A 144179-nucleotide genomic window follows, 5' to 3' on the forward strand; every position below is an offset into this window, starting at 1 on the left:
TTCCGCCGACATTCTAGCCGCCATTGCTCCGCAGTACGTATAGTTACGACAAAGCCGATGAGTGCGTTGAATACAGCTCGTCCAACTCTATATTCAGTATAAAGGACAACTCTCTATCCCCGCGCGTTTGGGCGGGAGAGGCCGGCAAAATTTAAAAAAATGGTCGTTTTGACCTTCCAAAACAGACTTTTTTCTACACAAGGAGAACCAAGCGGCTCAGAGGCCCGCCCTTTTAACTGTAGCATCCCAGCATCTTCCCTAGTAATCACCGCAAAAATCCAGCAAATCCGTCGCACTTTTTTCTAGGCCCAATTTTTGGGTACCTAAACTTTTCGAGTCTCTAAATCCGGAAATAATGGCCGTACCGAGGAACGGGATGCGGCCCTGTATTCCCCATTGACTTGCTTCTTACACGATAGCATCAAAATGGCAATCGCGAACACTTTCTGATTTTCGAGAAAAAAAGGGGAAGGGTTTAAACCACTATTCCGCCGACATTCTAGCCGCCATTGCTCCGCAGTACGTATAGTTACGACAAAGCCGAAGAGTGCGTTGAATACAGCTCGTCCAACTCTATCTTCAGTATAAAGGACAACTCTGTATCCCCGCGCGTTTGGACGGGAGAGGCCGGCAAAATTTAAAAAAATGGTCATTTTGACCTTCCAAAACAGACTTTTTTCTACACAAGGAGAACCAAGCGGCTCAGAGGCCCGCCCTTTTAACTGTAGCATCCCAGCATCTTCCCTAGTAATCACCGCAAAAATCCAGCAAATCCGTCGCACTTTTTTCTAGGCCCAATTTTTGGGTACCTATAATTTTTGAGTCTCTAAATCCGGAAAAAATGGCCGTACCGAGGAACGGGATGCGGCCCTGTATTCCCCATTGACTTGCTTCTTACACGATAGCATCAAAATGGCAATCGCGAACACTTTCTGATTTTCGAGAAAAAAAGGGGAAGGGTTTAAACCACTATTCCGCCGACATTCTAGCCGCCATTGCTCCGCAGTACTTATAGTTACGACAAAGCCGATGAGTGCGTTGAATACAGCTCGTCCAACTCTATCTTCAGTATAAAGGACAACTCTCTATCCCCGCGCGTTTGGGCGGGAGAGGCCGGCAAAATTTAAAAAAATGGTCATTTTGACCTTCCAAAACAGACTTTTTTCTACACAAGGAGAACCAAGCGGCTCAGAGGCCCGCCCTTTTAACTGTAGCATCCCAGCATCTTCCCTAGTAATCACCGCAAAAATCCAGCAAATCCGTCGCACTTTTTTCTAGGCCCAATTTTTGGGTACCTAAACTTTTTGAGTCTCTAAATCCGGAAATAATGGCCGTACCGAGGAACGGGATGCGGCCCTTTATTCCCCATTGACTTGCTTCTTACACGATAGCATCAAAATGGCAATCGCGAACACTTTCTGATTTTCGAGAAAAAAAGGGGAAGGGTTTAAACCACTATTCCGCCGACATTCTAGCCGCCATTGCTCCGCAGTACGTATAGTTACGACAAAGCCGAAGAGTGCGTTGAATACAGCTCGTCCAACTCTATCTTCAGTATAAAGGACAACCCTCTATCCCCGCGCGTTTGGACGGGAGAGGCCGGCAAAATTTCAAAAAATGGTCATTTTGACCTTCCGAAACAGACTTTTTTCTACACAAGGAGAACCAAGCGGCTCAGAGGCCCGCCCTTTTAACTGTAGCATCCCAGCATCTTCCCTAGTAATCACCGCAAAAATCCAGCAAATCCGTCGCACTTTTTTCTGGGCCCAATTTTTGGGTACCTAAAATTTTTGAGTCTCTAAATCCGGAAATAATGGACGTAACGAGGAACGGGATGCGGCCCTGTATTCCCCATTGACTTGCTTCTTACACGATAGCATCAAAATGGCAATCGCGAACACTTTCTGATTTTCGAGAAAAAAAAGGGGAAGGGTTTAAACCACTATTCCGCCGACATTCTAGCCGCCATTGCTCCTCAGTACGTATAGTTACGACAAAGCCGATGAGTGCGTTGAATACAGCTCGTCCAACTCTATATTCAGTATAAAGGACAACTCTCTATCCCCGCGCGTTTGGGCGGGAGAGGCCGGCAAAATTTAAAAAAATGGTCATTTTGACCTTCCAAAACAGACTTTTTTCTACACAAGGAGAACCAAGCGGCTCAGAGGCCCGCCCTTTTAACTGTAGCATCCCAGCATCTTCCCTAGTAATCACCGCAAAAATCCAGCAAATCCGTCGCACTTTTTTCTAGGCCCAATTTTTGGGTACCTAAAATTTTTGAGTCTCTAAATCCGGAAATAATTGCCGTACCGAGGAACGGGATTCGGCCCTGTATTCCCCATTGACTTGCTTCTTACACGATAGCATCAAAATGGCAATCGCGAACACTTTCTGATTTTCGAGAAAAAAAGGGGAAGGGTTTAAACCACTATTCCGCCGACATTCTAGCCGCCATTGCTCCGCAGTACGTATAGTTACGACAAAGCCGATGAGTGCGTTGAATACAGGTCGTCCAACTCTATATTCAGTATAAAGGACAACTCTCTATCCCCGCGCGTTTGGGCGGGAGAGGCCGGCAAAATTTAAAAAAATGGTCATTTTGACCTTCCAAAACAGACTTTTTTCTACACAAGGAGAACCAAGCGGCTCAGAGGCCCGCCCTTTTAACTGTAGCATCCCAGCATCTTCCCTAGTAATCACCGCAAAAATCCAGCAAATCCGTCGCACTTTTTTCTAGGCCCAATTTTTGGGTACCTAAAATTTTTGAGTCTCTAAATCCGGAAATAATTGCCGTACCGAGGAACGGGATTCGGCCCTGTATTCCCCATTGACTTGCTTCTTACACGATAGCATCAAAATGGCAATCGCGAACACTTTCTGATTTTCGAGAAAAAAAGGGGAAGGGTTTAAACCACTATTCCGCCGACATTCTAGCCGCCATTGCTCCGCAGTACGTATAGTTACGACAAAGCCGATGAGTGCGTTGAATACAGCTCGTCCAACTCTATATTCAGTATAAAGGACAACTCTCTATCCCCGCGCGTTTGGGCGGGAGAGGCCGGCAAAATTTAAAAAAATGGTCATTTTGACCTTCCAAAACAGACTTTTTTCTACACAAGGAGAACCAAGCGGCTCAGAGGCCCGCCCTTTTAACTGTAGCATCCCAGCATCTTCCCTAGTAATCACCGCAAAAATCCAGCAAATCCGTCGCACTTTTTTCTAGGCCCAATTTTTGGGTACCTAAATTTTTCGAGTCTCTAAATCCGGAAATAATGGCCGTACCGAGGAACGGGATGCGGCCCTGTATTCCCCATTGACTTGCTTCTTACACGATAGCATCAAAATGGCAATCGCGAACACTTTCTGATTTTCGAGAAAAAAAGGGGAAGGGTTTAAACCACTATTCCGCCGACATTCTAGCCGCCATTGCTCCGCAGTACGTATAGTTACGACATAGCCGAAGAGTGCGTTGAATACAGCTCGTCCAACTCTATATTCAGTATAAAGGACAACTCTCTATCCCCGCGCGTTTGGGCGGGAGAGGCCGGCAAAATTTAAAAAAATGGTCATTTTGACCTTCCAAAACAGACTTTTTTCTACACAAGGAGAACCAAGCGGCTCAGAGGCCCGCCCTTTTAACTGTAGCATCCCAGCATCTTCCCTAGTAATCACCGCAAAAATCCAGCAAATCCGTCGCACTTTTTTCTAGGCCAAATTTTTGGGTACCTAAACTTTTCGAGTCTCTAAATCCGGAAATAATGGCCGTACCGAGGAACGGGATGCGGCCCTGTATTCCCCATTGACTTGCTTCTTACACGAAAGCATCAAAATGGCAATCGCGAACACTTTCTGATTTTCGAGAAAAAAAGGGGAAGGGTTTAAACCACTATTCCGCCGACATTCTAGCCGCCATTGCTCCGCAGTACTTATAGTTACGACAAAGCCGATGAGTGCGTTGAATACAGCTCGTCCAACTCTATCTTCAGTATAAAGGACAACTCTCTATCCCCGCGCGTTTGGGCGGGAGAGGCCGGCAAAATTTAAAAAAATGGTCATTTTGACCTTCCAAAACAGACTTTTTTCTACACAAGGAGAACCAAGCGGCTCAGAGGCCCGCCCTTTTAACTGTAGCATCCCAGCATCTTCCCTAGTAATCACCGCAAAAATCCAGCAAATCCGTCGCACTTTTTTCTAGGCCCAATTTTTGGGTACCTAAACTTTTTGAGTCTCTAAATCCGGAAATAATGGCCGTACCGAGGAACGGGATGCGGCCCTTTATTCCCCATTGACTTGCTTCTTACACGATAGCATCAAAATGGCAATCGCGAACACTTTCTGATTTTCGAGAAAAAAAGGGGAAGGGTTTAAACCACTATTCCGCCGACATTCTAGCCGCCATTGCTCCGCAGTACGTATAGTTACGACAAAGCTGAAGAGTGCGTTGAATACAGCTCGTCCAACTCTATCCTCAGTATAAAGGACAACCCTCTATCCCCGCGCGTTTGGACGGGAGAGGCCGGCAAAATTTCAAAAAATGGTCATTTTGACCTTCCGAAACAGACTTTTTTCTACACAAGGAGAACCAAGCGGCTCAGAGGCCCGCCCTTTTAACTGTAGCATCCCAGCATCTTCCCTAGTAATCACCGCAAAAATCCAGCAAATCCGTCGCACTTTTTTCTGGGCCCAATTTTTGGGTACCTAAACTTTTTGAGTCTCTAAATCCGGAAATAATGGACGTAACGAGGAACGGGATGCGGCCCTGTATTCCCCATTGACTTGCTTCTTACACGATAGCATCAAAATGGCAATCGCGAACACTTTCTGATTTTCGAGAAAAAAAGGGGAAGGGTTTTTAAACCACTATTCCGCCGACATTCTAGCCGCCATTGCTCCGCAGTACGTATAGTTACGACAAAGCCGAAGAGTGCGTTGAATACAGCTCGTCCAACTCTATCTTCAGTATAAAGGACAACTCTGTATCCCCGCGCGTTTGGACGGGAGAGGCCGGCAAAATTTCAAAAAATGGTCATTTTGACCTTCCAAAACAGACTTTTTTCTACACAAGGAGAACCAAGCGGCTCAGAGGCCCGCCCTTTTAACTGTAGCATCCCAGCATCTTCCCTAGTAATCACCGCAAAAATCCAGCAAATCCGTCGCACTTTTTTCTAGGCCCAATTTTTGGGTACCTAAAATTTTTGAGTCTCTAAATCCGGAAATAATTGCCGTACCGAGGAACGGGATTCGGCACTGTATTCCCCATTGACTTGCTTCTTACACTATAGCATCAAAATGGCAATCGCGAACACTTTCTGATTTTCGAGAAAAAAAGGGGAAGGGTTTTAAACCACTATTCCGCCGACATTCTAGCCGCCATTGCTCCGCAGTACGTATAGTTACGACAAAGCCGAAGAGTGCGTTGAATACAGCTCGTCCAACTCTATCTTCAGTATAAAGGACAACTCTGTATCCCCGCGCGTTTGGACGGGAGAGGCCGGCAAAATTTCAAAAAATGGTCATTTTGACCTTCCAAAACAGACTTTTTTCTACACAAGGAGAACCAAGCGGCTCAGAGGCCCGCCCTTTTAACTGTAGCATCCCAGCATCTTCCCTAGTAATCACCGCAAAAATCCAGCAAATCCGTCGCACTTTTTTCTAGGCCCAATTTTTGGGTACCTAAAATTTTTGAGTCTCTAAATCCGGAAATAATTGCCGTACCGAGGAACGGGATTCGGCCCTGTATTCCCCATTGACTTGCTTCTTACACGATAGCATCAAAATGGCAATCGCGAACACTTCCTGATTTTCGAGAAAAAAAGGGGAAGGTAAAAACCACTATTCCGCCGACATTCTAGCCGCCATTGCTCCGCAGTACGTATAGTTACGACAAAGCCGATGAGTGCGTTGAATACAGCTCGTCCAACTCTATATTCAGTATAAAGGACAACTCTCTATCCCCGCGCGTTTGGGCGGGAGAGGCCGGCAAAATTTAAAAAAATGGTCATTTTGACCTTCCAAAACAGACTTTTTTCTACACAAGGAGAACCAAGCGGCTCAGAGGCCCGCCCTTTTAACTGTAGCATCCCAGCATCTTCCCTAGTAATCACCGCAAAAATCCAGCAAATCCGTCGCACTTTTTTCTAGGCCCAATTTTTGGGTACCTAAACTTTTCGAGTCTCTAAATCCGGAAATAATGGCCGTACCGAGGAACGGGATGCGGCCCTGTATTCCCCATTGACTTTCTTCTTACACGATAGCATCAAAATGGCAATCGCGACAACTTTCTGATTTTCGAGAAAAAAAGGGGAAGGGTTTAAACCACTATTCCGCCGACATTCTAGCCGCCATTGCTCCGCAGTACGTATAGTTACGACATAGCCGAAGAGTGCGTTGAATACAGCTCGTCCAACTCTATATTCAGTATAAAGGACAACTCTCTATCCCCGCGCGTTTGGGCGGGAGAGGCCGGCAAAATTTAAAAAAATGGTCATTTTGACCTTCCAAAACAGACTTTTTTCTACACAAGGAGAACCAAGCGGCTCAGAGGCCCGCCCTTTTAACTGTAGCATCCCAGCATCTTCCCTAGTAATCACCGCAAAAATCCAGCAAATCCGTCGCACTTTTTTCTAGGCCCAATTTTTGGGTACCTAAACTTTTCGAGTCTCTAAATCCGGAAATAATGGCCGTACCGAGGAACGGGATGCGGCCCTGTATTCCCCATTGACTTGCTTCTTACACGATAGCATCAAAATGGCAATCGCGAACACTTTCTGATTTTCGAGAAAAAAAGGGGAAGGGTTTAAACCACTATTCCGCCGACATTCTAGCCGCCATTGCTCCGCAGTACTTATAGTTACGACAAAGCCGATGAGTGCGTTGAATACAGCTCGTCCAACTCTATCTTCAGTATAAAGGACAACTCTCTATCCCCGCGCGTTTGGGCGGGAGAGGCCGGCAAAATTAAAAAAAATGGTCATTTTGACCTTCCAAAACAGACTTTTTTCTACACAAGGAGAACCAAGCGGCTCAGAGGCCCGCCCTTTTAACTGTAGCATCCCAGCATCTTCCCTAGTAATCACCGCAAAAATCCAGCAAATCCGTCGCACTTTTTTCTAGGCCCAATTTTTGGGTACCTAAACTTTTTGAGTCTCTAAATCCGGAAATAATGGCCGTACCGAGGAACGGGATGCGGCCCTTTATTCCCCATTGACTTGCTTCTTACACGATAGCATCAAAATGGCAATCGCGAACACTTTCTGATTTTCGAGAAAAAAAGGGGAAGGGTTTAAACCACTATTCCGCAGACATTCTAGCCGCCATTGCTCCGCAGTACGTATAGTTACGACAAAGCCGAAGAGTGCGTTGAATACAGCTCGTCCAACTCTATCTTCAGTATAAAGGACAACCCTCTATCCCCGCGCGTTTGGACGGGAGAGGCCGGCAAAATTTCAAAAAATGGTCATTTTGACCTTCCGAAACAGACTTTTTTCTACACAAGGAGAACCAAGCGGCTCAGAGGCCCGCCCTTTTAACTGTAGCATCCCAGCATCTTCCCTAGTAATCACCGCAAAAATCCAGCAAATCCGTCGCACTTTTTTCTGGGCCCAATTTTTGGGTACCTAAAATTTTTGAGTCTCTAAATCCGGAAATAATGAACGTAACGAGGAACGGGATGCGGCCCTGTATTCCCCATTGACTTGCTTCTTACACGATAGCATCAAAATGGCAATCGCGAACACTTTCTGATTTTCGAGAAAAAAAGGGGAAGGGTTTAAACCACTATTCCGCCGACATTCTAGCCGCCATTGCTCCTCAGTACGTATAGTTACGACAAAGCCGATGAGTGCGTTGAATACAGCTCGTCCAACTCTATATTCAGTATAAAGGACAACTCTCTATCCCCGCGCGTTTGGGCGGGAGAGGCCGGCAAAATTTAAAAAAATGGTCATTTTGACCTTCCAAAACAGACTTTTTTCTACACAAGGAGAACCAAGCGGCTCAGAGGCCCGCCCTTTTAACTGTAGCATCCCAGCATCTTCCCTAGTAATCACCGCAAAAATCCAGCAAATCCGTCGCACTTTTTTCTAGGCCCAATTTTTGGGTACCTAAAATTTTTGAGTCTCTAAATCCGGAAATAATTGCCGTACCGAGGAACGGGATTCGGCCCTGTATTCCCCATTGACTTGCTTCTTACACGATAGCATCAAAATGGCAATCGCGAACACTTTCTGATTTTCGAGAAAAAAAGGGGAAGGGTTTAAACCACTATTCCGCCGACATTCTAGCCGCCATTGCTCCGCAGTACGTATAGTTACGACAAAGCCGAAGAGTGCGTTGAATACAGCTCGTCCAACTCTATCTTCAGTATAAAGGACAACTCTGTATCCCCGCGCGTTTGGACGGGAGAGGCCGGCAAAATTTCAAAAAATGGTCATTTTGACCTTCCAAAACAGACTTTTTTCTACACAAGGAGAACCAAGCGGCTCAGAGGCCCGCCCTTTTAACTGTAGCATCCCAGCATCTTCCCTAGTAATCACCGCAAAAATCCAGCAAATCCGTCGCACTTTTTTCTAGGCCCAATTTTTGGGTACCTAAAATTTTTGAGTCTCTAAATCCGGAAATAATTGCCGTACCGAGGAACGGGATTCGGCCCTGTATTCCCCATTGGCTTGCTTCTTACACGATAGCATCAAAATGGCAATCGCGAACACTTTCTGATTTTCGAGAAAAAAAGGGGAAGGGTTTAAACCACTATTCCGCCGACATTCTAGCCGCCATTGCTCCGCAGTACGTATAGTTACGACAAAGCCGAAGAGTGCGTTGAATACAGCTCGTCCAACTCTATATTCAGTATAAAGGACAACTCTCTATCCCCGCGCGTTTGGGCGGGAGAGGCCGGCAAAATTAAAAAAAATGGTCATTTTGACCTTCCAAAACAGACTTTTTTCTACACAAGGAGAACCAAGCGGCTCAGAGGCCCGCCCTTTTAACTGTAGCATCCCAGCATCTTCCCTAGTAATCACCGCAAAAATCCAGCAAATCCGTCGCACTTTTTTCTAGGCCCAATTTTTGGGTACCTAAACTTTTCGAGTCTCTAAATCCGGAAATAATGGCCGTACCGAGGAACGGGATGCGGCCCTGTATTCCCCATTGACTTGCTTCTTACACGATAGCATCAAAATGGCAATCGCGAACACTTTCTGATTTTCGAGAAAAAAAGGGGAAGGGTTTAAACCACTATTCCGCCGACATTCTAGCCGCCATTGCTCCGCAGTACGTATAGTTACGACAAAGCCGAAGAGTGCGTTGAATACAGCTCGTCCAACTCTATCTTCAGTATAAAGGACAACTCTGTATCCCCGCGCGTTTGGACGGGAGAGGCCGGCAAAATTTCAAAAAATGGTCATTTTGACCTTCCAAAACAGACTTTTTTCTACACAAGGAGAACCAAGCGGCTCAGAGGCCCGCCCTTTTAACTGTAGCATCCCAGCATCTCCCCTAGTAAACACCGCAAAAATCCAGCAAATCCGTCGCACTTTTTTCTAGGCCCAATTTTTGGGTACCTAAAATTTTTGAGTCTCTAAATCCGGAAATAATTGCCGTACCGAGGAACGGGATTCGGCCCTGTATTCCACATTGACTTGCTTCTTACACGATAGCATCAAAATGGCAATCGCGAACACTTTCTGATTTTCGAGAAAAAAAGGGGAAGGGTTTAAACCACTATTCCGCCGACATTCTAGCCGCCATTGCTCCGCAGTGCGTATAGTTACGACAAAGCCGATGAGTGCGTTGAATACAGCTCGTACAACTCTATATTCAGTATAAAGGACAACTCTCTATCCCCGCGCGTTTGGGCGGGAGAGGCCGGCAAAATTTAAAAAAATGGTCATTTTGACCTTCCAAAACAGACTTTTTTCTACACAAGGAGAACCAAGCGGCTCAGAGGCCCGCCCTTTTAACTGTAGCATCCCAGCATCTTCCCTAGTAATCACCGCAAAAATCCAGCAAATCCGTCGCACTTTTTTCTAGGCCCAATTTTTGGGTACCTAAAATTTTTGAGTCTCTAAATCCGGAAATAATTGCCGTACCGAGGAACGGGATTCGGCCCTGTATTCCCCATTGACTTGCTTCTCACACGAAAGGATCAAAATGGCAATCGCGAACACTTTCTGATTTTCGAGAAAAAAAGGGGAAGGGTTTAAACCACTATTCCGCCGACATTCTAGCCGCCATTGCTCCGCAGTACGTATAGTTACGACAAAGCCGATGAGTGCGTTGAATACAGCTCGTCCAACTCTATATTCAGTATAAAGGACAACTCTCTATCCCCGCGCGTTTGGGCGGGAGAGGCCGGCAAAATTTAAAAAAATGGTCATTTTGACCTTCCAAAACAGACTTTTTTCTACACAAGGAGAACCAAGCGGCTCAGAGGCCCGCCCTTTTAACTGTAGCATCCCAGCATCTTCCCTAGTAATCACCGCAAAAATCCAGCAAATCCGTCGCACTTTTTTCTAGGCCCAATTTTTGGGTACCTAAAATTTTTGAGTCTCTAAATCCGGAAATAATTGCCGTACCGAGGAACGGGATTCGGCCCTGTATTCCCCATTGACTTGCTTCTTACACGATAGCATCAAAATGGCAATCGCGAACACTTTCTGATTTTCGAGAAAAAAAGGGGAAGGGTTTAAACCACTATTCCGCCGACATTCTAGCCGCCATTGCTCCGCAGTACGTATAGTTACGACAAAGCCGATGAGTGCGTTGAATACAGCTCGTCCAACTCTATATTCTGTATAAAGGACAACTCTCTATCCCCGCGCGTTTGGGCGGGAGAGGCCGGCAAAATTTAAAAAAATGGTCATTTTGACCTTCCAAAACAGACTTTTTTCTACACAAGGAGAACCAAGCGGCTCAGAGGCCCGCCCTTTTAACTGTAGCATCCCAGCATCTTCCCTAGTAATCACCGCAAAAATCCAGCAAATCCGTCGCACTTTTTTCTAGGCCCAATTTTTGGGTACCTAAATTTTTCGAGTCTCTAAATCCGGAAATAATGGCCGTACCGAGGAACGGGATGCGGCCCTGTATTCCCCATTGACTTGCTTCTTACACGATAGCATCAAAATGGCAATCGCGAACACTTTCTGATTTTCGAGAAAAAAAGGGGAAGGGTTTAAACCACTATTCCGCCGACATTCTAGCCGCCATTGCTCCGCAGTACGTATAGTTACGACATAGCCGAAGAGTGCGTTGAATACAGCTCGTCCAACTCTATATTCAGTATAAAGGACAACTCTCTATCCCCGCGCGTTTGGGCGGGAGAGGCCGGCAAAATTTAAAAAAATGGTCATTTTGACCTTCCAAAACAGACTTTTTTCTACACAAGGAGAACCAAGCGGCTCAGAGGCCCGCCCTTTTAACTGTAGCATCCCAGCATCTTCCCTAGTAATCACCGCAAAAATCCAGCAAATCCGTCGCACTTTTTTCTAGGCCAAATTTTTGGGTACCTAAACTTTTCGAGTCTCTAAATCCGGAAATAATGGCCGTACCGAGGAACGGGATGCGGCCCTGTATTCCCCATTGACTTGCTTCTTACACGATAGCATCAAAATGGCAATCGCGAACACTTTCTGATTTTCGAGAAAAAAAGGGGAAGGGTTTAAACCACTATTCCGCCGACATTCTAGCCGCCATTGCTCCGCAGTACTTATAGTTACGACAAAGCCGATGAGTGCGTTGAATACAGCTCTACCAACTCTATCTTCAGTATAAAGGACAACTCTCTATCCCCGCGCGTTTGGGCGGGAGAGGCCGGCAAAATTTAAAAAAATGGTCATTTTGACCTTCCAAAACAGACTTTTTTCTACACAAGGAGAACCAAGCGGCTCAGAGGCCCGCCCTTTTAACTGTAGCATCCCAGCATCTTCCCTAGTAATCACCGCAAAAATCCAGCAAATCCGTCGCACTTTTTTCTAGGCCCAATTTTTGGGTACCTAAACTTTTTGAGTCTCTAAATCCGGAAATAATGACCGTACCGAGGAACGGGATGCGGCCCTTTATTCCCCATTGACTTGCTTCTTACACGATAGCATCAAAATGGCAATCGCGAACACTTTCTGATTTTCGAGAAAAAAAGGGGAAGGGTTTAAACCACTATTCCGCCGACATTCTAGCCGCCATTGCTCCGCAGTACGTATAGTTACGACAAAGCCGAAGAGTGCGTTGAATACAGCTCGTCCAACTCTATCTTCAGTATAAAGGACAACCCTCTATCCCCGCGCGTTTGGACGGGAGAGGCCGGCAAAATTTCAAAAAATGGTCATTTTGACCTTCCGAAACAGACTTTTTTCTACACAAGGAGAACCAAGCGGCTCAGAGGCCCGCCCTTTTAACTGTAGCATCCCAGCATCTTCCCTAGTAATCACCGCAAAAATCCAGCAAATCCGTCGCACTTTTTTCTGGGCCCAATTTTTGGGTACCTAAACTTTTTGAGTCTCTAAATACGGAAATAATGGACGTAACGAGGAACGGGATGCGGCCCTGTATTCCCCATTGACTTGCTTCTTACACGATAGCATCAAAATGGCAATCGCGAACACTTTCTGATTTTCGAGAAAAAAAGGGGAAGGGTTTTTAAACCACTATTCCGCCGACATTCTAGCCGCCATTGCTCCGCAGTACGTATAGTTACGACAAAGCCGAAGAGTGCGTTGAATACAGCTCGTCCAACTCTATCTTCAGTATAAAGGACAACTCTGTATCCCCGCGCGTTTGGACGGGAGAGGCCGGCAAAATTTCAAAAAATGGTCATTTTGACCTTCCAAAACAGACTTTTTTCTACACAAGGAGAACCAAGCGGCTCAGAGGCCCGCCCTTTTAACTGTAGCATCCCAGCATCTTCCCTAGTAATCACCGCAAAAATCCAGCAAATCCGTCGCACTTTTTTCTAGGCCCAATTTTTGGGTACCTAAAATTTTTGAGTCTCTAAATCCGGAAATAATTGCCGTACCGAGGAACGGGATTCGGCCCTGTATTCCCCATTGACTTGCTTCTTACACTATAGCATCAAAATGGCAATCGCGAACACTTTCTGATTTTCGAGAAAAAAAGGGGAAGGGTTTAAACCACTATTCCGCCGACATTCTAGCCGCCATTGCTCCGCAGTACGTATAGTTACGACAAAGCCGAAGAGTGCGTTGAATACAGCTCGTCCAACTCTATCTTCAGTATAAAGGACAACTCTGTATCCCCGCGCGTTTGGGCGGGAGAGGCCGGCAAAATTTCAAAAAATGGTCATTTTGACCTTCCAAAACAGACTTTTTTCTACACAAGGAGAACCAAGCGGCTCAGAGGCCCGCCCTTTTAACTGTAGCATCCCAGCATCTTCCCTAGTAATCACCGCAAAAATCCAGCAAATCCGTCGCACTTTTTTCTAGGCCCAATTTTTGGGTACCTAAAATTTTTGAGTCTCTAAATCCGGAAATAATTGCCGTACCGAGGAACGGGATTCGGCCCTGTATTCCCCATTGACTTGCTTCTTACACGATAGCATCAAAATGGCAATCGCGAACACTTCCTGATTTTCGAGAAAAAAAGGGGAAGGTAAAAACCACTATTCCGCCGACATTCTAGCCGCCATTGCTCCGCAGTACGTATAGTTACGACAAAGCCGATGAGTGCGTTGAATACAGCTCGTCCAACTCTATATTCAGTATAAAGGACAACTCTCTATCCCCGCGCGTTTGGGCGGGAGAGGCCGGCAAAATTTAAAAAAATGGTCATTTTGACCTTCCAAAACAGACTTTTTTCTACACAAGGAGAACCAAGCGGCTCAGAGGCCCGCCCTTTTAACTGTAGCATCCCAGCATCTTCCCTAGTAATCACCGCAAAAATCCAGCAAATCCGTCGCACTTTTTTCTAGGCCCAATTTTTGGGTACCTAAACTTTTCGAGTCTCTAAATCCGGAAATAATGGCCGTACCGAGGAACGGGATGCGGCCCTGTATTCCCCATTGACTTTCTTCTTACACGATAGCATCAAAATGGCAATCGCGAACACTTTCTGATTTTCGAGAAAAAAAGGGGAAGGGTTTAAACCACTATTCCGCCGACATTCTAGCCGCCATTGCTCCGCAGTACGTATAGTTACGACATAGCCGAAGAGTGCGTTGAATACAGCTCGTCCAACTCTATATTCAGTATAAAGGACAACTCTCTATCCCCGCGCGTTTGGGCGGGAGAGGCCGGCAAAATTTAAAAAAATGGTCATTTTGACCTTCCAAAACAGACTTTTTTCTACACAAGGAGAACCAAGCGGCTCAGAGGCCCGCCCTTTTAACTGTAGCATCCCAGCATCTTCCCTAGTAATCACCGCAAAAATCCAGCAAATCCGTCGCACTTTTTTCTAGGCCCAATTTTTGGGTACCTAAACTTTTTGAGTCTCTAAATCCGGAAATAATGGCCGTACCGAGGAACGGGATGCGGCCCTTTATTCCCCATTGACTTGCTTCTTACACGATAGCATCAAAATGGCAATCGCGAACACTTTCTGATTTTCGAGAAAAAAAGGGGAAGGGTTTAAACCACTATTCCGCCGACATTCTAGCCGCCATTGCTCCGCAGTACGTATAGTTACGACAAAGCCGAAGAGTGCGTTGAATACAGCTCGTCCAACTCTATCTTCAGTATAAAGGACAACCCTCTATCCCCGCGCGTTTGGACGGGAGAGGCCGGCAAAATTTCAAAAAATGGTCATTTTGACCTTCCGAAACAGACTTTTTTCTACACAAGGAGAACCAAGCGGCTCAGAGGCCCGCCCTTTTAACTGTAGCATCCCAGCATCTTCCCTAGTAATCACCGCAAAAATCCAGCAAATCCGTCGCACTTTTTTCTGGGCCCAATTTTTGGGTACCTAAAATTTTTGAGTCTCTAAATCCGGAAATAATGAACGTAACGAGGAACGGGATGCGGCCCTGTATTCCCCATTGACTTGCTTCTTACACGATAGCATCAAAATGGCAATCGCGAACACTTTCTGATTTTCGAGAAAAAAAGGGGAAGGGTTTAAACCACTATTCCGCCGACATTCTAGCCGCCATTGCTCCTCAGTACGTATAGTTACGACAAAGCTGATGAGTGCGTTGAATACAGCTCGTCCAACTCTATATTCAGTATAAAGGACAACTCTCTATCCCCGCGCGTTTGGGCGGGAGAGGCCGGCAAAATTTAAAAAAATGGTCATTTTGACCTTCCAAAACAGACTTTTTTCTACACAAGGAGAACCAAGCGGCTCAGAGGCCCGCCCTTTTAACTGTAGCATCCCAGCATCTTCCCTAGTAATCACCGCAAAAATCCAGCAAATCCGTCGCACTTTTTTCTAGGCCCAATTTTTGGGTACCTAAAATTTTTGAGTCTCTAAATCCGGAAATAATTGCCGTACCGAGGAACGGGATTCGGCCCTGTATTCCCCATTGACTTGCTTCTTACACGATAGCATCAAAATGGCAATCGCGAACACTTTCTGATTTTCGAGAAAAAAAGGGGAAGGGTTTTAAACCACTATTCCGCCGACATTCTAGCCGCCATTGCTCCGCAGTACGTATAGTTACGACAAAGCCGATGAGTGCGTTGAATACAGCTCGTCCAACTCTATATTCAGTATAAAGGACAACTCTCTATCCCCGCGCGTTTGGGCGGGAGAGGCCGGCAAAATTTAAAAAAATGGTCATTTTGACCTTCCAAAACAGACTTTTTTCTACACAAGGAGAACCAAGCGGCTCAGAGGCCCGCACTTTTAACTGTAGCATCCCAGCATCTTCCCTAGTAATCACCGCAAAAATCCAGCAAATCCGTCACACTTTTTTCTAGGCCCAATTTTTGGGTACCTAAAATTTTTGAGTCTCTAAATCCGGAAATAATGGACGTACCGAGGAACGGGATGCGGCCCTGTATTCCCCATTGACTTGCTTCTTACACGATAGCATCAAAATGGCAATCGCGAACACTTTCTGATTTTCGAGAAAAAAAGGGGAAGGGTTTAAACCACTATTCCGCCGACATTCTAGCCGCCATTGCTCCGCAGTACGTATAGTTACGACAAAGCCGAAGAGTGCGTTGAATACAGCTCGTCCAACTCTATCTTCAGTATAAAGGACAACTCTGTATCCCCGCGCGTTTGGACGGGAGAGGCCGGCAAAATTTCAAAAAATGGTCATTTTGACCTTCCAAAACAGACTTTTTTCTACACAAGGAGAACCAAGCGGCTCAGAGGCCCGCCCTTTTAACTGTAGCATCCCAGCATCTTCCCTAGTAATCACCGCAAAAATCCAGCAAATCCGTCGCACTTTTTTCTAGGCCCAATTTTTGGGTACCTAAAATTTTTGAGTCTCTAAATCCGGAAATAATTGCCGTACCGAGGAACGGGATTCGGCCCTGTATTCCCCATTGACTTGCTTCTTACACGATAGCATCAAAATGGCAATCGCGAACACTTCCTGATTTTCGAGAAAAAAAGGGGAAGGTAAAAACCACTATTCCGCCGACATTCTAGCCGCCATTGCTCCGCAGTACGTATAGTTACGACAAAGCCGATGAGTGCGTTGAATACAGCTCGTCCAACTCTATATTCAGTATAAAGGACAACTCTCTATCCCCGCGCGTTTGGGCGGGAGAGGCCGGCAAAATTTAAAAAAATGGTCATTTTGACCTTCCAAAACAGACTTTTTTCTACACAAGGAGAACCAAGCGGCTCAGAGGCCCGCCCTTTTAACTGTAGCATCCCAGCATCTTCCCTAGTAATCACCGCAAAAATCCAGCAAATCCGTCGCACTTTTTTCTAGGCCCAATTTTTGGGTACCTAAAATTTTTGAGTCTCTAAATCCGGAAATAATTGCCGTACCGAGGAACGGGATTCGGCCCTGTATTCCCCATTGACTTGCTTCTTACACGATAGCATCAAAATGGCAATCGCGAACACTTTCTGATTTTCGAGAAAAAAAGGGGACATTCTAGCCGCCATTGCTCCGCAGTACGTATAGTTACGACAAAGCCGATGTGTGCGTTGAATACAGCTCGTCCAACTCTATATTCAGTATAAAGGACAACTCTCTATCCCCGCGCGTTTGGGCGGGAGAGGCCGGCAAAATTTAAAAAAATGGTCATTTTGACCTTCCAAAACAGACTTTTTTCTACACAAGGAGAACCAAGCGGCTCAGAGGCCCGCCCTTTTAACTGTAGCATCCCAGCATCTTCCCTAGTAATCACCGCAAAAATCCAGCAAATCCGTCGCACTTTTTTCTAGGCCCAATTTTTGGGTACCTAAACTTTTCGAGTCTCTAAATCCGGAAATAATGGCCGTACCGAGGAACGGGATGCGGCCCTGTATTCCCCATTGACTTTCTTCTTACACGATAGCATCAAAATGGCAATCGCGAACACTTTCTGATTTTCGAGAAAAAAAGGGGAAGGGTTTAAACCACTATTCCGCCGACATTCTAGCCGCCATTGCTCCGCAGTACGTATAGTTACGACATAGCCGAAGAGTGCGTTGAATACAGCTCGTCCAACTCTATATTCAGTATAAAGGACAACTCTCTATCCCCGCGCGTTTGGGCGGGAGAGGCCGGCAAAATTTAAAAAAATGGTCATTTTGACCTTCCAAAACAGACTTTTTTCTACACAAGGAGAACCAAGCGGCTCAGAGGCCCGCCCTTTTAACTGTAGCATCCCAGCATCTTCCCTAGTAATCACCGCAAAAATCCAGCAAATCCGTCGCACTTTTTTCTAGGCCCAATTTTTGGGTACCTAAACTTTTTGAGTCTCTAAATCCGGAAATAATGGCCGTACCGAGGAACGGGATGCGGCCCTTTATTCCCCATTGACTTGCTTCTTACACGATAGCATCAAAATGGCAATCGCGAACACTTTCTGATTTTCGAGAAAAAAAGGGGAAGGGTTTAAACCACTATTCCGCCGACATTCTAGCCGCCATTGCTCCGCAGTACGTATAGTTACGACAAAGCCGAAGAGTGCGTTGAATACAGCTCGTCCAACTCTATCTTCAGTATAAAGGACAACCCTCTATCCCCGCGCGTTTGGACGGGAGAGGCCGGCAAAATTTCAAAAAATGGTCATTTTGACCTTCCGAAACAGACTTTTTTCTACACAAGGAGAACCAAGCGGCTCAGAGGCCCGCCCTTTTAACTGTAGCATCCCAGCATCTTCCCTAGTAATCACCGCAAAAATCCAGCAAATCCGTCGCACTTTTTTCTGGGCCCAATTTTTGGGTACCTAAAATTTTTGAGTCTCTAAATCCGGAAATAATGAACGTAACGAGGAACGGGATGCGGCCCTGTATTCCCCATTGACTTGCTTCTTACACGATAGCATCAAAATGGCAATCGCGAACACTTTCTGATTTTCGAGAAAAAAAGGGGAAGGGTTTAAACCACTATTCCGCCGACATTCTAGCCGCCATTGCTCCTCAGTACGTATAGTTACGACAAAGCCGATGAGTGCGTTGAATACAGCTCGTCCAACTCTATATTCAGTATAAAGGACAACTCTCTATCCCCGCGCGTTTGGGCGGGAGAGGCCGGCAAAATTTAAAAAAATGGTCATTTTGACCTTCCAAAACAGACTTTTTTCTACACAAGGAGAACCAAGCGGCTCAGAGGCCCGCCCTTTTAACTGTAGCATCCCAGCATCTTCCCTAGTAATCACCGCAAAAATCCAGCAAATCCGTCGCACTTTTTTCTAGGCCCAATTTTTGGGTACCTAAAATTTTTGAGTCTCTTAATCCGGAAATAATTGCCGTACCGAGGAACGGGATTCGGCCCTGTATTCCCCATTGACTTGCTTCTTACACGATAGCATCAAAATGGCAATCGCGAACACTTTCTGATTTTCGAGAAAAAAAGGGGAAGGGTTTAAACCACTATTCCGCCGACATTCTAGCCGCCATTGCTCCGCAGTACGTATAGTTACGACAAAGCCGATGAGTGCGTTGAATACAGCTCGTCCAACTCTATATTCAGTATAAAGGACAACTCTCTATCCCCGCGCGTTTGGGCGGGAGAGGCCGGCAAAATTTAAAAAAATGGTCATTTTGACCTTCCAAAACAGACTTTTTTCTACACAAGGAGAACCAAGCGGCTCAGAGGCCCGCCCTTTTAACTGTAGCATCCCAGCATCTTCCCTAGTAATCACCGCAAAAATCCAGCAAATCCGTCACACTTTTTTCTAGGCCCAATTTTTGGGTACCTAAAATTTTTGAGTCTCTAAATCCGGAAATAATGGACGTACCGAGGAACGGGATGCGGCCCAGTATTCCCCATTGACTTGCTTCTTACACGATAGCATCAAAATGGCAATCGCGAACACTTTCTGATTTTCGAGAAAAAAAGGGGAAGGGTTTAAACCACTATTCCGCCGACATTCTAGCCGCCATTGCTCCGCAGTACGTATAGCTACGACAAAGCCGAAGAGTGCGTTGAATACAGCTCGTCCAACTCTATCTTCAGTATAAAGGACAACTCTGTATCCCCGCGCGTTTGGACGGGAGAGGCCGGCAAAATTTCAAAAAATGGTCATTTTGACCTTCCAAAACAGACTTTTTTCTACACAAGGAGAACCAAGCGGCTCAGAGGCCCGCCCTTTTAACTGTAGCATCCCAGCATCTTCCCTAGTAATCACCGCAAAAATCCAGCAAATCCGTCGCACTTTTTTCTAGGCCCAATTTTTGGGTACCTAAAATTTTTGAGTCTCTAAATCCGGAAATAATTGCCGTACCGAGGAACGGGATTCGGCCCTGTATTCCCCATTGACTTGCTTCTTACACTATAGCATCAAAATGGCAATCGCGAACACTTTCTGATTTTCGAGGAAAAAAGGGGAAGGGTTTAAACCACTATTCCGCCGACATTCTAGCCGCCATTGCTCCGCAGTACGTATAGTTACGACAAAGCCGAAGAGTGCGTTGAATACAGCTCGTCCAACTCTATATTCAGTATAAAGGACAACTCTCTATCCCCGCGCGTTTGGGCGGGAGAGGCCGGCAAAATTAAAAAAAATGGTCATTTTGACCTTCCAAAACAGACTTTTTTCTACACAAGGAGAACCAAGCGGCTCAGAGGCCCGCCCTTTTAACTGTAGCATCCCAGCATCTTCCCTAGTAATCACCGCAAAAATCCAGCAAATCCGTCGCACTTTTTTCTAGGCCCAATTTTTGGGTACCTAAACTTTTCGAGTCTCTAAATCCGGAAATAATGGCCGTACCGAGGAACGGGATGCGGCCCTGTATTCCCCATTGACTTGCTTCTTACACGATAGCATCAAAATGGCAATCGCGAACACTTTCTGATTTTCGAGAAAAAAAGGGGAAGGGTTTAAACCACTATTCCGCCGACATTCTAGCCGCCATTGCTCCGCAGTACGTATAGTTACGACAAAGCCGAAGAGTGCGTTGAATACAGCTCGTCCAACTCTATCTTCAGTATAAAGGACAACTCTGTATCCCCGCGCGTTTGGACGGGAGAGGCCGGCAAAATTTCAAAAAATGGTCATTTTGACCTTCCAAAACAGACTTTTTTCTACACAAGGAGAACCAAGCGGCTCAGAGGCCCGCCCTTTTAACTGTAGCATCCCAGCATCTCCCCTAGTAATCACCGCAAAAATCCAGCAAATCCGTCGCACTTTTTTCTAGGCCCAATTTTTGGGTACCTAAAATTTTTGAGTCTCTAAATCCGGAAATAATTGCCGTACCGAGGAACGGGATTCGGCCCTGTATTCCACATTGACTTGCTTCTTACACGATAGCATCAAAATGGCAATCGCGAACACTTTCTGATTTTCGAGAAAAAAAGGGGAAGGGTTTAAACCACTATTCCGCCGACATTCTAGCCGCCATTGCTCCGCAGTACGTATAGTTACGACAAAGCCGAAGAGTGCGTTGAATACAGCTCGTCCAACTCTATATTCAGTATAAAGGACAACTCTCTATCCCCGCGCGTTTGGGCGGGAGAGGCCGGCAAAATTTAAAAAAATGGTCATTTTGACCTTCCAAAACAGACTTTTTTCTACACAAGGAGAACCAAGCGGGTCAGAGGCCAGCCCTTTTAACTGTAGCATCCCAGCATCTTCCCTAGTAATCACCGCAAAAATCCAGCAAATCCGTCGCACTTTTTATAAGGCCCAATTTTTGGGTACCTAAACTTTTCGAGTCTCTAAATCCGGAAATAATGGCCGTACCGAGGAACGGGATGCGGCCCTGTATTCCCCATTGACTTGCTTCTTACACGATAGCATCAAAATGGCAATCGCGAACACTTTCTGATTTTCGAGAAAAAAAGGCGACATTCTAGCCGCCATTGCTCCGCAGTACTTATAGTTACGACAAAGCCGATGAGTGCGTTGAATACAGCTCGTCCAACTCTATATTCAGTATAAAGGACAACACTCTATCCCCGCGCGTTTGGGCGGGAGAGGCCGGCAAAATTTAAAAAAAATGGTCATTTTGACCTTCCAAAACAGACTTTTTTCTACACAAGGAGAACCAAGCGGCTCAGAGGCCCGCCCTTTTAACTGTAGCATCCCAGCATCTTCCCTAGTAATCACCGCAAAAATCCAGCAAATCCGTCGCACTTTTTTCTAGGCCCAATTTTTGGGTACCTAAACTTTTCGAGTCTCTAAATCCGGAAATAATGGCCGTACCGAGGAACGGGATGCGGCCCTGTATTCCCCATTGACTTGCTTCTTACACGATAGCATCAAAATGGCAATCGCGAACACTTTCTGATTTTCGAGAAAAAAAGGCGACATTCTAGCCGCCATTGCTCCGCAGTACTTATAGTTACGACAAAGCCGATGAGTGCGTTGAATACAGCTCGTCCAACTCTATATTCAGTATAAAGGACAACACTCTATCCCCGCGCGTTTGGGCGGGAGAGGCCGGCAAAATTTAAAAAAAATGGTCATTTTGACCTTCCAAAACAGACTTTTTTCTACACAAGGAGAACCAAGCGGCTCAGAGGCCCGCCCTTTTAACTGTAGCATCCCAGCATCTTCCCTAGTAATCACAACAAAAATCCAGCAAATCCGTCGCACTTTTTTCTAGGCCCAATTTTTGGGTACCTAAACTTTTTGAGTTTCTAAATCCGGAAATAATGGCCGTACCGAGGAACGGGATGCGGCCCTTTATTCCCCATTGACTTGCTTCTTACACGATAGCATCAAAATGGCAATCGCGAACACTTTCTGATTTTCGAGAAAAAAAGGGGAAGGGTTTAAACCACTATTCCGCCGACATTCTAGCCGCCATTGCTCCGCAGTACGTATAGTTACGACAAAGCCGATGAGTGCGTTGAATACAGCTCGTCCAACTCTATCTTCAGTATAAAGGACAACCCTCTATCCCCGCGCGTTTGGACGGGAGAGGCCGGCAAAATTTCAAAAAATGGTCATTTTGACCTTCCGAAACAGACTTTTTTCTACACAAGGAGAACCAAGCGGCTCAGAGGCCCGCCCTTTTAACTGTAGCATCCCAGCATCTTCCCTAGTAATCACCGCAAAAATCCAGCAAATCCGTCGCACTTTTTTCTAGGCCCAATTTTTGGGTACCTAAAATTTTCGAGTCTCTAAATCCGGAAATAATGGCCGTACCGAGGAACGGGATGCGGCCCTCTATACCCCATTGACTTGCTTCTTACACGATAGCATCAAAATGGCAATCGCGAACACTTTCTGATTTTCGAGAAAAAAAGGGGAAGGGTTTAAACCACTATTCCGCCGACATTCTAGCCGCCATTGCTCCGCAGTACGTATAGTTACGACAAAGCCGAAGAGTGCGTTGAATACAGCTCGTCCAACTCTATCTTCAGTATAAAGGACAACTCTCTATCCCCGCGCGTTTGGACGGGAGAGGCCGGCAAAATTTCAAAAAATGGTCATTTTGACCTTCCAAAACAGACTTTTTTCTACACAAGGAGAACCCAGCGGCTCAGAGGCCCGCCCTTTTAACTGTAGCATCCCAGCATCTCCCCTAGTAATCACCGCAAAAATCCAGCAAATCCGTCGCACTTTTTTCTAGGCCCAATTTTTGGGTACCTAAAATTTTTGAGTCTCTAAATCCGGAAATAATTGCCGTACCGAGGAACGGGATTCGGCCCTGTATTCCCCATTGACTTGCTTCTTACACGATAGCATCAAAATGGCAATCGCGAACACTTTCTGATTTTCGAGAAAAAAAGGGGAAGGGTTTAAACCACTATTCCGCCGACATTCTAGCCGCCATTGCTCCGCAGTACGTATAGTTACGACAAAGCCGATGAGTGCGTTGAATACAGCTCGTCCAACTCTATATTCAGTATAAAGGACAACTCTCTATCCCCGCGCGTTTGGGCGGGAGAGGCCGGCAAAATTTAAAAAAATGGTCATTTTGACCTTCCAAAACAGACTTTTTTCTACACAAGGAGAACCAAGCGGCTCAGAGGCCCGCCCTTTTAACTGTAGCATCCCAGCATCTTCCCTAGTAATCACCGCAAAAATCCAGCAAATCCGTCGCACTTTTTTCTAGGCCCAATTTTTGGGTACCTAAAATTTTTGAGTCTCTAAATCCGGAAATAATTGCCGTACCGAGGAACGGGATTCGGCCCTGTATTCCCCATTGACTTGCTTCTTACACGATAGCATCAAAATGGCAATCGCGAACACTTTCTGATTTTCGAGAAAAAAAGGGGAAGGGTTTAAACCACTATTCCGCCGACATTCTAGCCGCCATTGCTCCGCAGTACGTATAGTTACGACAAAGCCGATGAGTGCGTTGAATACAGCTCGTCCAACTCTATATCCAGTATAAAGGACAACTCTCTATCCCCGCGCGTTTGGGCGGGAGAGGCCGGCAAAATTTAAAAAAATGGTCATTTTGACCTTCCAAAACAGACTTTTTTCTACACAAGGAGAACCAAGCGGCTCAGAGGCCCGCCCTTTTAACTGTAGCATCCCAGCATCTTCCCTAGTAATCACCGCAAAAATCCAGCAAATCCGTCACACTTTTTTCTAGGCCCAATTTTTGGGTACCTAAAATTTTTGAGTCTCTAAATCCGGAAATAATGGACGTACCGAGGAACGGGATGCGGCCCTGTATTCCCCATTGACTTGCTTCTTACACGATAGCATCAAAATGGCAATCGCGAACACTTTCTGATTTTCGAGAAAAAAAGGGGAAGGGTTTAAACCACTATTCCGCCGACATTCTAGCCGCCATTGCTCCGCAGTACGTATAGTTACGACAAAGCCGAAGAGTGCGTTGAATACAGCTCGTCCAACTCTATCTTCAGTATAAAGGACAACTCTGTATCCCCGCGCGTTTGGACGGGAGAGGCCGGCAAAATTTCAAAAAATGGTCATTTTGACCTTCCAAAACAGACTTTTTTCTACACAAGGAGAACCAAGCGGCTCAGAGGCCCGCCCTTTTAACTGTAGCATCCCAGCATCTTCCCTAGTAATCACCGCAAAAATCCAGCAAATCCGTCGCACTTTTTTCTAGGCCCAATTTTTGGGTACCTAAACTTTTCGAGTCTCTAAATCCGGAAATAATGGCCGTACCGAGGAACGGGATGCGGCCCTGTATTCCCCATTGACTTGCTTCTTACACGATAGCATCAAAATGGCAATCGCGAACACTTTCTGATTTTCGAGAAAAAAAGGGGAAGGGTTTAAACCACTATTCCGCCGACATTCTAGCCGCCATTGCTCCGCAGTACGTATAGTTACGACAAAGCCGAAGAGTGCGTTGAATACAGCTCGTCCAACTCTATCTTCAGTATAAAGGACAACTCTGTATCCCCGCGCGTTTGGACGGGAGAGGCCGGCAAAATTTCAAAAAATGGTCATTTTGACCTTCCAAAACAGACTTTTTTCTACACAAGGAGAACCAAGCGGCTCAGAGGCCCGCCCTTTTAACTGTAGCATCCCAGCATCTCCCCTAGTAATCACCGCAAAAATCCAGCAAATCCGTCGCACTTTTTTCTAGGCCCAATTTTTGGGTACCTAAAATTTTTGAGTCTCTAAATCCGGAAATAATTGCCGTACCGAGGAACGGGATTCGGCCCTGTATTCCACATTGACTTGCTTCTTACACGATAGCATCAAAATGGCAATCGCGAACACTTTCTGATTTTCGAGAAAAAAAGGGGAAGGGTTTAAACCACTATTCCGCCGACATTCTAGCCGCCATTGCTCCGCAGTACGTATAGTTACGACAAAGCCGAAGAGTGCGTTGAATACAGCTCGTCCAACTCTATCTTCAGTATAAAGGACAACTCTGTATCCCCGCGCGTTTGGACGGGAGAGGCCGGCAAAATTTAAAAAAATGGTCATTTTGACCTTCCAAAACAGACTTTTTTCTACACAAGGAGAACCAAGCGGCTCAGAGGCCCGCCCTTTTAACTGTAGCATCCCAGCATCTTCCCTAGTAATCACCGCAAAAATCCAGCAAATCCGTCGCACTTTTTTCTAGGCCCAATTTTTGGGTACCTATAATTTTTGAGTCTCTAAATCCGGAAAAAATGGCCGTACCGAGGAACGGGATGCGGCCCTGTATTCCCCATTGACTTGCTTCTTACACGATAGCATCAAAATGGCAATCGCGAACACTTTCTGATTTTCGAGAAAAAAAGGGGAAGGGTTTAAACCACTATTCCGCCGACATTCTAGCCGCCATTGCTCCTCAGTACGTATAGTTACGACAAAGCCGATGAGTGCGTTGAATACAGCTCGTCCAACTCTATCTTCAGTATAAAGGACAACTCTGTGTCCCCGCGCGTTTGGACGGGAGAGGCCGGCAAAATTTCAAAAAATGGTCATTTTGACCTTCCAAAACAGACTTTTTTCTACACAAGGAGAACCCAGCGGCTCAGAGGCCCGCCCTTTTAACTGTAGCATCCCAGCATGTTCCCTAGTAATCACCGCAAAAATCCAGCAAATCCGTCGCACTTTTTTCTAGGCCCAATTTTTGGGTACCTAAAATTTTTGAGTCTCTAAATCCGGAAATAATTGCCGTACCGAGGAACGGGATTCGGCCCTGTATTCCCCATTGACTTGCTTCTTACACGATAGCATCAAAATGGCAATCGCGAACACTTTCTGATTTTCGAGAAAAAAAGGGGAAGGGTTTAAACCACTATTCCGCCGACATTCTAGCCGCCATTGCTCCGCAGTACGTATAGTTACGACAAAGCCGATGAGTGCGTTGAATACAGCTCGTCCAACTCTATATTCAGTATAAAGGACAACTCTCTATCCCCGCGCGTTTGGGCGGGAGAGGCCGGCAAAATTTAAAAAAATGGTCATTTTGACCTTCCAAAACAGACTTTTTTCTACACAAGGAGAACCAAGCGGCTCAGAGGCCAGCCCTTTTAACTGTAGCATCCCAGCATCTTCCCTAGTAATCACCGCAAAAATCCAGCAAATCCGTCGCACTTTTTATAAGGCCCAATTTTTGGGTACCTAAACTTTTCGAGTCTCTAAATCCGGAAATAATGGCCGTACCGAGGAACGGGATGCGGCCCTGTATTCCCCATTGACTTGCTTCTTACACGATAGCATCAAAATGGCAATCGCGAACACTTTCTGATTTTCGAGAAAAAAAGGCGACATTCTAGCCGCCATTGCTCCGCAGTACTTATAGTTACGACAAAGCCGATGAGTGCGTTGAATACAGCTCGTCCAACTCTATATTCAGTATAAAGGACAACACTCTATCCCCGCGCGTTTGGGCGGGAGAGGCCGGCAAAATTTAAAAAAAATGGTCATTTTGACCTTCCAAAACAGACTTTTTTCTACACAAGGAGAACCAAGCGGCTCAGAGGCCCGCCCTTTTAACTGTAGCATCCCAGCATCTTCCCTAGTAATCACCGCAAAAATCCAGCAAATCCGTCGCACTTTTTTCTAGGCCCAATTTTTGGGTACCTAAACTTTTCGAGTCTCTAAATCCGGAAATAATGGCCGTACCGAGGAACGGGATGCGGCCCTGTATTCCCCATTGACTTGCTTCTTACACGATAGCATCAAAATGGCAATCGCGAACACTTTCTGATTTTCGAGAAAAAAAGGCGACATTCTAGCCGCCATTGCTCCGCAGTACTTATAGTTACGACAAAGCCGATGAGTGCGTTGAATACAGCTCGTCCAACTCTATATTCAGTATAAAGGACAACACTCTATCCCCGCGCGTTTGGGCGGGAGAGGCCGGCAAAATTTAAAAAAAATGGTCATTTTGACCTTCCAAAACAGACTTTTTTCTACACAAGGAGAACCAAGCGGCTCAGAGGCCCGCCCTTTTAACTGTAGCATCCCAGCATCTTCCCTAGTAATCACAACAAAAATCCAGCAAATCCGTCGCACTTTTTTCTAGGCCCAATTTTTGGGTACCTAAACTTTTTGAGTTTCTAAATCCGGAAATAATGGCCGTACCGAGGAACGGGATGCGGCCCTTTATTCCCCATTGACTTGCTTCTTACACGATAGCATCAAAATGGCAATCGCGAACACTTTCTGATTTTCGAGAAAAAAAGGGGAAGGGTTTAAACCACTATTCCGCCGACATTCTAGCCGCCATTGCTCCGCAGTACGTATAGTTACGACAAAGCCGATGAGTGCGTTGAATACAGCTCGTCCAACTCTATCTTCAGTATAAAGGACAACCCTCTATCCCCGCGCGTTTGGACGGGAGAGGCCGGCAAAATTTAAAAAAATGGTCATTTTGACCTTCCGAAACAGACTTTTTTCTACACAAGGAGAACCAAGCGGCTCAGAGGCCCGCCCTTTTAACTGTAGCATCCCAGCATCTTCCCTAGTAATCACCGCAAAAATCCAGCAAATCCGTCGCACTTTTTTCTAGGCCCAATTTTTGGGTACCTAAAATTTTTGAGTCTCTAAATCCGGAAATAATTGCCGTACCGAGGAACGGGATTCGGCCCTGTATTCCTCATTGACTTGCTTCTTACACGATAGCATCAAAATGGCAATCGCGAACACTTTCTGATTTTCGAGAAAAAAAGGGGAAGGGTTTAAACCACTATTCCGCCGACATTCTAGCCGCCATTGCTCCGCAGTACGTATAGTTACGACAAAGCCGAAGAGTGCGTTGAATACAGCTCGTCCAACTCTATATTCAGTATAAAGGACAACTCTCTATCCCCGCGCGTTTGGGCGGGAGAGGCCGGCAAAATTTAAAAAAATGGTCATTTTGACCTTCCAAAACAGACTTTTTTCTACACAAGGAGAACCAAGCGGCTCAGAGGCCCGCCCTTTTAACTGTAGCATCCCAGCATCTTCCCTAGTAATCACCGCAAAAATCCAGCAAATCCGTCGCACTTTTTTCTAGGCCCAATTTTTGGGTACCTAAAATTTTCGAGTCTCTAAATCCGGAAATAATGGCCGTACCGAGGAACGGGATGCGGCCCTCTATACCCCATTGACTTGCTTCTTACACGATAGCATCAAAATGGCAATCGCGAACACTTTCTGATTTTCGAGAAAAAAAGGGGAAGGGTTTAAACCACTATTCCGCCGACATTCTAGCCGCCATTGCTCCGCAGTACGTATAGTTACGACAAAGCCGAAGAGTGCGTTGAATACAGCTCGTCCAACTCTATCTTCAGTATAAAGGACAACTCTCTATCCCCGCGCGTTTGGACGGGAGAGGCCGGCAAAATTTCAAAAAATGGTCATTTTGACCTTCCAAAACAGACTTTTTTCTACACAAGGAGAACCCAGCGGCTCAGAGGCCCGCCCTTTTAACTGTAGCATCCCAGCATCTCCCCTAGTAATCACCGCAAAAATCCAGCAAATCCGTCGCACTTTTTTCTAGGCCCAATTTTTGGGTACCTAAAATTTTTGAGTCTCTAAATCCGGAAATAATTGCCGTACCGAGGAACGGGATTCGGCCCTGTATTCCCCATTGACTTGCTTCTTACACGATAGCATCAAAATGGCAATCGCGAACACTTTCTGATTTTCGAGAAAAAAAGGGGAAGGGTTTAAACCACTATTCCGCCGACATTCTAGCCGCCATTGCTCCGCAGTACGTATAGTTACGACAAAGCCGATGAGTGCGTTGAATACAGCTCGTCCAACTCTATATTCAGTATAAAGGACAACTCTCTATCCCCGCGCGTTTGGGCGGGAGAGGCCGGCAAAATTTAAAAAAATGGTCATTTTGACCTTCCAAAACAGACTTTTTTCTACACAAGGAGAACCAAGCGGCTCAGAGGCCCGCCCTTTTAACTGTAGCATCCCAGCATCTTCCCTAGTAATCACCGCAAAAATCCAGCAAATCCGTCACACTTTTTTCTAGGCCCAATTTTTGGGTACCTAAAATTTTTGAGTCTCTAAATCCGGAAATAATTGCCGTACCGAGGAACGGGATTCGGCCCTGTATTCCCCATTGACTTGCTTCTTACACGATAGCATCAAAATGGCAATCGCGAACACTTTCTGATTTTCGAGAAAAAAAGGGGAAGGGTTTAAACCACTATTCCGCCGACATTCTAGCCGCCATTGCTCCGCAGTACGTATAGTTACGACAAAGCCGATGAGTGCGTTGAATACAGCTCGTCCAACTCTATATCCAGTATAAAGGACAACTCTCTATCCCCGCGCGTTTGGGCGGGAGAGGCCGGCAAAATTTAAAAAAATGGTCATTTTGACCTTCCAAAACAGACTTTTTTCTACACAAGGAGAACCAAGCGGCTCAGAGGCCCGCCCTTTTAACTGTAGCATCCCAGCATCTTCCCTAGTAATCACCGCAAAAATCCAGCAAATCCGTCACACTTTTTTCTAGGCCCAATTTTTGGGTACCTAAAATTTTTGAGTCTCTAAATCCGGAAATAATGGACGTACCGAGGAACGGGATGCGGCCCTGTATTCCCCATTGACTTGCTTCTTACACGATAGCATCAAAATGGCAATCGCGAACACTTTCTGATTTTCGAGAAAAAAAGGGGAAGGGTTTAAACCACTATTCCGCCGACATTCTAGCCGCCATTGCTCCGCAGTACGTATAGTTACGACAAAGCCGAAGAGTGCGTTGAATACAGCTCGTCCAACTCTATCTTCAGTATAAAGGACAACTCTGTATCCCCGCGCGTTTGGACGGGAGAGGCCGGCAAAATTTCAAAAAATGGTCATTTTGACCTTCCAAAACAGACTTTTTTCTACACAAGGAGAACCAAGCGGCTCAGAGGCCCGCCCTTTTAACTGTAGCATCCCAGCATCTTCCCTAGTAATCACCGCAAAAATCCAGCAAATCCGTCGCACTTTTTTCTAGGCCCAATTTTTGGGTACCTAAAATTTTTGAGTCTCTAAATCCGGAAATAATTGCCGTACCGAGGAACGGGATTCGGCCCTGTATTCCCCATTGACTTGCTTCTTACACGATAGCATCAAAATGGCAATCGCGAACACTTTCTGATTTTCGAGAAAAAAAGGGGAAGGGTTTAAACCACTATTCCGCCGACATTCTAGCCGCCATTGCTCCGCAGTACGTATAGTTACGACAAAGCCGAAGAGTGCGTTGAATACAGCTCGTCCAACTCTATATTCAGTATAAAGGACAACTCTCTATCCCCGCGCGTTTGGGCGGGAGAGGCCGGCAAAATTAAAAAAAATGGTCATTTTGACCTTCCAAAACAGACTTTTTTCTACACAAGGAGAACCAAGCGGCTCAGAGGCCCGCCCTTTTAACTGTAGCATCCCAGCATCTTCCCTAGTAATCACCGCAAAAATCCAGCAAATCCGTCGCACTTTTTTCTAGGCCCAATTTTTGGGTACCTAAACTTTTCGAGTCTCTAAATCCGGAAATAATGGCCGTACCGAGGAACGGGATGCGGCCCTGTATTCCCCATTGACTTGCTTCTTACACGATAGCATCAAAATGGCAATCGCGAACACTTTCTGATTTTCGAGAAAAAAAGGGGAAGGGTTTAAACCACTATTCCGCCGACATTCTAGCCGCCATTGCTCCGCAGTACGTATAGTTACGACAAAGCCGAAGAGTGCGTTGAATACAGCTCGTCCAACTCTATCTTCAGTATAAAGGACAACTCTGTATCCCCGCGCGTTTGGACGGGAGAGGCCGGCAAAATTTCAAAAAATGGTCATTTTGACCTTCCAAAACAGACTTTTTTCTACACAAGGAGAACCAAGCGGCTCAGAGGCCCGCCCTTTTAACTGTAGCATCCCAGCATCTCCCCTAGTAATCACCGCAAAAATCCAGCAAATCCGTCGCACTTTTTTCTAGGCCCAATTTTTGGGTACCTAAAATTTTTGAGTCTCTAAATCCGGAAATAATTGCCGTACCGAGGAACGGGATTCGGCCCTGTATTCCACATTGACTTGCTTCTTACACGATAGCATCAAAATGGCAATCGCGAACACTTTCTGATTTTCGAGAAAAAAAGGGGAAGGGTTTAAACCACTATTCCGCCGACATTCTAGCCGCCATTGCTCCGCAGTACGTATAGTTACGACAAAGCCGAAGAGTGCGTTGAATACAGCTCGTCCAACTCTATCTTCAGTATAAAGGACAACTCTGTATCCCCGCGCGTTTGGGCGGGAGAGGCCGGCAAAATTTAAAAAAATGGTCATTTTGACCTTCCAAAACAGACTTTTTTCTACACAAGGAGAACCAAGCGGCTCAGAGGCCAGCCCTTTTAACTGTAGCATCCCAGCATCTTCCCTAGTAATCACCGCAAAAATCCAGCAAATCCGTCGCACTTTTTATAAGGCCCAATTTTTGGGTACCTAAACTTTTCGAGTCTCTAAATCCGGAAATAATGGCCGTACCGAGGAACGGGATGCGGCCCTGTATTCCCCATTGACTTGCTTCTTACACGATAGCATCAAAATGGCAATCGCGAACACTTTCTGATTTTCGAGAAAAAAAGGCGACATTCTAGCCGCCATTGCTCCGCAGTACTTATAGTTACGACAAAGCCGATGAGTGCGTTGAATACAGCTCGTCCAACTCTATATTCAGTATAAAGGACAACACTCTATCCCCGCGCGTTTGGGCGGGAGAGGCCGGCAAAATTTAAAAAAAATGGTCATTTTGACCTTCCAAAACAGACTTTTTTCTACACAAGGAGAACCAAGCGGCTCAGAGGCCCGCCCTTTTAACTGTAGCATCCCAGCATCTTCCCTAGTAATCACCGCAAAAATCCAGCAAATCCGTCGCACTTTTTTCTAGGCCCAATTTTTGGTACCTAAACTTTTCGAGTCTCTAAATCCGGAAATAATGGCCGTACCGAGGAACGGGATGCGGCCCTGTATTCCCCATTGACTTGCTTCTTACACGATAGCATCAAAATGGCAATCGCGAACACTTTCTGATTTTCGAGAAAAAAAGGGGAAGGGTTTAAACCACTATTCCGCCGACATTCTAGCCGCCATTGCTCCGCAGTACGTATAGTTACGACAAAGCCGATGAGTGCGTTGAATACAGCTCGTCCAACTCTATATTCAGTATAAAGGACAACTCTCTATCCCCGCGCGTTTGGGCGGGAGAGGCCGGCAAAATTTAAAAAAATGGTCATTTTGACCTTCCAAAACAGACTTTTTTCTACACAAGGAGAACCAAGCGGCTCAGAGGCCAGCCCTTTTAACTGTAGCATCCCAGCATCTTCCCTAGTAATCACCGCAAAAATCCAGCAAATCCGTCGCACTTTTTATAAGGCCCAATTTTTGGGTACCTAAACTTTTCGAGTCTCTAAATCCGGAAATAATGGCCGTACCGAGGAACGGGATGCGGCCCTGTATTCCCCATTGACTTGCTTCTTACACGATAGCATCAAAATGGCAATCGCGAACACTTTCTGATTTTCGAGAAAAAAAGGGGAAGGGTTTAAACCACTATTCCGCCGACATTCTAGCCGCCATTGCTCCGCAGTACGTATAGTTACGACAAAGCCGAAGAGTGCGTTGAATACAGCTCGTCCAACTCTATCTTCAGTATAAAGGACAACTCTGTATCCCCGCGCGTTTGGACGGGAGAGGCCGGCAAAATTTCAAAAAATGGTCATTTTGACCTTCCAAAACAGACTTTTTTCTACACAAGGAGAACCAAGCGGCTCAGAGGCCCGCCCTTTTAACTGTAGCATCCCAGCATCTTCCCTAGTAATCACCGCAAAAATCCAGCAAATCCGTCGCACTTTTTTCTAGGCCCAATTTTTGGGTACCTAAAATTTTTGAGTCTCTAAATCCGGAAATAATTGCCGTACCGAGGAACGGGATTCGGCCCTGTATTCCCCATTGACTTGCTTCTTACACGATAGCATCAAAATGGCAATCGCGAACACTTTCTGATTTTCGAGAAAAAAAGGGGAAGGGTTTAAACCACTATTCCGCCGACATTCTAGCCGCCATTGCTCCGCAGTACGTATAGTTACGACAAAGCCGAAGAGTGCGTTGAATACAGCTCGTCCAACTCTATCTTCAGTATAAAGGACAACTCTCTATCCCCGCGCGTTTGGGCGGGAGAGGCCGGCAAAATTTAAAAAAATGGTCATTTTGACCTTCCAAAACAGACTTTTTTCTACACAAGGAGAACCAAGCGGCTCAGAGGCCCGCCCTTTTAACTGTAGCATCCCAGCATCTTCCCTAGTAATCACCGCAAAAATCCAGCAAATCCGTCGCACTTTTTTCTAGGCCCAATTTTTGGGTACCTAAACTTTTTGAGTCTCTAAATAAGGAAATAATGGCCGTACCGAGAAACGGGATGCGGCCCTTTATTCCCCATTGACTTGCTTCTTACACGATAGCATCAAAATGGCAATCGCGAACACTTTCTGATTTTCGAGAAAAAAACCGCTATTCCGCCGACATTCTAGCCGCCTTTGCTCCGCAGTACGTATAGTTACGACAAAGCCGAAGAGTGCGTTGAATACAGCTCGTCCAACTCTATCTTCAGTATAAAGGACAACTCTCTATCCCCGCGCGTTTGGGCGGGAGAGGCCGGCAAAATTTAAAAAAATGGTCATTTTGACCTTCCAAAACAGACTTTTTTCTACACAAGGAGAACCAAGCGGCTCAGAGGCCCGCCCTTTTAACTGTAGCATCCCAGCATCTTCCCTAGTAATCACCGCAAAAATCCAGCAAATCCGTCACACTTTTTTCTAGGCCCAATTTTTGGGTACCTAAAATTTTTGAGTCTCTAAATCCGGAAATAATGGACGTACCGAGGAACGGGATGCGGCCCTGTATTCCCCATTGACTTGCTTCTTACACGATAGCATCAAAATGGCAATCGCGAACACTTTCTGATTTTCGAGAAAAAAAGGGGAAGGGTTTAAACCACTATTCCGCCGACATTCTAGCCGCCATTGCTCCGCAGTACTTATAGTTACGACATAGCCGAAGAGTGCGTTGAATACAGCTCGTCCAACTCTATATTCAGTATAAAGGACAACTCTGTATCCCCGCGCGTTTGGACGGGAGAGGCCGGCAAAATTTCAAAAAATGGTCATTTTGACCTTCCAAAACAGACTTTTTTCTACACAAGGAGAACCAAGCGGCTCAGAGGCCCGCCCTTTTAACTGTAGCATCCCAGCATCTCCCCTAGTAATCACCGCAAAAATCCAGCAAATCCGTCGCACTTTTTTCTAGGCCCAATTTTTGGGTACCTAAAATTTTTGAGTCTCTAAATCCGGAAATAATTGCCGTACCGAGGAACGGGATTCGGCCCTGTATTCCACATTGACTTGCTTCTTACACGATAGCATCAAAATGGCAATCGCGAACACTTTCTGATTTTCGAGAAAAAAAGGGGAAGGGTTTAAACCACTATTCCGCCGACATTCTAGCCGCCATTGCTCCGCAGTACGTATAGTTACGACAAAGCCGAAGAGTGCGTTGAATACAGCTCGTCCAACTCTATCTTCAGTATAAAGGACAACTCTGTATCCCCGCGCGTTTGGGCGGGAGAGGCCGGCAAAATTTAAAAAAATGGTCATTTTGACCTTCCAAAACAGACTTTTTTCTACACAAGGAGAACCAAGCGGCTCAGAGGCCAGCCCTTTTAACTGTAGCATCCCAGCATCTTCCCTAGTAATCACCGCAAAAATCCAGCAAATCCGTCGCACTTTTTATAAGGCCCAATTTTTGGGTACCTAAACTTTTCGAGTCTCTAAATCCGGAAATAATGGCCGTACCGAGGAACGGGATGCGGCCCTGTATTCCCCATTGACTTGCTTCTTACACGATAGCATCAAAATGGCAATCGCGAACACTTTCTGATTTTCGAGAAAAAAAGGCGACATTCTAGCCGCCATTGCTCCGCAGTACTTATAGTTACGACAAAGCCGATGAGTGCGTTGAATACAGCTCGTCCAACTCTATCTTCAGTATAAAGGACAACTCTCTATCCCCGCGCGTTTGGGCGGGAGAGGCCGGCAAAATTTAAAAAAATGGTCATTTTGACCTTCCAAAACAGACTTTTTTCTACACAAGGAGAACCAAGCGGCTCAGAGGCCCGCCCTTTTAACTGTAGCATCCCAGCATCTTCCCTAGTAATCACCGCAAAAATCCAGCAAATCCGTCGCACTTTTTTCTAGGCCCAATTTTTGGGTACCTAAACTTTTTGAGTTTCTAAATCCGGAAATAATGGCCGTACCGAGGAACGGGATGCGGCCCTTTATTCCCCATTGACTTGCTTCTTACACGATAGCATCAAAATGGCAATCGCGAACACTTTCTGATTTTCGAGAAAAAAAGGGGAAGGGTTTAAACCACTATTCCGCCGACATTCTAGCCGCCATTGCTCCGCAGTACGTATAGTTACGACAAAGCCGATGAGTGCGTTGAATACAGCTCGTCCAACTCTATATTCAGTATAAAGGACAACTCTCTATCCCCGCGCGTTTGGGCGGGAGAGGCCGGCAAAATTTAAAAAAATGGTCATTTTGACCTTCCAAAACAGACTTTTTTCTACACAAGGAGAACCAAGCGGCTCAGAGGCCCGCCCTTTTAACTGTAGCATCCCAGCATCTTCCCTAGTAATCACCGCAAAAATCCAGCAAATCCGTCGCACTTTTTTCTAGGCCCAATTTTTGGGTACCTAAAATTTTCGAGTCTCTAAATCCGGAAATAATGGCCGTACCGAGGAACGGGATGCGGCCCTCTATACCCCATTGACTTGCTTCTTACACGATAGCATCAAAATGGCAATCGCGAACACTTTCTGATTTTCGAGAAAAAAAGGGGAAGGGTTTAAACCACTATTCCGCCGACATTCTAGCCGCCATTGCTCCGCAGTACGTATAGTTACGACAAAGCCGATGAGTGCGTTGAATACAGCTCGTCCAACTCTATATTCAGTATAAAGGACAACTCTCTATCCCCGCGCGTTTGGGCGGGAGAGGCCGGCAAAATTTAAAAAAATGGTCATTTTGACCTTCCAAAACAGACTTTTTTCTACACAAGGAGAACCAAGCGGCTCAGAGGCCCGCCCTTTTAACTGTAGCATCCCAGCATCTTCCCTAGTAATCACCGCAAAAATCCAGCAAATCCGTCACACTTTTTTCTAGGCCCAATTTTTGGGTACCTAAAATTTTTGAGTCTCTAAATCCGGAAATAATGGACGTACCGAGGAACGGGATGCGGCCCTGTATTCCCCATTGACTTGCTTCTTACACGATAGCATCAAAATGGCAATCGCGAACACTTTCTGATTTTCGAGAAAAAAAGGGGAAGGGTTTAAACCACTATTCCGCCGACATTCTAGCCGCCATTGCTCCGCAGTACGTATAGTTACGACAAAGCCGAAGAGTGCGTTGAATACAGCTCGTCCAACTCTATCTTCAGTATAAAGGACAACTCTGTATCCCCGCGCGTTTGGACGGGAGAGGCCGGCAAAATTTCAAAAAATGGTCATTTTGACCTTCCAAAACAGACTTTTTTCTACACAAGGAGAACCAAGCGGCTCAGAGGCCCGCCCTTTTAACTGTAGCATCCCAGCATCTTCCCTAGTAATCACCGCAAAAATCCAGCAAATCCGTCGCACTTTTTTCTAGGCCCAATTTTTGGGTACCTAAAATTTTTGAGTCTCTAAATCCGGAAATAATTGCCGTACCGAGGAACGGGATTCGGCCCTGTATTCCCCATTGACTTGCTTCTTACACGATAGCATCAAAATGGCAATCGCGAACACTTTCTGATTTTCGAGAAAAAAAGGGGAAGGGTTTAAACCACTATTCCGCCGACATTCTAGCCGCCATTGCTCCGCAGTACGTATAGTTACGACAAAGCCGAAGAGTGCGTTGAATACAGCTCGTCCAACTCTATATTCAGTATAAAGGACAACTCTCTATCCCCGCGCGTTTGGGCGGGAGAGGCCGGCAAAATTAAAAAAAATGGTCATTTTGACCTTCCAAAACAGACTTTTTTCTACACAAGGAGAACCAAGCGGCTCAGAGGCCCGCCCTTTTAACTGTAGCATCCCAGCATCTTCCCTAGTAATCACCGCAAAAATCCAGCAAATCCGTCGCACTTTTTTCTAGGCCCAATTTTTGGGTACCTAAACTTTCGAGTCTCTAAATCCGGAAATAATGGCCGTACCGAGGAACGGGATGCGGCCCTGTATTCCCCATTGACTTGCTTCTTACACGATAGCATCAAAATGGCAATCGCGAACACTTTCTGATTTTCGAGAAAAAAAGGGGAAGGGTTTAAACCACTATTCCGCCGACATTCTAGCCGCCATTGCTCCGCAGTACGTATAGTTACGACAAAGCCGAAGAGTGCGTTGAATACAGCTCGTCCAACTCTATCTTCAGTATAAAGGACAACTCTGTATCCCCGCGCGTTTGGACGGGAGAGGCCGGCAAAATTTCAAAAAATGGTCATTTTGACCTTCCAAAACAGACTTTTTTCTACACAAGGAGAACCAAGCGGCTCAGAGGCCCGCCCTTTTAACTGTAGCATCCCAGCATCTCCCCTAGTAATCACCGCAAAAATCCAGCAAATCCGTCGCACTTTTTTCTAGGCCCAATTTTTGGGTACCTAAAATTTTTGAGTCTCTAAATCCGGAAATAATTGCCGTACCGAGGAACGGGATTCGGCCCTGTATTCCACATTGACTTGCTTCTTACACGATAGCATCAAAATGGCAATCGCGAACACTTTCTGATTTTCGAGAAAAAAAGGGGAAGGGTTTAAACCACTATTCCGCCGACATTCTAGCCGCCATTGCTCCGCAGTACGTATAGTTACGACAAAGCCGAAGAGTGCGTTGAATACAGCTCGTCCAACTCTATCTTCAGTATAAAGGACAACTCTGTATCCCCGCGCGTTTGGGCGGGAGAGGCCGGCAAAATTTAAAAAAATGGTCATTTTGACCTTCCAAAACAGACTTTTTTCTACACAAGGAGAACCAAGCGGCTCAGAGGCCAGCCCTTTTAACTGTAGCATCCCAGCATCTTCCCTAGTAATCACCGCAAAAATCCAGCAAATCCGTCGCACTTTTTATAAGGCCCAATTTTTGGGTACCTAAACTTTTCGAGTCTCTAAATCCGGAAATAATGGCCGTACCGAGGAACGGGATGCGGCCCTGTATTCCCCATTGACTTGCTTCTTACACGATAGCATCAAAATGGCAATCGCGAACACTTTCTGATTTTCGAGAAAAAAAGGCGACATTCTAGCCGCCATTGCTCCGCAGTACTTATAGTTACGACAAAGCCGATGAGTGCGTTGAATACAGCTCGTCCAACTCTATATTCAGTATAAAGGACAACACTCTATCCCCGCGCGTTTGGGCGGGAGAGGCCGGCAAAATTTAAAAAAAATGGTCATTTTGACCTTCCAAAACAGACTTTTTTCTACACAAGGAGAACCAAGCGGCTCAGAGGCCCGCCCTTTTAACTGTAGCATCCCAGCATCTTCCCTAGTAATCACCGCAAAAATCCAGCAAATCCGTCGCACTTTTTTCTAGGCCCAATTTTTGGTACCTAAACTTTTCGAGTCTCTAAATCCGGAAATAATGGCCGTACCGAGGAACGGGATGCGGCCCTGTATTCCCCATTGACTTGCTTCTTACACGATAGCATCAAAATGGCAATCGCGAACACTTTCTGATTTTCGAGAAAAAAAGGCGACATTCTAGCCGCCATTGCTCCGCAGTACTTATAGTTACGACAAAGCCGATGAGTGCGTTGAATACAGCTCGTCCAACTCTATCTTCAGTATAAAGGACAACTCTCTATCCCCGCGCGTTTGGGCGGGAGAGGCCGGCAAAATTTAAAAAAATGGTCATTTTGACCTTCCAAAACAGACTTTTTTCTACACAAGGAGAACCAAGCGGCTCAGAGGCCCGCCCTTTTAACTGTAGCATCCCAGCATCTTCCCTAGTAATCACCGCAAAAATCCAGCAAATCCGTCGCACTTTTTTCTAGGCCCAATTTTTGGGTACCTAAACTTTTTGAGTTTCTAAATCCGGAAATAATGGCCGTACCGAGGAACGGGATGCGGCCCTTTATTCCCCATTGACTTGCTTCTTACACGATAGCATCAAAATGGCAATCGCGAACACTTTCTGATTTTCGAGAAAAAAAGGGGAAGGGTTTAAACCACTATTCCGCCGACATTCTAGCCGCCATTGCTCCGCAGTACGTATAGTTACGACAAAGCCGATGAGTGCGTTGAATACAGCTCGTCCAACTCTATATTCAGTATAAAGGACAACTCTCTATCCCCGCGCGTTTGGGCGGGAGAGGCCGGCAAAATTTAAAAAAATGGTCATTTTGACCTTCCAAAACAGACTTTTTTCTACACAAGGAGAACCAAGCGGCTCAGAGGCCCGCCCTTTTAACTGTAGCATCCCAGCATCTTCCCTAGTAATCACCGCAAAAATCCAGCAAATCCGTCGCACTTTTTTCTAGGCCCAATTTTTGGGTACCTAAAATTTTCGAGTCTCTAAATCCGGAAATAATGGCCGTACCGAGGAACGGGATGCGGCCCTCTATACCCCATTGACTTGCTTCTTACACGATAGCATCAAAATGGCAATCGCGAACACTTTCTGATTTTCGAGAAAAAAAGGGGAAGGGGTTAAACCACTATTCCGCCGACATTCTAGCCGCCATTGCTCCGCAGTACGTATAGTTACGACAAAGCCGATGAGTGCGTTGAATACAGCTCGTCCAACTCTATATTCAGTATAAAGGACAACTCTCTATCCCCGCGCGTTTGGGCGGGAGAGGCCGGCAAAATTTAAAAAAATGGTCATTTTGACCTTCCAAAACAGACTTTTTTCTACACAAGGAGAACCAAGCGGCTCAGAGGCCAGCCCTTTTAACTGTAGCATCCCAGCATCTTCCCTAGTAATCACCGCAAAAATCCAGCAAATCCGTCGCACTTTTTATAAGGCCCAATTTTTGGGTACCTAAACTTTTCGAGTCTCTAAATCCGGAAATAATGGCCGTACCGAGGAACGGGATGCGGCCCTGTATTCCCCATTGACTTGCTTCTTACACGATAGCATCAAAATGGCAATCGCGAACACTTTCTGATTTTCGAGAAAAAAAGGGGAAGGGTTTAAACCACTATTCCGCCGACATTCTAGCCGCCATTGCTCCGCAGTACGTATAGTTACGACAAAGCCGAAGAGTGCGTTGAATACAGCTCGTCCAACTCTATCTTCAGTATAAAGGACAACTCTGTATCCCCGCGCGTTTGGACGGGAGAGGCCGGCAAAATTTCAAAAAATGGTCATTTTGACCTTCCAAAACAGACTTTTTTCTACACAAGGAGAACCAAGCGGCTCAGAGGCCCGCCCTTTTAACTGTAGCATCCCAGCATCTTCCCTAGTAATCACCGCAAAAATCCAGCAAATCCGTCGCACTTTTTTCTAGGCCCAATTTTTGGGTACCTAAACTTTTTGACTCTCTAAATAAGGAAATAATGGCCGTACCGAGGAACGGGATGCGGCCCTTTATTCCCCATTGACTTGCTTCTTACACGATAGCATCAAAATGGCAATCGCGAACACTTTCTGATTTTCGAGAAAAAAACCGCTATTCCGCCGACATTCTAGCCGCCTTTGCTCCGCAGTACGTATAGTTACGACAAAGCCGAAGAGTGCGTTGAATACAGCTCGTCCAACTCTATCTTCAGTATAAAGGACAACTCTCTATCCCCGCGCGTTTGGGCGGGAGAGGCCGGCAAAATTTAAAAAAATGGTCATTTTGACCTTCCAAAACAGACTTTTTTCTACACAAGGAGAACCAAGCGGCTCAGAGGCCCGCCCTTTTAACTGTAGCATCCCAGCATCTTCCCTAGTAATCACCGCAAAAATCCAGCAAATCCGTCACACTTTTTTCTAGGCCCAATTTTTGGGTACCTAAAATTTTTGAGTCTCTAAATCCGGAAATAATGGACGTACCGAGGAACGGGATGCGGCCCTGTATTCCCCATTGACTTGCTTCTTACACGATAGCATCAAAATGGCAATCGCGAACACTTTCTGATTTTCGAGAAAAAAAGGGGAAGGGTTTAAACCACTATTCCGCCGACATTCTAGCCGCCATTGCTCCGCAGTACTTATAGTTACGACATAGCCGAAGAGTGCGTTGAATACAGCTCGTCCAACTCTATATTCAGTATAAAGGACAACTCTGTATCCCCGCGCGTTTGGACGGGAGAGGCCGGCAAAATTTCAAAAAATGGTCATTTTGACCTTCCAAAACAGACTTTTTTCTACACAAGGAGAACCAAGCGGCTCAGAGGCCCGCCCTTTTAACTGTAGCATCCCAGCATCTCCCCTAGTAATCACCGCAAAAATCCAGCAAATCCGTCGCACTTTTTTCTAGGCCCAATTTTTGGGTACCTAAAATTTTTGAGTCTCTAAATCCGGAAATAATTGCCGTACCGAGGAACGGGATTCGGCCCTGTATTCCACATTGACTTGCTTCTTACACGATAGCATCAAAATGGCAATCGCGAACACTTTCTGATTTTCGAGAAAAAAAGGGGAAGGGTTTAAACCACTATTCCGCCGACATTCTAGCCGCCATTGCTCCGCAGTACGTATAGTTACGACAAAGCCGAAGAGTGCGTTGAATACAGCTCGTCCAACTCTATCTTCAGTATAAAGGACAACTCTGTATCCCCGCGCGTTTGGGCGGGAGAGGCCGGCAAAATTTAAAAAAATGGTCATTTTGACCTTCCAAAACAGACTTTTTTCTACACAAGGAGAACCAAGCGGCTCAGAGGCCAGCCCTTTTAACTGTAGCATCCCAGCATCTTCCCTAGTAATCACCGCAAAAATCCAGCAAATCCGTCGCACTTTTTATAAGGCCCAATTTTTGGGTACCTAAACTTTTCGAGTCTCTAAATCCGGAAATAATGGCCGTACCGAGGAACGGGATGCGGCCCTGTATTCCCCATTGACTTGCTTCTTACACGATAGCATCAAAATGGCAATCGCGAACACTTTCTGATTTTCGAGAAAAAAAGGCGACATTCTAGCCGCCATTGCTCCGCAGTACTTATAGTTACGACAAAGCCGATGAGTGCGTTGAATACAGCTCGTCCAACTCTATCTTCAGTATAAAGGACAACTCTCTATCCCCGCGCGTTTGGGCGGGAGAGGCCGGCAAAATTTAAAAAAATGGTCATTTTGACCTTCCAAAACAGACTTTTTTCTACACAAGGAGAACCAAGCGGCTCAGAGGCCCGCCCTTTTAACTGTAGCATCCCAGCATCTTCCCTAGTAATCACCGCAAAAATCCAGCAAATCCGTCGCACTTTTTTCTAGGCCCAATTTTTGGGTACCTAAACTTTTTGAGTTTCTAAATCCGGAAATAATGGCCGTACCGAGGAACGGGATGCGGCCCTTTATTCCCCATTGACTTGCTTCTTACACGATAGCATCAAAATGGCAATCGCGAACACTTTCTGATTTTCGAGAAAAAAAGGGGAAGGGTTTAAACCACTATTCCGCCGACATTCTAGCCGCCATTGCTCCGCAGTACGTATAGTTACGACAAAGCCGATGAGTGCGTTGAATACAGCTCGTCCAACTCTATATTCAGTATAAAGGACAACTCTCTATCCCCGCGCGTTTGGGCGGGAGAGGCCGGCAAAATTTAAAAAAATGGTCATTTTGACCTTCCAAAACAGACTTTTTTCTACACAAGGAGAACCAAGCGGCTCAGAGGCCCGCCCTTTTAACTGTAGCATCCCAGCATCTTCCCTAGTAATCACCGCAAAAATCCAGCAAATCCGTCGCACTTTTTTCTAGGCCCAATTTTTGGGTACCTAAAATTTTCGAGTCTCTAAATCCGGAAATAATGGCCGTACCGAGGAACGGGATGCGGCCCTCTATACCCCATTGACTTGCTTCTTACACGATAGCATCAAAATGGCAATCGCGAACACTTTCTGATTTTCGAGAAAAAAAGGGGAAGGGTTTAAACCACTATTCCGCCGACATTCTAGCCGCCATTGCTCCGCAGTACGTATAGTTACGACAAAGCCGATGAGTGCGTTGAATACAGCTCGTCCAACTCTATATTCAGAATAAAGGACAACTCTCTATCCCCGCGCGTTTGGGCGGGAGAGGCCGGCAAAATTTAAAAAAATGGTCATTTTGACCTTCCAAAACAGACTTTTTTCTACACAAGGAGAACCAAGCGGCTCAGAGGCCAGCCCTTTTAACTGTAGCATCCCAGCATCTTCCCTAGTAATCACCGCAAAAATCCAGCAAATCCGTCGCACTTTTTATAAGGCCCAATTTTTGGGTACCTAAACTTTTCGAGTCTCTAAATCCGGAAATAATGGCCGTACCGAGGAACGGGATGCGGCCCTGTATTCCCCATTGACTTGCTTCTTACACGATAGCATCAAAATGGCAATCGCGAACACTTTCTGATTTTCGAGAAAAAAAGGGGAAGGGTTTAAACCACTATTCCGCCGACATTCTAGCCGCCATTGCTCCGCAGTACGTATAGTTACGACAAAGCCGAAGAGTGCGTTGAATACAGCTCGTCCAACTCTATCTTCAGTATAAAGGACAACTCTGTATCCCCGCGCGTTTGGACGGGAGAGGCCGGCAAAATTTCAAAAAATGGTCATTTTGACCTTCCAAAACAGACTTTTTTCTACACAAGGAGAACCAAGCGGCTCAGAGGCCCGCCCTTTTAACTGTAGCATCCCAGCATCTTCCCTAGTAATCACCGCAAAAATCCAGCAAATCCGTCGCACTTTTTTCTAGGCCCAATTTTTGGGTACCTAAAATTTTTGAGTCTCTAAATCCGGAAATAATTGCCGTACCGAGGAACGGGATTCGGCCCTGTATTCCCCATTGACTTGCTTCTTACACGATAGCATCAAAATGGCAATCGCGAACACTTTCTGATTTTCGAGAAAAAAAGGGGAAGGGTTTAAACCACTATTCCGCCGACATTCTAGCCGCCATTGCTCCGCAGTACGTATAGTTACGACAAAGCCGAAGAGTGCGTTGAATACAGCTCGTCCAACTCTATCTTCAGTATAAAGGACAACTCTCTATCCCCGCGCGTTTGGGCGGGAGAGGCCGGCAAAATTTAAAAAAATGGTCATTTTGACCTTCCAAAACAGACTTTTTTCTACACAAGGAGAACCAAGCGGCTCAGAGGCCCGCCCTTTTAACTGTAGCATCCCAGCATCTTCCCTAGTAATCACCGCAAAAATCCAGCAAATCCGTCGCACTTTTTTCTAGGCCCAATTTTTGGGTACCTAAACTTTTTGAGTCTCTAAATAAGGAAATAATGGCCGTACCGAGGAACGGGATGCGGCCCTTTATTCCCCATTGACTTGCTTCTTACACGATAGCATCAAAATGGCAATCGCGAACACTTTCTGATTTTCGAGAAAAAAACCGCTATTCCGCCGACATTCTAGCCGCCTTTGCTCCGCAGTACGTATAGTTACGACAAAGCCGAAGAGTGCGTTGAATACAGCTCGTCCAACTCTATCTTCAGTATAAAGGACAACTCTCTATCCCCGCGCGTTTGGGCGGGAGAGGCCGGCAAAATTTAAAAAAATGGTCATTTTGACCTTCCAAAACAGACTTTTTTCTACACAAGGAGAACCAAGCGGCTCAGAGGCCCGCCCTTTTAACTGTAGCATCCCAGCATCTTCCCTAGTAATCACCGCAAAAATCCAGCAAATCCGTCACACTTTTTTCTAGGCCCAATTTTTGGGTACCTAAAATTTTTGAGTCTCTAAATCCGGAAATAATGGACGTACCGAGGAACGGGATGCGGCCCTGTATTCCCCATTGACTTGCTTCTTACACGATAGCATCAAAATGGCAATCGCGAACACTTTCTGATTTTCGAGAAAAAAAGGGGAAGGGTTTAAACCACTATTCCGCCGACATTCTAGCCGCCATTGCTCCGCAGTACTTATAGTTACGACATAGCCGAAGAGTGCGTTGAATACAGCTCGTCCAACTCTATATTCAGTATAAAGGACAACTCTGTATCCCCGCGCGTTTGGACGGGAGAGGCCGGCAAAATTTCAAAAAATGGTCATTTTGACCTTCCAAAACAGACTTTTTTCTACACAAGGAGAACCAAGCGGCTCAGAGGCCCGCCCTTTTAACTGTAGCATCCCAGCATCTTCCCTAGTAAACACCGCAAAAATCCAGCAAATCCGTCGCACTTTTTTCTAGGCCCAATTTTTGGGTACCTAAACTTTTTGAGTCTCTAAATCCGGAAATAATGGCCGTACCGAGAAACGGGATGCGGCCCTGTATTCCCCATTGACTTGCTTCTTACACGATAGCATCAAAATGGCAATCGCGAACACTTTCTGATTTTCGAGAAAAAAAGGGGAAGGGTTTAAACCACTATTCCGCCGACATTCTAGCCGCCATTGCTCCGCAGTACGTATAGTTACGACAAAGCCGAAGAGTGCGTTGAATACAGCTCGTCCAACTCTATCTTCAGTATAAAGGACAACTCTCTATCCCCGCGCGTTTGGGCGGGAGAGGCCGGCAAAATTTAAAAAAATGGTCATTTTGACCTTCCAAAACAGACTTTTTTCTACACAAGGAGAACCAAGCGGCTCAGAGGCCCGCCCTTTTAACTGTAGCATCCCAGCATCTTCCCTAGTAATCACCGCAAAAATCCAGCAAATCCGTCGCACTTTTTTCTAGGCCCAATTTTTGGGTACCTAAACTTTTTGAGTCTCTAAATAAGGAAATAATGGCCGTACCGAGGAACGGGATGCGGCCCTTTATTCCCCATTGACTTGCTTCTTACACGATAGCATCAAAATGGCAATCGCGAACACTTTCTGATTTTCGAGAAAAAAACCGCTATTCCGCCGACATTCTAGCCGCCTTTGCTCCGCAGTACGTATAGTTACGACAAAGCCGAAGAGTGCGTTGAATACAGCTCGTCCAACTCTATCTTCAGTATAAAGGACAACTCTCTATCCCCGCGCGTTTGGGCGGGAGAGGCCGGCAAAATTTAAAAAAATGGTCATTTTGACCTTCCAAAACAGACTTTTTTCTACACAAGGAGAACCAAGCGGCTCAGAGGCCCGCCCTTTTAACTGTAGCATCCCAGCATCTTCCCTAGTAATCACCGCAAAAATCCAGCAAATCCGTCACACTTTTTTCTAGGCCCAATTTTTGGGTACCTAAAATTTTTGAGTCTCTAAATCCGGAAATAATGGACGTACCGAGGAACGGGATGCGGCCCTGTATTCCCCATTGACTTGCTTCTTACACGATAGCATCAAAATGGCAATCGCGAACACTTTCTGATTTTCGAGAAAAAAAGGGGAAGGGTTTAAACCACTATTCCGCCGACATTCTAGCCGCCATTGCTCCGCAGTACTTATAGTTACGACATAGCCGAAGAGTGCGTTGAATACAGCTCGTCCAACTCTATATTCAGTATAAAGGACAACTCTGTATCCCCGCGCGTTTGGACGGGAGAGGCCGGCAAAATTTCAAAAAATGGTCATTTTGACCTTCCAAAACAGACTTTTTTCTACACAAGGAGAACCAAGCGGCTCAGAGGCCCGCCCTTTTAACTGTAGCATCCCAGCATCTTCCCTAGTAAACACCGCAAAAATCCAGCAAATCCGTCGCACTTTTTTCTAGGCCCAATTTTTGGGTACCTAAACTTTTTGAGTCTCTAAATCCGGAAATAATGGCCGTACCGAGAAACGGGATGCGGCCCTGTATTCCCCATTGACTTGCTTCTTACACGATAGCATCAAAATGGCAATCGCGAACACTTTCTGATTTTCGAGAAAAAAAGGGGAAGGGTTTAAACCACTATTCCGCCGACATTCTAGCCGCCATTCCTCCGCAGTACGTATAGTTACGACAAAGCCGATGAGTGCGTTGAATACAGCTCGTCCAACTCTATATTCAGTATAAAGGACAACTCTCTATCCCCGCGCGTTTGGGCGGGAGAGGCCGGCAATATTAAAAAAAAATGGTCATTTTGACCTTCCAAAACAGACTTTTTTCTACACAAGGAGAACCAAGCGGCTCAGAGGCCCGCCCTTTTAACTGTAGCATCCCAGCATCTTCCCTAGTAATCACCGCAAAAATCCAGCAAATCCGTCGCACTTTTTTCTAAGCCCAATTTTTGGGTACCTAAACTTTTCGAGTCTCTAAATCCGGAAATAATGGCCGTACCGAGGAACGGGATGCGGCCCTGTATTCCCCATTGACTTGCTTCTTACACGATAGCATCAAAATGGCAATCGCGAACACTTTCTGATTTTCGAGAAAAAAAGGGGAAGGGTTTAAACCACTATTCCGCCGACATTCTAGCCGCCATTGCTCCGCAGTACTTATAGTTACGACAAAGCCGATGAGTGCGTTGAATACAGCTCGTCCAACTCTATCTTCAGTATAAAGGACAACTCTCTATCCCCGCGCGTTTGGGCGGGAGAGGCCGGCAAAATTTAAAAAAATGGTCATTTTGACCTTCCAAAACAGACTTTTTTCTACACAAGGAGAACCAAGCGGCTCAGAGGCCCGCCCTTTTAACTGTAGCATCCCAGCATCTTCCCTAGTAATCACCGCAAAAATCCAGCAAATCCGTCGCACTTTTTTCTAGGCCCAATTTTTGGGTACCTAAACTTTTTGAGCCTCTAAATCCGGAAATAATGGCCGTACCGAGGAACGGGATGCGGCCCTTTATTCCCCATTGACTTGCTTCTTACACGATAGCATCAAAATGGCAATCGCGAACACTTTCTGATTTTCGAGAAAAAAAGGGGAAGGGTTTAAAACCACTATTCCGCCGACATTCTAGCCGCCATTGCTCCGCAGTACGTATAGTTACGACAAAGCCGATGAGTGCGTTGAATACAGCTCGTCCAACTCTATATTCAGTATAAAGGACAACTCTCTATCCCCGCGCGTTTGGGCGGGAGAGGCCGGCAAAATTTAAAAAAATGGTCATTTTGACCTTCCAAAACAGACTTTTTTCTACACAAGGAGAACCAAGCGGCTCAGAGGCCCGCCCTTTTAACTGTAGCATCCCAGCATCTTCCCTAGTAATCACCGCAAAAATCCAGCAAATCCGTCACACTTTTTTCTAGGCCCAATTTTTGGGTACCTAAAATTTTTGAGTCTCTAAATCCGGAAATAATTGCCGTACCGAGGAACGGGATTCGGCCCTGTATTCCCCATTGACTTGCTTCTTACACGATAGCATCAAAATGGCAATCGCGAACACTTTCTGATTTTCGAGAAAAAAAGGGGAAGGGTTTAAACCACTATTCCGCCGACATTCTAGCCGCCATTGCTCCGCAGTACGTATAGTTACGACAAAGCCGATGAGTGCGTTGAATACAGCTCGTCCAACTCTATATCCAGTATAAAGGACAACTCTCTATCCCCGCGCGTTTGGGCGGGAGAGGCCGGCAAAATTTAAAAAAATGGTCATTTTGACCTTCCAAAACAGACTTTTTTCTACACAAGGAGAACCAAGCGGCTCAGAGGCCCGCCCTTTTAACTGTAGCATCCCAGCATCTTCCCTAGTAATCACCGCAAAAATCCAGCAAATCCGTCACACTTTTTTCTAGGCCCAATTTTTGGGTACCTAAAATTTTTGAGTCTCTAAATCCGGAAATAATTGCCGTACCGAGGAACGGGATTCGGCCCTGTATTCCCCATTGACTTGCTTCTTACACGATAGCATCAAAATGGCAATCGCGAACACTTTCTGATTTTCGAGAAAAAAAGGGGAAGGGTTTAAACCACTATTCCGCCGACATTCTAGCCGCCATTGCTCCGCAGTACGTATAGTTACGACAAAGCCGAAGAGTGCGTTGAATACAGCTCGTCCAACTCTATATTCAGTATAAAGGACAACTCTCTATCCCCGCGCGTTTGGGCGGGAGAGGCCGGCAAAATTAAAAAAAATGGTCATTTTGACCTTCCAAAACAGACTTTTTTCTACACAAGGAGAACCAAGCGGCTCAGAGGCCCGCCCTTTTAACTGTAGCATCCCAGCATCTTCCCTAGTAATCACCGCAAAAATCCAGCAAATCCGTCGCACTTTTTTCTAGGCCCAATTTTTGGGTACCTAAACTTTTCGAGTCTCTAAATCCGGAAATAATGGCCGTACCGAGGAACGGGATGCGGCCCTGTTTTCCCCATTGACTTGCTTCTTACACGATAGCATCAAAATGGCAATCGCGAACACTTTCTGATTTTCGAGAAAAAAAGGGGAAGGGTTTAAACCACTATTCCGCCGACATTCTAGCCGCCATTGCTCCGCAGTACGTATAGTTACGACAAAGCCGAAGAGTGCGTTGAATACAGCTCGTCCAACTCTATCTTCAGTATAAAGGACAACTCTGTATCCCCGCGCGTTTGGACGGGAGAGGCCGGCAAAATTTCAAAAAATGGTCATTTTGACCTTCCAAAACAGACTTTTTTCTACACAAGGAGAACCAAGCGGCTCAGAGGCCCGCCCTTTTAACTGTAGCATCCCAGCATCTCCCCTAGTAATCACCGCAAAAATCCAGCAAATCCGTCGCACTTTTTTCTAGGCCCAATTTTTGGGTACCTAAAATTTTTGAGTCTCTAAATCCGGAAATAATTGCCGTACCGAGGAACGGGATTCGGCCCTGTATTCCACATTGACTTGCTTCTTACACGATAGCATCAAAATGGCAATCGCGAACACTTTCTGATTTTCGAGAAAAAAAGGGGAAGGGTTTAAACCACTATTCCGCCGACATTCTAGCCGCCATTGCTCCGCAGTACGTATAGTTACGACAAAGCCGAAGAGTGCGTTGAATACAGCTCGTCCAACTCTATCTTCAGTATAAAGGACAACTCTGTATCCCCGCGCGTTTGGGCGGGAGAGGCCGGCAAAATTTAAAAAAATGGTCATTTTGACCTTCCAAAACAGACTTTTTTCTACACAAGGAGAACCAAGCGGCTCAGAGGCCAGCCCTTTTAACTGTAGCATCCCAGCATCTTCCCTAGTAATCACCGCAAAAATCCAGCAAATCCGTCGCACTTTTTATAAGGCCCAATTTTTGGGTACCTAAACTTTTCGAGTCTCTAAATCCGGAAATAATGGCCGTACCGAGGAACGGGATGCGGCCCTGTATTCCCCATTGACTTGCTTCTTACACGATAGCATCAAAATGGCAATCGCGAACACTTTCTGATTTTCGAGAAAAAAAGGCGACATTCTAGCCGCCATTGCTCCGCAGTACTTATAGTTACGACAAAGCCGATGAGTGCGTTGAATACAGCTCGTCCAACTCTATATTCAGTATAAAGGACAACACTCTATCCCCGCGCGTTTGGGCGGGAGAGGCCGGCAAAATTTAAAAAAAATGGTCATTTTGACCTTCCAAAACAGACTTTTTTCTACACAAGGAGAACCAAGCGGCTCAGAGGCCCGCCCTTTTAACTGTAGCATCCCAGCATCTTCCCTAGTAATCACCGCAAAAATCCAGCAAATCCGTCGCACTTTTTTCTAGGCCCAATTTTTGGGTACCTAAACTTTTCGAGTCTCTAAATCCGGAAATAATGGCCGTACCGAGGAACGGGATGCGGCCCTGTATTCCCCATTGACTTGCTTCTTACACGATAGCATCAAAATGGCAATCGCGAACACTTTCTGATTTTCGAGAAAAAAAGGCGACATTCTAGCCGCCATTGCTCCGCAGTACTTATAGTTACGACAAAGCCGATGAGTGCGTTGAATACAGCTCGTCCAACTCTATCTTCAGTATAAAGGACAACTCTCTATCCCCGCGCGTTTGGGCGGGAGAGGCCGGCAAAATTTAAAAAAATGGTCATTTTGACCTTCCAAAACAGACTTTTTTCTACACAAGGAGAACCAAGCGGCTCAGAGGCCCGCCCTTTTAACTGTAGCATCCCAGCATCTTCCCTAGTAATCACCGCAAAAATCCAGCAAATCCGTCGCACTTTTTTCTAGGCCCAATTTTTGGGTACCTAAACTTTTTGAGTTTCTAAATCCGGAAATAATGGCCGTACCGAGGAACGGGATGCGGCCCTTTATTCCCCATTGACTTGCTTCTTACACGATAGCATCAAAATGGCAATCGCGAACACTTTCTGATTTTCGAGAAAAAAAGGGGAAGGGTTTAAACCACTATTCCGCCGACATTCTAGCCGCCATTGCTCCGCAGTACGTATAGTTACGACAAAGCCGATGAGTGCGTTGAATACAGCTCGTCCAACTCTATATTCAGTATAAAGGACAACTCTCTATCCCCGCGCGTTTGGGCGGGAGAGGCCGGCAAAATTTAAAAAAATGGTCATTTTGACCTTCCAAAACAGACTTTTTTCTACACAAGGAGAACCAAGCGGCTCAGAGGCCCGCCCTTTTAACTGTAGCATCCCAGCATCTTCCCTAGTAATCACCGCAAAAATCCAGCAAATCCGTCGCACTTTTTTCTAGGCCCAATTTTTGGGTACCTAAAATTTTCGAGTCTCTAAATCCGGAAATAATGGCCGTACCGAGGAACGGGATGCGGCCCTCTATACCCCATTGACTTGCTTCTTACACGATAGCATCAAAATGGCAATCGCGAACACTTTCTGATTTTCGAGAAAAAAAGGGGAAGGGTTTAAACCACTATTCCGCCGACATTCTAGCCGCCATTGCTCCGCAGTACGTATAGTTACGACAAAGCCGATGAGTGCGTTGAATACAGCTCGTCCAACTCTATATTCAGTATAAAGGACAACTCTCTATCCCCGCGCGTTTGGGCGGGAGAGGCCGGCAAAATTTAAAAAAATGGTCATTTTGACCTTCCAAAACAGACTTTTTTCTACACAAGGAGAACCAAGCGGCTCAGAGGCCAGCCCTTTTAACTGTAGCATCCCAGCATCTTCCCTAGTAATCACCGCAAAAATCCAGCAAATCCGTCGCACTTTTTATAAGGCCCAATTTTTGGGTACCTAAACTTTTCGAGTCTCTAAATCCGGAAATAATGGCCGTACCGAGGAACGGGATGCGGCCCTGTATTCCCCATTGACTTGCTTCTTACACGATAGCATCAAAATGGCAATCGCGAACACTTTCTGATTTTCGAGAAAAAAAGGGGAAGGGTTTAAACCACTATTCCGCCGACATTCTAGCCGCCATTGCTCCGCAGTACGTATAGTTACGACAAAGCCGAAGAGTGCGTTGAATACAGCTCGTCCAACTCTATCTTCAGTATAAAGGACAACTCTGTATCCCCGCGCGTTTGGACGGGAGAGGCCGGCAAAATTTCAAAAAATGGTCATTTTGACCTTCCAAAACAGACTTTTTTCTACACAAGGAGAACCAAGCGGCTCAGAGGCCCGCCCTTTTAACTGTAGCATCCCAGCATCTTCCCTAGTAATCACCGCAAAAATCCAGCAAATCCGTCGCACTTTTTTCTAGGCCCAATTTTTGGGTACCTAAAATTTTTGAGTCTCTAAATCCGGAAATAATTGCCGTACCGAGGAACGGGATTCGGCCCTGTATTCCCCATTGACTTGCTTCTTACACGATAGCATCAAAATGGCAATCGCGAACACTTTCTGATTTTCGAGAAAAAAAGGGGAAGGGTTTAAACCACTATTCCGCCGACATTCTAGCCGCCATTGCTCCGCAGTACGTATAGTTACGACAAAGCCCAAGAGTGCGTTGAATACAGCTCGTCCAACTCTATCTTCAGTATAAAGGACAACTCTCTATCCCCGCGCGTTTGGGCGGGAGAGGCCGGCAAAATTTAAAAAAATGGTCATTTTGACCTTCCAAAACAGACTTTTTTCTACACAAGGAGAACCAAGCGGCTCAGAGGCCCGCCCTTTTAACTGTAGCATCCCAGCATCTTCCCTAGTAATCACCGCAAAAATCCAGCAAATCCGTCGCACTTTTTTCTAGGCCCAATTTTTGGGTACCTAAACTTTTTGAGTCTCTAAATAAGGAAATAATGGCCGTACCGAGGAACGGGATGCGGCCCTTTATTCCCCATTGACTTGCTTCTTACACGATAGCATCAAAATGGCAATCGCGAACACTTTCTGATTTTCGAGAAAAAAACCGCTATTCCGCCGACATTCTAGCCGCCTTTGCTCCGCAGTACGTATAGTTACGACAAAGCCGAAGAGTGCGTTGAATACAGCTCGTCCAACTCTATCTTCAGTATAAAGGACAACTCTCTATCCCCGCGCGTTTGGGCGGGAGAGGCCGGCAAAATTTAAAAAAATGGTCATTTTGACCTTCCAAAACAGACTTTTTTCTACACAAGGAGAACCAAGCGGCTCAGAGGCCCGCCCTTTTAACTGTAGCATCCCAGCATCTTCCCTAGTAATCACCGCAAAAATCCAGCAAATCCGTCACACTTTTTTCTAGGCCCAATTTTTGGGTACCTAAAATTTTTGAGTCTCTAAATCCGGAAATAATGGACGTACCGAGGAACGGGATGCGGCCCTGTATTCCCCATTGACTTGCTTCTTACACGATAGCATCAAAATGGCAATCGCGAACACTTTCTGATTTTCGAGAAAAAAAGGGGAAGGGTTTAAACCACTATTCCGCCGACATTCTAGCCGCCATTGCTCCGCAGTACTTATAGTTACGACATAGCCGAAGAGTGCGTTGAATACAGCTCGTCCAACTCTATATTCAGTATAAAGGACAACTCTGTATCCCCGCGCGTTTGGACGGGAGAGGCCGGCAAAATTTCAAAAAATGGTCATTTTGACCTTCCAAAACAGACTTTTTTCTACACAAGGAGAACCAAGCGGCTCAGAGGCCCGCCCTTTTAACTGTAGCATCCCAGCATCTTCCCTAGTAAACACCGCAAAAATCCAGCAAATCCGTCGCACTTTTTTCTAGGCCCAATTTTTGGGTACCTAAACTTTTTGAGTCTCTAAATCCGGAAATAATGGCCGTACCGAGAAACGGGATGCGGCCCTGTATTCCCCATTGACTTGCTTCTTACACGATAGCATCAAAATGGCAATCGCGAACACTTTCTGATTTTCGAGAAAAAAAGGGGAAGGGTTTAAACCACTATTCCGCCGACATTCTAGCCGCCATTGCTCCGCAGTACGTATAGTTACGACAAAGCCGATGAGTGCGTTGAATACAGCTCGTCCAACTCTATATTCAGTATAAAGGACAACTCTCTATCCCCGCGCGTTTGGGCGGGAGAGGCCGGCAATATTAAAAAAAAATGGTCATTTTGACCTTCCAAAACAGACTTTTTTCTACACAAGGAGAACCAAGCGGCTCAGAGGCCCGCCCTTTTAACTGTAGCATCCCAGCATCTTCCCTAGTAATCACCGCAAAAATCCAGCAAATCCGTCGCACTTTTTTCTAAGCCCAATTTTTGGGTACCTAAACTTTTCGAGTCTCTAAATCCGGAAATAATGGCCGTACCGAGGAACGGGATGCGGCCCTGTATTCCCCATTGACTTGCTTCTTACACGATAGCATCAAAATGGCAATCGCGAACACTTTCTGATTTTCGAGAAAAAAAGGGGAAGGGTTTAAACCACTATTCCGCCGACATTCTAGCCGCCATTGCTCCGCAGTACTTATAGTTACGACAAAGCCGATGAGTGCGTTGAATACAGCTCGTCCAACTCTATCTTCAGTATAAAGGACAACTCTCTATCCCCGCGCGTTTGGGCGGGAGAGGCCGGCAAAATTTAAAAAAATGGTCATTTTGACCTTCCAAAACAGACTTTTTTCTACACAAGGAGAACCAAGCGGCTCAGAGGCCCGCCCTTTTAACTGTAGCATCCCAGCATCTTCCCTAGTAATCACCGCAAAAATCCAGCAAATCCGTCGCACTTTTTTCTAGGCCCAATTTTTGGGTACCTAAACTTTTTGAGCCTCTAAATCCGGAAATAATGGCCGTACCGAGGAACGGGATGCGGACCTTTATTCCCCATTGACTTGCTTCTTACACGATAGCATCAAAATCGCAATCGCGAACACTTTCTGATTTTCGAGAAAAAAAGGGGAAGGGTTTAAACCACTATTCCGCCGACATTCTAGCCGCCATTGCTCCGCAGTACGTATAGTTACGACAAAGCCGATGAGTGCGTTGAATACAGCTCGTCCAACTCTATCTTCAGTATAAAGGACAACCCTCTATCCCCGCGCGTTTGGACGGGAGAGGCCGGCAAAATTTCAAAAAATGGTCATTTTGACCTTCCAAAACAGACTTTTTTCTACACAAGGAGAACCAAGCGGCTCAGAGGCCCGCCCTTTTAACTGTAGCATCCCAGCATCTTCCCTAGTAATCACCGCAAAAATCCAGCAAATCCGTCGCACTTTTTTCTAGGCCCAATTTTTGGGTACCTAAACTTTTCGAGTCTCTAAATCCGGAAATAATGGCCGTACCGAGGAACGGGATGCGGCCCTGTATTCCCCATTGACTTGCTTCTTACACGATAGCATCAAAATGGCAATCGCGAACACTTTCTGATTTTCGAGAAAAAAAGGGGAAGGGTTTAAACCACTATTCCGCCGACATTCTAGCCGCCATTGCTCCGCAGTACGTATAGTTACGACAAAGCCGATGAGTGCGTTGAATACAGCTCGTCCAACTCTATATTCAGTATAAAGGACAACTCTCTATCCCCGCGCGTTTGGGCGGGAGAGGCCGGCAAAATTTAAAAAAATGGTCATTTTGACCTTCCAAAACAGACTTTTTTCTACACAAGGAGAACCAAGCGGCTCAGAGGCCCGCCCTTTTAACTGTAGCATCCCAGCATCTTCCCTAGTAATCACCGCAAAAATCCAGCAAATCCGTCGCACTTTTTTCTAGGCCCAATTTTTGGGTACCTAAAATTTTTGAGTCTCTAAATCCGGAAATAATTGCCGTACCGAGGAACGGGATTCGGCCCTGTATTCCCCATTGACTTGCTTCTTACACGATAGCATCAAAATGGCAATCGCGAACACTTTCTGATTTTCGAGAAAAAAAGGGGAAGGGTTTAAACCACTATTCCGCCGACATTCTAGCCGCCATTGCTCCGCAGTACGTATAGTTACGACAAAGCCGATGAGTGCGTTGAATACAGCTCGTCCAACTCTATCTTCAGTATAAAGGACAACCCTCTATCCCCGCGCGTTTGGACGGGAGAGGCCGGCAAAATTTCAAAAAATGGTCATTTTGACCTTCCAAAACAGACTTTTTTCTACACAAGGAGAACCAAGCGGCTCAGAGGCCCGCCCTTTTAACTGTAGCATCCCAGCATCTTCCCTAGTAATCACCGCAAAAATCCAGCAAATCCGTCGCACTTTTTTCTAGGCCCAATTTTTGGGTACCTAAACTTTTCGAGTCTCTAAATCCGGAAATAATGGCCGTACCGAGGAACGGGATGCGGCCCTGTATTCCCCATTGACTTGCTTCTTACACGATAGCATCAAAATGGCAATCGCGAACACTTTCTGATTTTCGAGAAAAAAAGGGGAAGGGTTTAAACCACTATTCCGCCGACATTCTAGCCGCCATTGCTCCGCAGTACTTATAGTTACGACATAGCCGAAGAGTGCGTTGAATACAGCTCGTCCAACTCTATATTCAGTATAAAGGACAACTCTGTATCCCCGCGCGTTTGGACGGGAGAGGCCGGCAAAATTTCAAAAAATGGTCATTTTGACCTTCCAAAACAGACTTTTTTCTACACAAGGAGAACCAAGCGGCTCAGAGGCCCGCCCTTTTAACTGTAGCATCCCAGCATCTTCCCTAGTAATCACCGCAAAAATCCAGCAAATCCGTCGCACTTTTTTCTAGGCCCAATTTTTGGGTACCTAAACTTTTTGAGTCTCTAAATCCGGAAATAATGGCCGTACCGAGAAACGGGATGCGGCCCTGTATTCCCCATTGACTTGCTTCTTACACGATAGCATCAAAATGGCAATCGCGAACACTTTCTGATTTTCGAGAAAAAAAGGGGAAGGGTTTAAACCACTATTCCGCCGACATTCTAGCCGCCATTGCTCCGCAGTACGTATAGTTACGACAAAGCCGATGAGTGCGTTGAATACACCTCGTCCAACTCTATATTCAGTATAAAGGACAACTCTCTATCCCCGCGCGTTTGGGCGGGAGAGGCCGGCAAAATTTAAAAAAAATGGTCATTTTGACCTTCCAAAACAGACTTTTTTCTACACAAGGAGAACCAAGCGGCTCAGAGGCCCGCCCTTTTAACTGTAGCATCCCAGCATCTTCCCTAGTAATCACCGCAAAAATCCAGCAAATCCGTCGCACTTTTTTCTAAGCCCAATTTTTGGGTACCTAAACTTTTCGAGTCTCTAAATCCGGAAATAATGGCCGTACCGAGGAACGGGATGCGGCCCTGTATTCCCCATTGACTTGCTTCTTACACGATAGCATCAAAATGGCAATCGCGAACACTTTCTGATTTTCGAGAAAAAAAGGGGAAGGGTTTAAACCACTATTCCGCCGACATTCTAGCCGCCATTGCTCCGCAGTACTTATAGTTACGACAAAGCCGATGAGTGCGTTGAATACAGCTCGTCCAACTCTATCTTCAGTATAAAGGACAACTCTCTATCCCCGCGCGTTTGGGCGGGAGAGGCCGGCAAAATTTAAAAAAATGGTCATTTTGACCTTCCAAAACAGACTTTTTTCTACACAAGGAGAACCAAGCGGCTCAGAGGCCCGCCCTTTTAACTGTAGCATCCCAGCATCTTCCCTAGTAATCACCGCAAAAATCCAGCAAATCCGTCGCACTTTTTTCTAGGCCCAATTTTTGGGTACCTAAACTTTTTGAGCCTCTAAATCCGGAAATAATGGCCGTACCGAGGAACGGGATGCGGCCCTTTATTCCCCATTGACTTGCTTCTTACACGATAGCATCAAAATGGCAATCGCGAACACTTTCTGATTTTCGAGAAAAAAAGGGGAAGGGTTTAAACCACTATTCCGCCGACATTCTAGCCGCCATTGCTCCGCAGTACGTATAGTTACGACAAAGCCGATGAGTGCGTTGAATACAGCTCGTCCAACTCTATCTTCAGTATAAAGGACAACCCTCTATCCCCGCGCGTTTGGACGGGAGAGGCCGGCAAAATTTCAAAAAATGGTCATTTTGACCTTCCAAAACAGACTTTTTTCTACACAAGGAGAACCAAGCGGCTCAGAGGCCCGCCCTTTTAACTGTAGCATCCCAGCATCTTCCCTAGTAATCACCGCAAAAATCCAGCAAATCCGTCGCACTTTTTTCTAGGCCCAATTTTTGGGTACCTAAACTTTTCGAGTCTCTAAATCCGGAAATAATGGCCGTACCGAGGAACGGGATGCGGCCCTGTATTCCCCATTGACTTGCTTCTTACACGATAGCATCAAAATGGCAATCGCGAACACTTTCTGATTTTCGAGAAAAAAAGGGGAAGGGTTTAAACCACTATTCCGCCGACATTCTAGCCGCCATTGCTCCGCAGTACGTATAGTTACGACAAAGCCGATGAGTGCGTTGAATACAGCTCGTCCAACTCTATATTCAGTATAAAGGACAACTCTCTATCCCCGCGCGTTTGGGCGGGAGAGGCCGGCAAAATTTAAAAAAATGGTCATTTTGACCTTCCAAAACAGACTTTTTTCTACACAAGGAGAACCAAGCGGCTCAGAGGCCCGCCCTTTTAACTGTAGCATCCCAGCATCTTCCCTAGTAATCACCGCAAAAATCCAGCAAATCCGTCGCACTTTTTTCTAGGCCCAATTTTTGGGTACCTAAACTTTTTGAGTCTCTAAATCCGGAAATAATGGCCGTACCGAGAAACGGGATGCGGCCCTGTATTCCCCATTGACTTGCTTCTTACACGATAGCATCAAAATGGCAATCGCGAACACTTTCTGATTTTCGAGAAAAAAAGGGGAAGGGTTTAAACCACTATTCCGCCGACATTCTAGCCGCCATTGCTCCGCAGTACGTATAGTTACGACAAAGCCGATGAGTGCGTTGAATACAGCTCGTCCAACTCTATCTTCAGTATAAAGGACAATCCTCTATCCCCGCGCGTTTGGACGGGAGAGGCCGGCAAAATTTCAAAAAATGGTCATTTTGACCTTCCAAAACAGACTTTTTTCTACACAAGGAGAACCAAGCGGCTCAGAGGCCCGCCCTTTTAACTGTAGCATCCCAGCATCTTCCCTAGTAATCACCGCAAAAATCCAGCAAATCCGTCGCACTTTTTTCTAGGCCCAATTTTTGGGTACCTAAACTTTTCGAGTCTCTAAATCCGGAAATAATGGCCGTACCGAGGAACGGGATGCGGCCCTGTATTCCCCATTGACTTGCTTCTTACACGATAGCATCAAAATGGCAATCGCGAACACTTTCTGATTTTCGAGAAAAAAAGGGGAAGGGTTTAAACCACTATTCCGCCGACATTCTAGCCGCCATTGCTCCGCAGTACTTATAGTTACGACATAGCCGAAGAGTGCGTTGAATACAGCTCGTCCAACTCTATATTCAGTATAAAGGACAACTCTGTATCCCCGCGCGTTTGGACGGGAGAGGCCGGCAAAATTTCAAAAAATGGTCATTTTGACCTTCCAAAACAGACTTTTTTCTACACAAGGAGAACCAAGCGGCTCAGAGGCCCGCCCTTTTAACTGTAGCATCCCAGCATCTTCCCTAGTAATCACCGCAAAAATCCAGCAAATCCGTCGCACTTTTTTCTAGGCCCAATTTTTGGGTACCTAAACTTTTTGAGTCTCTAAATCCGGAAATAATGGCCGTACCGAGAAACGGGATGCGGCCCTGTATTCCCCATTGACTTGCTTCTTACACGATAGCATCAAAATGGCAATCGCGAACACTTTCTGATTTTCGAGAAAAAAAGGGGAAGGGTTTAAACCACTATTCCGCCGACATTCTAGCCGCCATTGCTCCGCAGTACGTATAGTTACGACAAAGCCGATGAGTGCGTTGAATACACCTCGTCCAACTCTATATTCAGTATAAAGGACAACTCTCTATCCCCGCGCGTTTGGGCGGGAGAGGCCGGCAAAATTTAAAAAAAATGGTCATTTTGACCTTCCAAAACAGACTTTTTTCTACACAAGGAGAACCAAGCGGCTCAGAGGCCCGCCCTTTTAACTGTAGCATCCCAGCATCTTCCCTAGTAATCACCGCAAAAATCCAGCAAATCCGTCGCACTTTTTTCTAAGCCCAATTTTTGGGTACCTAAACTTTTCGAGTCTCTAAATCCGGAAATAATGGCCGTACCGAGGAACGGGATGCGGCCCTGTATTCCCCATTGACTTGCTTCTTACACGATAGCATCAAAATGGCAATCGCGAACACTTTCTGATTTTCGAGAAAAAAAGGGGAAGGGTTTAAACCACTATTCCGCCGACATTCTAGCCGCCATTGCTCCGCAGTACTTATAGTTACGACAAAGCCGATGAGTGCGTTGAATACAGCTCGTCCAACTCTATCTTCAGTATAAAGGACAACTCTCTATCCCCGCGCGTTTGGGCGGGAGAGGCCGGCAAAATTTAAAAAAATGGTCATTTTGACCTTCCAAAACAGACTTTTTTCTACACAAGGAGAACCAAGCGGCTCAGAGGCCCGCCCTTTTAACTGTAGCATCCCAGCATCTTCCCTAGTAATCACCGCAAAAATCCAGCAAATCCGTCGCACTTTTTTCTAGGCCCAATTTTTGGGTACCTAAACTTTTTGAGCCTCTAAATCCGGAAATAATGGCCGTACCGAGGAACGGGATGCGGCCCTTTATTCCCCATTGACTTGCTTCTTACACGATAGCATCAAAATGGCAATCGCGAACACTTTCTGATTTTCGAGAAAAAAAGGGGAAGGGTTTAAACCACTATTCCGCCGACATTCTAGCCGCCATTGCTCCGCAGTACGTATAGTTACGACAAAGCCGATGAGTGCGTTGAATACAGCTCGTCCAACTCTATCTTCAGTATAAAGGACAACCCTCTATCCCCGCGCGTTTGGACGGGAGAGGCCGGCAAAATTTCAAAAAATGGTCATTTTGACCTTCCAAAACAGACTTTTTTCTACACAAGGAGAACCAAGCGGCTCAGAGGCCCGCCCTTTTAACTGTAGCATCCCAGCATCTTCCCTAGTAATCACCGCAAAAATCCAGCAAATCCGTCGCACTTTTTTCTAGGCCCAATTTTTGGGTACCTAAACTTTTCGAGTCTCTAAATCCGGAAATAATGGCCGTACCGAGGAACGGGATGCGGCCCTGTATTCCCCATTGACTTGCTTCTTACACGATAGCATCAAAATGGCAATCGCGAACACTTTCTGATTTTCGAGAAAAAAAGGGGAAGGGTTTAAACCACTATTCCGCCGACATTCTAGCCGCCATTGCTCCGCAGTACTTATAGTTACGACATAGCCGAAGAGTGCGTTGAATACAGCTCGTCCAACTCTATATTCAGTATAAAGGACAACTCTGTATCCCCGCGCGTTTGGACGGGAGAGGCCGGCAAAATTTCAAAAAATGGTCATTTTGACCTTCCAAAACAGACTTTTTTCTACACAAGGAGAACCAAGCGGCTCAGAGGCCCGCCCTTTTAACTGTAGCATCCCAGCATCTTCCCTAGTAATCACCGCAAAAATCCAGCAAATCCGTCGCACTTTTTTCTAGGCCCAATTTTTGGGTACCTAAACTTTTTGAGTCTCTAAATCCGGAAATAATGGCCGTACCGAGAAACGGGATGCGGCCCTGTATTCCCCATTGACTTGCTTCTTACACGATAGCATCAAAATGGCAATCGCGAACACTTTCTGATTTTCGAGAAAAAAAGGGGAAGGGTTTAAACCACTATTCCGCCGACATTCTAGCCGCCATTGCTCCGCAGTACGTATAGTTACGACAAAGCCGATGAGTGCGTTGAATACACCTCGTCCAACTCTATATTCAGTATAAAGGACAACTCTCTATCCCCGCGCGTTTGGGCGGGAGAGGCCGGCAAAATTAAAAAAAAATGGTCATTTTGACCTTCCAAAACAGACTTTTTTCTACACAAGGAGAACCAAGCGGCTCAGAGGCCCGCCCTTTTAACTGTAGCATCCCAGCATCTTCCCTAGTAATCACCGCAAAAATCCAGCAAATCCGTCGCACTTTTTTCTAAGCCCAATTTTTGGGTACCTAAACTTTTCGAGTCTCTAAATCCGGAAATAATGGCCGTACCGAGGAACGGGATGCGGCCCTGTATTCCCCATTGACTTGCTTCTTACACGATAGCATCAAAATGGCAATCGCGAACACTTTCTGATTTTCGAGAAAAAAAGGGGAAGGGTTTAAACCACTATTCCGCCGACATTCTAGCCGCCATTGCTCCGCAGTACTTATAGTTACGACAAAGCCGATGAGTGCGTTGAATACAGCTCGTCCAACTCTATCTTCAGTATAAAGGACAACTCTCTATCCCCGCGCGTTTGGGCGGGAGAGGCCGGCAAAATTTAAAAAAATGGTCATTTTGACCTTCCAAAACAGACTTTTTTCTACACAAGGAGAACCAAGCGGCTCAGAGGCCCGCCCTTTTAACTGTAGCATCCCAGCATCTTCCCTAGTAATCACCGCAAAAATCCAGCAAATCCGTCGCACTTTTTTCTAGGCCCAATTTTTGGGTACCTAAACTTTTTGAGCCTCTAAATCCGGAAATAATGGCCGTACCGAGGAACGGGATGCGGCCCTTTATTCCCCATTGACTTGCTTCTTACACGATAGCATCAAAATGGCAATCGCGAACACTTTCTGATTTTCGAGAAAAAAAGGGGAAGGGTTTAAACCACTATTCCGCCGACATTCTAGCCGCCATTGCTCCGCAGTACGTATAGTTACGACAAAGCCGATGAGTGCGTTGAATACAGCTCGTCCAACTCTATCTTCAGTATAAAGGACAACCCTCTATCCCCGCGCGTTTGGACGGGAGAGGCCGGCAAAATTTCAAAAAATGGTCATTTTGACCTTCCAAAACAGACTTTTTTCTACACAAGGAGAACCAAGCGGCTCAGAGGCCCGCCCTTTTAACTGTAGCATCCCAGCATCTTCCCTAGTAATCACCGCAAAAATCCAGCAAATCCGTCGCACTTTTTTCTAGGCCCAATTTTTGGGTACCTAAACTTTTCGAGTCTCTAAATCCGGAAATAATGGCCGTACCGAGGAACGGGATGCGGCCCTGTATTCCCCATTGACTTGCTTCTTACACGATAGCATCAAAATGGCAATCGCGAACACTTTCTGATTTTCGAGAAAAAAACCGCTATTCCGCCGACATTCTAGCCGCCTTTGCTCCGCAGTACGTATAGTTACGACAAAGCCGAAGAGTGCGTTGAATACAGCTCGTCCAACTCTATCTTCAGTATAAAGGACAACTCTCTATCCCCGCGCGTTTGGGCGGGAGAGGCCGGCAAAATTTAAAAAAATGGTCATTTTGACCTTCCAAAACAGACTTTTTTCTACACAAGGAGAACCAAGCGGCTCAGAGGCCCGCCCTTTTAACTGTAGCATCCCAGCATCTTCCCTAGTAATCACCGCAAAAATCCAGCAAATCCGTCACACTTTTTTCTAGGCCCAATTTTTGGGTACCTAAAATTTTTGAGTCTCTAAATCCGGAAATAATGGACGTACCGAGGAACGGGATGCGGCCCTGTATTCCCCATTGACTTGCTTCTTACACGATAGCATCAAAATGGCAATCGCGAACACTTTCTGATTTTCGAGAAAAAAAGGGGAAGGGTTTAAACCACTATTCCGCCGACATTCTAGCCGCCATTGCTCCGCAGTACTTATAGTTACGACATAGCCGAAGAGTGCGTTGAATACAGCTCGTCCAACTCTATATTCAGTATAAAGGACAACTCTGTATCCCCGCGCGTTTGGACGGGAGAGGCCGGCAAAATTTCAAAAAATGGTCATTTTGACCTTCCGAAACAGACTTTTTTCTACACAAGGAGAACCAAGCGGCTCAGAGGCCCGCCCTTTTAACTGTAGCATCCCAGCATCTTCCCTAGTAATCACCGCAAAAATCCAGCAAATCCGTCGCACTTTTTTCTAGGCCCAATTTTTGGGTACCTAAACTTTTTGAGTCTCTAAATCCGGAAATAATGGCCGTACCGAGAAACGGGATGCGGCCCTGTATTCCCCATTGACTTGCTTCTTACACGATAGCATCAAAATGGCAATCGCGAACACTTTCTGATTTTCGAGAAAAAAAGGGGAAGGGTTTAAACCACTATTCCGCCGACATTCTAGCCGCCATTGCTCCGCAGTACGTATAGTTACGACAAAGCCGAAGAGTGCGTTGAATACAGCTCGTCCAACTCTATCTTCAGTATAAAGGACAACCCTCTATCCCCGCGCGTTTGGACGGGAGAGGCCGGCAAAATTTCAAAAAATGGTCATTTTGACCTTCCAAAACAGACTTTTTTCTACAAAAGGAGAACCAAGCGGCTCAGAGGCCCGCCCTTTTAACTGTAGCATCCCAGCATCTTCCCTAGTAATCACCGCAAAAATCCAGCAAATCCGTCGCACTTTTTTCTAGGCCCAATTTTTGGGTACCTAAAATTTTTGAGTCTCTAAATCCGGAAATAATGGCCGTACCGAGGAACGGGATGCGGCCCTTTATTCCCCATTGACTTGCTTCTTACACGATAGCATCAAAATGGCAATCGCGAACACTTTCTGATTTTCGAGAAAAAAAGGGGAAGGGTTTAAACCACTATTCCGCCGACATTCTAGCCGCCATTGCTCCGCAGTACGTATAGTTACGACAAAGCCGATGAGTGCGTTGAATACAGCTCGTCCAACTCTATCTTCAGTATAAAGGACAACCCTCTATCCCCGCGCGTTTGGACGGGAGAGGCCGGCAAAATTTCAAAAAATGGTCATTTTGACCTTCCAAAACAGACTTTTTTCTACACAAGGAGAACCAAGCGGCTCAGAGGCCCGCCCTTTTAACTGTAGCATCCCAGCATCTTCCCTAGTAATCACCGCAAAAATCCAGCAAATCCGTCGCACTTTTTTCTAGGCCCAATTTTTGGGTACCTAAACTTTTCGAGTCTCTAAATCCGGAAATAATGGCCGTACCGAGGAACGGGATGCGGCCCTGTATTCCCCATTGACTTGCTTCTTACACGATAGCATCAAAATGGCAATCGCGAACACTTTCTGATTTTCGAGAAAAAAAGGGGAAGGGTTTAAACCACTATTCCGCCGACATTCTAGCCGCCATTGCTCCGCAGTACTTATAGTTACGACATAGCCGAAGAGTGCGTTGAATACAGCTCGTCCAACTCTATATTCAGTATAAAGGACAACTCTGTATCCCCGCGCGTTTGGACGGGAGAGGCCGGCAAAATTTCAAAAAATGGTCATTTTGACCTTCCAAAACAGACTTTTTTCTACACAAGGAGAACCAAGCGGCTCAGAGGCCCGCCCTTTTAACTGTAGCATCCCAGCATCTTCCCTAGTAATCACCGCAAAAATCCAGCAAATCCGTCGCACTTTTTTCTAAGCCCAATTTTTGGGTACCTAAACTTTTCGAGTCTCTAAATCCGGAAATAATGGCCGTACCGAGGAACGGGATGCGGCCCTGTATTCCCCATTGACTTGCTTCTTACACGATAGCATCAAAATGGCAATCGCGAACACTTTCTGATTTTCGAGAAAAAAAGGGGAAGGGTTTAAACCACTATTCCGCCGACATTCTAGCCGCCATTGCTCCGCAGTACTTATAGTTACGACAAAGCCGATGAGTGCGTTGAATACAGCTCGTCCAACTCTATCTTCAGTATAAAGGACAACTCTCTATCCCCGCGCGTTTGGGCGGGAGAGGCCGGCAAAATTTAAAAAAATGGTCATTTTGACCTTCCAAAACAGACTTTTTTCTACACAAGGAGAACCAAGCGGCTCAGAGGCCCGCCCTTTTAACTGTAGCATCCCAGCATCTTCCCTAGTAATCACCGCAAAAATCCAGCAAATCCGTCGCACTTTTTTCTAGGCCCAATTTTTGGGTACCTAAACTTTTTGAGCCTCTAAATCCGGAAATAATGGCCGTACCGAGGAACGGGATGCGGCCCTTTATTCCCCATTGACTTGCTTCTTACACGATAGCATCAAAATGGCAATCGCGAACACTTTCTGATTTTCGAGAAAAAAAGGGGAAGGGTTTAAACCACTATTCCGCCGACATTCTAGCCGCCATTGCTCCGCAGTACGTATAGTTACGACAAAGCCGATGAGTGCGTTGAATACAGCTCGTCCAACTCTATCTTCAGTATAAAGGACAACCCTCTATCCCCGCGCGTTTGGACGGGAGAGGCCGGCAAAATTTCAAAAAATGGTCATTTTGACCTTCCAAAACAGACTTTTTTCTACACAAGGAGAACCAAGCGGCTCAGAGGCCCGCCCTTTTAACTGTAGCATCCCAGCATCTTCCCTAGTAATCACCGCAAAAATCCAGCAAATCCGTCGCACTTTTTTCTAGGCCCAATTTTTGGGTACCTAAACTTTTCGAGTCTCTAAATCCGGAAATAATGGCCGTACCGAGGAACGGGATGCGGCCCTGTATTCCCCATTGACTTGCTTCTTACACGATAGCATCAAAATGGCAATCGCGAACACTTTCTGATTTTCGAGAAAAAAAGGGGAAGGGTTTAAACCACTATTCCGCCGACATTCTAGCCGCCATTGCTCCGCAGTACGTATAGTTACGACAAAGCCGAAGAGTGCGTTGAATACAGCTCGTCCAACTCTATCTTCAGTATAAAGGACAACCCTCTATCCCCGCGCGTTTGGACGGGAGAGGCCGGCAAAATTTCAAAAAATGGTCATTTTGACCTTCCAAAACAGACTTTTTTCTACAAAAGGAGAACCAAGCGGCTCAGAGGCCCGCCCTTTTAACTGTAGCATCCCAGCATCTTCCCTAGTAATCACCGCAAAAATCCAGCAAATCCGTCGCACTTTTTTCTAGGCCCAATTTTTGGGTACCTAAAATTTTTGAGTCTCTAAATCCGGAAATAATTGCCGTACCGAGGAACGGGATTCGGCCCTGTATTCCCCATTGACTTGCTTCTTACACGATAGCATCAAAATGGCAATCGCGAACACTTTCTGATTTTCGAGAAAAAAAGGGGAAGGGTTTAAACCACTATTCCGCCGACATTCTAGCCGCCATTGCTCCGCAGTACGTATAGTTACGACAAAGCCGAAGAGTGCGTTGAATACAGCTCGTCCAACTCTATCTTCAGTATAAAGGACAACTCTCTATCCCCGCGCGTTTGGGCGGGAGAGGCCGGCAAAATTTAAAAAAATGGTCATTTTGACCTTCCAAAACAGACTTTTTTCTACACAAGGAGAACCAAGCGGCTCAGAGGCCCGCCCTTTTAACTGTAGCATCCCAGCATCTTCCCTAGTAATCACCGCAAAAATCCAGCAAATCCGTCGCACTTTTTTCTAGGCCCAATTTTTGGGTACCTAAACTTTTTGAGTCTCTAAATAAGGAAATAATGGCCGTACCGAGGAACGGGATGCGGCCCTTTATTCCCCATTGACTTGCTTCTTACACGATAGCATCAAAATGGCAATCGCGAACACTTTCTGATTTTCGAGAAAAAAACCGCTATTCCGCCGACATTCTAGCCGCCTTTGCTCCGCAGTACGTATAGTTACGACAAAGCCGAAGAGTGCGTTGAATACAGCTCGTCCAACTCTATCTTCAGTATAAAGGACAACTCTCTATCCCCGCGCGTTTGGGCGGGAGAGGCCGGCAAAATTTAAAAAAATGGTCATTTTGACCTTCCAAAACAGACTTTTTTCTACACAAGGAGAACCAAGCGGCTCAGAGGCCCGCCCTTTTAACTGTAGCATCCCAGCATCTTCCCTAGTAATCACCGCAAAAATCCAGCAAATCCGTCACACTTTTTTCTAGGCCCAATTTTTGGGTACCTAAAATTTTTGAGTCTCTAAATCCGGAAATAATGGACGTACCGAGGAACGGGATGCGGCCCTGTATTCCCCATTGACTTGCTTCTTACACGATAGCATCAAAATGGCAATCGCGAACACTTTCTGATTTTCGAGAAAAAAAGGGGAAGGGTTTAAACCACTATTCCGCCGACATTCTAGCCGCCATTGCTCCGCAGTACTTATAGTTACGACATAGCCGAAGAGTGCGTTGAATACAGCTCGTCCAACTCTATATTCAGTATAAAGGACAACTCTGTATCCCCGCGCGTTTGGACGGGAGAGGCCGGCAAAATTTCAAAAAATGGTCATTTTGACCTTCCGAAACAGACTTTTTTCTACACAAGGAGAACCAAGCGGCTCAGAGGCCCGCCCTTTTAACTGTAGCATCCCAGCATCTTCCCTAGTAATCACCGCAAAAATCCAGCAAATCCGTCGCACTTTTTTCTAGGCCCAATTTTTGGGTACCTAAACTTTTTGAGTCTCTAAATCCGGAAATAATGGCCGTACCGAGAAACGGGATGCGGCCCTGTATTCCCCATTGACTTGCTTCTTACACGATAGCATCAAAATGGCAATCGCGAACACTTTCTGATTTTCGAGAAAAAAAGGGGAAGGGTTTAAACCACTATTCCGCCGACATTCTAGCCGCCATTGCTCCGCAGTACGTATAGTTACGACAAAGCCGAAGAGTGCGTTGAATACAGCTCGTCCAACTCTATCTTCAGTATAAAGGACAACCCTCTATCCCCGCGCGTTTGGACGGGAGAGGCCGGCAAAATTTCAAAAAATGGTCATTTTGACCTTCCAAAACAGACTTTTTTCTACAAAAGGAGAACCAAGCGGCTCAGAGGCCCGCCCTTTTAACTGTAGCATCCCAGCATCTTCCCTAGTAATCACCGCAAAAATCCAGCAAATCCGTCGCACTTTTTTCTAGGCCCAATTTTTGGGTACCTAAAATTTTTGAGTCTCTAAATCCGGAAATAATTGCCGTACCGAGGAACGGGATTCGGCCCTGTATTCCCCATTGACTTGCTTCTTACACGATAGCATCAAAATGGCAATCGCGAACACTTTCTGATTTTCGAGAAAAAAAGGGGAAGGGTTTAAACCACTATTCCGCCGACATTCTAGCCGCCATTGCTCCGCAGTACGTATAGTTACGACAAAGCCGAAGAGTGCGTTGAATACAGCTCGTCCAACTCTATCTTCAGTATTAAGGACAACTCTCTATCCCCGCGCGTTTGGGCGGGAGAGGCCGGCAAAATTTAAAAAAATGGTCATTTTGACCTTCCAAAACAGACTTTTTTCTACACAAGGAGAACCAAGCGGCTCAGAGGCCCGCCCTTTTAACTGTAGCATCCCAGCATCTTCCCTAGTAATCACCGCAAAAATCCAGCAAATCCGTCGCACTTTTTTCTAGGCCCAATTTTTGGGTACCTAAACTTTTTGAGTCTCTAAATAAGGAAATAATGGCCGTACCGAGGAACGGGATGCGGCCCTTTATTCCCCATTGACTTGCTTCTTACACGATAGCATCAAAATGGCAATCGCGAACACTTTCTGATTTTCGAGAAAAAAAGGGGAAGGGTTTAAACCACTATTCCGCCGACATTCTAGCCGCCATTGCTCCGCAGTACTTATAGTTACGACAAAGCCGATGAGTGCGTTGAATACAGCTCGTCCAACTCTATCTTCAGTATAAAGGACAACTCTCTATCCCCGCGCGTTTGGGCGGGAGAGGCCGGCAAAATTTAAAAAAATGGTCATTTTGACCTTCCAAAACAGACTTTTTTCTACACAAGGAGAACCAAGCGGCTCAGAGGCCCGCCCTTTTAACTGTAGCATCCCAGCATCTTCCCTAGTAATCACCGCAAAAATCCAGCAAATCCGTCGCACTTTTTTCTAGGCCCAATTTTTGGGTACCTAAACTTTTTGAGCCTCTAAATCCGGAAATAATGGCCGTACCGAGGAACGGGATGCGGCCCTTTATTCCCCATTGACTTGCTTCTTACACGATAGCATCAAAATCGCAATCGCGAACACTTTCTGATTTTCGAGAAAAAAAGGGGAAGGGTTTAAACCACTATTCCGCCGACATTCTAGCCGCCATTGCTCCGCAGTACGTATAGTTACGACAAAGCCGATGAGTGCGTTGAATACAGCTCGTCCAACTCTATCTTCAGTATAAAGGACAACCCTCTATCCCCGCGCGTTTGGACGGGAGAGGCCGGCAAAATTTCAAAAAATGGTCATTTTGACCTTCCAAAACAGACTTTTTTCTACACAAGGAGAACCAAGCGGCTCAGAGGCCCGCCCTTTTAACTGTAGCATCCCAGCATCTTCCCTAGTAATCACCGCAAAAATCCAGCAAATCCGTCGCACTTTTTTCTAGGCCCAATTTTTGGGTACCTAAACTTTTCGAGTCTCTAAATCCGGAAATAATGGCCGTACCGAGGAACGGGATGCGGCCCTGTATTCCCCATTGACTTGCTTCTTACACGATAGCATCAAAATGGCAATCGCGAACACTTTCTGATTTTCGAGAAAAAAAGGGGAAGGGTTTAAACCACTATTCCGCCGACATTCTAGCCGCCATTGCTCCGCAGTACGTATAGTTACGACAAAGCCGAAGAGTGCGTTGAATACAGCTCGTCCAACTCTATATTCAGTATAAAGGACAACTCTCTATCCCCGCGCGTTTGGGCGGGAGAGGCCGGCAAAATTTAAAAAAATGGTCATTTTGACCTTCCAAAACAGACTTTTTTCTACACAAGGAGAACCAAGCGGCTCAGAGGCCCGCCCTTTTAACTGTAGCATCCCAGCATCTTCCCTAGTAATCACCGCAAAAATCCAGCAAATCCGTCGCACTTTTTTCTAGGCCCAATTTTTGGGTACCTAAACTTTTCGAGTCTCTAAATCCGGAAATAATGGCCGTACCGAGGAACGGGATGCGGCCCTGTATTCCCCATTGACTTGCTTCTTACACGATAGCATCAAAATGGCAATCGCGAACACTTTCTGATTTTCGAGAAAAAAAGGGGAAGGGTTTAAACCACTATTCCGCCGACATTCTAGCCGCCATTGCTCCGCAGTACTTATAGTTACGACATAGCCGAAGAGTGCGTTGAATACAGCTCGTCCAACTCTATATTCAGTATAAAGGACAACTCTGTATCCCCGCGCGTTTGGACGGGAGAGGCCGGCAAAATTTCAAAAAATGGTCATTTTGACCTTCCAAAACAGACTTTTTTCTACACAAGGAGAACCAAGCGGCTCAGAGGCCCGCCCTTTTAACTGTAGCATCCCAGCATCTTCCCTAGTAATCACCGCAAAAATCCAGCAAATCCGTCGCACTTTTTTCTAGGCCCAATTTTTGGGTACCTAAACTTTTTGAGTCTCTAAATCCGGAAATAATGGCCGTACCGAGGAACGGGATGCGGCCCTTTATTCCCCATTGACTTGCTTCTTACACGATAGCATCAAAATGGCAATCGCGAACACTTTCTGATTTTCGAGAAAAAAAGGGGAAGGGTTTAAACCACTATTCCGCCGACATTCTAGCCGCCATTGCTCCGCAGTACGTATAGTTACGACAAAGCCGAAGAGTGCGTTGAATACAGCTCGTCCAACTCTATCTTCAGTATAAAGGACAACCATCTATCCCCGCGCGTTTGGACGGGAGAGGCCGGCAAAATTTCAAAAAATGGTCATTTTGACCTTCCAAAACAGACTTTTTTCTACACAAGGAGAACCAAGCGGCTCAGAGGCCCGCCCTTTTAACTGTAGCATCCCAGCATCTTCCCTAGTAATCACCGCAAAAATCCAGCAAATCCGTCGCACTTTTTTCTAGGCCCAATTTTTGGGTACCTAAAATTTTTGAGTCTCTAAATCCGGAAATAATGGACGTACCGAGGAACGGGATGCGGCCCTGTATTCCCCATTGACTTGCTTCTTACACGATAGCATCAAAATGGCAATCGCGAACACTTTCTGATTTTCGAGAAAAAAAGGGGAAGGGTTTAAACCACTATTCCGCCGACATTCTAGCCGCCATTGCTCCGCAGTACGTATAGTTACGACAAAGCCGAAGAGTGCGTTGAATACAGCTCGTCCAACTCTATCTTCAGTATAAAGGACAACTCTGTATCCCCGCGCGTTTGGACGGGAGAGGCCGGCAAAATTTCAAAAAATGGTCATTTTGACCTTCCAAAACAGACTTTTTTCTACACAAGGAGAACCAAGCGGCTCAGAGGCCCGCCCTTTTAACTGTAGCATCCCAGCATCTTCCCTAGTAATCACCGCAAAAATCCAGCAAATCCGTCGCACTTTTTTCTAGGCCCAATTTTTGGGTACCTAAAATTTTTGAGTCTCTAAATCCGGAAATAATTGCCGTACCGAGGAACGGGATTCGGCCCTGTATTCCCCATTGACTTGCTTCTTACACGATAGCATCAAAATGGCAATCGCGAACACTTTCTGATTTTCGAGAAAAAAAGGGGAAGGGTTTAAACCACTATTCCGCCGACATTCTAGCCGCCATTGCTCCGCAGTACGTATAGTTACGACAAAGCCGATGAGTGCGTTGAATACAGCTCGTCCAACTCTATATTCAGTATAAAGGACAACTCTCTATCCCCGCGCGTTTGGGCGGGAGAGGCCGGCAAAATTTCAAAAAATGGTCATTTTGACCTTCCAAAACAGACTTTTTTCTACACAAGGAGAACCAAGCGGCACAGAGGCCCGCCCTTTTAACTGTAGCATCCCAGCATCTTCCCTAGTAATCACCGCAAAAATCCAGCAAATCCGTCGCACTTTTTTCTAGGCCCAATTTTTGGGTACCTAAAATTTTTGAGTCTCTAAATCCGGAAATAATGGACGTACCGAGGAACGGGATGCGGTCCTGTATTCCCCATTGACTTGCTTCTTACACGATAGCATCAAAATGGCAATCGCGAACACTTTCTGATTTTCGAGAAAAAAAGGGGAAGGGTTTAAACCACTATTCCGCCGACATTCTAGCCGCCATTGCTCCGCAGTACGTATAGTTACGACAAAGCCGAAGAGTGCGTTGAATACAGCTCGTCCAACTCTATCTTCAGTATAAAGGACAACTCTGTATCCCCGCGCGTTTGGACGGGAGAGGCCGGCAAAATTTCAAAAAATGGTCATTTTGACCTTCCAAAACAGACTTTTTTCTACACAAGGAGAACCAAGCGGCTCAGAGGCCCGCCCTTTTAACTGTAGCATCCCAGCATCTTCCCTAGTAATCACCGCAAAAATCCAGCAAATCCGTCGCACTTTTTTCTAGGCCCAATTTTTGGGTACCTAAAATTTTTGAGTCTCTAAATCCGGAAATAATTGCCGTACCGAGGAACGGGATTCGGCCCTGTATTCCCCATTGACTTGCTTCTTACACGATAGCATCAAAATGGCAATCGCGAACACTTTCTGATTTTCGAGAAAAAAAGGGGAAGGGTTTAAACCACTATTCCGCCGACATTCTAGCCGCCATTGCTCCGCAGTACGTATAGTTACGACAAAGCCGATGAGTGCGTTGAATACAGCTCGTCCAACTCTATATTCAGTATAAAGGACAACTCTCTATCCCCGCGCGTTTGGGCGGGAGAGGCCGGCAAAATTTCAAAAAATGATCATTTTGACCTTCCAAAACAGACTTTTTTCTACACAAGGAGAACCAAGCGGCACAGAGGCCCGCCCTTTTAACTGTAGCATCCCAGCATCTTCCCTAGTAATCACCGCAAAAATCCAGCAAATCCGTCGCACTTTTTTCTAGGCCCAATTTTTGGGTACCTAAAATTTTTGAGTCTCTAAATCCGGAAATAATGGACGTACCGAGGAACGGGATGCGGTCCTGTATTCCCCATTGACTTGCTTCTTACACGATAGCATCAAAATGGCAATCGCGAACACTTTCTGATTTTCGAGAAAAAAAGGGGAAGGGTTTAAACCACTATTCCGCCGACATTATAGCCGCCATTGCTCCGCAGTACGTATAGTTACGACAAAGCCGAAGAGTGCGTTGAATACAGCTCGTCCAACTCTATCTTCAGTATAAAGGACAACTCTGTATCCCCGCGCGTTTGGACGGGAGAGGCCGGCAAAATTTCAAAAAATGGTCATTTTGACCTTCCAAAACAGACTTTTTTCTACACAAGGAGAACCAAGCGGCTCAGAGGCCCGCCCTTTTAACTGTAGCATCCCAGCATCTTCCCTAGTAATCACCGCAAAAATCCAGCAAATCCGTCGCACTTTTTTCTAGGCCCAATTTTTGGGTACCTAAAATTTTTGAGTCTCTAAATCCGGAAATAATTGCCGTACCGAGGAACGGGATTCGGCCCTGTATTCCCCATTGACTTGCTTCTTACACGATAGCATCAAAATGGCAATCGCGAACACTTTCTGATTTTCGAGAAAAAAAGGGGAAGGGTTTAAACCACTATTCCGCCGACTTTCTAGCCGCCATTGCTCCGCAGTACGTATAGTTACGACAAAGCCGATGAGTGCGTTGAATACAGCTCGTCCAACTCTATATTCAGTATAAAGGACAACTCTCTATCCCCGCGCGTTTGGGCGGGAGAGGCCGGCAAAATTTAAAAAAATGGTCATTTTGACCTTCCAAAACAGACTTTTTTCTACACAAGGAGAACCAAGCGGCTCAGAGGCCCGCCCTTTTAACTGTAGCATCCCAGCATCTTCCCTAGTAATCACCGCAAAAATCCAGCAAATCTGTCGCACTTTTTTCTAGGCCCAATTTTTGGGTACCTATAATTTTTGAGTCTCTAAATCCGGAAATAATGGCCGTACCGAGGAACGGGATGCGGCCCTGTATTCCCCATTGACTTGCTTCTTACACGATAGCATCAAAATGGCAATCGCGAACACTTTCTGATTTTCGAGAAAAAAAGGGGAAGGGTTTAAACCACTATTCCGCCGACATTCTAGCCGCCATTGCTCCGCAGTACGTATAGTTACGACATAGCCGAAGAGTGCGTTGAATACAGCTCGTCCAACTCTATATTCAGTATAAAGGACAACTGTGTATCCCCGCGCGTTTGGACGGGAGAGGCCGGCAAAATTTCAAAAAATGGTCATTTTGTCCTTCCAAAACAGACTTTTTTCTACACAAGGAGAACCAAGCGGCTCAGAGGCCCGCCCTTTTAACTGTAGCATCCCAGCATCTTCCCTAGTAATCACCGCAAAAATCCAGCAAATCCGTCGCACTTTTTTCTAGGCCCAATTTTTGGGTACCTAAACTTTTTGAGTCTCTAAATCCGGAAATAATGGCCGTACCGAGAAACGGGATGCGGCCCTGTATTCCCCATTGACTTGCTTCTTACACGATAGCATCAAAATGGCAATCGCGAACACTTTCTGATTTTCGAGAAAAAAAGGGGAAGGGTTTAAACCACTATTCCGCCGACATTCTAGCCGCCATTGCTCCGCAGTACGTATAGTTACGACAAAGCCGATGAGTGCGTTGAATACAGCTCGTCCAACTCTATATTCAGTATAAAGGACAACTCTCTATCCCCGCGCGTTTGGGCGGGAGAGGCCGGCAAAATTTAAAAAAATGGTCATTTTGACCTTCCAAAACAGACTTTTTTCTACACAAGGAGAACCAAGCGGCTCAGAGGCCCGCCCTTTTAACTGTAGCATCCCAGCATCTTCCCTAGTAATCACCGCAAAAATCCAGCAAATCCGTCGCACTTTTTTCTAGGCCCAATTTTTGGGTACCTATAATTTTTGAGTCTCTAAATCCGGAAAAAATGGCCGTACCGAGGAACGGGATGCGGCCCTGTATTCCCCATTGACTTGCTTCTTACACGATAGCATCAAAATGGCAATCGCGAACACTTTCTGATTTTCGAGAAAAAAAGGGGAAGGGTTTAAACCACTATTCCGCCGATATTCTAGCCGCCATTGCTCCTCAGTACGTATAGTTACGACAAAGCCGATGAGTGCGTTGAATACAGGTCGTCCAACTCTATATTCAGTATAAAGGACAACTCTCTATCCCCGCGCGTTTGGGCGGGAGAGGCCGGCAAAATTTAAAAAAATGGTCATTTTGACCTTCCAAAACAGACTTTTTTCTACACAAGGAGAACCAAGCGGCTCAGAGGCCCGCCCTTTTAACTGTAGCATCCCAGCATCTTCCCTAGTAATCACCGCAAAAATCCAGCAAATCCGTCGCACTTTTTTCTAGGCCCAATTTTTGGGTACCTAAAATTTTTGAGTCTCTAAATCCGGAAATAATTGCCGTACGGAGGAACGGGATTCGGCCCTGTATTCCCCATTGACTTGCTTCTTACACGATAGCATCAAAATGGCAATCGCGAACACTTTCTGATTTTCGAGAAAAAAAGGGGAAGGGTTTAAACCACTATTCCGCCGACATTCTAGCCGCCATTGCTCCGCAGTACGTATAGTTACGACATAGTCGAAGAGTGCGATGAATACAGCTCGTCCAACTCTATATTCAGTATAAAGGACAACTCTGTATACCCGCGCGTTTGGACGGGAGAGGCCGGCAAAATTTAAAAAAATGGTCATTTTGACCTTCCAAAACAGACTTTTTTCTACACAAGGAGAACCAAGCGGCTCAGAGGCCCGCCCTTTTAACTGTAGCATCCCAGCATCTTCCCTAGTAATCACCGCAAAAATCCAGCAAATCCGTCGCACTTTTTTCTAGGCCCAATTTTTGGGTACCTAAACTTTTTGAGTCTCTAAATCCGGAAATAATGGCCGTACCGAGAAACGGGATGCGGCCCTGTATTCCCCATTGACTTGCTTCTTACACGATAGCATCAAAATGGCAATCGCGAACACTTTCTGATTTTCGAGAAAAAGAGGGGAAGGGTTTAAACCACTATTCCGCCGACATTCTAGCCGCCATTGCTCCGCAGTACTTATAGTTACGACAAAGCCGATGAGTGCGTTGAATACAGCTCGTCCAACTCTATCTTCAGTATAAAGGACAACTCTCTATCCCCGCGCGTTTGGGCGGGAGAGGCCGGCAAAATTTAAAAAAATGGTCATTTTGACCTTCCAAAACAGACTTTTTTCTACACAAGGAGAACCAAGCGGCTCAGAGGCCCGCCCTTTTAACTGTAGCATCCCAGCATCTTCCCTAGTAATCACCGCAAAAATCCAGCAAATCCGTCGCACTTTTTTCTAGGCCCAATTTTTGGGTACCTAAAATTTTTGAGTCTCTAAATCCGGAAATAATTGCCGTACCGAGGAACGGGATTCGGCCCTGTATTCCCCATTGACTTGCTTCTTACACGATAGCATCAAAATGGCAATCGCGAACACTTCCTGATTTTCGAGAAAAAAAGGGGAAGGGTTTAAACCACTATTCCGCCGACATTCTAGCCGCCATTGCTCCGCAGTACGTATAGTTACGACAAAGCCGATGAGTGCGTTGAATACAGCTCGTCCAACTCTATATTCAGTATAAAGGACAACTCTCTATCCCCGCGCGTTTGGGCGGGAGAGGCCGGCAAAATTTCAAAAAATGGTCATTTTGACCTTCCAAAACAGACTTTTTTCTACACAAGGAGAACCAAGCGGCTCAGAGGCCCGCCCTTTTAACTGTAGCATCCCAGCATCTTCCCTAGTAATCACCGCAAAAATCCAGCAAATCCGTCGCACTTTTTTCTAGGCCCAATTTTTGGGTACCTAAACTTTTCGAGTCTCTAAATCCGGAAATAATGGCCGTACCGAGGAACGGGATGCGGCCCTGTATTCCCCATTGCCTTGCTTCTTACACGATAGCATCAAAATGGCAATCGCGAACACTTTCTGATTTTCGAGAAAAAAAGGGGAAGGGTTTAAACCACTATTCCGCCGACATTCTAGCCGCCATTGCTCCGCAGTACGTATAGTTACGACAAAGCCGAAGAGTGCGTTGAATACAGCTCGTCCAACTCTATCTTCAGTATAAAGGACAACTCTGTATCCCCGCGCGTTTGGACGGGAGAGGCCGGCAAAATTTAAAAAAATGGTCATTTTGACCTTCCAAAACAGACTTTTTTCTACACAAGGAGAACCAAGCGGCTCAGAGGCCCGCCCTTTTAACTGTAGCATCCCAGCATCTTCCCTAGTAATCACCGCAAAAATCCAGCAAATCCGTCGCACTTTTTTCTAGGCCCAATTTTTGGGTACCTATAATTTTTGAGTCTCTAAATCCGGAAAAAATGGCCGTACCGAGGAACGGGATGCGGCCCTGTATTCCCCATTGACTTGCTTCTTACACGATTGCATCAAAATGGCAATCGCGAACACTTTCTGATTTTCGAGAAAAAAAGGGGAAGGGTTTAAACCACTATTCCGCCGATATTCTAGCCGCCATTGCTCCTCAGTACGTATAGTTACGACAAAGCCGATGAGTGCGTTGAATACAGCTCGTCCAACTCTATATTCAGTATAAAGGACAACTCTCTATCCCCGCGCGTTTGGGCGGGAGAGGCCGGCAAAATTTAAAAAAATGGTCATTTTGACCTTCCAAAACAGACTTTTTTCTACTCAAGGAGAACCAAGCGGCTCAGAGGCCCGCCCTTTTAACTGTAGCATCCCAGCATCTTCCCTAGTAATCACCGCAAAAATCCAGCAAATCCGTCGCACTTTTTTCTAGGCCCAATTTTTGGGTACCTAAAATTTTTGAGTCTCTAAATCCGGAAATAATTGCCGTACCGAGGAACGGGATTCGGCCCTGTATTCCCCATTGACTTGCTTCTTACACGATAGCATCAAAATGGCAATCGCGAACACTTTCTGATTTTCGAGAAAAAAAGGGGAAGGGTTTAAACCACTATTCCGCCGACATTCTAGCCGCCATTGCTCCGCAGTACGTATAGTTACGACATAGTCGAAGAGTGCGATGAATACAGCTCGTCCAACTCTATATTCAGTATAAAGGACAACTCTGTATACCCGCGCGTTTGGACGGGAGAGGCCGGCAAAATTTCAAAAAATGGTCATTTTGACCTTCCAAAACAGACTTTTTTCTACACAAGGAGAACCAAGCGGCTCAGAGGCCCGCCCTTTTAACTGTAGCATCCCAGCATCTTCCCTAGTAATCACCGCAAAAATCCAGCAAATCCGTCGCACTTTTTTCTAGGCCCAATTTTTGGGTACCTAAACTTTTTGAGTCTCTAAATCCGGAAATAATGGCCGTACCGAGAAACGGGATGCGGCCCTGTATTCCCCATTGACTTGCTTCTTACACGATAGCATCAAAATGGCAATCGCGAACACTTTCTGATTTTCGAGAAAAAAAGGGGAAGGGTTTAAACCACTATTCCGCCGACATTCTAGCCGCCATTGCTCCGCAGTACGTATAGTTACGACAAAGCCGATGAGTGCGTTGAATACAGCTCGTCCAACTCTATATTCAGTATAAAGGACAACTCTCTATCCCCGCGCGTTTGGGCGGGAGAGGCCGGCAAAATTTAAAAAAATGGTCATTTTGACCTTCCAAAACAGACTTTTTTCTACACAAGGAGAACCAAGCGGCTCAGAGGCCCGCCCTTTTAACTGTAGCATCCCAGCATCTTCCCTAGTAATCACCGCAAAAATCCAGCAAATCCGTCGCACTTTTTTCTAGGCCCAATTTTTGGGTACCTAAACTTTTCGAGTCTCTAAATCCGGAAATAATGGCCGTACCGAGGAACGGGATGCGGCCCTGTATTCCCCATTGACTTGCTTCTTACACGATAGCATCAAAATGGCAATCGCGAACACTTTCTGATTTTCGAGAAAAAAAGGGGAAGGGTTTAAACCACTATTCCGCCGACATTCTAGCCGCCATTGCTCTGCAGTACGTATAGTTACGACAAAGCCGATGAGTGCGTTGAATACAGCTCGTCCAACTCTATCTTCAGTATAAAGGACAACTCTCTATCCCCGCGCGTTTGGGCGGGAGAGGCCGGCAAAATTTAAAAAAATGGTCATTTTGACCTTCCAAAACAGACTTTTTTCTACACAAGGAGAACCAAGCGGCTCAGAGGCCCGCCCTTTTAACTGTAGCATCCCAGCATCTTCCCTAGTAATCACCGCAAAAATCCAGCAAATCCGTCGCACTTTTTTCTAGGCCCAATTTTTGGGTACCTAAACTTTTTGAGTCTCTAAATCCGGAAATAATGGCCGTACCGAGGAACGGGAAGCGGCCCTTTATTCCCCATTGACTTGCTTCTTACACGATAGCATCAAAATGGCAATCGCGAACACTTTCTGATTTTCGAGAAAAAAAGGGGAAGGGTTTAAACCACTATTCCGCCGACATTCTAGCCGCCATTGCTCCGCAGTACGTATAGTTACGACAAAGCCGAAGAGTGCGTTGAATACAGCTCGTCCAACTCTATCTTCAGTATAAAGGACAACCCTCTATCCCCGCGCGTTTGGACGGGAGAGGCCGGCAAAATTTCAAAAAATGGTCATTTTGACCTTCCGAAACAGACTTTTTTCTACACAAGGAGAACCAAGCGGCTCAGAGGCCCGCCCTTTTAACTGTAGCATCCCAGCATCTTCCCTAGTAATCACCGCAAAAATCCAGCAAATCCGTCGCACTTTTTTCTAGGCCCAATTTTTGGGTACCTAAAATTTTTGAGTCTCTAAATCCGGAAATAATGGACGTAACGAGGAACGGGATGCGGCCCTGTATTCCCCATTGACTTGCTTCTTACACGATAGCATCAAAATGGCAATCGCGAACACTTTCTGATTTTCGAGAAAAAAAGGGGAAGGGTTTAAACCACTATTCCGCCGACATTCTAGCCGCCATTGCTCCGCAGTACGTATAGTTACGACATAGTCGAAGAGTGCGATGAATACAGCTCGTCCAACTCTATATTCAGTATAAAGGACAACTCTGTATACCCGCGCGTTTGGACGGGAGAGGCCGGCAAAATTTCAAAAAATGGTCATTTTGACCTTCCAAAACAGACTTTTTTCTACACAAGGAGAACCAAGCGGCTCAGAGGCCCGCCCTTTTAACTGTAGCATCCCAGCATCTTCCCTAGTAATCACCGCAAAAATCCAGCAAATCCGTCGCACTTTTTTCTAGGCCCAATTTTTGGGTACCTAAACTTTTTGAGTCTCTAAATCCGGAAATAATGGCCGTACCGAGAAACGGGATGCGGCCCTGTATTCCCCATTGACTTGCTTCTTACACGATAGCATCAAAATGGCAATCGCGAACACTTTCTGATTTTCGAGAAAAAAAGGGGAACCACTATTCCGCCGACATTCTAGCCGCCATTGCTCCGCAGTACGTATAGTTACGACAAAGCCGATGAGTGCGTTGAATACAGCTCGTCCAACTCTATATTCAGTATAAAGGACAACTCTCTATCCCCGCGCGTTTGGGCGGGAGAGGCCGGCAAAATTTAAAAAAATGGTCATTTTGACCTTCCAAAACAGACTTTTTTCTACACAAGGAGAACCAAGCGGCTCAGAGGCCCGCCCTTTTAACTGTAGCATCCCAGCATCTTCCCTAGTAATCACCGCAAAAATCCAGCAAATCCGTCGCACTTTTTTCTAGGCCCAATTTTTGGGTACCTAAACTTTTCGAGTCTCTAAATCCGGAAATAATGGCCGTACCGAGGAACGGGATGCGGCCCTGTATTCCCCATTGACTTGCTTCTTACACGATAGCATCAAAATGGCAATCGCGAACACTTTCTGATTTTCGAGAAAAAAAGGGGAAGGGTTTAAACCACTATTCCGCCGACATTCTAGCCGCCATTGCTCCGCAGTACTTATAGTTACGACAAAGCCGATGAGTGCGTTGAATACAGCTCGTCCAACTCTATCTTCAGTATAAAGGACAACTCTCTATCCCCGCGCGTTTGGGCGGGAGAGGCCGGCAAAATTTAAAAAAATGGTCATTTTGACCTTCCAAAACAGACTTTTTTCTACACAAGGAGAACCAAGCGGCTCAGAGGCCCGCCCTTTTAACTGTAGCATCCCAGCATCTTCCCTAGTAATCACCGCAAAAATCCAGCAAATCCGTCGCACTTTTTTCTAGGCCCAATTTTTGGGTACCTAAAGTTTTTGAGTCTCTAAATCCGGAAATAATGGCCGTACCGAGGAACGGGATGCGGCCCTTTATTCCCCATTGACTTGCTTCTTACACGATAGCATCAAAATGGCAATCGCGAACACTTTCTGATTTTCGAGAAAAAAAGGGGAAGGGTTTAAACCACTATTCCGCCGACATTCTAGCCGCCATTGCTCCGCAGTACGTATAGTTACGACAAAGCCGAAGAGTGCGTTGAATACAGCTCGTCCAACTCTATCTTCAGTATAAAGGACAACCCTCTATCCCCGCGCGTTTGGACGGGAGAGGCCGGCAAAATTTCAAAAAATGGTCATTTTGACCTTCCGAAACAGACTTTTTTCTACACAAGGAGAACCAAGCGGCTCAGAGGCCCGCCCTTTTAACTGTAGCATCCCAGCATCTTCCCTAGTAATCACCGCAAAAATCCAGCAAATCCGTCGCACTTTTTTCTAGGCCCAATTTTTGGGTACCTAAAATTTTTGAGTCTCTAAATCCGGAAATAATTGCCGTACCGAGGAACGGGATTCGGCCCTGTATTCCCCATTGACTTGCTTCTTACACGATAGCATCAAAATGGCAATCGCGAACACTTCCTGATTTTCGAGAAAAAAAGGGGAGGGGTTTAAACCACTATTCCGCCGACATTCTAGCCGCCATTGCTCCGCAGTACGTATAGTTACGACAAAGCCGATGAGTGCGTTGAATACAGCTCGTCCAACTCTATATTCAGTATAAAGGACAACTCTCTATCCCCGCGCGTTTGGGCGGGAGAGGCCGGCAAAATTTAAAAAAATGGTCATTTTGACCTTCCAAAACAGACTTTTTTCTACACAAGGAGAACCAAGCGGCTCAGAGGCCCGCCCTTTTAACTGTAGCATCCCAGCATCTTCCCTAGTAATCACCGCAAAAATCCAGCAAATCCGTCGCACTTTTTTCTAGGCCCAATTTTTGGGTACCTATAATTTTTGAGTCTCTAAATCCGGAAAAAATGGCCGTACCGAGGAACGGGATGCGGCCCTGTATTCCCCATTGACTTGCTTCTTACACGATTGCATCAAAATGGCAATCGCGAACACTTTCTGATTTTCGAGAAAAAAAGGGGAAGGGTTTAAACCACTATTCCGCCGATATTCTAGCCGCCATTGCTCCTCAGTACGTATAGTTACGACAAAGCCGATGAGTGCGTTGAATACAGCTCGTCCAACTCTATATTCAGTATAAAGGACAACTGTCTATCCCCGCGCGTTTGGGCGGGAGAGGCCGGCAAAATTTAAAAAAATGGTCATTTTGACCTTCCAAAACAGACTTTTTTCTACACAAGGAGAACCAAGCGGCTCAGAGGCCCGCCCTTTTAACTGTAGCATCCCAGCATCTTCCCTAGTAATCACCGCAAAAATCCAGCAAATCCGTCGCACTTTTTTCTAGGCCCAATTTTTGGGTACCTAAAATTTTTGAGTCTCTAAATCCGGAAATAATTGCCGTACCGAGGAACGGGATTCGGCCCTGTATTCCCCATTGACTTGCTTCTTACACGATAGCATCAAAATGGCAATCGCGAACACTTTCTGATTTTCGAGAAAAAAAGGGGAAGGGTTTAAACCACTATTCCGCCGACATTCTAGCCGCCATTGCTCCGCAGTACGTATAGTTACGACATAGTCGAAGAGTGCGATGAATACAGCTCGTCCAACTCTATATTCAGTATAAAGGACAACTCTGTATACCCGCGCGTTTGGACGGGAGAGGCCGGCAAAATTTCAAAAAATGGTCATTTTGACCTTCCAAAACAGACTTTTTTCTACACAAGGAGAACCAAGCGGCTCAGAGGCCCGCCCTTTTAACTGTAGCATCCCAGCATCTTCCCTAGTAATCACCGCAAAAATCCAGCAAATCCGTCGCACTTTTTTCTAGGCCCAATTTTTGGGTACCTAAACTTTTTGAGTCTCTAAATCCGGAAATAATGGCCGTACCGAGAAACGGGATGCGGCCCTGTATTCCCCATTGACTTGCTTCTTACACGATAGCATCAAAATGGCAATCGCGAACACTTTCTGATTTTCGAGAAAAAAAGGGGAACCACTATTCCGCCGACATTCTAGCCGCCATTGCTCCGCAGTACGTATAGTTACGACAAAGCCGATGAGTGCGTTGAATACAGCTCGTCCAACTCTATATTCAGTATAAAGGACAACTCTCTATCCCCGCGCGTTTGGGCGGGAGAGGCCGGCAAAATTTAAAAAAATGGTCATTTTGACCTTCCAAAACAGACTTTTTTCTACACAAGGAGAACCAAGCGGCTCAGAGGCCCGCCCTTTTAACTGTAGCATCCCAGCATCTTCCCTAGTAATCACCGCAAAAATCCAGCAAATCCGTCGCACTTTTTTCTAGGCCCAATTTTTGGGTACCTAAACTTTTCGAGTCTCTAAATCCGGAAATAATGGCCGTACCGAGGAACGGGATGCGGCCCTGTATTCCCCATTGACTTGCTTCTTACACGATAGCATCAAAATGGCAATCGCGAACACTTTCTGATTTTCGAGAAAAAAAGGGGAAGGGTTTAAACCACTATTCCGCCGACATTCTAGCCGCCATTGCTCCGCAGTACTTATAGTTACGACAAAGCCGATGAGTGCGTTGAATACAGCTCGTCCAACTCTATCTTCAGTATAAAGGACAACTCTCTATCCCCGCGCGTTTGGGCGGGAGAGGCCGGCAAAATTTAAAAAAATGGTCATTTTGACCTTCCAAAACAGACTTTTTTCTACACAAGGAGAACCAAGCGGCTCAGAGGCCCGCCCTTTTAACTGTAGCATCCCAGCATCTTCCCTAGTAATCACCGCAAAAATCCAGCCAATCCGTCGCACTTTTTTCTAGGCCCAATTTTTGGGTACCTAAACTTTTTGAGTCTCTAAATCCGGAAATAATGGCCGTACCGAGGAACGGGATGCGGCCCTTTATTCCCCATTGACTTGCTTCTTACACGATAGCATCAAAATGGCAATCGCGAACACTTTCTGATTTTCGAGAAAAAAAGGGGAAGGGTTTAAACCACTATTCCGCCGACATTCTAGCCGCCATTGCTCCGCAGTACGTATAGTTACGACATAGTCGAAGAGTGCGATGAATACAGCTCGTCCAACTCTATATTCAGTATAAAGGACAACTCTGTATACCCGCGCGTTTGGACGGGAGAGGCCGGCAAAATTTCAAAAAATGGTCATTTTGACCTTCCAAAACAGACTTTTTTCTACACAAGGAGAACCAAGCGGCTCAGAGGCCCGCCCTTTTAACTGTAGCATCCCAGCATCTTCCCTAGTAATCACCGCAAAAATCCAGCAAATCCGTCGCACTTTTTTCTAGGCCCAATTTTTGGGTACCTAAACTTTTTGAGTCTCTAAATCCGGAAATAATGGCCGTACCGAGAAACGGGATGCGGCCCTGTATTCCCCATTGACTTGCTTCTTACACGATAGCATCAAAATGGCAATCGCGAACACTTTCTGATTTTCGAGAAAAAAAGGGGAAGGGTTTAAACCACTATTCCGCCGACATTCTAGCCGCCATTGCTCCGCAGTACGTATAGTTACGACAAAGCCGATGAGTGCGTTGAATACAGCTCGTCCAACTCTATATTCAGTATAAAGGACAACTCTCTATCCCCGCGCGTTTGGGCGGGAGAGGCCGGCAAAATTTAAAAAAATGGTCATTTTGACCTTCCAAAACAGACTTTTTTCTACACAAGGAGAACCAAGCGGCTCAGAGGCCCGCCCTTTTAACTGTAGCATCCCAGCATCTTCCCTAGTAATCACCGCAAAAATCCAGCAAATCCGTCGCACTTTTTTCTAGGCCCAATTTTTGGGTACCTAAACTTTTCGAGTCTCTAAATCCGGAAATAATGGCCGTACCGAGGAACGGGATGCGGCCCTGTATTCCCCATTGACTTGCTTCTTACACGATAGCATCAAAATGGCAATCGCGAACACTTTCTGATTTTCGAGAAAAAAAGGGGAAGGGTTTAAACCACTATTCCGCCGACATTCTAGCCGCCATTGCTCCGCAGTACTTATAGTTACAACAAAGCCGATGAGTGCGTTGAATACAGCTCGTCCAACTCTATCTTCAGTATAAAGGACAACTCTCTATCCCCGCGCGTTTGGGCGGGAGAGGCCGGCAAAATTTAAAAAAATGGTCATTTTGACCTTCCAAAACAGACTTTTTTCTACACAAGGAGAACCAAGCGGCTCAGAGGCCCGCCCTTTTAACTGTAGCATCCCAGCATCTTCCCTAGTAATCACCGCAAAAATCCAGCAAATCCGTCGCACTTTTTTCTAGGCCCAATTTTTGGGTACCTAAACTTTTTGAGTCTCTAAATCCGGAAATAATGGCCGTACCGAGGAACGGGATGCGGCCCTTTATTCCCCATTGACTTGCTTCTTACACGATAGCATCAAAATGGCAATCGCGAACACTTTCTGATTTTCGAGAAAAAAAGGGGAAGGCTTTAAACCACTATTCCGCCGACATTCTAGCCGCCATTGCTCCGCAGTACGTATAGTTACGACAAAGCCGAAGAGTGCGTTGAATACAGCTCGTCCAACTCTATCTTCAGTATAAAGGACAACCCTCTATCCCCGCGCGTTTGGACGGGAGAGGCCGGCAAAATTTCAAAAAATGGTCATTTTGACCTTCCGAAACAGACTTTTTTCTACACAAGGAGAACCAAGCGGCTCAGAGGCCCGCCCTTTTAACTGTAGCATCCCAGCATCTTCCCTAGTAATCACCGCAAAAATCCAGCAAATCCGTCGCACTTTTTTCTAGGCCCAATTTTTGGGTACCTAAAATTTTTGAGTCTCTAAATCCGGAAATAATGGACGTAACGAGGAACGGGATGCGGCCCTGTATTCCCCATTGACTTGCTTCTTACACGATAGCATCAAAATGGCAATCGCGAACACTTTCTGATTTTCGAGAAAAAAAGGGGAAGGGTTAAACCACTATTCCGCCGACATTCTAGCCGCCATTGCTCCGCAGTACGTATAGTTACGACAAAGCCGAAGAGTGCGTTGAATACAGCTCGTCCAACTCTATCTTCAGTATAAAGGACAACTCTCTATCCCCGCGCGTTTGGACGGGAGAGGCCGGCAAAATTTCAAAAAATGGTCATTTTGACCTTCCAAAACAGACTTTTTTCTACACAAGGAGAACCAAGCGGCTCAGAGGCCCGCCCTTTTAACTGTAGCATCCCAGCATCTTCCCTAGTAATCACCGCAAAAATCCAGCAAATCCGTCGCACTTTTTTCTAGGCCCAATTTTTGGGTACCTAAAATTTTTGAGTCTCTAAATCCGGAAATAATTGCCGTACCGAGGAACGGGATTCGGCCCTGTATTCCCCATTGACTTGCTTCTTACACGATAGCATCAAAACGGCAATCGCGAACACTTCCTGATTTTCGAGAAAAAAAGGGGAAGGGTTTAAACCACTATTCCGCCGACATTCTAGCCGCCATTGCTCCGCAGTACGTATAGTTACGACAAAGCCGATGAGTGCGTTGAATACAGCTCGTCCAACTCTATATTCAGTATAAAGGACAACTCTCTATCCCCGCGCGTTTGGGCGGGAGAGGCCGGCAAAATTTAAAAAAATGGTCATTTTGACCTTCCAAAACAGACTTTTTTCTACACAAGGAGAACCAAGCGGCTCAGAGGCCCGCCCTTTTAACTGTAGCATCCCAGCATCTTCCCTAGTAATCACCGCAAAAATCCAGCAAATCCGTCGCACTTTTTTCTAGGCCCAATTTTTGGGTACCTAAACTTTTCGAGTCTCTAAATCCGGAAATAATGGCCGTACCGAGGAACGGGATGCGGCCCTGTATTCCCCATTGACTTGCTTCTTACACGATAGCATCAAAATGGCAATCGCGAACACTTTCTGATTTTCGAGAAAAAAAGGGGAAGGGTTTAAACCACTATTCCGCCGACATTCTAGCCGCCATTGCTCCGCAGTACGTATAGTTACGACAAAGCCGAAGAGTGCGTTGAATACAGCTCGTCCAACTCTATCTTCAGTATAAAGGACAACTCTGTATCCCCGCGCGTTTGGACGGGAGAGGCCGGCAAAATTTAAAAAAATGGTCATTTTGACCTTCCAAAACAGACTTTTTTCTACACAAGGAGAACCAAGCGGCTCAGAGGCCCGCCCTTTTAACTGTAGCATCCCAGCATCTTCCCTAGTAATCACCGCAAAAATCCAGCAAATCCGTCGCACTTTTTTCTAGGCCCAATTTTTGGGTACCTATAATTTTTGAGTCTCTAAATCCGGAAAAAATGGCCGTACCGAGGAACGGGATGCGGCCCTGTATTCCCCATTGACTTGCTTCTTACACGATAGCATCAAAATGGCAATCGCGAACACTTTCTGATTTTCGAGAAAAAAAGGGGAAGGGTTTAAACCACTATTCCGCCGACATTCTAGCCGCCATTGCTCCGCAGTACTTATAGTTACGACAAAGCCGATGAGTGCGTTGAATACAGCTCGTCCAACTCTATCTTCAGTATAAAGGACAACTCTCTATCCCCGCGCGTTTGGGCGGGAGAGGCCGGCAAAATTTAAAAAAATGGTCATTTTGACCTTCCAAAACAGACTTTTTTCTACACAAGGAGAACCAAGCGGCTCAGAGGCCCGCCCTTTTAACTGTAGCATCCCAGCATCTTCCCTAGTAATCACCGCAAAAATCCAGCAAATCCGTCGCACTTTTTTCTAGGCCCAATTTTTGGGTACCTAAACTTTTTGAGTCTCTAAATCCGGAAATAATGGCCGTACCGAGGAACGGGATGCGGCCCTTTATTCCCCATTGACTTGCTTCTTACACGATAGCATCAAAATGGCAATCGCGAACACTTTCTGATTTTCGAGAAAAAAAGGGGAAGGGTTTAAACCACTATTCCGCCGACATTCTAGCCGCCATTGCTCCGCAGTACGTATAGTTACGACAAAGCCGAAGAGTGCGTTGAATACAGCTCGTCCAACTCTATCTTCAGTATAAAGGACAACCCTCTATCCCCGCGCGTTTGGACGGGAGAGGCCGGCAAAATTTCAAAAAATGGTCATTTTGACCTTCCAAAACAGACTTTTTTCTACACAAGGAGAACCAAGCGGCTCAGAGGCCCGCCCTTTTAACTGTAGCATCCCAGCATCTTCCCTAGTAATCACCGCAAAAATCCAGCAAATCCGTCGCACTTTTTTCTGGGCCCAATTTTTGGGTACCTAAAATTTTTGAGTCTCTAAATCCGGAAATAATGGACGTAACGAGGAACGGGATGCGGCCCTGTATTCCCCATTGACTTGCTTCTTACACGATAGCATCAAAATGGCAATCGCGAACACTTTCTGATTTTCGAGAAAAAAAAGGGGAAGGGTTTAAACCACTATTCCGCCGACATTCTAGCCGCCATTGCTCCTCAGTACGTATAGTTACGACAAAGCCGATGGGTGCGTTGAATACAGCTCGTCCAACTCTATATTCAGTATAAAGGACAACTCTCTATCCCCGCGCGTTTGGGCGGGAGAGGCCGGCAAAATTTAAAAAAATGGTCATTTTGACCTTCCAAAACAGACTTTTTTCTACACAAGGAGAACCAAGCGGCTCAGAGGCCCGCCCTTTTAACTGTAGCATCCCAGCATCTTCCCTAGTAATCACCGCAAAAATCCAGCAAATCCGTCGCACTTTTTTCTAGGCCCAATTTTTGGGTACCTAAAATTTTTGAGTCTCTAAATCCGGAAATAATTGCCGTACCGAGGAACGGGATTCGGCCCTGTATTCCCCATTGACTTGCTTCTTACACGATAGCATCAAAATGGCAATCGCGAACACTTTCTGATTTTCGAGAAAAAAAGGGGAAGGGTTTAAACCACTATTCCGCCGACATTCTAGCCGCCATTGCTCCGCAGTACGTATAGTTACGACAAAGCCGATGAGTGCGTTGAATACAGCTCGTCCAACTCTATATTCAGTATAAAGGACAACTCTCTATCCCCGCGCGTTTGGGCGGGAGAGGCCGGCAAAATTTAAAAAAATGGTCATTTTGACCTTCCAAAACAGACTTTTTTCTACACAAGGAGAACCAAGCGGCTCAGAGGCCCGCCCTTTTAACTGTAGCATCCCAGCATCTTCCCTAGTAATCACCGCAAAAATCCAGCAAATCCGTCGCACTTTTTTCTAGGCCCAATTTTTGGGTACCTAAAATTTTTGAGTCTCTAAATCCGGAAATAATTGCCGTACCGAGGAACGGGATTCGGCCCTGTATTCCCCATTGACTTGCTTCTTACACGATAGCATCAAAATGGCAATCGCGAACACTTTCTGATTTTCGAGAAAAAAAGGGGAAGGGTTTAAACCACTATTCCGCCGACATTCTAGCCGCCATTGCTCCGCAGTACGTATAGTTACGACAAAGCCGATGAGTGCGTTGAATACAGCTCGTCCAACTCTATATTCAGTATAAAGGACAACTCTCTATCCCCGCGCGTTTGGGCGGGAGAGGCCGGCAAAATTTAAAAAAATGGTCATTTTGACCTTCCAAAACAGACTTTTTTCTACACAAGGAGAACCAAGCGGCTCAGAGGCCCGCCCTTTTAACTGTAGCATCCCAGCATCTTCCCTAGTAATCACCGCAAAAATCCAGCAAATCCGTCGCACTTTTTTCTAGGCCCAATTTTTGGGTACCTAAATTTTTCGAGTCTCTAAATCCGGAAATAATGGCCGTACCGAGGAACGGGATGCGGCCCTGTATTCCCCATTGACTTGCTTCTTACACGATAGCATCAAAATGGCAATCGCGAACACTTTCTGATTTTCGAGAAAAAAAGGGGAAGGGTTTAAACCACTATTCCGCCGACATTCTAGCCGCCATTGCTCCGCAGTACGTATAGTTACGACATAGCCGAAGAGTGCGTTGAATACAGCTCGTCCAACTCTATATTCAGTATAAAGGACAACTCTCTATCCCCGCGCGTTTGGGCGGGAGAGGCCGGCAAAATTTAAAAAAATGGTCATTTTGACCTTCCAAAACAGACTTTTTTCTACACAAGGAGAACCAAGCGGCTCAGAGGCCCGCCCTTTTAACTGTAGCATCCCAGCATCTTCCCTAGTAATCACCGCAAAAATCCAGCAAATCCGTCGCACTTTTTTCTAGGCCAAATTTTTGGGTACCTAAACTTTTCGAGTCTCTAAATCCGGAAATAATGGCCGTACCGAGGAACGGGATGCGGCCCTGTATTCCCCATTGACTTGCTTCTTACACGATAGCATCAAAATGGCAATCGCGAACACTTTCTGATTTTCGAGAAAAAAAGGGGAAGGGTTTAAACCACTATTCCGCCGACATTCTAGCCGCCATTGCTCCGCAGTACTTATAGTTACGACAAAGCCGATGAGTGCGTTGAATACAGCTCGTCCAACTCTATCTTCAGTATAAAGGACAACTCTCTATCCCCGCGCGTTTGGGCGGGAGAGGCCGGCAAAATTTAAAAAAATGGTCATTTTGACCTTCCAAAACAGACTTTTTTCTACACAAGGAGAACCAAGCGGCTCAGAGGCCCGCCCTTTTAACTGTAGCATCCCAGCATCTTCCCTAGTAATCACCGCAAAAATCCAGCAAATCCGTCGCACTTTTTTCTAGGCCCAATTTTTGGGTACCTAAACTTTTTGAGTCTCTAAATCCGGAAATAATGGCCGTACCGAGGAACGGGATGCGGCCCTTTATTCCCCATTGACTTGCTTCTTACACGATAGCATCAAAATGGCAATCGCGAACACTTTCTGATTTTCGAGAAAAAAAGGGGAAGGGTTTAAACCACTATTCCGCCGACATTCTAGCCGCCATTGCTCCGCAGTACGTATAGTTACGACAAAGCCGAAGAGTGCGTTGAATACAGCTCGTCCAACTCTATCTTCAGTATAAAGGACAACCCTCTATCCCCGCGCGTTTGGACGGGAGAGGCCGGCAAAATTTCAAAAAATGGTCATTTTGACCTTCCGAAACAGACTTTTTTCTACACAAGGAGAACCAAGCGGCTCAGAGGCCCGCCCTTTTAACTGTAGCATCCCAGCATCTTCCCTAGTAATCACCGCAAAAATCCAGCAAATCCGTCGCACTTTTTTCTGGGCCCAATTTTTGGGTACCTAAACTTTTTGAGTCTCTAAATCCGGAAATAATGGACGTAACGAGGAACGGGATGCGGCCCTGTATTCCCCATTGACTTGCTTCTTACACGATAGCATCAAAATGGCAATCGCGAACACTTTCTGATTTTCGAGAAAAAAAGGGGAAGGGTTTTTAAACCACTATTCCGCCGACATTCTAGCCGCCATTGCTCCGCAGTACGTATAGTTACGACAAAGCCGAAGAGTGCGTTGAATACAGCTCGTCCAACTCTATCTTCAGTATAAAGGACAACTCTGTATCCCCGCGCGTTTGGACGGGAGAGGCCGGCAAAATTTCAAAAAATGGTCATTTTGACCTTCCAAAACAGACTTTTTTCTACACAAGGAGAACCAAGCGGCTCAGAGGCCCGCCCTTTTAACTGTAGCATCCCAGCATCTTCCCTAGTAATCACCGCAAAAATCCAGCAAATCCGTCGCACTTTTTTCTAGGCCCAATTTTTGGGTACCTAAAATTTTTGAGTCTCTAAATCCGGAAATAATTGCCGTACCGAGGAACGGGATTCGGCCCTGTATTCCCCATTGACTTGCTTCTTACACTATAGCATCAAAATGGCAATCGCGAACACTTTCTGATTTTCGAGAAAAAAAGGGGAAGGGTTTTAAACCACTATTCCGCCGACATTCTAGCCGCCATTGCTCCGCAGTACGTATAGTTACGACAAAGCCGAAGAGTGCGTTGAATACAGCTCGTCCAACTCTATCTTCAGTATAAAGGACAACTCTGTATCCCCGCGCGTTTGGACGGGAGAGGCCGGCAAAATTTAAAAAAATGGTCATTTTGACCTTCCAAAACAGACTTTTTTCTACACAAGGAGAACCAAGCGGCTCAGAGGCCCGCCCTTTTAACTGTAGCATCCCAGCATCTTCCCTAGTAATCACCGCAAAAATCCAGCAAATCCGTCGCACTTTTTTCTAGGCCCAATTTTTGGGTACCTAAAATTTTTGAGTCTCTAAATCCGGAAATAATTGCCGTACCGAGGAACGGGATTCGGCCCTGTATTCCCCATTGACTTGCTTCTTACACGATAGCATCAAAATGGCAATCGCGAACACTTCCTGATTTTCGAGAAAAAAAGGGGAAGGTAAAAACCACTATTCCGCCGACATTCTAGCCGCCATTGCTCCGCAGTACGTATAGTTACGACAAAGCCGATGAGTGCGTTGAATACAGCTCGTCCAACTCTATATTCAGTATAAAGGACAACTCTCTATCCCCGCGCGTTTGGGCGGGAGAGGCCGGCAAAATTTAAAAAAATGGTCATTTTGACCTTCCAAAACAGACTTTTTTCTACACAAGGAGAACCAAGCGGCTCAGAGGCCCGCCCTTTTAACTGTAGCATCCCAGCATCTTCCCTAGTAATCACCGCAAAAATCCAGCAAATCCGTCGCACTTTTTTCTAGGCCCAATTTTTGGGTACCTAAACTTTTCGAGTCTCTAAATCCGGAAATAATGGCCGTACCGAGGAACGGGATGCGGCCCTGTATTCCCCATTGACTTTCTTCTTACACGATAGCATCAAAATGGCAATCGCGAACACTTTCTGATTTTCGAGAAAAAAAGGGGAAGGGTTTAAACCACTATTCCGCCGACATTCTAGCCGCCATTGCTCCGCAGTACGTATAGTTACGACAAAGCCGATGAGTGCGTTGAATACAGCTCGTCCAACTCTATATTCAGTATAAAGGACAACTCTCTATCCCCGCGCGTTTGGGCGGGAGAGGCCGGCAAAATTTAAAAAAATGGTCATTTTGACCTTCCAAAACAGACTTTTTTCTACACAAGGAGAACCAAGCGGCTCAGAGGCCCGCCCTTTTAACTGTAGCATCCCAGCATCTTCCCTAGTAATCACCGCAAAAATCCAGCAAATCCGTCGCACTTTTTTCTAGGCCCAATTTTTGGGTACCTAAACTTTTTGAGTCTCTAAATCCGGAAATAATGGCCGTACCGAGGAACGGGATGCGGCCCTTTATTCCCCATTGACTTGCTTCTTACACGATAGCATCAAAATGGCAATCGCGAACACTTTCTGATTTTCGAGAAAAAAAGGGGAAGGGTTTAAACCACTATTCCGCCGACATTCTAGCCGCCATTGCTCCGCAGTACGTATAGTTACGACAAAGCCGAAGAGTGCGTTGAATACAGCTCGTCCAACTCTATCTTCAGTATAAAGGACAACCCTCTATCCCCGCGCGTTTGGACGGGAGAGGCCGGCAAAATTTCAAAAAATGGTCATTTTGACCTTCCGAAACAGACTTTTTTCTACACAAGGAGAACCAAGCGGCTCAGAGGCCCGCCCTTTTAACTGTAGCATCCCAGCATCTTCCCTAGTAATCACCGCAAAAATCCAGCAAATCCGTCGCACTTTTTTCTGGGCCCAATTTTTGGGTACCTAAAATTTTTGAGTCTCTAAATCCGGAAATAATGAACGTAACGAGGAACGGGATGCGGCCCTGTATTCCCCATTGACTTGCTTCTTACACGATAGCATCAAAATGGCAATCGCGAACACTTTCTGATTTTCGAGAAAAAAAGGGGAAGGGTTTAAACCACTATTCCGCCGACATTCTAGCCGCCATTGCTCCTCAGTACGTATAGTTACGACAAAGCCGATGAGTGCGTTGAATACAGCTCGTCCAACTCTATATTCAGTATAAAGGACAACTCTCTATCCCCGCGCGTTTGGGCGGGAGAGGCCGGCAAAATTTAAAAAAATGGTCATTTTGACCTTCCAAAACAGACTTTTTTCTACACAAGGAGAACCAAGCGGCTCAGAGGCCCGCCCTTTTAACTGTAGCATCCCAGCATCTTCCCTAGTAATCACCGCAAAAATCCAGCAAATCCGTCGCACTTTTTTCTAGGCCCAATTTTTGGGTACCTAAAATTTTTGAGTCTCTAAATCCGGAAATAATTGCCGTACCGAGGAACGGGATTCGGCCCTGTATTCCCCATTGACTTGCTTCTTACACGATAGCATCAAAATGGCAATCGCGAACACTTTCTGATTTTCGAGAAAAAAAGGGGAAGGGTTTAAACCACTATTCCGCCGACATTCTAGCCGCCATTGCTCCGCAGTACGTATAGTTACGACAAAGCCGAAGAGTGCGTTGAATACAGCTCGTCCAACTCTATCTTCAGTATAAAGGACAACTCTGTATCCCCGCGCGTTTGGACGGGAGAGGCCGGCAAAATTTCAAAAAATGGTCATTTTGACCTTCCAAAACAGACTTTTTTCTACACAAGGAGAACCAAGCGGCTCAGAGGCCCGCCCTTTTAACTGTAGCATCCCAGCATCTTCCCTAGTAATCACCGCAAAAATCCAGCAAATCCGTCGCACTTTTTTCTAGGCCCAATTTTTGGGTACCTAAAATTTTTGAGTCTCTAAATCCGGAAATAATTGCCGTACCGAGGAACGGGATTCGGCCCTGTATTCCCCATTGACTTGCTTCTTACACGATAGCATCAAAATGGCAATCGCGAACACTTTCTGATTTTCGAGAAAAAAAGGGGAAGGGTTTAAACCACTATTCCGCCGACATTCTAGCCGCCATTGCTCCGCAGTACGTATAGTTACGACAAAGCCGAAGAGTGCGTTGAATACAGCTCGTCCAACTCTATCTTCAGTATAAAGGACAACTCTCTATCCCCGCGCGTTTGGGCGGGAGAGGCCGGCAAAATTAAAAAAAATGGTCATTTTGACCTTCCAAAACAGACTTTTTTCTACACAAGGAGAACCAAGCGGCTCAGAGGCCCGCCCTTTTAACTGTAGCATCCCAGCATCTTCCCTAGTAATCACCGCAAAAATCCAGCAAATCCGTCGCACTTTTTTCTAGGCCCAATTTTTGGGTACCTAAACTTTTCGAGTCTCTAAATCCGGAAATAATGGCCGTACCGAGGAACGGGATGCGGCCCTGTATTCCCCATTGACTTGCTTCTTACACGATAGCATCAAAATGGCAATCGCGAACACTTTCTGATTTTCGAGAAAAAAAGGGGAAGGGTTTAAACCACTATTCCGCCGACATTCTAGCCGCCATTGCTCCGCAGTACGTATAGTTACGACAAAGCCGAAGAGTGCGTTGAATACAGCTCGTCCAACTCTATCTTCAGTATAAAGGACAACTCTGTATCCCCGCGCGTTTGGACGGGAGAGGCCGGCAAAATTTAAAAAAATGGTCATTTTGACCTTCCAAAACAGACTTTTTTCTACACAAGGAGAACCAAGCGGCTCAGAGGCCCGCCCTTTTAACTGTAGCATCCCAGCATCTCCCCTAGTAATCACCGCAAAAATCCAGCAAATCCGTCGCACTTTTTTCTAGGCCCAATTTTTGGGTACCTAAAATTTTTGAGTCTCTAAATCCGGAAATAATTGCCGTACCGAGGAACGGGATTCGGCCCTGTATTCCCCATTGACTTGCTTCTTACACGATAGCATCAAAATGGCAATCGCGAACACTTTATGATTTTCGAGAAAAAAAGGGGAAGGGTTTAAACCACTATTCCGCCGACATTCTAGCCGCCATTGCTCCGCAGTACGTATAGTTACGACAAAGCCGATGAGTGCGTTGAATACAGCTCGTCCAACTCTATATTCAGTATAAAGGACAACTCTCTATCCCCGCGCGTTTGGGCGGGAGAGACCGGCAAAATTTAAAAAAATGGTCATTTTGACCTTCCAAAACAGACTTTTTTCTACACAAGGAGAACCAAGCGGCTCAGAGGCCCGCCCTTTTAACTGTAGCATCCCAGCATCTTCCCTAGTAATCACCGCAAAAATCCAGCAAATCCGTCGCACTTTTTTCTAGGCCCAATTTTTGGGTACCTAAATTTTTCGAGTCTCTAAATCCGGAAATAATGGCCGTACCGAGGAACGGGATGCGGCCCTGTATTCCCCATTGACTTGCTTCTTACACGATAGCATCAAAATGGCAATCGCGAACACTTTCTGATTTTCGAGAAAAAAAGGGGAAGGGTTTAAACCACTATTCCGCCGACATTCTAGCCGCCATTGCTCCGCAGTACGTATAGTTACGACATAGCCGAAGAGTGCGTTGAATACAGCTCGTCCAACTCTATATTCAGTATAAAGGACAACTCTCTATCCCCGCGCGTTTGGGCGGGAGAGGCCGGCAAAATTTAAAAAAATGGTCATTTTGACCTTCCAAAACAGACTTTTTTCTACACAAGGAGAACCAAGCGGCTCAGAGGCCCGCCCTTTTAACTGTAGCATCCCAGCATCTTCCCTAGTAATCACCGCAAAAATCCAGCAAATCCGTCGCACTTTTTTCTAGGCCCAATTTTTGGGTACCTAAAATTTTTGAGTCTCTAAATCCGGAAATAATTGCCGTACCGAGGAACGGGATGCGGCCCTGTATTCCCCATTGACTTTCTTCTTACACGATAGCATCAAAATGGCAATCGCGAACACTTTCTGATTTTCGAGAAAAAAAGGGGAAGGGTTTAAACCACTATTCCGCCGACATTCTAGCCGCCATTGCTCCGCAGTACGTATAGTTACGACATAGCCGAAGAGTGGGTTGAATACAGCTCGTCCAACTCTATATTCAGTATAAAGGACAACTCTCTATCCCCGCGCGTTTGGGCGGGAGAGTCCGGCAAAATTTAAAAAAATGGTCATTTTGACCTTCCAAAACAGACTTTTTTCTACACAAGGAGAACCAAGCGGCTCAGAGGCCCGCCCTTTTAACTGTAGCATCCCAGCATCTTCCCTAGTAATCACCGCAAAAATCCAGCAAATCCGTCGCACTTTTTTCTAGGCCCAATTTTTGGGTACCTAAACTTTTTGAGTCTCTAAATCCGGAAATAATGGCCGTACCGAGGAACGGGATGCGGCCCTTTATTCCCCATTGACTTGCTTCTTACACGATAGCATCAAAATGGCAATCGCGAACACTTTCTGATTTTCGAGAAAAAAAGGGGAAGGGTTTAAACCACTATTCCGCCGACATTCTAGCCGCCATTGCTCCGCAGTACGTATAGTTACGACAAAGCCGAAGAGTGCGTTGAATACAGCTCGTCCAACTCTATCTTCAGTATAAAGGACAACCCTCTATCCCCGCGCGTTTGGACGGGAGAGGCCGGCAAAATTTCAAAAAATGGTCATTTTGACCTTCCGAAACAGACTTTTTTCTACACAAGGAGAACCAAGCGGCTCAGAGGCCCGCCCTTTTAACTGTAGCATCCCAGCATCTTCCCTAGTAATCACCGCAAAAATCCAGCAAATCCGTCGCACTTTTTTCTGGGCCCAATTTTTGGGTACCTAAAATTTTTGAGTCTCTAAATCCGGAAATAATGAACGTAACGAGGAACGGGATGCGGCCCTGTATTCCCCATTGACTTGCTTCTTACACGATAGCATCAAAATGGCAATCGCGAACACTTTCTGATTTTCGAGAAAAAAAGGGGAAGGGTTTAAACCACTATTCCGCCGACATTCTAGCCGCCATTGCTCCTCAGTACGTATAGTTACGACAAAGCCGATGAGTGCGTTGAATACAGCTCGTCCAACTCTATATTCAGTATAAAGGACAACTCTCTATCCCCGCGCGTTTGGGCGGGAGAGGCCGGCAAAATTTAAAAAAATGGTCATTTTGACCTTCCAAAACAGACTTTTTTCTACACAAGGAGAACCAAGCGGCTCAGAGGCCCGCCCTTTTAACTGTAGCATCCCAGCATCTTCCCTAGTAATCACCGCAAAAATCCAGCAAATCCGTCGCACTTTTTTCTAGGCCCAATTTTTGGGTACCTAAAATTTTTGAGTCTCTAAATCCGGAAATAATTGCCGTACCGAGGAACGGGATTCGGCCCTGTATTCCCCATTGACTTGCTTCTTACACGATAGCATCAAAATGGCAATCGCGAACACTTTCTGATTTTCGAGAAAAAAAGGGGAAGGGTTTAAACCACTATTCCGCCGACATTCTAGCCGCCATTGCTCCGCAGTACGTATAGTTACGACAAAGCCGATGAGTGCGTTGAATACAGCTCGTCCAACTCTATATTCAGTATAAAGGACAACTCTCTATCCCCGCGCGTTTGGGCGGGAGAGGCCGGCAAAATTTAAAAAAATGGTCATTTTGACCTTCCAAAACAGACTTTTTTCTACACAAGGAGAACCAAGCGGCTCAGAGGCCCGCCCTTTTAACTGTAGCATCCCAGCATCTTCCCTAGTAATCACCGCAAAAATCCAGCAAATCCGTCACACTTTTTTCTAGGCCCAATTTTTGGGTACCTAAAATTTTTGAGTCTCTAAATCCGGAAATAATGGACGTACCGAGGAACGGGATGCGGCCCTGTATTCCCCATTGACTTGCTTCTTACACGATAGCATCAAAATGGCAATCGCGAACACTTTCTGATTTTCGAGAAAAAAAGGGGAAGGGTTTAAACCACTATTCCGCCGACATTCTAGCCGCCATTGCTCCGCAGTACGTATAGTTACGACAAAGCCGAAGAGTGCGTTGAATACAGCTCGTCCAACTCTATCTTCAGTATAAAGGACAACTCTGTATCCCCGCGCGTTTGGACGGGAGAGGCCGGCAAAATTTAAAAAAATGGTCATTTTGACCTTCCAAAACAGACTTTTTTCTACACAAGGAGAACCAAGCGGCTCAGAGGCCCGCCCTTTTAACTGTAGCATCCCAGCATCTTCCCTAGTAATCACCGCAAAAATCCAGCAAATCCGTCGCACTTTTTTCTAGGCCCAATTTTTGGGTACCTAAACTTTTCGAGTCTCTAAATCCGGAAATAATGGCCGTACCGAGGAACGGGATGCGGCCCTGTATTCCCCATTGACTTGCTTCTTACACGATAGCATCAAAATGGCAATCGCGAACACTTTCTGATTTTCGAGAAAAAAAGGGGAAGGGTTTAAACCACTATTCCGCCGACATTCTAGCCGCCATTGCTCCGCAGTACGTATAGTTACGACATAGCCGAAGAGTGCGTTGAATACAGCTCGTCCAACTCTATATTCAGTATAAAGGACAACTCTCTATCCCCGCGCGTTTGGGCGGGAGAGGCCGGCAAAATTTAAAAAAATGGTCATTTTGACCTTCCAAAACAGACTTTTTTCTACACAAGGAGAACCAAGCGGCTCAGAGGCCCGCCCTTTTAACTGTAGCATCCCAGCATCTTCCCTAGTAATCACCGCAAAAATCCAGCAAATCCGTCGCACTTTTTTCTAGGCCCAATTTTTGGGTACCTAAACTTTTCGAGTCTCTAAATCCGGAAATAATGGCCGTACCGAGGAACGGGATTCGGCCCTGTATTCCACATTGACTTGCTTCTTACACGATAGTATCAAAATGGCAATCGCGAACACTTTCTGATTTTCGAGAAAAAAAGGCGACATTCTAGCCGCCATTGCTCCGCAGTACTTATAGTTACGACAAAGCCGATGAGTGCGTTGAATACAGCTCGTCCAACTCTATATTCAGTATAAAGGACAACACTCTATCCCCGCGCGTTTGGGCGGGAGAGGCCGGCAAAATTTAAAAAAAATGGTCATTTTGACCTTCCTAAACAGACTTTTTTCTACACAAGGAGAACCAAGCGGCTCAGAGGCCCGCCCTTTTAACTGTAGCATCCCAGCATCTTCCCTAGTAATCACCGCAAAAATCCAGCAAATCCGTCGCACTTTTTTCTAGGCCCAATTTTTGGGTACCTAAACTTTTCGAGTCTCTAAATCCGGAAATAATGGCCGTACCGAGGAACGGGATGCGGCCCTGTATTCCCCATTGACTTGCTTCTTACACGATAGCATCAAAATGGCAATCGCGAACACTTTCTGATTTTCGAGAAAAAAAGGCGACATTCTAGCCGCCATTGCTCCGCAGTACTTATAGTTACGACAAAGCCGATGAGTGCGTTGAATACAGCTCGTCCAACTCTATCTTCAGTATAAAGGACAACTCTCTATCCCCGCGCGTTTGGGCGGGAGAGGCCGGCAAAATTTAAAAAAATGGTCATTTTGACCTTCCAAAACAGACTTTTTTCTACACAAGGAGAACCAAGCGGCTCAGAGGCCCGCCCTTTTAACTGTAGCATCCCAGCATCTTCCCTAGTAATCACCGCAAAAATCCAGCAAATCCGTCGCACTTTTTTCTAGGCCCAATTTTTGGGTACCTAAACTTTTTGAGTTTCTAAATCCGGAAATAATGGCCGTACCGAGGAACGGGATGCGGCCCTTTATTCCCCATTGACTTGCTTCTTACACGATAGCATCAAAATGGCAATCGCGAACACTTTCTGATTTTCGAGAAAAAAAGGGGAAGGGTTTAAACCACTATTCCGCCGACATTCTAGCCGCCATTGCTCCGCAGTACGTATAGTTACGACAAAGCCGATGAGTGCGTTGAATACAGCTCGTCCAACTCTATCTTCAGTATAAAGGACAACCCTCTATCCCCGCGCGTTTGGACGGGAGAGGCCGGCAAAATTTCAAAAAATGGTCATTTTGACCTTCCGAAACAGACTTTTTTCTACACAAGGAGAACCAAGCGGCTCAGAGGCCCGCCCTTTTAACTGTAGCATCCCAGCATCTTCCCTAGTAATCACCGCAAAAATCCAGCAAATCCGTCGCACTTTTTTCTAGGCCCAATTTTTGGGTACCTAAAATTTTTGAGTCTCTAAATCCGGAAATAATTGCCGTACCGAGGAACGGGATTCGGCCCTGTATTCCCCATTGACTTGCTTCTTACACGATAGCATCAAAATGGCAATCGCGAACACTTTCTGATTTTCGAGAAAAAAAGGGGAAGGGTTTAAACCACTATTCCGCCGACATTCTAGCCGCCATTGCTCCGCAGTACGTATAGTTACGACAAAGCCGAAGAGTGCGTTGAATACAGCTCGTCCAACTCTATATTCAGTATAAAGGACAACTCTCTATCCCCGCGCGTTTGGGCGGGAGAGGCCGGCAAAATTTAAAAAAATGGTCATTTTGACCTTCCAAAACAGACTTTTTTCTACACAAGGAGAACCAAGCGGCTCAGAGGCCCGCCCTTTTAACTGTAGCATCCCAGCATCTTCCCTAGTAATCACCGCAAAAATCCAGCAAATCCGTCGCACTTTTTTCTAGGCCCAATTTTTGGGTACCTAAAATTTTCGAGTCTCTAAATCCGGAAATAATGGCCGTACCGAGGAACGGGATGCGGCCCTGTATTCCCCATTGACTTGCTTCTTACACGATAGCATCAAAATGGCAATCGCGAACACTTTCTGATTTTCGAGAAAAAAAGGGGAAGGGTTTAAACCACTATTCCGCCGACATTCTAGCCGCCATTGCTCCGCAGTACGTATAGTTACGACAAAGCCGAAGAGTGCGTTGAATACAGCTCGTCCAACTCTATCTTCAGTATAAAGGACAACTCTCTATCCCCGCGCGTTTGGACGGGAGAGGCCGGCAAAATTTCAAAAAATGGTCATTTTGACCTTCCAAAACAGACTTTTTTCTACACAAGGAGAACCAAGCGGCTCAGAGGCCCGCCCTTTTAACTGTAGCATCCCAGCATCTCCCCTAGTAATCACCGCAAAAATCCAGCAAATCCGTCGCACTTTTTTCTAGGCCCAATTTTTGGGTACCTAAAATTTTTGAGTCTCTAAATCCGGAAATAATTGCCGTACCGAGGAACGGGATTCGGCCCTGTATTCCCCATTGACTTGCTTCTTACACGATAGCATCAAAATGGCAATCGCGAACACTTTCTGATTTTCGAGAAAAAAAGGGGAAGGGTTTAAACCACTATTCCGCCGACATTCTAGCCGCCATTGCTCCGCAGTACGTATAGTTACGACAAAGCCGAAGAGAGCGTTGAATACAGCTCGTCCAACTCTATATTCAGTATAAAGGACAACTCTCTATCCCTGCGCGTTTGGGCGGGAGAGGCCGGCAAATTTTAAAAAAATGGTCATTTTGACCTTCCAAAACAGACTTTTTTCTACACAAGGAGAACCAAGCGGCTCAGAGGCCCGCCCTTTTAACTGTAGCATCCCAGCATCTTCCCTAGTAATCACCGCAAAAATCCAGCAAATCCGTCGCACTTTTTTCTAGGCCCAATTTTTGGGTACCTATAATTTTTGAGTCTCTAAATCCGGAAAAAATGGCCGTACCGAGGAACGGGATGCGGCCCTGTATTCCCCATTGACTTGCTTCTTACACGATAGCATCAAAATGGCAATCGCGAACACTTTCTGATTTTCGAGAAAAAAAGGGGAAGGGTTTAAACCACTATTCCGCCGACATTCTAGCCGCCATTGCTCCTCAGTACGTATAGTTACGACAAAGCCGATGAGTGCGTTGAATACAGCTCGTCCAACTCTATATTCAGTATAAAGGACAACTCTCTATCCCCGCGCGTTTGGGCGGGAGAGGCCGGCAAAATTTAAAAAAATGGTCATTTTGACCTTCCAAAACAGACTTTTCTACACAAGGAGAACCAAGCGGCTCAGAGGCCCGCCCTTTTAACTGTAGCATCCCAGCATCTTCCCTAGTAATCACCGCAAAAATCCAGCAAATCCGTCGCACTTTTTTCTAGGCCCAATTTTTGGGTACCTAAAATTTTTGAGTCTCTAAATCCGGAAATAATGGACGTACCGAGGAACGGGATGCGGCCCTGTATTCCCCATTGACTTGCTTCTTACACGATAGCATCAAAATGGCAATCGCGAACACTTTCTGATTTTCGAGAAAAAAAGGGGAAGGGTTTAAACCACTATTCCGCCGACATTCTAGCCGCCATTGCTCCGCAGTACTTATAGTTACGACAAAGCCGATGAGTGCGTTGAATACAGCTCGTCCAACTCTATCTTCAGTATAAAGGACAACTCTCTATCCCCGCGCGTTTGGGCGGGAGAGGCCGGCAAATTTTAAAAAAATGGTCATTTTGACCTTCCAAAACAGACTTTTTTCTACACAAGGAGAACCAAGCGGCTCAGAGGCCCGCCCTTTTAACTGTAGCATCCCAGCATCTTCCCTAGTAATCACCGCAAAAATTCCAGCAAATCCGTCGCACTTTTTTCTAGGCCCAATTTTTGGGTACCTATAATTTTTGAGTCTCTAAATCCGGAAAAAATGGCCGTACCGAGGAACGGGATGCGGCCCTGTATTCCCCATTGACTTGCTTCTTACACGATAGCATCAAAATGGCAATCGCGAACACTTTCTGATTTTCGAGAAAAAAAGGGGAAGGGTTTAAACCACTATTCCGCCGACATTCTAGCCGCCATTGCTCCTCAGTACGTATAGTTACGACAAAGCCGATGAGTGCGTTGAATACAGCTCGTCCAACTCTATCTTCAGTATAAAGGACAACTCTGTGTCCCCGCGCGTTTGGACGGGAGAGGCCGGCAAAATTTCAAAAAATGGTCATTTTGACCTTCCAAAACAGACTTTTTTCTACACAAGGAGAACCCAGCGGCTCAGAGGCCCGCCCTTTTAACTGTAGCATCCCAGCATCTTCCCTAGTAATCACCGCAAAAATCCAGCAAATCCGTCGCACTTTTTTCTAGGCCCAATTTTTGGGTACCTAAAATTTTTGAGTCTCTAAATCCGGAAATAATTGCCGTACCGAGGAACGGGATTCGGCCCTGTATTCCCCATTGACTTGCTTCTTACACGATAGCATCAAAATGGCAATCGCGAACACTTTCTGATTTTCGAGAAAAAAAGGGGAAGGGTTTAAACCACTATTCCGCCGACATTCTAGCCGCCATTGCTCCGCAGTACGTATAGTTACGACAAAGCCGATGAGTGCGTTGAATACAGCTCGTCCAACTCTATATTCAGTATAAAGGACAACTCTCTATCCCCGCGCGTTTGGGCGGGAGAGGCCGGCAAAATTTAAAAAAATGGTCATTTTGACCTTCCAAAACAGACTTTTTTCTACACAAGGAGAACCAAGCGGCTCAGAGGCCAGCCCTTTTAACTGTAGCATCCCAGCATCTTCCCTAGTAATCACCGCAAAAATCCAGCAAATCCGTCGCACTTTTTATAAGGCCCAATTTTTGGGTACCTAAACTTTTCGAGTCTCTAAATCCGGAAATAATGGCCGTACCGAGGAACGGGATGCGGCCCTGTATTCCCCATTGACTTGCTTCTTACACGATAGCATCAAAATGGCAATCGCGAACACTTTCTGATTTTCGAGAAAAAAAGGCGACATTCTAGCCGCCATTGCTCCGCAGTACTTATAGTTACGACAAAGCCGATGAGTGCGTTGAATACAGCTCGTCCAACTCTATCTTCAGTATAAAGGACAACTCTCTATCCCCGCGCGTTTGGGCGGGAGAGGCCGGCAAAATTTAAAAAAATGGTCATTTTGACCTTCCAAAACAGACTTTTTTCTACACAAGGAGAACCAAGCGGCTCAGAGGCCCGCCCTTTTAACTGTAGCATCCCAGCATCTTCCCTAGTAATCACCGCAAAAATCCAGCAAATCCGTCGCACTTTTTTCTAGGCCCAATTTTTGGGTACCTAAACTTTTTGAGTTTCTAAATCCGGAAATAATGGCCGTACCGAGGAACGGGATGCGGCCCTTTATTCCCCATTGACTTGCTTCTTACACGATAGCATCAAAATGGCAATCGCGAACACTTTCTGATTTTCGAGAAAAAAAGGGGAAGGGTTTAAACCACTATTCCGCCGACATTCTAGCCGCCATTGCTCCGCAGTACGTATAGTTACGACAAAGCCGATGAGTGCGTTGAATACAGCTCGTCCAACTCTATCTTCAGTATAAAGGACAACCCTCTATCCCCGCGCGTTTGGACGGGAGAGGCCGGCAAAATTTCAAAAAATGGTCATTTTGACCTTCCGAAACAGACTTTTTTCTACACAAGGAGAACCAAGCGGCTCAGAGGCCCGCCCTTTTAACTGTAGCATCCCAGCATCTTCCCTAGTAATCACCGCAAAAATCCAGCAAATCCGTCGCACTTTTTTCTAGGCCCAATTTTTGGGTACCTAAAAGTTTTGAGTCTCTAAATCCGGAAATAATTGCCGTACCGAGGAACGGGATTCGGCCCTGTATTCCCCATTGACTTGCTTCTTACACGATAGCATCAAAATGGCAATCGCGAACACTTTCTGATTATCGAGAAAAAAAGGGGAAGGGTTTAAACCACTATTCCGCCGACATTCTAGCCGCCATTGCTCCGCAGTACGTATAGTTACGACAAAGCCGAAGAGTGCGTTGAATACAGCTCGTCCAACTCTATATTCAGTATAAAGGACAACTCTCTATCCCCGCGCGTTTGGGCGGGAGAGGCCGGCAAAATTTAAAAAAATGGTCATTTTGACCTTCCAAAACAGACTTTTTTCTACACAAGGAGAACCAAGCGGCTCAGAGGCCCGCCCTTTTAACTGTAGCATCCCAGCATCTTCCCTAGTAATCACCGCAAAAATCCAGCAAATCCGTCGCACTTTTTTCTAGGCCCAATTTTTGGGTACCTAAAATTTTTGAGTCTCTAAATCCGGAAATAATTGCCGTACCGAGGAACGGGATTCGGCCCTGTATTCCCCATTGACTTGCTTCTTACACGATAGCATCAAAATGGCAATCGCGAACACTTTCTGATTTTCGAGAAAAAAAGGGGAAGGGTTTAAACCACTATTCCGCCGACATTCTAGCCGCCATTGCTCCGCAGTACGTATAGTTACGACAAAGCCGAAGAGTGCGTTGAATACAGCTCGTCCAACTCTATCTTCAGTATAAAGGACAACTCTGTATCCCCGCGCGTTTGGACGGGAGAGGCCGGCAAAATTTAAAAAAATGGTCATTTTGACCTTCCAAAACAGACTTTTTTCTACACAAGGAGAACCAAGCGGCTCAGAGGCCCGCCCTTTTAACTGTAGCATCCCAGCATCTTCCCTAGTAATCACCGCAAAAATCCAGCAAATCCGTCGCACTTTTTTCTAGGCCCAATTTTTGGGTACCTATAATTTTTGAGTCTCTAAATCCGGAAAAAATGGCCGTACCGAGGAACGGGATGCGGCCCTGTATTCCCCATTGACTTGCTTCTTACACGATAGCATCAAAATGGCAATCGCGAACACTTTCTGATTTTCGAGAAAAAAAGGGGAAGGGTTTAAACCACTATTCCGCCGACATTCTAGCCGCCATTGCTCCTCAGTACGTATAGTTACGACAAAGCCGATGAGTGCGTTGAATACAGCTCGTCCAACTCTATATTCAGTATAAAGGACAACTCTCTATCCCCGCGCGTTTGGGCGGGAGAGGCCGGCAAAATTTAAAAAAATGGTCATTTTGACCTTCCAAAACAGACTTTTTTCTACACAAGGAGAACCAAGCGGCTCAGAGGCCCGCCCTTTTAACTGTAGCATCCCAGCATCTTCCCTAGTAATCACCGCAAAAATCCAGCAAATCCGTCGCACTTTTTTCTAGGCCCAATTTTTTGGGTACCTAAAATTTTTGAGTCTCTAAATCCGGAAATAATGGACGTACCGAGGAACGGGATGCGGCCCTGTATTCCCCATTGACTTGCTTCTTACACGATAGCATCAAAATGGCAATCGCGAACACTTTCTGATTTTCGAGAAAAAAAGGGGAAGGGTTTAAACCACTATTCCGCCGACATTCTAGCCGCCATTGCTCCGCAGTACTTATAGTTACGACAAAGCCGATGAGTGCGTTGAATACAGCTCGTCCAACTCTATCTTCTGTATAAAGGACAACTCTCTATCCCCGCGCGTTTGGGCGGGAGAGGCCGGCAAATTTTAAAAAAATGGTCATTTTGACCTTCCAAAACAGACTTTTTTCTACACAAGGAGAACCAAGCGGCTCAGAGGCCCGCCCTTTTAACTGTAGCATCCCAGCATCTTCCCTAGTAATCACCGCAAAAATTCCAGCAAATCCGTCGCACTTTTTTCTAGGCCCAATTTTTGGGTACCTAAACTTTTTGAGTCTCTAAATCCGGAAATAATGGCCGTACCGAGGAACGGGATGCGGCCCTTTATTCCCCATTGACTTGCTTCTTACACGATAGCATCAAAATGGCAATCGCGAACACTTTCTGATTTTCGAGAAAAAAAGGGGAAGGGTTTAAACCACTATTCCGCCGACATTCTAGCCGCCATTGCTCCGCAGTACGTATAGTTACGACAAAGCCGATGAGTGCGTTGAATACAGCTCGTCCAACTCTATATTCAGTATAAAGGACAACTCTCTATCCCCGCGCGTTTGGGCGGAAGAGGCCGGCAAAATTTCAAAAAATGGTCATTTTGACCTTCCAAAACAGACTTTTTTCTACACAAGGAGAACCAAGCGGCTCAGAGGCCCGCTCTTTTAACTGTAGCATCCCAGCATCTTCCCTAGTAATCACCGCAAAAATCCAGCAAATCCGTCGCACTTTTTTCTAGGCCCAATTTTTGGGTACCTAAACTTTTCGAGTCTCTAAATCCGGAAATAATGGCCGTACCGAGGAACGGGATGCGGCCCTGTATTCCCCATTGACTTGCTTCTTACACGATAGCATCAAAATGGCAATCGCGAACACTTTCTGATTTTCGAGAAAAAAAGGGGAAGGGTTTAAACCACTATTCCGCCGACATTCTAGCCGCCATTGCTCCGCAGTACGTATAGTTACGACAAAGCCGATGAGTGCGTTGAATACAGCTCGTCCAACTCTATATTCAGTATAAAGGACAACTCTCTATCCCCGCGCGTTTGGGCGGGAGAGGCCGGCAAAATTTCAAAAAATGGTCATTTTGACCTTCCAAAACAGACTTTTTTCTACACAAGGAGAACCAAGCGGCTCAGAGGCCCGCCCTTTAACTGTAGCATCCCAGCATCTTCCCTAGTAATCACCGCAAAAATCCAGCAAATCCGTCGCACTTTTTTCTAGGCCCAATTTTTGGGTACCTAAAATTTTTGAGTCTCTAAATCCGGAAATAATGGCCGTACCGAGAAACGGGATGCGGCCCTGTATTCCCCATTGACTTGCTTCTTACACGATAGCATCAAAATGGCAATCGCGAACACTTTCTGATTTTCGAGAAAAAAAGGGGAAGGGTTTAAACCACTATTCCGCCGACATTCTAGCCGCCATTGCTCCGCAATACGTATAGTTACGACAAAGCCGATGAGTGCGTTGAATACAGCTCGTCCAACTCTATATTCAGTATAAAGGACAACTCTCTATCCCCGCGCGTTTGGGCGGGAGAGGCCGGCAAAATTTCAAAAAATGGTCATTTTGACCTTCCAAAACAGACTTTTTTCTACACAAGGAGAACCAAGCGGCTCAGAGGCCCGCCCTTTTAACTGTAGCATCCCAGCATCTTCCCTAGTAATCACCGCAAAAATCCAGCAAATCCGTCGCACTTTTTTCTAGGCCCAATTTTTGGGTACCTAAAATTTTTGAGTCTCTAAATCCGGAAATAATGGACGTACCGAGGAACGGGATGCGGCCCTGTATTCCCCATTGACTTGCTTCTTACACGATAGCATCAAAATGGCAATCGCGAACACTTTCTGATTTTCGAGAAAAAAAGGGGAAGGGTTTAAACCACTATTCCGCCGACATTCTAGCCGCCATTGCTCCGCAGTACGTATAGTTACGACAAAGCCGAAGAGTGCGTTGAATACAGCTCGTCCAACTCTATCTTCAGTATAAAGGACAACTCTGTATCCCCGCGCGTTTGGACGGGAGAGGCCGGCAAAATTTCAAAAAATGGTCATTTTGATCTTCCAAAACAGACTTTTTTCTACACAAGGAGAACCAAGCGGCTCAGAGGCCCGCCCTTTTAACTGTAGCATCCCAGCATCTTCCCTAGTAATCACCGCAAAAATCCAGCAAATCCGTCGCACTTTGTTCTAGGCCCAATTTTTGGGTACCTAAAATTTTTGAGTCTCTAAATCCGGAAATAATTGCCGTACCGAGGAACGGGATTCGGCCCTGTATTCCCCATTGACTTGCTTCTTACACGATAGCATCAAAATGGCAATCGCGAACACTTTCTGATTTTCGAGAAAAAAAGGGGAAGGGTTTAAACCACTATTCCGCCGACATTCTAGCCGCCATTGCTCCGCAGTACGTATAGTTACGACAAAGCCGATGAGTGCGTTGAATACAGCTCGTCCAACTCTATATTCAGTATAAAGGACAACTCTCTATCCCCGCGCGTTTGGGCGGGAGAGGCCGGCAAAATTTCAAAAAATGGTCATTTTGACCTTCCAAAACAGACTTTTTTCTACACAAGGAGAACCAAGCGGCTCAGAGGCCCGCCCTTTTAACTGTATCATCCCAGCATCTTCCCTAGTAATCACCGCAAAAATCCAGCAAATCCGTCGCACTTTTTTCTAGGCCCAATTTTTGGGTACCTAAACTTTTTGAGTCTCTAAATCCGGAAATAATGGCCGTACCGAGGAACGGGATGCGGCCCTTTATTCCCCATTGACTTGCTTCTTACACGATAGCATCAAAATGGCAATCGCGAACACTTTCTGATTTTCGAGAAAAAAAGGGGAAGGGTTTAAACCACTATTCCGCCGACATTCTAGCCGCCATTGCTCCGCAGTACGTATAGTTACGACAAAGCCGATGAGTGCGTCGAATACAGCTCGTCCAACTCTATATTCAGTATAAAGGACAACTCTCTATCCCCGCGCGTTTGGGCGGGAGAGGCCGGCAAAATTTAAAAAAATGGTCATTTTGACCTTCCAAAACAGACTTTTTTCTACACAAGGAGAACCAAGCGGCTCAGAGGCCCGCCCTTTTAACTGTAGCATCCCAGCATCTTCCCTAGTAATCACCGCAAAAATCCAGCAAATCCGTCGCACTTTTTTCTAGGCCCAATTTTTGGGTACCTAAACTTTTCGAGTCTCTAAATCCGGAAATAATGGCCGTACCGAGGAACGGGATGCGGCCCTGTATTCCCCTTTGACTTGCTTCTTACACGATAGCATCAAAATGGCAATCGCGAACACTTTCTGATTTTCGAGAAAAAAAGGGGAAGGGTTTAAACCACTATTCCGCCGACATTCTAGCCGCCATTGCTCCGCAGTACGTATAGTTACGACAAAGCCGAAGAGTGCGTTGAATACAGCTCGTCCAACTCTATATTCAGTATAAAGGACAACTCTCTATCCCCGCGCGTTTGGGCGGGAGAGGCCGGCAAAATTTAAAAAAATGGTCATTTTGACCTTCCAAAACAGACTTTTTTCTACACAAGGAGAACCAAGCGGCTCAGAGGCCCGCCCTTTTAACTGTAGCATCCCAGCATCTTCCCTAGTAATCACCGCAAAAATCCAGCAAATCCGTCGCACTTTTTTCTAGGCCCAATTTTTGGGTACCTAAAATTTTTGAGTCTCTAAATCCGGAAATAATTGCCGTACCGAGGAACGGGATTCGGCCCTGTATTCCCCATTGACTTGCTTCTTACACGATAGCATCAAAATGGCAATCGCGAACACTTTCTGATTTTCGAGAAAAAAAGGGGAAGGGTTTAAACCACTATTCCGCCGACATTCTAGCCGCCATTGCTCCGCAGTACGTATAGTTACGACAAAGCCGAAGAGTGCGTTGAATACAGCTCGTCCAACTCTATCTTCAGTATAAAGGACAACTCTGTATCCCCGCGCGTTTGGACGGGAGAGGCCGGCAAAATTTAAAAAAATGGTCATTTTGACCTTCCAAAACAGACTTTTTTCTACACAAGGAGAACCAAGCGGCTCAGAGGCCCGCCCTTTTAACTGTAGCATCCCAGCATCTTCCCTAGTAATCACCGCAAAAATCCAGCAAATCCGTCGCACTTTTTTCTAGGCCCAATTTTTGGGTACCTATAATTTTTGAGTCTCTAAATCCGGAAAAAATGGCCGTACCGAGGAACGGGATGCGGCCCTGTATTCCCCATTGACTTGCTTCTTACACGATAGCATCAAAATGGCAATCGCGAACACTTTCTGATTTTCGAGAAAAAAAGGGGAAGGGTTTAAACCACTATTCCGCCGACATTCTAGCCGCCATTGCTCCTCAGTACGTATAGTTACGACAAAGCCGATGAGTGCGTTGAATACAGCTCGTCCAACTCTATATTCAGTATAAAGGACAACTCTCTATCCCCGCGCGTTTGGGCGGGAGAGGCCGGCAAAATTTAAAAAAATGGTCATTTTGACCTTCCAAAACAGACTTTTTTCTACACAAGGAGAACCAAGCGGCTCAGAGGCCCGCCCTTTTAACTGTAGCATCCCAGCATCTTCCCTAGTAATCACCGCAAAAATCCAGCAAATCCGTCGCACTTTTTTCTAGGCCCAATTTTTGGGTACCTAAAATTTTTGAGTCTCTAAATCCGGAAATAATGGACGTACCGAGGAACGGGATGCGGCCCTGTATTCCCCATTGACTTGCTTCTTACACGATAGCATCAAAATGGCAATCGCGAACACTTTCTGATTTTCGAGAAAAAAAGGGGAAGGGTTTAAACCACTATTCCGCCGACATTCTAGCCGCCATTGCTCCGCAGTACTTATAGTTACGACAAAGCCGATGAGTGCGTTGAATACAGCTCGTCCAACTCTATCTTCAGTATAAAGGACAACTCTCTATCCCCGCGCGTTTGGGCGGGAGAGGCCGGCAAATTTTAAAAAAATGGTCATTTTGACCTTCCAAAACAGACTTTTTTCTACACAAGGAGAACCAAGCGGCTCAGAGGCCCGCCCTTTTAACTGTAGCATCCCAGCATCTTCCCTAGTAATCACCGCAAAAATTCCAGCAAATCCGTCGCACTTTTTTCTAGGCCCAATTTTTGGGTACCTAAACTTTTTGAGTCTCTAAATCCGGAAATAATGGCCGTACCGAGGAACGGGATGCGGCCCTTTATTCCCCATTGACTTGCTTCTTACACGATAGCATCAAAATGGCAATCGCGAACACTTTCTGATTTTCGAGAAAAAAAGGGGAAGGGTTTAAACCACTATTCCGCCGACATTCTAGCCGCCATTGCTCCGCAGTACGTATAGTTACGACAAAGCCGATGAGTGCGTTGAATACAGCTCGTCCAACTCTATATTCAGTATAAAGGACAACTCTCTATCCCCGCGCGTTTGGGCGGAAGAGGCCGGCAAAATTTCAAAAAATGGTCATTTTGACCTTCCAAAACAGACTTTTTTCTACACAAGGAGAACCAAGCGGCTCAGAGGCCCGCTCTTTTAACTGTAGCATCCCAGCATCTTCCCTAGTAATCACCGCAAAAATCCAGCAAATCCGTCGCACTTTTTTCTAGGCCCAATTTTTGGGTACCTAAACTTTTCGAGTCTCTAAATCCGGAAATAATGGCCGTACCGAGGAACGGGATGCGGCCCTGTATTCCCCATTGACTTGCTTCTTACACGATAGCATCAAAATGGCAATCGCGAACACTTTCTGATTTTCGAGAAAAAAAGGGGAAGGGTTTAAACCACTATTCCGCCGACATTCTAGCCGCCATTGCTCCGCAGTACGTATAGTTACGACAAAGCCGATGAGTGCGTTGAATACAGCTCGTCCAACTCTATATTCAGTATAAAGGACAACTCTCTATCCCCGCGCGTTTGGGCGGGAGAGGCCGGCAAAATTTCAAAAAATGGTCATTTTGACCTTCCAAAACAGACTTTTTTCTACACAAGGAGAACCAAGCGGCTCAGAGGCCCGCCCTTTAACTGTAGCATCCCAGCATCTTCCCTAGTAATCACCGCAAAAATCCAGCAAATCCGTCGCACTTTTTTCTAGGCCCAATTTTTGGGTACCTAAAATTTTTGAGTCTCTAAATCCGGAAATAATGGCCGTACCGAGAAACGGGATGCGGCCCTGTATTCCCCATTGACTTGCTTCTTACACGATAGCATCAAAATGGCAATCGCGAACACTTTCTGATTTTCGAGAAAAAAAGGGGAAGGGTTTAAACCACTATTCCGCCGACATTCTAGCCGCCATTGCTCCGCAATACGTATAGTTACGACAAAGCCGATGAGTGCGTTGAATACAGCTCGTCCAACTCTATATTCAGTATAAAGGACAACTCTCTATCCCCGCGCGTTTGGGCGGGAGAGGCCGGCAAAATTTCAAAAAATGGTCATTTTGACCTTCCAAAACAGACTTTTTTCTACACAAGGAGAACCAAGCGGCTCAGAGGCCCGCCCTTTTAACTGTAGCATCCCAGCATCTTCCCTAGTAATCACCGCAAAAATCCAGCAAATCCGTCGCACTTTTTTCTAGGCCCAATTTTTGGGTACCTAAAATTTTTGAGTCTCTAAATCCGGAAATAATGGACGTACCGAGGAACGGGATGCGGCCCTGTATTCCCCATTGACTTGCTTCTTACACGATAGCATCAAAATGGCAATCGCGAACACTTTCTGATTTTCGAGAAAAAAAGGGGAAGGGTTTAAACCACTATTCCGCCGACATTCTAGCCGCCATTGCTCCGCAGTACGTATAGTTACGACAAAGCCGAAGAGTGCGTTGAATACAGCTCGTCCAACTCTATCTTCAGTATAAAGGACAACTCTGTATCCCCGCGCGTTTGGACGGGAGAGGCCGGCAAAATTTCAAAAAATGGTCATTTTGATCTTCCAAAACAGACTTTTTTCTACACAAGGAGAACCAAGCGGCTCAGAGGCCCGCCCTTTTAACTGTAGCATCCCAGCATCTTCCCTAGTAATCACCGCAAAAATCCAGCAAATCCGTCGCACTTTGTTCTAGGCCCAATTTTTGGGTACCTAAAATTTTTGAGTCTCTAAATCCGGAAATAATTGCCGTACCGAGGAACGGGATTCGGCCCTGTATTCCCCATTGACTTGCTTCTTACACGATAGCATCAAAATGGCAATCGCGAACACTTTCTGATTTTCGAGAAAAAAAGGGGAAGGGTTTAAACCACTATTCCGCCGACATTCTAGCCGCCATTGCTCCGCAGTACGTATAGTTACGACAAAGCCGATGAGTGCGTTGAATACAGCTCGTCCAACTCTATATTCAGTATAAAGGACAACTCTCTATCCCCGCGCGTTTGGGCGGGAGAGGCCGGCAAAATTTCAAAAAATGGTCATTTTGACCTTCCAAAACAGACTTTTTTCTACACAAGGAGAACCAAGCGGCTCAGAGGCCCGCCCTTTTAACTGTATCATCCCAGCATCTTCCCTAGTAATCACCGCAAAAATCCAGCAAATCCGTCGCACTTTTTTCTAGGCCCAATTTTTGGGTACCTAAACTTTTTGAGTCTCTAAATCCGGAAATAATGGCCGTACCGAGGAACGGGATGCGGCCCTTTATTCCCCATTGACTTGCTTCTTACACGATAGCATCAAAATGGCAATCGCGAACACTTTCTGATTTTCGAGAAAAAAAGGGGAAGGGTTTAAACCACTATTCCGCCGACATTCTAGCCGCCATTGCTCCGCAGTACGTATAGTTACGACAAAGCCGATGAGTGCGTCGAATACAGCTCGTCCAACTCTATATTCAGTATAAAGGACAACTCTCTATCCCCGCGCGTTTGGGCGGGAGAGGCCGGCAAAATTTAAAAAAATGGTCATTTTGACCTTCCAAAACAGACTTTTTTCTACACAAGGAGAACCAAGCGGCTCAGAGGCCCGCCCTTTTAACTGTAGCATCCCAGCATCTTCCCTAGTAATCACCGCAAAAATCCAGCAAATCCGTCGCACTTTTTTCTAGGCCCAATTTTTGGGTACCTAAACTTTTCGAGTCTCTAAATCCGGAAATAATGGCCGTACCGAGGAACGGGATGCGGCCCTGTATTCCCCTTTGACTTGCTTCTTACACGATAGCATCAAAATGGCAATCGCGAACACTTTCTGATTTTCGAGAAAAAAAGGGGAAGGGTTTAAACCACTATTCCGCCGACATTCTAGCCGCCATTGCTCCGCAGTACGTATAGTTACGACAAAGCCGAAGAGTGCGTTGAATACAGCTCGTCCAACTCTATCTTCAGTATAAAGGACAACTCTGTATCCCCGCGCGTTTGGACGGGAGAGGCCGGCAAAATTTAAAAAAATGGTCATTTTGACCTTCCAAAACAGACTTTTTTCTACACAAGGAGAACCAAGCGGCTCAGAGGCCCGCCCTTTTAACTGTAGCATCCCAGCATCTTCCCTAGTAATCACCGCAAAAATCCAGCAAATCCGTCGCACTTTTTTCTAGGCCCAATTTTTGGGTACCTAAACTTTTCGAGTCTCTAAATCCGGAAATAATGGCCGTACCGAGGAACGGGATGCGGCCCTGTATTCCCCATTGACTTGCTTCTTACACGATAGCATCAAAATGGCAATCGCGAACACTTTCTGATTTCCGCCGACATTCTAGCCGCCATTGCTCCGCAGTACTTATAGTTACGACAAAGCCGATGAGTGCGTTGAATACAGCTCGTCCAACTCTATATTCAGTATAAGGGACAACTCTCTATCCCCGCGCGTTTGGGCGGGAGAGGCCGGCAAAATTTCAAAAAATGGTCATTTTGACCTTCCAAAACAGACTTTTTTCTACACAAGGAGAACCAAGCGGCTCAGAGGCCCGCCCTTTTAACTGTAGCATCCCAGCATCTTCCCTAGTAATCACCGCAAAAATCCAGCAAATCCGTCGCACTTTTTTCTAGGCCCAATTTTTGGGTACCTAAACTTTTCGAGTCTCTAAATCCGGAAATAATGGCCGTACCGAGGAACGGGATGCGGCCCTGTATTCCCCATTGACTTGCTTCTTACACGATAGCATCAAAATGGCAATCGCGAACACTTTCTGATTTTCGAGAAAAAAAGGGGAAGGGTTTAAACCACTATTCCGCCGACATTCTAGCCGCCATTGCTCCGCAGTACGTATAGTTACGACAAAGCCGAAGAGTGCGTTGAATACAGCTCGTCCAACTCTATCTTCAGTATAAAGGACAACTCTGTATCCCCGCGCTTTTGGACGGGAGAGGCCGGCAAAATTTCAAAAAATGGTCATTTTGACCTTCCAAAACAGACTTTTTTCTACACAAGGAGAACCAAGCGGCTCAGAGGCCCGCCCTTTTAACTGTAGCATCCCAGCATCTTCCCTAGTAATCACCGCAAAAATCCAGCAAATCCGTCGCACTTTTTTCTAGGCCCAATTTTTGGGTACCTAAACTTTTTGAGTCTCTAAATCCGGAAATAATGGCCGTACCGAGGAACGGGATGCGGCCCTGTATTCCCCATTGACTTGCTTCTTACACGATAGCATCAAAATGGCAATCGCGAACACTTTCTGATTTTCGAGAAAAAAACCACTATTCCGCCGACATTCTAGCCGCCATTGCTCCGCAGTACGTACAGTTACGACAAAGCCGATGAGTGCGTTGAATACAGCTCGTCCAACTCTATCTTCAGTATAAAGGACAACTCTCTATCCCCGCGCGTTTGGGCGGGAGAGGCCGGCAAAATTTAAAAAAATGGTCATTTTGACCTTCCAAAACAGACTTTTTTCTACACAAGGAGAACCAAGCGGCTCAGAGGCCCGCCCTTTTAACTGTAGCATCCCAGCATCTTCCCTAGTAATCACCGCAAAAATCCAGCAAATCCGTCGCACTTTTTTCTAGGCCCAATTTTTGGGTACCTAAAATTTTTGAGTCTCTAAATCCGGAAATAATTGCCGTACCGAGGAACGGGATTCGGCCCTGTATTCCCCATTGACTTGCTTCTTACACGATAGCATCAAAATGGCAATCGCGAACACTTTCTGATTTTCGAGAAAAAAAGGGGAAGGGTTTAAACCACTATTCCGCCGACATTCTAGCCGCCATTGCTCCGCAGTACGTATAGTTACGACAAAGCCGATGAGTGCGTTGAATACAGCTCGTCCAACTCTATCTTCAGTATAAAGGACAACCCTCTATCCCCGCGCGTTTGGACGGGAGAGGCCGGCACAATTTCAAAAAATGGTCATTTTGACCTTCCAAAACAGACTTTTTTCTACACAAGGAGAACCAAGCGGCTCAGAGGCCCGCCCTTTTAACTGTAGCATCCCAGCATCTTCCCTAGTAATCACCGCAAAAATCCAGCAAATCCGTCGCACTTTTTTCTAGGCCCAATTTTTGGGTACCTAAACTTTTTGAGTCTCTAAATCCGGAAATAATGGCCGTACCGACGAACGGGATGCGGCCCTGTATTCCCCATTGACTTGCTTCTTACACGATAGCATCAAAATGGCAATCGCGAACACTTTCTGATTTTCGAGAAAAAAAGGGGAAGGGTTTAAACCACTATTCCGCCGACATTCTAGCCGCCACTGCTCCGCAGTACGTATAGTTACGACAAAGCCGATGAGTGCGTTGAATACAGCTCGTCCAACTCTATATTCAGTATAAGGGACAACTCTCTATCCCCGCGCGTTTGGGCGGGAGACGCCGGCAAAATTTCAAAAAATGGTCATTTTGACCTTCCAAAACAGACTTTTTTCTACACAAGGAGAACCAAGCGGCTCAGAGGCCCGCCCTTTTAACTGTAGCATCCCAGCATCTTCCCTAGTAATCACCGCAAAAATCCAGCAAATCCGTCGCACTTTTTTCTAGGCCCAATTTTTGGGTACCTAAACTTTTCGAGTCTCTAAATCCGGAAATAATGGCCGTACCGAGGAACGGGATGCGGCCCTGTATTCCCCATTGACTTGCTTCTTACACGATAGCATCAAAATGGCAATCGCGAACACTTTCTGATTTTCGAGAAAAAAAGGGGAAGGGTTTAAACCACTATTCCGCCGACATTCTAGCCGCCATTGCTCCGCAGTACGTATAGTTACGACAAAGCCGATGAGTGCGTTGAATACAGCTCGTCCAACTCTATATTCAGTATAAGGGACAACTCTCTATCCCCGCGCGTTTGGGCGGGAGAGGCGGGCAAAATTTCAAAAAATGGTCATTTTGACCTTCCAAAACAGACTTTTTTCTACACAAGGAGAACCAAGCGGCTCAGAGGCCCGCCCTTTTAACTGTATCATCCCAGCATCTTCCCTAGTAATCACCGCAAAAATCCAGCAAATCCGTCGCACTTTTTTCTAGGCCCAATTTTTGGGTACCTAAACTTTTTGAGTCTCTAAATCCGGAAATAATGGCCGTACCGAGGAACGGGATGCGGCCCTGTATTCCCCATTGACTTGCTTCTTACACGATAGCATCAAAATGGCAATCGCGAACACTTTCTGATTTTCGAGAAAAAAAGGGGAAGGGTTTAAACCACTATTCCGCCGACATTCTAGCCGCCATTGCTCCGCAGTACGTATAGTTACGACAAAGCCGATGAGTGCGTTGAATACAGCTCGTCCAACTCTATCTTCAGTATAAAGGACAACCCTCTATCCCCGCGCGTTTGGACGGGAGAGGCCGGCACAATTTCAAAAAATGGTCATTTTGACCTTCCAAAACAGACTTTTTTCTACACAAGGAGAACCAAGCGGCTCAGAGGCCCGCCCTTTTAACTGTAGCATCCCAGCATCTTCCCTAGTAATCACCGCAAAAATCCAGCAAATCCGTCGCACTTTTTTCTAGGCCCAATTTTTGGGTACCTAAACTTTTTGAGTCTCTAAATCCGGAAATAATGGCCGTACCGACGAACGGGATGCGGCCCTGTATTCCCCATTGACTTGCTTCTTACACGATAGCATCAAAATGGCAATCGCGAACACTTTCTGATTTTCGAGAAAAAAAGGGGAAGGGTTTAAACCACTATTCCGCCGCCATTCTAGCCGCCATTGCTCCGCAGTACGTATAGTTACGACAAAGCCGATGAGAGCGTTGAATACAGCTCGTCCAACTCTATCTTCAGTATAAAGGACAACCCTCTATCCCCGCGCGTTTGGACGGGAGAGGCAGGCAAAATTTCAAAAAATGGTCATTTTGACCTTCCAAAACAGACTTTTTTCTACACAAGGAGAACCAAGCGGCTCAGAGGCCCGCCCTTTGCACTGTAGCATCCCAGCATCTTCCCTAGTAATCACCGCAAAAATCCAGCAAATCCGTCGCACTTTTTTCTAGGCCCAATTTTTTGGGTACCTAAAATTTTTGAGTCTCTAAATCCGGAAATAATGGACGTACCGAGGAACGGGATGCGGCCCTGTATTCCCCATTGACTTGCTTCTTACACGATAGCATCAAAATGGCAATCACGAACACTTTCTGATTTTCGAGAAAAAAAGGGGAAGGGTTTAAACCACTATTCCGCCGACATTCTAGCCGCCATTGCTCCGCAGTACGTATAGTTACGACAAAGCCGAAGAGTGCGTTGAATACAGCTCGTCCAACTCTATATTCAGTATAAAGGACAACTCTGAATCCCCGCGCGTTTGGACGGGAGAGGCCGGCAAAATTTCAAAAAATGGTCATTTTGACCTTCCAAAACAGACTTTTTTCTACACAAGGAGAACCAAGCGGCTCAGAGGCCCGCCCTTTTAACTGTAGCATCCCAGCATCTTCCCTAGTAATCACCGCAAAAATCCAGCAAATCCGTCGCACTTTTTTCTAGGCCAAATTTTTGGGTACCTAAACTTTTTGAGTCTCTAAATCCGGAAATAATGGCCGTACCGAGGAACGGGATGCGGCCCTGTATTCCCCATTGACTTGCTTCTTACACGATAGCATCAAAATGGCAATCGCGTACACTTTCTGATTTTCGAGAAAATCCGCCGACATTCTAGCCGCCATTGCTCCGCAGTACGTATAGTTACGACAAAGCCGATGATTGCGTTGAATACAGCTCGTCCAACTCTATCTTCAGTATAAAGGACAACTCTGTATCCCCGCGCGTTTGGACGGGAGAGGCCGGCAAAATTTCAAAAAATGGTCATTTTGACCTTCCAAAACAGACTTTTTTCTACACAAGGAGAACCAAGCGGCTCAGAGGCCGCCCTTTTAACTGTAGCAGCCCAGCATCTTCCCTAGTGATCACCGCAAAAATCCAGCAAATCCGTCGCACTTTTTTCTAGGCCCAATTTTTGGGTACCTAAACTTTTTGAGTCTCTAAATCCGGAAATAATGGCCGTACCGAGGAACGGGATGCGGCCCTGTATTCCCCATTGACTTGCTTCTTACACGATAGCATCAAAATGGCAATCGCGAACACTTTCTGATTTTCGAGAAAAAAAGGGGAAGGGTTTAAACCACTATTCCGCCGACATTCTAGCCGCCATTGCTCCGCAGTACGTATAGTTACGACAAAGCCGATGAGTGCGTTGAATACAGCTCGTCCAACTCTATCTTCAGTATAAAGGACAACTCTCTATCCCCGCGCGTTTGGGCGGGAGAGGCCGGCAAAATTAAAAAAAATGGTCATTTTGACCTTCCAAAACAGACTTTTTTCTACACAAGGAGAACCAAGCGGCTCAGAGGCCCGCCCTTTTAACTGTAGCAGCCCAGCATCTTCCCTAGTAATCACCGCAAAAATCCAGCAAATCCGTCGCACTTTTTTCTAGGCCCAATTTTTGGGTACCTAAACTTTTTGAGTCTCTAAATGCGGAAATAATGGCCGTACCCAGGAACGGGATGCGGCCCTGTATTCCCCATTGACTTGCTTCTTACACGATAGCATCAAAATGGCAATCGCGAACACTTTCTGATTTTCGAGAAAAAAAGGGGAAGGGTTTAAACCACTATTCCGCCGACATTCTAGCCGCCATTGCTCCGCAGTACGTATAGCTACGACATAGCCGATGAGTGCGTTGAATACAGCTCGTCCAACTCTATCTTCAGTATAAAGGACAACCCTCTATCCCCGCGCGTTTGGACGGGAGAGGCCGGCAAAATTTCAAAAAATGGTCATTTTGACCTTCCAAAACAGACTTTTTTCTACACAAGGAGAACCAAGCGGGTCAGAGGCCCGTCCTTTTAACTGTAGCATCCCAGCATCTTCCCTAGTAATCACCGCAAAAATCCAGCAAATCCGTCGCACTTTTTTCTAGGCCCAATTTTTGGGTACCTAAAATTTTTGAGTCTCTAAATCCGGAAATAATGGCCGTACCGAGGAACGGGATGCGGCCCTGTATTCCCCATTGGCTTGCTTCTTACACGATAGCATCAAAATGGCAATCGCGAACACTTTCTGATTTTCGAGAAAAAAAGGGGAAGGGTTTAAACCACTATTCCGCCGACATTCTAGCCGCCATTGCTCCGCAGTACGTATAGTTACGACAAAGCCGATGAGTGCGTTGAATACAGCTCGTCCAACTCTATCTTCAGTATAAAGGACAACTCTCTATCCCCGCGCGTTTGGGCGGGAGAGGCCGGCAAAATTTAAAAAAATGGTCATTTTGACCTTCCAAAACAGACTTTTTTCTACACAAGGAGAACCAAGCGGCTCAGAGGCCCGCCCTTTTAACTGTAGCATCCCAGCATCTTCCCTAGTAATCACCGCAAAAATCCAGCAAATCTGTCGCACTTTTTTCTAGGCCCAATTTTTGGGTACCTCTAATTTTTGAGTCTCTAAATCCGGAAATAATGGCCGTACCAAGGAACGGGATGCGGCCCTGTATTCCCCATTGACTTGCTTCTTACACGATAGCATCAAAATGGCAATCGCGAACACTTTCTGATTTTCGAGAAAAAAAGGGGAAGGGTTTAAACCACTATTCCGCCGACATTCTAGCCGCCATTGCTCCGCAGTACGTACAGTTACGACAAAGCCGATGAGTGCGTTGAATACAGCTCGTCCAACTCTATCTTCAGTATAGAGGACAACTCTCTATCCCCGCGCGTTTGGGCGGGAGAGGCCGGCAAAATTTCAAAAAATGGTCATTTTGACCTTCCAAAACAGACTTTTTTCTACACAAGGAGAACCAAGCGGCTCAGAGGCCCGCCCTTTTAACTGTAGCATCCCAGCATCTTCCCTAGTAATCACCGCAAAAATCCAGCAAATCCGTCGCACTTTTTTCTAGGCCCAATTTTTGGGTACCTAAAATTTTTGAGTCTCTAAATCCGGAAATAATTGCCGTACCGAGGAACGGGATTCGGCCCTGTATTCCCCATTGACTTGCTTCTTACACGATAGCATCAAAATGGCAATCGCGAACACTTTCTGATTTTCGAGAAAAAAAGGGGAAGGGTTTAAACCACTATTCCGCCGACATTCTAGCCGCCATTGCTCCGCAGTACGTATAGTTACGACAAAGCCGAAGAGTGCGTTGAATACAGCTCGTCCAACTCTATCTTCAGTATAAAGGACAACTCTGTATCCCCGCGCTTTTGGACGGGAGAGGCCGGCAAAATTTCAAAAAATGGTCATTTTGACCTTCCGAAACAGACTTTTTTCTACACAAGGAGAACCAAGCGGCTCAGAGGCCCGCCCTTTTAACTGTAGCATCCCAGCATCTTCCCTAGTAATCACCGCAAAAATCCAGCAAATCCGTCGCACTTTTTTCTAGGCCCAATTTTTGGGTACCTAAACTTTTTGAGTCTCTAAATCCGGAAATAATGGCCGTACCGAGGAACGGGATGCGGCCCTGTATTCCCCATTGACTTGCTTCTTACACGATAGCATCAAAATGGCAATCGCGAACACTTTCTGATTTTCGAGAAAAAAAGGGGAAGGGTTTAAACCACTATTCCGCCGACATTCTAGCCGCCATTGCTCCGCAGTACGTACAGTTACGACAAAGCCGATGAGTGCGTTGAATACAGCTCGTCCAACTCTATCTTCAGTATAGAGGACAACTCTCTATCCCCGCGCGTTTGGGCGGGAGAGGCCGGCAAAATTTAAAAAAATGGTCATTTTGACCTTCCAAAACAGACTTTTTTCTACACAAGGAGAACCAAGCGGCTCAGAGGCCCGCCCTTTTAACTGTAGCATCCCAGCATCTTCCCTAGTAATCACCGCAAAAATCCAGCAAATCCGTCGCACTTTTTTCTAGGCCCAATTTTTGGGTACCTAAAATTTTTGAGTCTCTAAATCCGGAAATAATTGCCGTACCGAGGAACGGGATTCGGCCCTGTATTCCCCATTGACTTGCTTCTTACACGATAGCATCAAAATGGCAATCGCGAACACTTTCTGATTTTCGAGAAAAAAAGGGGAAGGGTTTAAACCACTATTCCGCCGACATTCTAGCCGCCATTGCTCCGCAGTACGTATAGTTACGACAAAGCCGATGAGTGCGTTGAATACAGCTCGTCCAACTCTATCTTCAGTATAAAGGACAACCCTCTATCCCCGCGCGTTTGGACGGGAGAGGCCGGCACAATTTCAAAAAATGGTCATTTTGACCTTCCAAAACAGACTTTTTTCTACACAAGGAGAACCAAGCGGCTCAGAGGCCCCCCCTTTTAACTGTAGCATCCCAGCATCTTCCCTAGTAATCACCGCAAAAATCCAGCAAATCCGTCGCACTTTTTTCTAGGCCCAATTTTTGGGTACCTAAAATTTTTGAGTCTCTAAATCCGGAAATAATGGACGTACCGAGGAACGGGATGCGGCCCTGTATTCCCCATTGACTTGCTTCTTACACGATAGCATCAAAATGGCAATCGCGAACACTTTCTGATTTTCGAGAAAAAAAGGGGAAGGGTTTAAACCACTATTCCGCCGACATTCTAGCCGCCATTGCTCCGCAGTACGTATAGCTACGACATAGCCGATGAGTGCGTTGAATACAGCTCGTCCAACTCTATCTTCAGCATAAAGGACAACCCTCTATCCCCGCGCGTTTGGACGGGAGAGGCCGGCACAATTTCAAAAAATGGTCATTTTGACCTTCCAAAACAGACTTTTTTCTACACAAGGAGAACCAAGCGGCTCAGAGGCCCGCCCTTTGCACTATAGCATCCCAGCATCTTCCCTAGTAATCACCGCAAAAATCCAGCAAATCCGTCGCACTTTTTTCTAGGCCCAATTTTTTGGGTACCTAAAATTTTTGAGTCTCTAAATCCGGAAATAATGGACGTACCGAGGAACGGGATGCGGCCCTGTATTCCCCATTGACTTGCTTCTTACACGATAGCATCAAAATGGCAATCGCGAACACTTTCTGATTTTCGACATTCTAGCCGCCATTGCTCCGCAGTACGTATAGTTACGACAAAGCCGAAGAGTGCGTTGAATACAGCTCGTCCAACTCTATATTCAGTATAAAGGACAACTCTGAAACACCGCGCGTTTGGACGGGAGAGGCCGGCAAAATTTCAAAAAATGGTCATTTTGACCTTCCAAAACAGACTTTTTTCTACACAAGGAGAACCAAGCGGCTCAGAGGCCCGCCCTTTTAACTGTAGCATCCCAGCATCTTCCCTAGTAATCACCGCAAAAATCCAGCAAATCCGTCGCACTTTTTTCTAGGCCAAATTTTTGGGTACCTAAATTTTTGAGTCTCTAAATCCGGAAATAATGGCCGTACCGAGGAACGGGATGCGGCCCTGTATTCCCCATTGACTTGCTTCTTACACGATAGCATCAAAATGGCAATCGCGTACACTTTCTGATTTTCGAGAAAATCCGCCGACATTCTAGCCGCCATTGCTCCGCAGTACGTATAGTTACGACAAAGCCGATGAATGCGTTGAATACAGCTCGTCCAACTCTATCTTCAGTATAAAGGACAACTCTGTATCCCCGCGCGTTTGGACGGGAGAGGCCGGCAAAATTTCAAAAAATGGTCATTTTGACCTTCCAAAACAGACTTTTTTCTACACAAGGAGAACCAAGCGGCTCAGAGGCCCGCCCTTTTAACTGTAGCAGCCCAGCATCTTCCCTAGTGATCACCGCAAAAATCCAGCAAATCCGTCGCACTTTTTTCTAGTATAAAGGACAACCCTCTATCCCCGCGCGTTTGGACGGGAGAGGCCGGCAAAATTTCAAAAAAATGGTCATTTTGACCTTCCAAAACAGACTTTTTTCTACACAAGGAGAACCAAGCGGCTCAGAGGCCCGCCCTTTTAACTGTAGCAGCCCAGCATCTTCCCTAGTAATCACCGCAAAAATCCAGCAAATCCGTCGCACTTTTTTCTAGGCCCAATTTTTGGGTACCTAAACTTTTTGAGTCTCTAAATGCGGAAATAATGGCCGTACCCAGGAACGGGATGCGGCCCTGTATTCCCCATTGACTTGCTTCTTACACGATAGCATCAAAATGGCAATCGCGAACACTTTCTGATTTTCGAGAAAAAAAGGGGAAGGGTTTAAACCACTATTCCGCCGACATTCTAGCCGCCATTGCTCCGCAGTACGTATAGCTACGACATAGCCGATGAGTGCGTTGAATACAGCTCGTCCAACTCTATCTTCAGTATAAAGGACAACCCTCTATCCCCGCGCGTTTGGACGGGAGAGGCCGGCAAAATTTCAAAAAATGGTCATTTTGACCTTCCAAAACAGACTTTTTTCTACACAAGGAGAACCAAGCGGGTCAGAGGCCCGTCCTTTTAACTGTAGCATCCCAGCATCTTCCCTAGTAATCACCGCAAAAATCCAGCAAATCCGTCGCACTTTTTTCTAGGCCCAATTTTTGGGTACCTAAAATTTTTGAGTCTCTAAATCCGGAAATAATGGCCGTACCGAGGAACGGGATGCGGCCCTGTATTCCCCATTGGCTTGCTTCTTACACGATAGCATCAAAATGGCAATCGCGAACACTTTCTGATTTTCGAGAAAAAAAGGGGAAGGGTTTAAACCACTATTCCGCCGACATTCTAGCCGCCATTGCTCCGCAGTACGTATAGTTACGACAAAGCCGATGAGTGCGTTGAATACAGCTCGTCCAACTCTATCTTCAGTATAAAGGACAACTCTCTATCCCCGCGCGTTTGGGCGGGAGAGGCCGGCAAAATTTAAAAAAATGGTCATTTTGACCTTCCAAAACAGACTTTTTTCTACACAAGGAGAACCAAGCGGCTCAGAGGCCCGCCCTTTTAACTGTAGCATCCCAGCATCTTCCCTAGTAATCACCGCAAAAATCCAGCAAATCTGTCGCACTTTTTTCTAGGCCCAATTTTTGGGTACCTCTAATTTTTGAGTCTCTAAATCCGGAAATAATGGCCGTACCAAGGAACGGGATGCGGCCCTGTATTCCCCATTGACTTGCTTCTTACACGATAGCATCAAAATGGCAATCGCGAACACTTTCTGATTTTCGAGAAAAAAAGGGGAAGGGTTTAAACCACTATTCCGCCGACATTCTAGCCGCCATTGCTCCGCAGTACGTACAGTTACGACAAAGCCGATGAGTGCGTTGAATACAGCTCGTCCAACTCTATCTTCAGTATAGAGGACAACTCTCTATCCCCGCGCGTTTGGGCGGGAGAGGCCGGCAAAATTTCAAAAAATGGTCATTTTGACCTTCCAAAACAGACTTTTTTCTACACAAGGAGAACCAAGCGGCTCAGAGGCCCGCCCTTTTAACTGTAGCATCCCAGCATCTTCCCTAGTAATCACCGCAAAAATCCAGCAAATCCGTCGCACTTTTTTCTAGGCCCAATTTTTGGGTACCTAAAATTTTTGAGTCTCTAAATCCGGAAATAATTGCCGTACCGAGGAACGGGATTCGGCCCTGTATTCCCCATTGACTTGCTTCTTACACGATAGCATCAAAATGGCAATCGCGAACACTTTCTGATTTTCGAGAAAAAAAGGGGAAGGGTTTAAACCACTATTCCGCCGACATTCTAGCCGCCATTGCTCCGCAGTACGTATAGTTACGACAAAGCCGAAGAGTGCGTTGAATACAGCTCGTCCAACTCTATCTTCAGTATAAAGGACAACTCTGTATCCCCGCGCTTTTGGACGGGAGAGGCCGGCAAAATTTCAAAAAATGGTCATTTTGACCTTCCGAAACAGACTTTTTTCTACACAAGGAGAACCAAGCGGCTCAGAGGCCCGCCCTTTTAACTGTAGCATCCCAGCATCTTCCCTAGTAATCACCGCAAAAATCCAGCAAATCCGTCGCACTTTTTTCTAGGCCCAATTTTTGGGTACCTAAACTTTTTGAGTCTCTAAATCCGGAAATAATGGCCGTACCGAGGAACGGGATGCGGCCCTGTATTCCCCATTGACTTGCTTCTTACACGATAGCATCAAAATGGCAATCGCGAACACTTTCTGATTTTCGAGAAAAAAAGGGGAAGGGTTTAAACCACTATTCCGCCGACATTCTAGCCGCCATTGCTCCGCAGTACGTACAGTTACGACAAAGCCGATGAGTGCGTTGAATACAGCTCGTCCAACTCTATCTTCAGTATAGAGGACAACTCTCTATCCCCGCGCGTTTGGGCGGGAGAGGCCGGCAAAATTTAAAAAAATGGTCATTTTGACCTTCCAAAACAGACTTTTTTCTACACAAGGAGAACCAAGCGGCTCAGAGGCCCGCCCTTTTAACTGTAGCATCCCAGCATCTTCCCTAGTAATCACCGCAAAAATCCAGCAAATCCGTCGCACTTTTTTCTAGGCCCAATTTTTGGGTACCTAAAATTTTTGAGTCTCTAAATCCGGAAATAATTGCCGTACCGAGGAACGGGATTCGGCCCTGTATTCCCCATTGACTTGCTTCTTACACGATAGCATCAAAATGGCAATCGCGAACACTTTCTGATTTTCGAGAAAAAAAGGGGAAGGGTTTAAACCACTATTCCGCCGACATTCTAGCCGCCATTGCTCCGCAGTACGTATAGTTACGACAAAGCCGATGAGTGCGTTGAATACAGCTCGTCCAACTCTATCTTCAGTATAAAGGACAACCCTCTATCCCCGCGCGTTTGGACGGGAGAGGCCGGCACAATTTCAAAAAATGGTCATTTTGACCTTCCAAAACAGACTTTTTTCTACACAAGGAGAACCAAGCGGCTCAGAGGCCCCCCCTTTTAACTGTAGCATCCCAGCATCTTCCCTAGTAATCACCGCAAAAATCCAGCAAATCCGTCGCACTTTTTTCTAGGCCCAATTTTTGGGTACCTAAAATTTTTGAGTCTCTAAATCCGGAAATAATGGACGTACCGAGGAACGGGATGCGGCCCTGTATTCCCCATTGACTTGCTTCTTACACGATAGCATCAAAATGGCAATCGCGAACACTTTCTGATTTTCGAGAAAAAAAGGGGAAGGGTTTAAACCACTATTCCGCCGACATTCTAGCCGCCATTGCTCCGCAGTACGTATAGCTACGACATAGCCGATGAGTGCGTTGAATACAGCTCGTCCAACTCTATCTTCAGCATAAAGGACAACCCTCTATCCCCGCGCGTTTGGACGGGAGAGGCCGGCACAATTTCAAAAAATGGTCATTTTGACCTTCCAAAACAGACTTTTTTCTACACAAGGAGAACCAAGCGGCTCAGAGGCCCGCCCTTTGCACTGTAGCATCCCAGCATCTTCCCTAGTAATCACCGCAAAAATCCAGCAAATCCGTCGCACTTTTTTCTAGGCCCAATTTTTTGGGTACCTAAAATTTTTGAGTCTCTAAATCCGGAAATAATGGACGTACCGAGGAACGGGATGCGGCCCTGTATTCCCCATTGACTTGCTTCTTACACGATAGCATCAAAATGGCAATCGCGAACACTTTCTGATTTTCGACATTCTAGCCGCCATTGCTCCGCAGTACGTATAGTTACGACAAAGCCGAAGAGTGCGTTGAATACAGCTCGTCCAACTCTATATTCAGTATAAAGGACAACTCTGAAACACCGCGCGTTTGGACGGGAGAGGCCGGCAAAATTTCAAAAAATGGTCATTTTGACCTTCCAAAACAGACTTTTTTCTACACAAGGAGAACCAAGCGGCTCAGAGGCCCGCCCTTTTAACTGTAGCATCCCAGCATCTTCCCTAGTAATCACCGCAAAAATCCAGCAAATCCGTCGCACTTTTTTCTAGGCCAAATTTTTGGGTACCTAAATTTTTGAGTCTCTAAATCCGGAAATAATGGCCGTACCGAGGAACGGGATGCGGCCCTGTATTCCCCATTGACTTGCTTCTTACACGATAGCATCAAAATGGCAATCGCGTACACTTTCTGATTTTCGAGAAAATCCGCCGACATTCTAGCCGCCATTGCTCCGCAGTACGTATAGTTACGACAAAGCCGATGAATGCGTTGAATACAGCTCGTCCAACTCTATCTTCAGTATAAAGGACAACTCTGTATCCCCGCGCGTTTGGACGGGAGAGGCCGGCAAAATTTCAAAAAATGGTCATTTTGACCTTCCAAAACAGACTTTTTTCTACACAAGGAGAACCAAGCGGCTCAGAGGCCCGCCCTTTTAACTGTAGCAGCCCAGCATCTTCCCTAGTGATCACCGCAAAAATCCAGCAAATCCGTCGCACTTTTTTCTAGTATAAAGGACAACCCTCTATCCCCGCGCGTTTGGACGGGAGAGGCCGGCAAAATTTCAAAAAAATGGTCATTTTGACCTTCCAAAACAGACTTTTTTCTACACAAGGAGAACCAAGCGGCTCAGAGGCCCGCCCTTTTAACTGTAGCAGCCCAGCATCTTCCCTAGTAATCACCGCAAAAATCCAGCAAATCCGTCGCACTTTTTTCTAGGCCCAATTTTTGGGTACCTAAACTTTTTGAGTCTCTAAATCCGGAAATAATGGCCGTACCGAGGAACGGGATGCGGCCCTGTATTCCCCATTGACTTGCTTCTTACACGATAGCATCAAAATGGCAATCGCGAACACTTTCTGATTTTCGAGAAAAAAAGGGGAAGGGTTTAAACCACTATTCCGCCGACATTCTAGCCGCCATTGCTCCGCAGTACGTATAGTTACGACAAAGCCGATGAGTGCGTTGAATACAGCTCGTCCAACTCTATCTTCAGTATAAAGGACAACTCTCTATCCCCACGCGTTTGGGCGGGAGAGGCCGGCAAAATTTCAAAAAATGGTCATTTTGACCTTCCAAAACAGACTTTTTTCTACACAAGGAGAACCAAGCGGCTCAGAGGCCCGCCCTTTTAACTGTAGCATCCCAGCATCTTCCCTAGTAATCACCGCAAAAATCCAGCAAATCTGTCGCACTTTTTTCTAGGCCCAATTTTTGGGTACCTATAATTTTTGAGTCTCTAAATCCGGAAATAATGGCCGTACCGAGGAACGGGATGCGGCCCTGTATTCCCCATTGACTTGCTTCTTACACGATAGCTTCAAAATGGCAATCGCGAACACTTTCTAGATTTTCGAGAAAAAAAGGGGAAGGGTTTAAACCACTATTCCGCCGACATTCTAGCCGCCATTGCTCCGCAGTACGTATAGTCACGACAAAGCCGATGAGTGCGTTGAATACAGCTCGTCCAACTCTATCTTCAGTATAAAGGACAACTCTCTATCCCCGCGCGTTTGGACGGGAGAGGCCGGCAAAATTTCAAAAAATGGTCATTTTGACCTTCCAAAACAGACTTTTTTCTACACAAGGAGAACCAAGCGGCTCAGAGGCCCGCCCTTTTACCTGTAGCATCCCAGCATCTTCCCTAGTAATCACCGCAAAAATCCAGCAAATCCGTCGCACTTTTTTCTAGGCCCAATTTTTGGGTACCTAAACTTTTTGAGTCTCTAAATCCGGAAATAATGGCCGTACCGAGGAACGGGATGCGGCCCTGTATTCCAAATTGACTTGCTTCTTACACGATAGCATCAAAATGGCAATCGCGAACACTTTCTGATTTTCGAGAAAAAAAGGGGAAGGGTTTAAACCACTATTCCGCCGACATTCTAGCCGCCATTGCTCCGCAGTACGTATAGTTACGACAAAGCCGATGAATGCGTTGAATACAGTTCGTCCAACTCTATCTTCAGTATAAAGGACAACTCTGTATCCCCGCGCGTTTGGACGGGACAGGCCGGCAAAATTTCAAAAAATGGTCATTTTGACCTTCCAAAACAGACTTTTTTCTACACAAGGAGAACCAAGCGGCTCAGAGGCCCGCCCTTTTAACTGTAGCATCCCAGCATCTTCCCTAGTAATCACCGCAAAAATCCAGCAAATCCGTCGCACTTTTTTCTAGGCCCAATTTTTGGGTACCTAAACTTTTTGAGTCTCTAAATCCGGAAATAATGGCCGTACCGAGGAACGGGATGCGGCCCTGTATTCCCCTTTGACTTGCTTCTTACACGATAGCATCAAAATGGCAATCGCGAACACTTTCTGATTTTCGAGAAAAAAAGGGGAAGGGTTTAAACCACTATTCCGCCGACATTCTAGCCGCCATTGCTCCGCAGTACGTATAGTTACGACAAAGCCGATGAGTGCGTTGAATACAGCTCGTCCAACTCTATCTTCAGTATAAAGGACAACTCTGTATCCCCGCGCGTTTGGACGGGAGAGGCCGGCAAAATTTCAAAAAATGGTCATTTTGACCTTCCAAAACAGACTTTTTTCTACACAAGGAGAACCAAGCGGCTCAGAGGCCCGCCCTTTTAACTGTAGCATCCCAGCATCTTCCCTAGTAATCACCGCAAAAATCCAGCAAATCCGTCGCACTTTTTTCTAGGCCCAATTTTTGGGTACCTAAAATTTTTGAGTCTCTAAATCCGGAAATAATTGCCGTACCGAGGAACGGGATTCGGCCCTGTATTCCCCATTGACTTGCTTCTTACACGATAGCATCAAAATGGCAATCGCGAACACTTTCTGATTTTCGAGAAAAATCTATTCCGCCGACATTCTAGCCGCCATTGCTCCGCAGTACGTATAGTTACGACAAAGCCGATGAGTGCCTTGAATACAGCTCGTCCAACTCTATCTTCAGTATAAAGGACAACCCTCTATCCCCGCGCGTTTGGACGGGAGAGGCCGGCAAAATTTCAAAAAATGGTCATTTTGACCTTCCAAAACAGACTTTTTTCTACACAAGGAGAACCAAGCGGCTCAGAGGCCCGCCCTTTTAACTGTAGCATCCCAGCATCTTCCCTAGTAATCACCGCAAAAATCCAGCAAATCTGTCGCACTTTTTTCTAGGCCCAATTTTTAGGTACCTATAATTTTTGAGTCTCTAAATCCGGAAATAATGGCCGTACCGAGGAACGGGATGCGGCCCTGTATTCCCCATTGACTTGCTTCTTACACGATAGCATCAAAATGGCAATCGCGAACACTTTCTGATTTTCGAGAAAAAAAGGGGAAGGGTTTAAACCACTATTCCGCCGACATTCTAGCCGCCATTGCTCCGCAGTACGTATAGTTACGACAAAGCCGATGAGTGCGTTGAATACAGCTCGTCCAACTCTATCTTCAGTATAAAGGACAACCCTCTATCCCCGCGCGTTTGGACGGGAGAGGCCGGCAAAATTTCAAAAAATGGTCATTTTGACCTTCCAAAACAGACTTTTTTCTACACAAGGAGAACCAAGCGGCTCAGAGGCCCGCCCTTTTAACTGTAGCATCCCAGCATCTTCCCTAGTAATCACCGCAAAAATCCAGCAAATCTGTCGCACTTTTTTCTAGGCCCAATTTTTGGGTACCTATAATTTTTGAGTCTCTAAATCCGGAAATAATGGCCGTACCGAGGAACGGGATGCGGCCCTGTATTCCCCATTGACTTGCTTCTTACACGATAGCATCAAAATGGCAATCGCGAACACTTTCTGATTTTCGAGAAAAAAAGGGGAAGGGTTTAAACCACTATTCCGCCGACATTCTAGCCGCCATTGCTCCGCAGTACGTATAGTTACGACAAAGCCGATGAGTGCGTTGAATACAGCTCGTCCAACTCTATCTTCAGTATAAAGGACAACCCTCTATCCCCGCGCGGCAAAATTTCAAAAAATGGTCATTTTGACCTTCCAAAACAGACTTTTTTCTACACAAGGAGAACCAAGCGGCTCAGAGGCCCGCCCTTTTAACTGTAGCATCCCAGCATCTTCCCTAGTAATCACCGCAAAAATCCAGCAAATCCGTCGCACTTTTTCTAGGCCCAATTTTTGGGTACCTAAAATTTTTGAGTCTCTAAATCCGGAAATAATGGACGTACCGAGGAACGGGATGCGGCCTTGTATTCCCCATTGACTTGCTTCTTACACGATAGCATCAAAATGGCAATCGCGAACACTCTGATTTTCGAGAAAAAAAGGGAAAGGGTTTAAACCACTATTCCGCCGACATTCTAGCCGCCATTGCTCCGCAGTACGTATAGTTACGACAAAGCCGAAGAGTGCGTTGAATACAGCTCGTCCAACTCTATCTTCAGTATAAAGGACAACCCTATATCCCCGCGCGTTTGGACGGGAGAGGCCGGCAAAATTTCAAAAAATGGTCATTTTGACCTTCCAAAACAGACTTTTTTCTACACAAGGAGAACCAAGCGGCTCAGAGGCCCGCCCTTTTAACTGTAGCATCCCAGCATCTTCCCTAGTAATCACCGCACAAATCCAGCAAATCCGTCGCACTTTTTTCTAGGCCCAATTTTTGGGTACCTAAAATTTTTGAGTCTCTAAATCCGGAAATAATTGCCGTACCGAGGAACGGGATTCGGCCCTGTATTCCCCATTGACTTGCTTCTTACACGATAGCATCAAAATGGCAATCGCGAACACTTTCTGATTTTCGAGAAAAAAAGGGGAAGGGTTTAAACCACTATTCCGCCGACATTCTAGCCGCCATTGCTCCGCAGTACGTACAGTTACGACAAAGCCGATGAGTGCGTTGAATACAGCTCGTCCAACTCTATCTTCAGTATAATGGACAACTCTCTATCCCCACGCGTTTGGGCGGGAGAGGCCGGCAAAATTTAAAAAAATGGTCATTTTGACCTTCCAAAACAGACTTTTTTCTACACAAGGAGAACCAAGCGGCTCAGAGGCCCGCCCTCTTAACTGTAGCATCCAAGCATCTTCCCTAGTAATCACCGCAAAAATCTAGCAAATCCGTCGCACTTTTTTCTAGGCCCAATTTTTGGGTACCTAAACTTTTCGAGTCTCTAAATCCGGAAATAATGGCCGTACCGAGGAACGGGATGCGGCCCTGTATTCCCCCTTTGACTTGCTTCTTACACGATAGAATCAAAATGGCAATCGCGAACACTTTCTGATTTTCGAGAAAAAAAGGGGAAGGGTTTAAACCACTATTCCGCCGACATTCTAGCCGCCATTGCTCCGCAGTACGTAGAGTTACAACAAAGCCGAAGAGTGCGTTGAATACAGCTCGTCCAACTCTATGTTCAGTATAAAGGACAACCCTCTATCCCCGCGCGTTTGGACGGGAGAGGCCGGCAAAATTTCAAAAAATGGTCATTTTGACCTTCCAAAACAGACTTTTTTCTACACAAGGAGAACCAAGCGGCTCAGAGGCCCGCCCTTTTAACTGTAGCATCCCAGCATCTTCCCTAGTAATCACCGCAAAAATCCAGCAAATCCGTCGCACTTTTTTCTAGGCCCAATTTTTGGGTACCTAAAATTTTTGAGTCTCTAAATCCGGAAATAATGGACGTACCGAGGAACGGGATGCGGCCCTGTATTCCCCATTGACTTGCTTCTTACACGATAGCATCAAAATGGCAATCGCGAAAACTTTCTGATTTTCGAGAAAAAAAGGGGACGGGTTTAAACCACTATTCCGCCGACATTCTAGCCGCCATTGCTCCGCAGTACGTACAGTTACGACAAAGCCGATGAGTGCGTTGAATACAGATCGTCCAACTCTATCTTCAGTATAAAGGACAACTCTGTATCCCCGCGCGTTTGGACGGGAGAGGCCGGCAAAATTTCAAAAAATGGTCATTTTGACCTTCCAAAACAGACTTTTTTCTACACAAGGAGAACCAAGCGGCTCAGAGGCCCGCCCTTTTAACTGTAGCATCCCAGCATCTTCCCTAGTAATCACCGCAAAAATCCAGCAAATCCGTCGCACTTTTTTCTAGCCCCAATTTTTGGGTACCTAAAATTTTTGAGTCTCTAAATCCGGAAATAATTGCCGTACCGAGGAACGGGATTCGGCCCTGTATTCCCCATTGACTTGCTTCTTACACGATAGCATCAAAATGGCAATCGCGAACACTTTCTGATTTTCGAGAAAAAAAGGGGAAGGGTTTAAACCACTATTCCGCCGACATTCTAGCCGCCATTGCTCCGCAGTACGTATAGTTACGACAAAGCCGATGAGTGCGTTGAATACAGCTCGTCCAACTCTATCTTCAGTATAAAGGAAAACTCTCTATCCCCGCGCGTTTGGGCGGGAGAGGCCGGCAAAATTTAAAAAAATGGTCATTTTGACCTTCCAAAACAGACTTTTTTCTACACAAGGAGAACCAAGCGGCTCAGAGGCCCGCCCTCTTAACTGTAGCATCCCAGCATCTTCCCTAGTAATCACCGCAAAAATCTAGCAAATCCGTCGCACTTTTTTCTAGGCCCAATTTTTGGGTACCTAAATTTTTCGAGTCTCTAAATCCGGAAATAATGGCCGTACCGAGGAACGGGATGCGGCCCTGTATTCCCCATTGACTTGCTTCTTACACGATGGCATCAAAATGGCAATCGCGAACACTTTCTGATTTTCGAGAAAAAAAGGGGAAGGGTTTAAACCACTATTCCGCCGACATTCTAGCCGCCATTGCTCCGCAGTACGTATAGTTACGACAAAGCCGATGAGTGCGTTGAATACAGCTCGTCCAACTCTATCTTCAGTATAAAGGACAACTCTCTATCCCCGCGCGTTTGGACGGGAGAGGCCGGCAAAATTTCAAAAAATGGTCATTTTGACCTTCCAAAACAGACTTTTTTCTACACAAGGAGAACCAAGCGGCTCAGAGGCCCGCCCTTTTAACTGTAGCAGCCCAGCATCTTCCCTAGTAATCACCGCAAAAATCCAGCAAATCCGTCGCACTTTTTTCTAGGCCCAATTTTTGGGTACCTATAATTTTTGAGTCTCTAAATCCGGAAATAATGGCCGTACCGAGGAACGGGATGCGGCCCTGTATTCCCCATTGACTTGCTTCTTACACGATAGCATCAAAATGGCAATCGCGAGTCACTATTCCGCCGACATTCTAGCCGCCATTGCTCCGCAGTACGTATAGTTACGACAAAGCCGATGAGTGCGTTGAATACAGCTCGTCCAACTCTATCTTCAGTATAAAGGACAACTCGCTATCCCCGCGCGTTTGGGCGGGAGAGGCCGGCAAAATTTAAAAAAATGGTCATTTTGACCTTCCAAAACAGACTTTTTTCTACACAAGGAGAACCAAGCGGCTCAGAGGCCCGCCCTTTTAACTGTAGCATCCCAGCATCTTCCCTAGTAATCACCGCAAAAATCCAGCAAATCCGTCGCACTTTTTTCTAGGCCCAATTTTTGGGTACCTAAACTTTTCGAGTCTCTAAATCCGGAAATAATGGCCGTACCGAGGAACGGGATGCGGCCCTGTATTCCCCCTTTGACTTGCTTCTTACACGATAGCATCAAAATGGCAATCGCGAACACTTTCTGATTTTCGAGAAAAAAAGGGGAAGGGTTTAAACCACTATTCCGCCGACATTCTAGCCGCCATTGCTCCGCAGTACGTATAGTTACGACAAAGCCGATGAGAGCGTTGAATACAGCTCGTCCAACTCTATCTTCAGTATAAAGGACAACTCGCTATCCCCGCGCGTTTGGGCGGGAGAGGCCGGCAAAATTTAAAAAAATGGTCATTTTGACCTTCCAAAACAGACTTTTTTCTACACAAGGAGAACCAAGCGGCTCAGAGGCCCGCCCTTTTAACTGTAGCATCCCAGCATCTTCCCTAGTAAACACCGCAAAAATCCAGCAAATCCGTCGCACTTTTTTCTAGGCCCAATTTTTGGGTACCTAAACTTTTCGAGTCTCTAAATCCGGAAATAATGGCCGTACCGAGGAACGGGATGCAGCCCTGTATTCCCCCTTTGACTTGCTTCTTACACGATAGCATCAAAATGGCAATCGCGAACACTTTCTGATTTTCGAGAAAAAAAGGGGAAGGGTTTAAACCACTATTCCGCCGACATTCTAGCCGCCATTGCTCCGCAGTACGTATAGTTACGACAAAGCCGAAGAGTGCGTTGAATACAGCTCGTCCAACTCTATCTTCAGTATAAAGGACAACTCTCTATCCCCGCGCGTTTGGGCGGGAGAGGCCGGCAAAATTTAAAAAAATGGTCATTTTGACCTTCCAAAACAGACTTTTTTCTACACAAGGAGAACCAAGCGGCTCAGAGGCCCGCCCTTTTAACTGTAGCATCCCAGCATCTTCCCTAGTAATCACCGCAAAAATCCAGCAAATCCGTCGCACTTTTTTCTAGGCCCAATTTTTGGGTACCTAAACTTTTTGAATCTCTAAATCCGGAAATAATGGCCGTACCGAGGAACGGGATGCGGCCCTTTATTCCCCATTGACTTGCTTCTTACACGATAGCATCAAAATGGCAATCGCGAACACTTTCTGATTTTCGAGAAAAAAAGGGGAAGGGTTTAAACCACTATTCCGCCGACATTCTAGCCGCCATTGCTCCGCAGTACGTATAGTTACGACAAAGCCGATGAGTGCGTTGTATACAGCTCGTCCAACTCTATCTTCAGTGTAAAGGACAACTCTGTATCCCCGCGCGTTTGGACGGGAGAGGACGGCAAATTTTCAAAAAATGGTCATTTTGACCTTCCAAAACAGACTTTTTTCTACACAAGGAGAACCAAGCGGCTCAGAGGCCCGCCCTTTTAACTGTAGCATCCCAGCATCTTCCCTAGAAATCACCGCAAAAATCCAGCAAATCCGTCGCACTTTTTTCTAGGCCCAATTTTTGGGTACCTAAAATTTTTGAGTCTCTAAATCCGGAAATAATTGCCGTACCGAGGAACGGGATTCGGCCCTGTATTCCCCATTGACTTGCTTCTTACACGATAGCATCAAAATGGCAATCGCGAACACTTTCTGATTTTCGAGAAAAAAAGGGGAAGGGTTTAAACCACTATTCCGCCGACATTCTAGCCGCCATTGCTCCGCAGTACGTATAGTTACGACATAGCCGATGAGTGCGTTGTATACAGCTCGTCCAACTCTATCTTCAGTATAAAGGACAACCCTCTATCCCCGCGCGTTTGGACGGGAGAGGCCGGCAAAATTTCAAAAAATGGTCATTTTGACCTTCCAAAACAGACTTTTTTCTACACAAGGAGAACCAAGCGGCTCAGAGGCCCGCCCTTTTAACTGTAGCATCCCAGCATCTTCCCTAGTAATCACCGCAAAAATCCAGCAAATCTGTCGCACTTTTTTCTAGGCCCAATTTTTGGGTACCTAAAATTTTTGAGTTTCTAAATCCGGAAATAAAGGACGTACCGAGGAACGGGATGCGGCCCTGTATTCCCCAATGACTTGCTTCTTACACGATAGCATCAAAATGGCAATCGCGAACACTTTCTGATTTTCGAGAAAAAAAGGGGACATTCTAGCCGCCATTGCTCCGCAGTACGTATAGTTACGACAAAGCCGATGAGTGCGTTGAATACAGCTCGTCCAACTCTATCTTCAGTATAAAGGACAACTCGCTATCCCCGCGCGTTTGGGCGGGAGAGGCCGGCAAAATTAAAAAAAATGGTCATTTTGACCTTCCAAAACAGACTTTTTTCTACACAAGGAGAACCAAGCGGCTCAGAGGCCCGCCCTTTTAACTGTAGCATCCCAGCATCTTCCCTAGTAATCACCGCAAAAATCCAGCAAATCCGTCGCACTTTTTTCTAGGCCCAATTTTTGGGTACCTATAATTTTTGAGTCTCTAAATCCGGAAATAATGGCCGTACCGAGGAACGGGATGCGGCCCTGTATTCCCCATTGACTTGCTTCTTACACGATAGCATCAAAATGGCAATCGCGAACACTTTCTGATTTTCGAGAAAAAAAGGGGAAGGGTTTAAACCACTATTCCGCCGACATTCTAGCCGCCATTGCTCCGCAGTACGTATAGTTACGACAAAGCCGATGAGTGCGTTGAATACAGCTCGTCCAACTCTATCTTCAGTATAAAGGACAACTCGCTATCCCCGCGCGTTTGGGCGGGAGAGGCCGGCAAAATTTAAAAAAATGGTCATTTTGACCTTCCAAAACAGACTTTTTTCTACACAAGGAGAACCAAGCGGCTCAGAGGCCCGCCCTTTTAACTGTAGCATCCCAGCATCTTCCCTAGTAATCACCGCAAAAATCCAGCAAATCCGTCGCACTTTTTTCTAGGCCCAATTTTTGGGTACCTAAACTTTTCGAGTCTCTAAATCCGGAAATAATGGCCGTACCGAGGAACGGGATGCGGCCCTGTATTCCCCCTTTGACTTGCTTCTTACACGATAGCATCAAAATGGCAATCGCGAACACTTTCTGATTTTCGAGAAAAAAAGGGGAAGGGTTTAAACCACTATTCCGCCGACATTCTAGCCGCCATTGCTCCGCAGTACGTATAGTTACGACAAAGCCGATGAGTGCGTTGAATACAGCTCGTCCAACTCTGTCTTCAGTATAAAGGACAACTCGCTATCCCCGCGCGTTTGGGCGGGAGAGGCCGGCAAAATTTAAAAAAATGGTCATTTTGACCTTCCAAAACAGACTTTTTTCTACACAAGGAGAACCAAGCGGCTCAGATGCCCGCCCTTTTAACTGTAGCATCCCAGCATCTTCCCTAGTAAACACCGCAAAAATCCAGCAAATCCGTCGCACTTTTTTCTAGGCCCAATTTTTGGGTACCTAAACTTTTCGAGTCTCTAAATCCGGAAATAATGGCCGTACCGAGGAACGGGATGCAGCCCTGTATTCCCCCTTTGACTTGCTTCTTACACGATAGCATCAAAATGGCAATCGCGAACACTTTCTGATTTTCGAGAAAAAAAGGGGAAGGGTTTAAACCACTATTCCGCCGACATTCTAGCCGCCATTGCTCCGCAGTACGTATAGTTACGACAAAGCCGATGAGTGCGTTGTATACAGCTCGTCCAACTCTATCTTCAGTATAAAGGACAACCCTCTATCCCCGCGCGTTTGGACGGGAGAGGCCGGCAAAATTTCAAAAAATGGTCATTTTGACCTTCCAAAACAGACTTTTTTCTACACAAGGAGAACCAAGCGGCTCAGAGGCCCGCCCTTTTAACTGTAGCATCCCAGCATCTTCCCTAGTAATCACCGCAAAAATCCAGCAAATCTGTCGCACTTTTTTCTAGGCCCAATTTTTGGGTACCTAAAATTTTTGAGTTTCTAAATCCGGAAATAAAGGACGTACCGAGGAACGGGATGCGGCCCTGTATTCCCCATTGACTTGCTTCTTACACGATAGCATCAAAATGGCAATCGCGAACACTTTCTGATTTTCGAGAAAAAAAGGGGACATTCTAGCCGCCATTGCTCCGCAGTACGTATAGTTACGACAAAGCCGATGAGTGCGTTGAATACAGCTCGTCCAACTCTATCTTCAGTATAAAGGACAACTCTCTATCCCCGCGCGTTTGGACGGGAGAGGCCGGCAAAATTTCAAAAAATGGTCATTTTGACCTTCCAAAACAGACTTTTTTCTACACAAGGAGAACCAAGCGGCTCAGAGGCCCGCCCTTTTAACTGTAGCAGCCCAGCATCTTCCCTAGTAATCAGCGCAAAAATCCAGCAAATCCGTCGCACTTTTTTCTAGGCCCAATTTTTGGGTACCTAAACTTTTTGAGTCTCTAAATCCGGAAATAATGGCCGTACCGAGGAACGGGATGCGGCCCTGTATTCCCCATTGACTTGCTTCTTACACGATAGCATCAAAATGGCAATCGCGAACACTTTCTGATTTTCGAGAAAAAAAGGGGAAGGGTTTAAACCACTATTCCGCCGACATTCTAGCCGCCATTGCTCCGCAGTACGTATAGTTACGACAAAGCCGAAGAGTGCGTTGAATACAGCTCGTCCAACTCTATCTTCAGTATAAAGGACAACTCTGTATCCCCGCGCGTTTGGACGGGAGAGGCCGGCAAAATTTCAAAAAATGGTCATTTTGACCTTCCAAAACAGACTTTTTTCTACACAAGGAGAACCAAGCGGCTCAGAGGCCCGCCCTTTTAACTGTAGCATCCCAGCATCTTCCCTAGTAATCACCGCAAAAATCCAGCAAATCCGTCGCACTTTTTTCTAGGCCCAATTTTTGGGTACCTAAAATTTTTGAGTCTCTAAATCCGGAAATAATTGCCGTACCGAGGAACGGGATTCGGCCCTGTATTCCCCATTGACTTGCTTCTTACATGATAGCATCAAAATGGCAATCGCGAACACTTTCTGATTTTCGAGAAAAAAAGGGGGTTTAAACAACCACTATTCCGCCGACATTCTAGCCGCCATTGCTCCGCAGTACGTATAGTTACGACAAAGCCGAAGAGTGCGTTGAATACAGCTCGTCCAACTCTATCTTCAGTATAAAGGACAACTCTGTATCCCCGCGCGTTTGGACGGGAGAGGCCGGCAAAATTTCAAAAAATGGTCATTTTGACCTTCCAAAACAGACTTTTTTCTACACAAGGAGAACCAAGCGGCTCAGAGGCCCGCCCTTTTAACTGTAGCATCCCAGCATCTTCCCTAGTAATCACCGCAAAAATCCAGCAAATCTGTCGCACTTTTTTCTAGGCCCAATTTTTGGGTACCTAAAATTTTTGAGTTTCTAAATCCGGAAATAATGGACGTACCGAGGAACGGGATGCGGCCCTGTATTCCCCATTGACTTGCTTCTTACACGATAACATCAAAATGGCAATCGCGAACACTTTCTGATTTTCGAGAAAAAAAGGGGAAGGGTTTAAACCACTATTCCGCCGACATTCTAGCCGCCATTGCTCCGCAGTACGTATAGTTACGACAAAGCCGATGAGTGCGTTGAATACAGCTCGTCCAACTCCATCTTCAGTATAAAGGACAACTCTCTATCCCCGCGCGTTTGGACGGGAGAGGCCGGCAAAATTTAAAAAAATGGTCATTTTGACCTTCCAAAACGGACTTTTTTCTACACAAGGAGAACCAAGCGGCTCAGAGGCCCGCCCTTTTAACTGCAGCAGCCCAGCATCTTCCCTAGTAATCACCGCAAAAATCCAGCAAATCCGTCGCACTTTTTTCTAGGCCCAATTTTTGGGTACCTGAACTTTTTGAGTCTCTAAATCCGGAAATAATGGCCGTACCGAGGAACGGGATGCGGCCCTGTATTCCCCATTGACTTGCTTCTTACACGATAGCATCAAAATGGCAATCGCGAACACTTTCTGATTTTCGAGAAAAAAAGGGGAAGGGTTTAAACCACTATTCCGCCGACATTCTAGCCGCCATTGCTCCGCAGTACGTATAGTTACGACAAAGCCGAAGAGTGCGTTGAATACAGCTCGTCCAACTCTATCTTCAGTATAAAGGACAACTCTGTATCCCTGCGCGTTTGGACGGGAGAGGCCGGCAAAATTTCAAAAAATGGTCATTTTGACCTTCCAAAACAGACTTTTTTCTACACAAGGAGAACCAAGCGGCTCAGAGGC

This window comes from Periplaneta americana, chromosome 1 (assembly GCF_040183065.1).
Source record: "Periplaneta americana isolate PAMFEO1 chromosome 1, P.americana_PAMFEO1_priV1, whole genome shotgun sequence".
NCBI lineage: Eukaryota > Metazoa > Arthropoda > Insecta > Blattodea > Blattidae > Periplaneta > Periplaneta americana.